The following is a 144,179-nucleotide window of genomic DNA, read 5'->3' as shown; positions in this document are numbered from 1 at the left end:
CCTAAGAGCAAGCAAGAAAGGGAAATTTCCCTTAACTGAAGAACACAGATGGCAGCTCTGCTCCTAGAGCAGTCATTTCATCAGTGGAAGAATGACAGATAACTGGGTACACTGGATGTCTTCCTTCATTGCTTCAGTTGCATTTACTGGTTCACATGGGCTTGCTCAGAACTGGATTAAACATCCTTGCAGGTCTCCATTACTGCTTTCATTATTATAATCACTACCAAAGTTCCACATTGGAAGAACCAACAGGATTATTTTTTTTTTAATAAAACAAACAAACAAAAAAGCCAGAAGACTGCTGGTTTTGTGATTCCCTTGCTTGAGACACTTCCTAACCACTTTTTAAAATCTCTCTCCTTTCAATTCCCTTCCATCAAGGAGGCAGCATCAGAAACACTTTGTAGCACCTAACCGTAAATTAACACAACTAGTGTATTCTACTGCATTGCAAACTTCCAGTTAAAGTTAAAAATTAGCATATGGAATGAATATCAGATAGGGGTACCAAAGGCAAGTTAGTCACAAAAACTTCTACAAATACATTACATACAAAACTAGCAGTAAACACTGCTATCGTGACACAGTACTCTTTCATGAAACAAGACTGATTGGACGGCCATCTGAAAAACAAGCTAATAATTATAATGTTATAAAAATAGCAAACCAAATATTTGATCGTAGTAACTGCATGACCAGGTGTTAGAAGGAGGGAAGTAAGCATGATTCAGTTAACACAAATTCTACTTCCACAAGAGTGCCTCCGAGCCACAAAACATGTAGTTTCAGTTTTACATTAATAATAAAGGCTTCGGTCTGGTACATGCAACTGACTTTGGCAAGCATGTCAGATAAGGGAACGGAACACAATTCCATAGATTCTTCTCTACAGCATGCAGCCCCATACAATTCGTGTGAATGCCAGCTTTTGTTTCTATGACACTTCGTAGCAGCATGGTGTACTGCAGTTCAGAATGTAGGGAAATGTCAGAAATGCCTGTTACCATGCTTTCAGAGGAAAGTTTCAAAATATGCACTATATGTATACAGTTTGTTTCTAGGCACATCTTTGGTTACATTCTCAATTCAGCCTGCTTTACAAAAAATAAATAAAACAGTCAAGACTTGGTTAAAATCTGGGCAAAAATAAAACTTTTTTTTTTCAGAAATCAAAACAGTACAAGTCCCTTTATATTGATGTTTTATTATCTCCATAAACGGTAAAATCCCAGTGCTACAGTAAGGCATGTAAATACTGAACCTGAAAGAAAATAAAAATGGGGAGGGAGATGGAGACAATAAGCCATGAGCTCTTGGAACATTTCTTCAGAAAGCTATGTATCCATCTTAATACAGTACTGAAGTGTAACCACCAACCCTTCCCCATGTAAGCAAATCAGGTTTTTAATATACAACACAAACAATTTCAAGGTGGAGGTGCACAAAAATGACAAGTAAGAAGGAAGGAAAAAAGAATGCAGGAAAACTGGGGCTGAAAAACTATCAAAGGGCTGAAAAAAGCCCTTAGCTGTCTGCCGTTCCACAAGACATCAATATGGCAAGTTACAGTTGTAAAGTGAGGAAAATAATAACAGGATTATTAAATCACAGTCAAGTGTTCAGCAAACTAATAAATGAAAACTTATCAGTTTGAAAATTTTTCCATTTCTGTTTAAATGAAATCAACTTTTGGTTTCTAGATATACACACTGCCTGCAACAGGAACACTTCAAACACAATGAAGAGTTCAACATGTTTTTGAGTAGGGATGGTGGGGAAAAGAATTTCCTCTAATTTTAATGTATTGCCTTTTATTTTCAAGTAATGGTTCTCTGTAAAGGATATGCCTGAAGTACAGTGCTATGAATAGACGTAAGTGGTTGTACTTGTGACAAAATCCATTGTGAAAGAATAATCATAAAATCTGAATCAGAAGAATAATTTTCTACTGCAAACCTGCTCATTTAATAGCACTGCACACTTATAGAAAAATGTCAAAATATTAAAGTTACCTAGGGCAATAATTTCGGTATACACACAGATAGTATTTTTCTAATGCACGTGTCTGAAAAATCAAAGTTTAAAGAATATGTGGTGCTGAAGAGTGAGAAAAGCTGAAACGTTCCATTTTGCATATAGATCTCCATCAGACAGATTAAGAAATTCTAGAAATGCATACAGCTGGCTGTTTTTAGAAACCAAGTCAGGCACAGAACTTTTTGGCCCTTGTTATCAGGGAGTTTTTTAGATTTCTTATATACCTAATTATTACAGTGTAAAGCAGGAGAAAAAAAAAAGTGCCATACAGCCACAGCCCATGCAAAATAAAATTGCGAATCATGGAAAACTTTGTCTGGGTTAAGTACACAAATAAGGCTACTATTTCAAGTATAGTTTTTTAATCAGAGCATTTATGAATACAGTCCATCAAGAGTTGGCCAAACATTTAGCAGTGTTTAACAGGTACACCAGAGACAACCATTGGATTCCTTACCTGCTAAGTACTTAATATTATCAAGTTTGTGTGTTTCAAGCATTGTTTTCAGATCTGCAACTTCTGTGTCTATTTTTCTGTCTGTTTGGGTCAGTGCTCGATCTTGTTGTGCATGCTAAAAAACAAAGCAACAAAACGATGCAATTTGAACAGTTGCTAGTTTATTTAGAAATCTAACTTGTCCTGTTTAGTTGCATTTTTGGTTCCTCGTTAAAGGTATGTTAATTTGCATTCAAGAGAACGAGTTCCTTCCTAGATGATTATATCCAAGGAATTGAATAATTTCGTGAACTCGGGAAATTTATATGATTATAAGTTCCTTAACGTGTAATCTAGAAAGTGGCAGAACTGGATGCCTTCTTATCTCAGTCTAGCAGTACAGACATTAATTTCAATCTCTCATTTGGCTCACTGATATTAAAGTCACTGCTCAACTATAAGAGCTATTGAGAAGTCTAAGAGCATCTTGTGCCAAAACCAGACCAGAGTAGAAAGATTTACGGATCATTAGAAAAACTGAGAATTGGTTTTCTGATGTAAAAAAACCCATGTCTTCATCTTGTAATTAATTCTACCACAAAACCAACCACAGACAAATTCAGAATCTGGTCATAACAGAAGACAGGACTTCCGTGAAAAAGTGGGACAGAATTATTACTCAGCAACAAATGAGAAAATCAAACTTGTAAACTGAGAACAACAGCTGCCTCATTGCTGATATCTTCAAATAAGGACTACTGAAACATTGTGGATCCGTTAATGATTTACTGCTAGATCTCTCCCTAGGGATTATTCTCTATACTACATAAAAGGAAGCAAAGGGAAGAGTTTGGTAAAAACCTTCCCTAAAATAAAGACAAATCGATCTAGCAATGTGTTTCAGTCTCACTGAACACAGGAGGAAAAAAAAAAAAGCAATTTCACAAACTAACATTAAGCGTAGAATTCCATCTAGAGACAATACTACGTAAGTGAAGTTCAAAACAACATGACCACTGAACAGTTTATATAAATATGCAGAGGATCTAACAACATCTATGAAAGCCTTTCTACTCTGTAACCAGTTCAGTTATCTGTACCATTATGAAAATTCACAGGGAAATAATAAAGCATGATATTTTGTACATTGAAGTGCCTAAAGACATTAATAACTCCAAAAAGAATACCAGGTCTATAACACAAGTACAAAAAGATTTGCTGTGTAATAATCAGCCACCACGTTCTTACCAATTCCACTATTTCTGTCCTCATTTCAAGCAGTTTTCTTTCATTAAGTGAGTACTAGAAGGAAAAAAAAAAAGGGGAGATAAACATGATAATGCCATTAAACTTTTTCCCCCACACTTAAAAGCACATTTCTTTGTTTTCAAATTCTGTAGAATGTCTGACAACACTTGGGAGATAGTATTGTGGGATACTTGCTGTCCTTTGGAAAAGCACAACTTAGACAGGTGTTCATTCACACCACTGAACTGTAAAGTGCAACAAATCCATCAGACACTTGTCTTCTGCAAAAATGTGCATATTATAAGCAGCTGGAAGAAAGGTTGGCAGATTTGCATTTCTGAAAAACAAAGACCTAGGATTCTAAACAGTAACTCTGGAACAGTTAACTAATCTATTGAGCATAAATGCACAATTAAGATTGAACCATCTACTTTCTTTAGGAAGGGGAATACAGTTATAAAACGTTGTATCATACCCAGTTATCAAAGAAATCTTCATCCAGCATTGCACATGCTCACCATTTGTATTGTTCTGACCATGATTTCACTATATATTTGTTAAATATAGAACATTTGTATCTCACATTAAGGCATTCATTTGTGGAACATCAGTTGTGGCTTGCTTTTAAGTCACAGCTATTTGGGTTCAAGCAAAGTTAAATCAAAATTAAAGCAGCATACCTTTAAGGCCAGTTACATTTCTGACTCATGAACAGACATGACTTACCCTGACATTTGTAATTGCTGCTGTCCCACTACCGGAGCAATTCAGTTACGCACAGACAGCTGCGAAACTGCCAGTCTATAGTGCAGAGTATTAAGGTCATCAGGCACCCATCCTCGAATCATAGTTACACAGCAATAGCCTCATCTGTTGACATTCTTATGTGGGAAGTCACTTTATTTTTACTACAGTCTAGAAGCTTATTCCACCTTAATATTAAACTCAGATTAATCTACATAAATGCCTCAGAATTGAAAAACCCTCCTTAAAGATCTAGAGCTCTATTTGGACTTTTGACTGATCTAAAGATGAAGTTAAGAGATAACAGGCTGCTACAAATATGGAAAATGACATAACAAAGACAAATAACAGCAGGCCTACAATTAAATGAAACAGTCAGTAGTTCTGCAAAATGAAGAGAGGGACAGAAAAAGAAATTTAGACGAATTTATATTTTATATAAATATACATTTTTTGAAAGTGGTAAGATAGCAGAATATATATAAAAAGCTAGAATTATGTTTGCATTGAAATTTTATGTAAAAATTGGACCTCATAATAAACTGATCATCACTATCAAAAGAACTATGACATTTAAAGTAAACAAGTTTACGGATTGTTTTACTTTAAATAGATGCTGTAAGCCAAATCCACATTTTCTGAATAATTTCTATCCTACAAGCTTCTTTCTTGATGTTTGTATTTGTTAAAGTTTTGCTTTGTGACTAGAATTCTCTAGGTCAAGTCCAAGGATTTTACACTTAGGTTTAAGACAGTGAAATAAACCCTTTTACTGCAAGGCATCACCACACACCTGCAATAGCACCAGTGCATTAAAAAAAAAAAAAATAAAAAAAAAAAAAGAAAGAGGAGGAAAGACAAGGTTAAACCCCCTCCCTAAAATTCAATAGGGAGATCTCCCCTTAAGCCCATGTTTTTCACAGCACAGAGAAGTAATTAAATAAGATAATGATGTTCTGCCTACTATAGAAAATACTGGATTACATCTCACTCCCAACTCAGCATATATGCTCCAACCTGCTCCCCATTCTGCCTTTTTCATTTTCTGTTAATGCATGGCAGAGCTGGCAACTAAAGCAGGGATGTTGGGGGAGTCAAAAATAAAAGAGTAGTTTTCATAGAAACTGTGACATTATAGGTGCACAACAGAGAAAGCTGTCATGCAGTTTGCTTTTCTTGGGAGACAGTCAAAATAATGTAGTGCTCTGAGCAACAGACAGAGTCCAGATTCCAGGGTCCCACATAAATAATACAAGAAAGCACTAATGCCTAATGTATCACTCATGGTTTTAAATAGGTTCTGTATACCTAAAGTATTGCAAAGCTTATGATCTGTACAGCTAATATATTTCATATGTTTTTTTTTTTTTAAATATTAGCATAAAGCATTAACCTTTAAACAAGAATCCTACCTGCTCAAACTGTACTTTACTCAAGCATCTACCACGGGATAACAGACTGTTAGTCATTATACTAAATCACTGACACAGCTGTTACCAAAGCTAATCATTGTGGAAAAACTTCAAGGGGCACACACAGAAGATAAGTGGTATCTACTTGAACAGCTCTTACTGCCTAGATTGGAGACAAATATTAAGTCTTCATTACACACGCGCAAAAAAAGGACTGAATTAGAAATAAAATTAATAGAAAATGTCACTAAAAGATCTTTCAATTTAGAAGGTGTAATTTATTTGAAATCCTAAAGGCTATTCAAACAAGATCTATGGCAACAGAACTCTAGAGTATAATGCAAAAATGTAATTGCAATACATACGCAACATATAATGCAAAAACTTGTTCATCTTCCAATTCTTCATCTACATTATTCTAATTTAACATTACATCAGTTCAGCTCTATCAGATATTTGAAAGTTCAAAATAATCTGAACCAGTATCAGTTACAATTAAAAAAAAAACATTATAACTATTTTGACAATAGGTATTTTCCTGACAAACTATGCTATGCTATACATTTTCTAGCTATAGGGAAATGAAACCTCTTCAGTGATGATAAATTTAAAGAAACAGGTAAACTTAAGTTAAGTGTGAAAAACAGGAAAAGAGATACACTGGTAATGTCAAAAACTTCTAGGCAGCTGGTCAGCATACTGAGATTAAATACCTAATATATCTATGTGTAATGTGTTGATATTAAGTGTAATGTTTTGATATTAAAACAATATCAAAATAGACAGACATACAAAACCGAACATGGCACCTTGTACTACAGCAGCATAAGGATGAGTAACTTGGATTAATACCATCTTGAAGCTGAATTATACTATAGATTAGTACGAAAATGCTCTAAGATGCTCTTGCCCAAATTTGGAGATTACTGATGGTTTAGATGTTTTCTGGAAGAAAGTAACCAAAACTTACCAATTCTTTTACTCTGGTCTTCTCTAGGTTTAGGTTTAACTTGTTATCTGCTTGAACTTTGGCAATTTCATCCTAATGGGAAAAAAATGATAAAGCAGCAAGCAAGATTTTCTATTTAATCATATGCAGAAAAAAAACAAAAGACAAATACATTGTGCCTTTCTTTACATATCTCAGGAATAAAGCTTCTCTCCCATTAATGTACATAATTTTCAAAAATATAAGTATTCCTATTCTTCCGCCGGGAAATACTCATGTTCTATAGTATGAATTTGATCTCAGATTCAAAACCTAACAATAGCTTTTAAAACAAGAACACTGAAAACAGCACTTAATTGAGAGCACATCCTTCTATAAATGCTGGGGGTGTTTCATATGCCATATAATTTTATTCAATTTCTAGAAATCCATGCCTAGGTACACATGTAGGTTGGACTTCCTCCATGAAGCAAGCTTGATGCTCAAAATAACTTTAAAAGCTTTTTCTAACCTTCCAATGTAAAAGAAAACCTGTTTCTAAAGACTACATCTTAGGCTTTCAGAAAAAGCTACGGACATCTTAGAAGTCAGGAAACATTCATTATATTTTTAACATCTAACTTTTTTGAACTACCATAAGTAGTACATTTGAATTTTAGTTCATCAATAGCTGTGATTCCTGCTTTTCTCAGTGACAGCTGGCATTTTAATGCAACTTTCTGGCAGGGATTCCAGCCAGCTGACAGTTCATCATGAGGCAAACTGCTGATCAGATGAATGTGTGGGAGAAGCAAAAGATTGCTGATTATCTGGAAGACTCTACTATTAAAAAAAAAGTAAGCATCTCTCAAGAAGGCCCGAGTCAGTTAGTCAAGAGTTCATTAAGTTAGTATGAACAATAAGTAGACTCAATTTCTATGTTTGAATTTTTGAACTTTAATTGGTTTATAATTAGATGTGATTACAACACATTACAGCTTAAAGAATCAAAAAATTACAAATAAGTTTTTCTTAGACTTTTACAACCTTGTGTCCTTATGTCTTTTAGAAGAACAATTATGAGCAGATATAAAACTACTTGCTCTTGTGAGAATTACATTTACAGTTAAAAGTTAAATTTAAAGACATTTGGCTTTTAAGAAAAGATGACTCAGATCCTTCATGCTCTACCAGTGGATTACACTAGCTCATTTATATGCAACTGAAACCATAAAATAAGTTACAATGCAAAAATTAGATGTCACATGTATTTTAAAATCGTATTCTGAAAACCTTGATAAACTTATGTTCTCCTTTTGGAGATGACAGTGCAAGAAAAAATGGAAGAGAATCGGAAAGAAATAGCAAGGAGACACTACGCTGAGCTTGACCATATTGTCAGCTAGCTCAGCAAGTCCAATATTCTGATAGTTTCATGGACAAACCCTAGGGAAGAAAGGCTGGTCCACCCTTCCAGCTAAGGACATTATAGCAGGAAACACCAGTTCTCAAGTCAGATGACCCTACTCCCTAAAAACATTTAATGTTTCCCAGTTTCCGATCTTAATCACTCTTACAAGAATGTTTGTTTCTGTGTAAAAGTTGCTTATGACTCCACACCCACAGAAATAGTACATTTTTAGATAATCTTGGTTTTGATGGTAGAAGGGTGTTTGGAGCGCTACTCAAGACAAGCAAGCCATAACGAACAGAAACACAGCACTGACGCTTAAACATGATAAGAACAAGTATCTGTGTGATAATTAACAGACTAAGTTTTGTCCAGAGAGTCTGTTTACTTGTAAAGGTCATCACCTCCCAAATAAAGAGGACCAAACATAATGGTCGCAAACTTAGTGGTCTAAAGAAGCCATTTAAAAAGCTATTTTAAATTCTAGAGAGCTAACAGGTATGTCTTCAGACAACACAAACAAAACCACCCTCAACAACCCCCCAAACCAATTAGAAAGTGCTGTAAATTTAAAACGTATGTTCATAGAATCATTTCAGTTGGAAGAGACCCTCAGGATCACTGAGTCCAACCATAGCCTAACCTAACTCTAGCACTAAACCATGTCTGTAAGAACCTCGTCTAAACATCTTTTAAATGCCTCCAGGGATGGTGACTCCACCAATTCCCTGGGCAGCCTGTTCCAATGCCTGACAACCCTTTCCATAACGATTTTTTTCCTAATATCCAATCTAAACCTCCCCTGGTACAACTTGAGGCCATTTCCTCTTGTCCTATCACTTGCTACTTGGGAGAAGAGACCAACCCCCTCCATGCTACAACCTCCTTTCAGGCAGTTGCAGACACTGATCAGGTCTCCCCTCAGCCTCCTTTTCTCCAGGCTAAATAGCCCCAGTTCCCTCAGCTGCTTCTCATCAGACTTGTGCTCCGCAAGCTCCACTGCACTTCTTTGAATGCACTGCAGCACCTCAGTGTCTTTCTTGTAGTGATGTTGCATTTTTACATGTAACAGGCAGTCCTAAATACAGAACTTCATTCAGCCTTAACCATGACACAGCAGTTAGCCACTTTTTGCATCTAAAGTAAAAAATCTACATGTAAGTAAAAAAATCTCAGTTAAATTTTTCTTCACCTTTTGCTTTAGTCACAGTTCTCTGTCACCATAATGAACTACGCATTGTTTTTGCTGTAGCCCACAGTGTACCATCAACTGCAATTTCAGTATCCTATATATCACAACAATTAAGCATAACTTCTAAAATAAAATCTTGGAAGCAACAATTATTTTTTATTTAAAGCACACTAGACAGGTGTTAATTCTTAGTTTTATTGGTATGGTATCTTACCATGACTTGTTTCTTTATCTGCTGGAGCTCAAGTTTTATTTTCTGGGAGAGTAGAAAAAAAATTGTACACTTTATTACTGTATATTAAAAAAAAAAACTATAAATACTAACAAATCTGCACAATCAGTAACAATGACTATAAACCATAATATGAAAAGGAAGGCAAAACAAGCATAGTTTGTCATCAGTATGTGTATACACATGCATGTTTACTCAGTGATGTCCATGTCCAAACAACAGAACAAGACAAGTGAGCAATGTCCCACAGCAATAAAGATGGCCAAATGCATAGGATGATATTAACAAGAGTAAACCCAGTAGGCTAAGGGAGGAAATTATTTCTCTCTATTTAGCACTTGTGAGCCTGCAACTGGAAGTGCTGTGTCCAGCTTTAGGCTCCCTGGTGAAAGACAGATGTTGACATACTGGAGCAAGTCCAGTGGAGGGCCATGAAGAAGATGGGAGGCTGAAGCACACTGTGTTGGGGGTGGGGCATAAGGAAGAGAGTGAGCTGGGTTTGTTCAGCTTTAATAACAGGTGGCTAAATGACAATCATACTGCAGCCTGCAAGTACCTGATGTTCTCTGGAGGTCCTTTCTACCTGAAATTATTCTATTACTTTATCTCTTTCAAAAGATACATGAAATAGCTATAGCTGTGGCATCTTCTATTAACTCTCTCTGGAGATTATCCATTCCAGTCCCCTATTCAAAGCAGCGGTAACTACAGCAGGTTGCTCAGGGCCACGTCCAGATGGGTTTTGAATATCTCCAGGATAGGGACTCCATAGCCTCTCTGGGTATCCTATTCCAGTGTCCTACCACCCTTACAGTAAAGAGGATTTTCATTTGTTTAAGTAGAATTTTCTGTCTGTGCCAATTACATGTTGTTCTATCACAGGAAAACAGTGGAAAAAGCCTGTTTCTGTCATTATACCCTTCCTTCAAATATTTGTATACACTGATGAGGTCCCTAGTGAGCCTTCTCTTCTCCAGGCTGAACAGTCTGAGCTCTCACAGTCTTTCCTCATATGTCAAATGCTCCAGTCCCTTACCGATCTTTGTGGCTGTTTGTTGGATGCTGTCCAGCATATTCTCATCTGCTTTACAAGGGGGAGCCCAGAACCGGACCCAGCACTCCTGAAGAAGTCTCAGGCTCAGGGAAGGATCACCTCCCTCAACCCACTGGCATCTAATTCAGCCCACAAGGCTATTTGCCTTCTTTGCCACAGGGGCTCACGGTCAGCTTGGTGTCCACCAGGACCCTGAGGGCCTCTTCTGCAAAGCTGCTATCCAGCAGATTGGTCCCAGCCTGTCCTGGTGCCTGGGTTTATCCCTCTCCAGGGACAGGACTCAGCATTTCCATTTGTTTAACTTCATGAGATTCCTGTTAACCCAGTTAACCAGCTTGCCCTCTGAATGGCACCAGAAACACCTGGTGTATCAGCCCCTGCTCCCAGCTTTGTATGATCTGCAGACTTGCTGAGGGTACAGTGTGACCCATCAACAAGGTCACTAATGAAGATGTCAAATCACAGTGGCCCCAAAGTGAGCCCCTTGGGTACAAGATGCTTTTTTACATCATTAGAAAAAATAATCACGTGCTAGAACAGCACTTTCCAAGACAGTGAGATTTTTACCTCATTTTCTGAACGAAGTGCTGAAAATTCACTTTTCTCCAAAATAATCATGTCCTTTTTCACACCACCAATATGGGACATTACTTGCTGAAGTGCAATTTCCTTTAAAAGAGGGAAGAAAAACTTCAGAACACATTGTAACTAAAATGCTTCTTCTCATCCATGCCTACAAATATGATAGGCTATTTTGGTACCCTGAAATTTTTATTTCAGCAATTTCAGATCGATTATCTGAGTTTCAGAAAGCAAGATAAATTAAGTGACAGAACAAGCAAATTAGGCTCAAATGCTGGTTATGTTTGACAAAATTAGCAGTGTTAACACAGATCAGAAAAATTCAATTAACAGCCTAGGAAATAGTTTTTTCCAAGTCTTCAAATTCTTTAGCTAGCAAAGACACTAGGGAGAGAAGATGTGTATCTGAATTAAATGAGGAAAACTGGCTTTCAGACTGAAACTCCTCAGTGAAATCATACATTTTCATAATTACCTTCTTTTTTACCTCTCCCTGCGAGGGGTCTCACTCTGCTTCTACTCAGAATCATGCACTGCTACTTCTAATTACTCTGCTCAGTCTGTTACACTGAGCTGACAGAAGACAAAAATTCTCAGCAACTTTTGAGGACAGAAAATTTGTATACATTGTTCTGGATCCTACACTATCTACACATGGAAACAGGGACTGCCTTTTCCTCTCTGAAGATCTCTCCCTGATAAGTAGTCCATTGGTTTTGATTCTGGACTAAGCACCCTACAAATCTGACACAGCACCCTAACTTCACTTTTGTCAGGAAATGCTACTCTAACTTAAGAGTGCTATATGTTTAAGTGGCATCTGGAGATGCCTCATGAGGCTACCTGACCCCAACACTGAAAAAAAATGGCTCAGTGTACTAGATATGTTACTGAAAGTCTAAAGAAAGAATACTGCCACAGAACACTTCCTCTCTTACTAACTGATGTCTACAGCTTGCTTTTGTTCTCTCCCCTCTTCACTGAGCTCAGTAAAACACATAACAGACTCTTCCATATCCTTTCTCTTCTTCGTTTCTATACATACACATGTATTTTTCCCCCAAGGCCTTATCTAACCAGTGTAATATTTCATCTTTTACATTCCCAACTAAAGCCTAACAGTAATAGCTGCATCCACAACTTTCCAAATCCTTTTCCAACTCATCATTCTCTTTTTGCACATGCTCTTATACATTCAAAGACTATAAGGTACTACAGTATCTATCCTGTTGCCCAGAGTTCATGGCACACACACCTCCTGAGCTGCTTCTACTTTAGCATGCCCTACAAGCCTGCACATTTCAATCTTAATCACAGAAAGTCACCTGAGGGTGGAATCTATCAGCCTGCTTCAGAAAACATCTATCATCAGGAGCAACAAAGGAAAACCTGTCTACTTTCATTCAAAAAAAAAAAAACCAGGGCATAGAACAAGGCAGAAATACAATGACTGTTTATCATAAAATACCACCACAACCACAGGAGAAAGGGTCCCTTTAATATCACGTTCTCCAACTGACTGTGGAACCTGTTCAGCACAGGGGAATGAAGCTCACCCATGTCTAATTTCTCTGGAATCTGGGAGGTAGGAAAAATGAGCTGAAGCCTCCCTAGATGGAAGGTGGTGCAAAATCCAAGTATTCCACTTCTTAATGAGATGCCCAACTGCCAAGACTATTATCCTATGGAGAGAGGAGCTGCTGTTTTCCCATGTTTTAAGACAGCAGCCTTATTACTACAAACTAAGTTAAAGCCTTTGTTCTATAGGTGACTTGGGGCCATGAATCCCAGCCTCACACAGCAGCTAAAGATGCTGCACTTCAGCTATGCTTCTTGTCGGCATTGTCTACTTGATTAGCTGATGTGTCACGGAATTCCAACATACCAGATAGTGTGAATCCTATTCAAAAATGCTTAAGTTCCACATGCAGTGAATCATCTCTTACTCCGAATTTCAGTTTCACTTCTGGAGACAGATGCCTAAGAGTTCAACATGACAATACCTAGCACTGTCATGTCCAGTTCCTCATATGGATCTGCCTTTGTAGGTCCCCAAAAAATTACAGCCAGTATTAGAACAAGAAGCCTTGCCTCCAGACAATTATTCATTAAACCAATCAATTCCTCACAAGTCAAAGCTGACAACTCAGTTCAGTTGTACACAATTTCCTGGTAGTCAGGAAGGATCTTTGTAGATACCCAGCACTAGCAGTCTATTTCCAAGCAAGATTTCTTCACTTTCTTGCACCAAGATGTATATGATGGGTAGGTTTAGAGGACACCATGAACAATGAACGCAGCAAAGGAGACAGATGTCAATATTAGCATCCAAACTATATGTGTTCCTATATGTTACCAGTGTACAGAACCACATCAATCATGCCCTAAAAACATTATATAAAAAAAGAAATTCAGCTCAATTCTATTCCAATATAAGTATCACTGTGACACAAAGAGATAAATAAAAAGGTACCACAACACAAGGTGGTAAGTGACTGAGGGAATCTGTACTTCTTGGTTACAGCTCTACAAAAGAATATATGGTGGACCTGCAACTATTCAAAGTCATGCACTGAATATCTCCTATGTTTGTCTAAAAGCCTCAGTAATTCTATTTCATGCTACAATTAGGCTGAAACCAAAAAACTATCTGTGGTTTGCACACCAGCTCACAGTACCTAAATTTTAAAGTCCATTACAACACTTTCAGAAGTATTTGATAAACTCAAGACAAAATTCACTAGTCAATAAATACACAGGGATGTCCTTCACTTTCAGACTTCTAAAATACTAACAGTATTTATGTCTAACAGTAATAAAGAGCGACATACATTTCACTAGCAGGTATACTACATTTTGATTTACTTCAACACCATCATCATCTTCAAGCTAACCTGCTGTACTTTGGTGACCATGTCCTTGTAAATCATATCCAGGTTGGTGTTCATTATTTTCACTAACGCCGATACAATGACCTCCGATTGCTGAGGAGTGAACCCTAAGCAAAACAAAACGAAACAATATTCAGAGAGAGACTTAAATCTGGACAGTTTACAGAAATGCCGCTTGCTAATACTCAGCACCAAGTTAAAATGAATGTCAGTTATGAAAGACAAAACATACTCCTCTTATTCCAGCACTAATGGAAGAACACAGTCAGCACATCCAACTTCCTCGAACCTAAAATTAAGGCTGTGACATAGTATAGCTGGTTTTGTAGTACTGCACTATTACAATATCAACAGGATAAATGCTGCAAATTTTCTGGAAGTATTATTGAACATCTTCTCTCACATGTAGTTATTTCTATGAGCAAGAATTGTGACCCTGAAAAGCAGATACCTCCAGTATACTACAAATCTTCAGAACTAATGAAGATATACAAAACTCAACAACTGAAAACAGAGCTAACTGCTCTGATTTTAGGCCTACCAGCCTCTGAGTCCTATTAAAAACCTTTTAAACTGAATATATTGGAAAATATTGTCAAGCATTGTCCTTAGAATTACTCTCAACTTTTCCACTTTCAAAATGTAGGAGTAAAAAAGTAATGAACAACACTTAACCATTTTGGAAAGAAACACTTGGAAAAGCAGGATTGTTTCAAACTAACTAGTAGTTAAGCATCAGAAAGCACATATGGTGGCTGAGAGCAAGTCACATTCAATGGCTGAGCTGATGCAAGTTTGCCACCAACAAAAGAAGAGATACGCCTCCTGGCTCCTTTTACTCCTCCTCCTGATACTTTGCATATGTCCTGGGGCTCACACTACTGCTCTGTGAGCTCATTAAACTAACAACTCACAATACTAACCAAGCAAAAGAGCTATAGAGTTTTCTGAGAATTAGGCTGGTATGTGGAAAGAGAGGAAACCACGTGGCAGAGGAAAGGGACTGGGGTGTCTCCTTTTCAGGGATGGAGAACTGTACAAGTCAATTCAGCTGTACTGAACCTCACCTTAAGGTACTTTCCCCACTTCAGCAACATTAGCATCAATGCAAAGTCATCTATTCCCTTATCTATGTTTTAGTACAGCCATATTTTATATAGTATTCTATGTTCTATCCTAAAAGCTGCATTTCACATAGCAGTCAATTTTCAATCCTATAATTACACATTGTTGCATATTCTGGGTGCTATATACTAAATATGTGAGAATCCAATTAACATGTTTTAAACCACTACCTCGAAAACTGTTTTCCACTCTCAATACTTAAAATTTAATTTCTCTTTAGCATTTTTAATTACCAGCAGGATAATAAATTATTACAATCAAAGTTATATAAGCTCAGTATCCTTTTAGAAGAAGAAAAAAACCTAAGTTTTCTTAGCTATTACTTATATATATATAAAAATCCATAAAACTGAAGATATAACATCGTATGTTAAAAAGTAACAAACTTTGTAAACTAAAAAACTACTCAGGAAATGACATTAAAAATAGCTATCCATTTCTAATAAATTACCATTTTCTTCCAAGAGGCGTACCAGTGCATGAGTGTCAAAAAAAGGCCTCCTATTTCCCAAGAAGAAAACATTCCCTTTGGTTTCTAAAGATGATGATACAGAGATGCTTACATCTGAAAAAAAGATAAACAAAACCGAAGTTATTTGTAAGAAAGAATACTTAATTAAAATGTTTGCTTTCCAGGAGTTTCCCTACTACCCCAAATATTTTTTATTTATGATAAGAGATTATCGCAGTTTGCTTGAAACTGAAAAGATATCCAACTAACAAGATCTGTGTTCAAGAGCCTGAAAATATAATATAGCGCTACTACTGGGCTTCTGAGATGCTCTCCAAGAATACAATGTCCTAGAAAAATCCCACCATGTCTCAGGGTCTTGAAATCGTTCCTTTACCATTATCAATGTAATTGGTGGAAGCTGTGAGCACTTCAAAGTTTTGAGGACTAAATCCACAGACTTCACAATGTTTGTTAAAGTAGCTAACCTTCAGTGGTTGCCCCTTAGACAAAAAGTAATCACTCACAACTTGCCATTTACTATTACTACAGAAAATATTTTCAACATTTAATGGAAATCTAAGACAGTGTAGTTTCCACTTGGATATTTGCATAAATTAACTGACACAAAGAATGCAAAATGGAACATATATAAATATGTAAAGGGTGAGTGTCACTAGGATGGAGCCAGGCTCTTCTCGGTGACAACCAATGATAAGACAAGGGGCAATGGGGACAAACTGGAGTACAGGAGGTTCCACTTAAATATGCAAAGAAACTTCTCCACAGTGAGGGTGACAGAGCACTGGAACAGGCTGCCCAGGGAGGTTGTGGAGTCTCCTTCTCAGGAGACATTCAAAACCCGCCTGGACACCTTCCTGTGTAACCTCATCTGGGTGTTCCTGCTCCAGTGGGGGGACTGGACTAGATGATCTTTTGAGGTCCCTTCCAATCCCTGACACTGTGATTCTGTGAACATGAGGTAAATTGTCAGACCTCTCTGACCTCAACGACATTGTATTTTAGAAAACTTGAGTGGGCAGAAAACATGCCTATGCCTTAGCTGTCCTACTTAAAGATCAATAGAGGTCAACCAATCCAGCCTTCGGGGGAAGAAAAACCATTCCTAATAATTACTTCTCCGGACAGTTCCCAGCGCTGTTGCAGGCCCCTGGCTCCCTCCCCACGCCACCGGACTCCCGGGGACAACGGGGACAACTAAGGTGACGGGGACAACTAAGGTGACGGGGACGGGGCACCCATCCGCCCGCCCGTCCCTCCGCGCCACCCTCCTCTTCCCAGCTCTCACCCCGCTGCCCGCAGCGGCTCTCCCCGCAGGTCCCGCCGGGGCGCCTTCCCCAGGCCGCGCTGCCGCTACCGGCCGCCCCAGAGCCCGGCGCCACGGCCGGGCGGTGCCAGTCGCCGAGGCAGCGGCGCGCAGGGGAGGGGGTCGCGCGGCGATCACGGGAAGCGGCAGCGGCGGCGGCGGGCGGGAGGGCGCCGTCCGCGCCGCGCGGCAGCAGCAGCAGCGCCCGCCTCCCGCCGCTCACGGCCGCGGCCGCCTGGCCCCTGGCCATGGCCGCGCCGTCCGGTCCCGACTACGGAAGAAGGGGGAGGAAGGGGCAAGAAGGGAAACCACCACCGCTACTGGAATGACATCGCTGGAGCACGCACCGCCCCGCCGCCTCGCTTCCGCCTCCGGCACGTGACAAAAACACGTAGCTGACGCCGCGGTTGATTTTACGGCTCACGGGGCGGCCGCGTCGAAGAGAGTAGCGCGGGCGGGCTGGGTGGCTGGGGGGTGGTGCCTGCGGGAGCGGACCTGGCCCGGCGGAGACGAGCCCTCCGCTCCCCGGTGCCTTCCAGTGGGCCGCGGCCACACCGACAGCGCCCGCGGCTCTGGCGTGCTGGTGTGCCAGGATTTAGCCATCAGTGGCGGAGGCTCTGGGAGGCGTCGCACAGCTGCTGTTTCCGTCCTTTATTTAAGTGAAAGAAAGAGTGTTCTGAGGAGGGAGGTTTGTCCCGCTGCTGCGGGGCTGGCACCATGCGGTGCCTCCTGTCCGATGTACTACCCGTTCCTAAATAACGATTTTCTTCCTTTTGGACGAAGACAGACATTTAGTAGAGAAAAATGCACTTAAGACAAACCTTGTCATTCTGTGATGAGACTGAGATTTAGCGTTTCAAAGTTGTTAACCAAGTCCCGAGTTATTTGCAGAATTAGGCAACTCTCTGGATCTAGAGAATATGTAGCCTTAATTGTTAAACAATTGTCATAATCACTAAAGCGGATAAAGTCCGCTGTGTTCTTGGTTCTGCTGAAAATACAGGTGTACTTTTCGCTTATGTGCTATTGTTAAACCAAACGTACTAAACTTTGTACTTAATAAATGTTTGTAGGGAATTGATATGAGACAAATAGGTTCAGCCCCCTGATGTTTTCTCCGGGCGGCTCTTGCTTCAGAGCAAGTCCATTTTTTCTTTTGCATACATGTTCACAAAAATCATGTGGTACCTTTTCTTCTTCTTACCAGAATCAATAATTACGGTAAATCGACATGAAGTTGGAATAGTTCAGATGTACCTATATAAATGCAAAGGTAGCTGAACCACCGTGGCACGTAGCAGTGCCACCGCAGCACGGCAGCTGGGACAGTGCATGTACACAGAGCCAGCGTCTGCAGCAGCGCTTCCCTCCAGCTGCTGTGGCGATGAAGCAGAATGGTAAAAACCATCACCGTTACTACAGAATAAACTATACGTGTTACTTGAGTATATCAGAAAGATACTATTATACTTGCAGACTAATCCTATGTGAATAGCTATTTCTCAAACCACTTGTGCTGTACAAGTTCAGGGACACCGGTGGGCTCACCTGCAAAGCCATGTTTCTTTTCATTATAAGTAAAAGCAGAAACTTGCCTTACGTGTATTGCATCTGCTTGGCTGTTCTATGCACATTGCCTGGCATTAGCAAAGCAGTAGTTCCTGACATTAGTCAGTCTGCAGGCAGTTGTCTTTTAATCTGCGATTCAGAAATTGATGCAGAATATTTTCTTTTCTCAATGATCCCTTTCAAAGCCCTGTGCTTCCTACAGTGATTGAGAGGCAAAATGGTGACTACTGGAGTATCTCTTTTCATATTATCTCCCAGTTGGCATTTTGCAGTTGGTTTCTGCACTTGGATACTTTGGCAAGATAATGTATGCAAGAAGTGCTGTACAGATGCAGGCTGCGATTGCAACCAGAGTCAGCCCATTCAGGGTCAAATGCACCATCACATACTGGCTGGCTATTACAGTGCCCATTTCCATCTTTTCTAAGGGAAGCAAAGCCACTACCTCTAGCTACAGAGATCTCCTGGTGTAACTGACTTTCCATCTTTGTGTCAGAGATCAACTAATTAACTTTTTTCCCTTTTCAGTGTCATCTTCCAAATTCCATTTTGACTTTCCCTGTGTTGAAGATAGTTATATACTAACCAGCAAGTGGATGCACTGAGATCTGGAGGCTGCTTCAGTAGGCTGCAATGGCTTCAGAGCTATCTGTTCTGCTAACTGGGCATCAGGGACTAATTCCTGTCTGAAAAGGCATAATAGCAAGCCAGGAGAGGACAGAACAAACAGCCTTTTACTGTCTCATGATTCTAGGTTGCTTAATGCTTGGCTTTCATCTCTATGTGTCCTCATGGAAGTCATTAGGTCCTACTTAGAGGCTATAAATGAAACACATGCTGAAGGTTACTTGATTCACATCCTGAAAACTTTGTCCCCACACAGTGTTATAACACCCTTTGTTGTCACAGTGAAATCTGTGGAGAAGGATTAAGGAGTGGTAGATGACCTTGAAAACTGAGGTAATGGAAATGGCAAAGAAATGCAAAGTGTAAAATAGTGACTAATAACAATATATGCTGTACTTTCAGGTGAAAACTAAAGTGGGGGGGGGGGGGCAAAGTGAGCTCTGAAGAGGTATCATTGAACCAACGATGTGCTATGTAGAGAATGCTAATGTAACTCTTAAGGTGCATCGAGTAAGGTATTTTCAGTGGTTCACATGGAAAGTTTCATTGACCCTTGAGTATGACGTCATTTCAAACACGAACTACAGTTCTGGTCCCTCCCTTACAGGAAAGATAACCGGCAACCTAGTGTCAAGAAGATAGTCTAGGGGAGTGAAGTGACTTTTCTGTCACTGGTGACTTAAAAGAGATTGGTTTGTTTAGCTTAGCAAAACAAAGCTTGAGAGAGGATCTTGTTTCCATTTGTAAACAAAATGGGAGTGTAAAAATAGGCAGCAGAAGAAAAAAGAACAACTGTTTATGTGAAATAACTTTAGTGATAAAGGAATATTTTGTATAAAGTGACCATAAATAAATGTGGATTGGAAATTAAAATATTTTTGCTCAACAGAACAGTCCTTATGAAAAGCTTCCCAACAGGAACTGGGAGGTATAAAAAAACTGAAGTCAGTTTTTAGGTCAATGTGGTTGGCTTGTGAAAGGGATTTTACGATGTAGTTACCTACAGCAGCAAGGGACTTGTTCCTGTGCCCTTGCATTAGTTTTCCACTATGGCGGTTTTTTGCTTTCCCCCTCAAGCATCTGGGACTAGCTCCTGTCAGAGAAAGACTAGTGAGCTAAAGGGACCACAGGTGCAGTCCAAAATAGCATTGGATAGTCCTGTTACTTACTTCAAATGTTTTAACACAGTGACTGTATAGAGTTGAGGGGGATTAACAGCTGTCAGGGGTGATGAATGCCCTGAACTGCTCCTAATTCTGAACAGGAAAAGCTAAAGAACTCCCAGGCTGGAAAAGAATGAGAGTCACCAGTGCATTGATGTTCTTCCACTTCGAAGGGATTAAAAAAGAAAAAGGAAAAAAAAAGCTATAACAGCATTCAAATGAATATGCAAATGATAAGGTGCCTTTATAGTCATTTCAGTGCTATTGTATCACAGACAAGTGTGTCCCAGTGGTTTCAAAGCGAAGGCAGCACCCAACACACTGAAGATGGAAATAAAGTGATTTCATTATTTTCCTTGGCTATGGCAGATAATAATTTTAAGTGTTCAAAATCTTCTCCCATTCTTTTCAGGTGGATGTGTAGATGAAGTCCTTCCTCTGTTATTTTGTTTTCTTTTTAGTGGAGAAACCACTGATGACTCTGCCATTTCTTTAATTATATTTGTTTATGGATGAGAACTGGTGTATTATTTGTAATGAAGAAACAATCACCAAGGAATAAAGCTAAAATGATCCTACCCATAGATGGCAGTAACTGCTAATGGTGCTGCGTATCAGTGGCACTCCGAAGTCTTAAGACCCAGACAAGGTTTAAATCAATTGATCTGATCTCCAAGTTGCTAAACATCCACTTCAGGGATCTTAAAATGGGGTCATGCACCAAGCTCCTTGCAGAAATCACCAGCAGAATATGTATATGTGGAAGCTGGTTCAGTTGTCAGAAATAAGCCCACTGTGATTTCTTGAAGGAAGGAGATATAATATTTATCCAAGTGCTATGGTTGACAGCAGTAAGAAATGGCATTTATATTAGAATATTAAATCTTGCTATGTTCTCATCAGGCATGTTTTTCCTGTAGAATGAACAGATAAATATGATCAATGTTTAAAGCTGTCAAAACTGAGTGCCTTACAATGGAGAACAATTTGGACCAATATCGCTTCCTACTTTCTCTATACCTTGTATACAAAATATTGATATGTTTACCGCCTTTGACTGAATAAAGGCAGGAGGAATCATTCTCATGGCACAGAAGGGCAGCAGCAGCTGCTGCTGATTGCCATGTGCAGGGAGACAGAAGCGGGGGAGATTACCCATAGGAGTTGCTTATTTTCTTTTGATCTTTACACATAGGGAACCACATAAGTTGCAAACAAGAATTTTCCTTGTAACCCTGGTCCTTCTGCTTTCCTAAAGGAGTCCTGCATTGGTATTGTTAGGCTGGACTTTTCTTGCTGCTTTTTAACTGCTCTTTGTAGATCTGGCTCCTAATGAGGGAATATTCAGAACAAAATATAATTTACAAGCAACTGAAAAGGGAAGGAGTAGATTCGAGTTGTGGGGTCATCTCTACAGGAAGAAAAGAAGCTAAAGATAGTTGTGCATTGACTTTTTAAGTTTCTGGAAATGTATTTATTATTTACATTTTCCTCTGGAGAAAATATACAAGACAAAGTCAGCAGCCTAAGTGTAATTTTCAGGAAGGACGTAATATGTTGTGAAGAGAATTAACATCAGTGTGATGGTACGTGCAAGGACGCATAAGCAATCTGGGTGTGTTGCCAGCAGTTTTAGAGCTTTACCTCTGTCACATGAGGGACAGTAATACTGTAGTGGCCTTTGGCATAGCAGGCATTGTGTGCAATGCAGAAGGGGTGGGTTTGAGGGAAGATTTTATGGAGGAGGCAGAGTAGAGGCTTTCTGGAGTAGTCCAGGGATGTCTTCCAGGCATGAATGTGCAAAAGAAGGGTTACAAGAGTCAGTAGGCAAAAATGTCCATGGAGGCAACAGATATGAACCTAAGTGGTGAAAGGAGGACAGGAGGGATGAGCATAAAGCTTTAAAAAATGGCGTGAGACCCCATTGTTAATATATGAGAGACACAGAGCTGATGCTTGGCAGGCTCGGTGTGATGTAGCCAGGAGAGGAATGGGAAGGACGCTAAAGGGGGTGGAGGAATCAGAATATGGGCCAGGGGACTGGTGTTAGCAGTGGCATTTTGAAATGGGCTGAGGAGGCAAAATGGGTGGCAGGAAAGCTTTGAGCTGTCATGTGAAGAAAGGAAGAGGCTGATGTAAGGAAGGGAAATGGAGGTGAGAAGTGAATGGCTGTTACTTGCTGTTCGTAATCCTGTGAGACAGTTAAGCAGTGAATCACTTATGATTCCAAGCAATTGTGTAGATAATGAGTTAAGCAATGAAGCAGTTATACAGCAAATCATTTCTGGTATTAAATAAAAATGGAGAAAATCAACAGCAATATGAATCAATTATGCAGAGAACTATTACCAAAGTCAGTCAGTTAAGTAGAGAAACAGTTATACAGCAAAAGAATGAATAAATTAATTATGAAATGGGACCATTATGGTGAGAATTAATTATGCAGAGTCTTCCTTTGTGATAAGGAACATGTTTGAGGGAGCTTCAGGAATAAAAAAAAAAAAAAAACCAACCAAAACAAACCCATAAAAATAGATGCAAAAGTAATGAAGATACAAGCCCTGCACCAGTTTGCAGTCACTTTGTCTGTGACATCCTCTCCTGTGTTTCTTCGGGCTAGGCTCACCCATGCTGCACTAGATGCTGAAGCCATTGCAGAAGCAGAGGACAGTGAACCTGTTTCTCCATGGTACATTCCTTCACTGGGGATGTGGAGGTGAGATGAAGGAAGTTTAGAGATAATTTTGTGGCTCTGACAAGTGGGATGTAGAAGGGACCTATGGTCTGTGGAGCTATCTAACCTGAACAGAGAGGCTTGGGGCTCTTCATGGCCCCAGCATTACTCAAGATCAAACTTCTTGGCATGCTTTTTATTTAAGAGCCTGAAAGGTGGATTCTCATCTGCCTTGCATCTTTTTCCACCTCTACAAAATAGATGTCAAACACTAGCAAATAAATGTTTCCATTTTGTCAGCTCTCTCTGCTGTTATAGCTGGATGAAAAACAACCAGCCTTTGAGACACAACACACTCTGCTGGTGTCAAATGTAAGCATTCTGTCTCTAGAGGCTGCTATCTTACTTTAAACAGATACAGACCACAAGGTGGTGTAAAACAAATTTCTAAGTCTTCATTCCTGCAGTAACAATGAAGTCTACAGATTTATACAGAGTACACAGTATGCTCCTTTTTTTTTTTCTTAATTTTTTGTTTCAGTGTTTTTCATGCTCAGAAAACAAAAACCCTGCAAGAGAAAGAATCTGTAACATCCTCAAGGGAACGGCACATTTTACCAGACAAGTGCTTAAACTCCTTACCTAGACACCACTTCCATCTATGATAGATTGGCTTGACGGCTGGATCCAACCCAGAATGAATGCTGAACTAGATGTCTTCCAACTATTACCTGTTCGAAGTTTGGACACTAGTTGGATCCTTGAGATGACTGGCAAAATACTGTTCCTGCTGCTCCCATTGCCCCGCTCCACCAGGGTTAAGGGTGGAGAAGAGCAGTTGCAAAGAGGTCTGTCTCACCTCAGCAAAATCTATAGCCTCCGGTTTGGCTGACACTGCAGTGCAAACACAGACTATTTAGGTCTAAAACATTTGTTTCACACGAATAAGTTGAGATTCATGTTCAAATGCAGAAATTATTGTGTTATCCAGCAAGGTTTTAATGTCATATTTGTTGGTTAGAGAGAGAAACAGTGATATGGTATGTTCTTAAGTTAGAGTGTTTGGGTTACTAGGATTGTTTTTTTGTTAGCAATGAAACACAGGGTTAAGATGTAATAATATAAATATGGTAATAACTATTCGCGTGTTTTTAGCAAAAGTAATTGTGAAACTAGTAACAGCAATTTCTTAAAACATTAGCCAATATTATTAAAAAGCTTAGAACAGAAGTATGTGAAATAGGAAAATGTGACAGAGAAGTAAGTTTAAAGGAAAATGGATCAGCTGGAGCAGAAGCAGGTTGATGTGGCTGGATACCGTGTCACCCTATTTCAATTCACCCATGATAAAAATGCTGTAAGCTACTATTCTCATCTGACAATTGTGAATGTTAACTTCAGCTCTTGGTATTTGCCCATATCTGTGGATGTCACCATTTCAGTGCAGCATGTCAGAATCAAACCTAGCACATGAAATCAGTATTAATTGCACTGGATAATCACCAAGGCAATGTAACAAGATCTGTATGTTGAGGTACAGGGCTGCTAAGTTAGCACTGCTTTTATGAGGAACTAGCCATGCAATTTGGAATCATGCAGATACAGTATACACATAAGAATGTAGACATTTATATATGGAAAATATCCAGAAATGATAAGGGCAAGACATACAATTTCAGCTGCACTAGTCTGCAGCTTGTACTTTTTTTATTTTGGAGGACTATGCTAGGGCAAAGCTGTCAGTCATAACTAAACATTTCCTCTTTTTTTTTTTTTCCTCTGAGATCTGGAAACAGTATTACTCAGACATTCACACAGGCACTTCATACTGGTCATTGCACCCACGTAGATAGTTTTCATTAGCTTCCTAGGTTTTCTTAATGATTCCTGCAGCCTTTTAACTCCTGTTTTATTTGTTTGACCTTTTTTTTTTCCTCAACCCCCACCCCCAACCCAGTTGCCTTCCAACCGAGGAGAAGGCAGTTGCGCTAGCTAATATGTGTTTTGAGAGGGCATCCTCAGTGACTCAGTTGCATATTGGTGCCCAGGTCTCCCTCAAATGGGCACGCTTAGGAGATAGAGGTCAAGAGAGGTCCTCCTTTCTCAGCTAAGGCAGAGGGATATTTGGCCCCCATTGGGATGGCCAGGATCTCCCGATTGCCAGATTCTGCCTGAAATTGCAGAGACCCAGTCAGTGTTAGAGATACTCCTCTTTTTCTCTCTTAATGACTGACAACGATCTAGGCCTCAACACTTGAGGTTTCTTCATGAGATGGGAAGAAAGATTTTTCAATGCACGCTGACTTCATTATTCTGCACAAAATTCACATTTCTATTTCAGCCAGAAACTCAGTTTTGGGGAGCAGGGCAAACCTGTGGCATGCTCTGAGCAAAGTAGCTCAAACTGTCTGTTTGCTCTCGAAACAGGCTTTCAACACTATTAGTTTGTTTCTTTTACTGCTGCTTCTTTCCAGACATCTCCCTGTTAGAATTATCTTCTATTAGATCTTTGGAGTCTGTTTGGCTGGATTTAATCTCATGTTATTGGTTTAATGCAATATTAATGTTAAATATTAATGTTTCTTATCCCCCTCAATGTTTTAAGATGCTTAAAACTGAAAGTAACATATATACCTCAAGACAAGGATGCAAAAGCCCTAAATGTCTGCCATCAGAGTATAGCTTGTGGGACATCTAACACTAGACAACACTGTTGTTCTCTGGCAACACCAATCAGTGTTCAAAGACTTGTAAGGCTGTAGCGAGAGGGAGCAAAATTTGCCAATATGAATTTGGAGAAAAACTCATGTTACAATCTTATTTACAAAAATGTAGCCAAAAGAGGATAAACAACGATGTTTCCTTTCCCATAAGTCCTGCATGGTTTTTCTTTTCCTATTGGCATCAACCAATATCTTTGACTTTAGTTGCAGTTTAGGAAATTGCTTACCTTAGCTTAACTTTGACCTGCCTCCTAGCACCCTCCAGTTGTTGCAGGTGTCTTTACATCTAGACTAAAGGTTGGCTCTGGACACAAGGCTCTGTGGTTCATAATTATTAGTATCTCGCAGGTTACTGTTAAATGTAATCTCTTGTTTGATCCAAAAGATTCTTTTTTCCCTCCATGGAAAAATGCAAACTCTGTAGTCTGGAGGTGAAGAATTTCTCTTTCGTGTAATACTCAATAGAAATTGTAGATTGACAAAGCTGGTTCTGGAGATATTTTCTGTTTGACTGTGATGTTTCAGTTCAGAAAAATTTAGCTTATAGGCAGCTGTCTGCTAACTGACACTGAAGAACCATAAAGACATGGCTAGCTCAGTGGCCATGAAGACATGCAATCAGGCTACTTCTGAGCCTGAAGCATTATTTGTTTAGGAATGACCAATGGCTCTACAAATTCAGAAGTAAAACTCCCGTGAGGTCCATGGTGCGCTTTCTAAAATACCAGTTATCTGTGAAGAAGTCACAGAGAGCTAATGAGGGCTCAGAGAAGACAGTCCTTCCAAGGGGTGGTGCATAAGCAAGACAGACAGAAGCATAAGCTACCTAAAATAAGCCTACATGTTATCTAGTGCTTTGTTTCTTCTCATCATCACTTAAATATGAGACCTGCTCATAGACTCCCCAGGGAGGTGACATAAATGCCAGAAAATGACTGAGCGTCTGGGCTGAGACTGGCTGCTCTACAGAGCACTGTAGACTCATCTAAAAATAGGGGACTTTCACCTCTGTAGCTGACAGGAAGAGTGATCCCTGCAGGGGTACATTTGGAGTGACTCACAGGAGGACCAAGATACAATTAACTTTATAACCGTAAAAATGACATAAAAGCAATGCCGATTTAATTGGAAAAGCATTAACATTTCAGCCTCACCTAGAGCTTTCAAAAAATAAATGTTGTGAAGCCAAAAGACCTGAAATGAAGCATCTGTAAATTGTGGTGGATAACTGCTTAACTATTCAGAAAGAGAAAGGAAATTACCAACTAACAGCTAACCTCCATTTCTTTAGAATTTCACTAGACTGCAATTCCTTTTTAAATCAAATGCACATCTCCCAGTGGAAACAACTTCTCACCCCTACCCTCAAGTTATTATAGATGAATACCATGGCTGGAAGAAGAAATTTATCAGGTTTCCTTTTCTTAATGAGCAATAGTCTAGCTTATAGCATTTTGTAAGGTTTCCAGATGGAAGAAAGCAGTCCAATAAAAGAGGTTGCACCAGGAAGGTCATTTGGGGACATAATTATCTGTGAAAACATCACATTTTCGGCAATATATGAGAAGAGATTACAGGTCTGGGTGCATAGTTTTTGTGGGTTTTTTGAGATAGGACCTTTCTCCCTCACACTGTTCCTTTAGTGTCAAATTTTGTTGCGTTTAAGAAAAGTACACATTGTAACAGATGGAAAAAATGCCATTGAATAATTTTAATAATAGCAGAAAGCTAATTGCTTGTCAACAGAAAATTCATTTTCTAGAACCGGCAGAAACCATACAGAATATCCATATTGTTGCTGAAAGGCTCAAGCTAGTCAATTCTGTAAAAAAACTGACAAAAGTAGTCTATACATTCTTATAAATATATTTAGGCAAGGTGCAGCTGCTGAAATGAGTACCTAATTGATGTGAAATGCTGTCAGTGTGTGTGCCCAAATTAAATAACTTACAGAACTTAAAAAGATGGAATTACTTCAGTTGTGACTTGGCCATTGGATGAGGAGAGATGCTCTGCCTTTTTGAAGAGTTTTGTAGTAGTTTAGACACACTGAAGACTTTCATTTTACGTCTTTCTGTTCTGCCTGCTAAACATTGATGAATGCTCTTTTTGGTACCACTCTGAGAAATGGCAATGTAATTATTTCCATATTACAGAGCTAAAGCCCCTAAATTATAATCAGTGACTTTTTAAAAAATATTTTTTTTCAATAAGGAAAAGTTCCCACAATTCTATACGGCAAGTAGAAACTAATTATATGCTTAAGTTATCTCATTTTTGTTAAGATTACTATGTGTGGCTGAAGAAGTTTGAAATTTTTTGATTTGTATTCTTTTCTTCTGAAGGTATGGTAAGCCCAGGCATTAAATCTCATAAACCTCAGTTCAGTTCCTTAAACTTTGGACTTGCCATTCTTACCATTGAAATGGGGCCTAATGCCATTTCTGAGCACCAAATCAGTCCCAGAGCAGGTTTTAGGTGTGGGAGTTTGGGTTCTGTGAAGAGCTCCCAGCTCTAATTGCCCCACCTCCCATACTACACCTACTGGTGGTACCCACAGCTGTCCAGTGCTGACCTTAAGGGGATGCAGTGGGGTCTTCAGCACCAGCAGTGGCTCTGCCTGGGTTGTCCTGAACATCTCCTCTGAAATCCAGGCTGAGCACATCCTTATGTTGCTTATGACAACTGATGAATCACACCAGTAAGTGAGACAGATGCAGATGCATTAACAAAAAAAAAAAAAAAAAAAAAATCAAGGTGAAAAGGTACTTTATACCTAAATCAAAACACCCTCCCCCCAAAAATACCATTCTAAGGAAGATCACTTCAATTTCCAGTGCCTGACAGAACTAATCAGCCTGAATGACTAAGCCATTACATCTTTCCAGAATACAATGCTGTGTTCACAAAAAACATCACCCAGAAGATACTTTTAAGATTTTCAGCAGGATGAATTCTATAAAGTATTAGATTTTTCATGAAACTGCAATCCAAAGAAACACTTTGAAATGTAACAGGAGCAGATAGGCATCTTTTCTGTCTTGGGAGAGACCCTTACCTAATAACAACCAAAAGGTTTTTGTTGCATCTTCTGTATAGAGCTGTTGATGTGAAAATGAGGTAAATATTTCATATCCAGTGTGAGTCTTGTCCTTGTATTTTGATATAATATTGGACACGCAAATAGCTGGAAGAATAGATATAATTTGTTGATTGGTAGGAACATGGAATACCAATATAGGGAATCTCACACACAGTGATACCACCTCTCTTTACTGTGTCAAAAAAGTCACTTGAAATCCCAAGTTCTTGCACAGAGTCTGGCCTTCAGGCTCTGGAGCTCATCAAGTTCTCACAGTCTGAAAGAGCTCACATCTGTTGACTCTATGGGTTCAGTATAAAGACCCTTATTTTTCTCTGAGCAGGACTATGGTTGGGGTAGAATCTCATTGCTAAAAAAATGTGATTCCAGCTTTTCATCTGCCAAGTGTATTTTTAACTACTTATTTTGAGTGGGTGCTCTACACTTTGGTTTAGTGTTATTTTTATAAAGATAATTTGTAGCTGTGTAAAAGGTGCTGAGGGTGCACTTCCAGCCCCCCTTTTGTACATATGCAAAAATAACGAATAAATAAACACTTCTTTCACGTGACCTCATCAAGAGCAAACCCAAATTCCTGCAAGAGAAAGCCAGCTGAGCAGAATTTTCCAAGTACCTTTATTACGACATTATTTCTAGTCCCATTGCATTTCAGGGTCCGAGTCACATACTGGCACATTACAATGCTAAGTGCCACACAAAAATAAAAAGGATGTATTTGCTCCAAGGGGCTTTTATAACAGCAATGGTCGAAATGGAGCTGTGTCTGTCAGTAGGACCCAGGAGTATTTTTCCAAGCGTGGAAGTGTGTATCAGCACTTTCTTTTTACGCAGGCTCAAGGACAGATGGGATCGGTGTGATGACATCTGAAGTTCCATCTCAGCTACTGTGTACACACTCATAAATGCTTCAGAAGAACCAAACTGTACACTTGCTGTACTTTGAAGAGGTAAGTTCGAAACCAAATGCTAATCAGCTGACTATGCAGAGATGAAGTGGGGACAGTCAGCTCAGGTTTTCAAGTCAGCATTGCTGAGGGATTTTGCTTATGTAAACACTTGTGATCATGTTTTCTATGTCTACAACCATCTGAAATTTTGCATAGCTGCAGACTGAACATCTGCATAAATCTGAATGAAAGATTTAGAAAACAAATAAGAAGATTATGTGGCAAAACTGCATCTTTATTGCAGCATTTCAGAGCTCAGACACAAAAAATCAGGCACATTATATGAAACTAACAATATGAAATTGTTTTCAATACATATAATCCATCTGGATTTTAACTTTTATCACCTGTGTCTTCAGGTTTGAGCCAAAGGTGACACACTGCTGGGAACAAGGAAATCATTATGAATTGTTAAAATAATATTCAAAACACTGCATAGTTCCAATAAGTGGATTATATGGACACATATTTGTAGAGGTAAAGGCAAATGGACCAATCTCTCAAGTCTCGTAGTGGCAGTGATGCAGATAAGCAGTATTGCTGGAGCCCCAAGATTTCACTAGTCTGAAAGTGACAGTTGTGCTTTCCTTAAGAGAAAAGAATTTAGCTCAGGGATCCCTGTGACAAGAGACACCTTTCACATCTACAGGAGTAAAGGACACTTCAGGGTCCTTCATGCTGAATTCACTTTTATTCAGGAATCCATGCCTTAGCCATGCCTGCACTTCAGGTCTTTAGTGATATCCTGCCAGGCTGTGTCAGCACTGTGCTCTTATGGCCGAGAAGGCCAACGGTATCTTGGAGTGCATTAAGAAGAGTGTGACCAGCAGGTCAGGGGAGGTGATTCTCCCCCTTTACTCTGCCCTGGTGAGGCCACATTTAGAGCACTGTGTCTAGTTCTGGGCTCTCCCATTAAGAAGGACAAGGAATTACTGTAGGGAGTCCAGCAGAGGGCTACAAAGATGATGAGGGGGCTGGAGCATCTTTCTTATGAGGAGAGACTGAGAGAGCTGGGTCTGTTCAGCCTGGAGAAGAGAAGGCTGAGAGGGGACCTTATTTATGCTGATAAATATCTCAAGGGTAGAGGTCAATAGGATGGGACCAGAGTCTTTTCAGTGGTGCCCAATGATAGGATAAGGTGCAATGGGCACAGACTGAAACATAGCAGGTTCCGTCTGAATATGAGAAGAAACTTCTTTATTTTGAGGCTGCCAGAGCACTGGAACAGGCTGCCCAGAGAGGCTCTGAAGTCTCCTTCTCTGGAGACATTCAAAACGTGCCTGGACACATTCCTGTGCAATCTACTCTGGGTGAACCTGCTTTAGCAGATGGGCTGGACTAGATGATCTACAGAAGTCTGTTCTAATGCCAGCCATTCTGTGTGATTCTGTGATCATGCCCTGCCATGTGCCCTTCCTCATGTACACAACATGAAGTTAGTTGAGGCTGCAAAGGAGGAAAACAAGCACATGACTTCTGTATCAAAAGGGAAAAAAGATCTCTATAAGGTGATTTTATGTATTGATTGTCCCTTGGCAAGACACGTGCATTGTTAAAATGACAAAATCACACCTATCATTGGCTCCCACAGCCACCCATGTGGGACATACCTGCTGGAAAAGTCCTCCCCCCTTCCCTGTGCCCTGCTTTCCTCACCTGCTGTGAGTCTGGGGGAATCACATTGGCAGAGGAGCAGGGATACAAGTCTGGTAGCTGGGAGCCTGGAGAGCAGGGAAGGACAAGAAAGGGAGTGACAGATTAAAATGGCAGCTGTTTCAAAGTCCATCCTGTTCTCTTTTCATTGCTCACACCTAAAGTGCTATGTCATATTTGGTCTCATTTCTAGAAAGTACAAATAAAAGTAGATGGAGTTTCCACAAAATATATTTTTTTCTTTTTTTTTTTCTTTTTTTTCCCATAGTTGTGGAAAAATGAAATATTTTTGGATTAACCAGGATCAAAACTTTTTTGTTAAACTAAATCAAAACATTTCATTCTAGACCAGAGCAAGAGAAATCTGGGCTGTTAATACTGATGTTCCACATCAGCCCAGCTTTGCCTATAGATCTGAATCTTTGCTTAGATTAAACCCTGGTGCTATATCATAATTTGCCTGTAGATTGTACCAGCCCTGACACGTTCATTATCTCGAGTGCATGCGGAAGGAAGGGGATGAGGGGAAGGAGGCCCTTGGGCAGAAGGGCTGTTCAGGTGGGCACTGTTTCATTTTGGGAGTGTTGAAACTTTTCAGTGAAATTAAAATGCGGCTGGAGTTGTTTTTTGAAAGATAGAAGTGCAGCTTGGAAGTAACTGGTGGGTTAAAACTGCAGATGAAAGGCTGTGGGCATTTGCAGCAATCCAGCAGCCTGGAATCTGTTTCAGGGAATGAACAAAAAGCCCCACATTTTAAATATAGTGAAAATACCAGGCAAATATATCTTTGTTGCTTTTTCCTGGCACTTTCTTTAATCCACCAGCTAGTAATACTAATGTTCATACCCTACATCCAATTTTTTCCCAAGGATATTTCTTTAAAAAGAGGTTGTGTTTAAAAATATGGTTGAAATAAATGACTCATGAGCAAATATCAGCAGGCCCCTATTTCAGGGTGTCAGTGAGATGACTACTTTTGTTCTGCTGGGGTGGTTGACAACATGCAGTTGAAATCGCTACTGCTGTCCTTTGCTTCTTCCTCCATTAGCTTTGATTGTTTTTAATGTAAGCCTCAGTAATTCTTCCACTGATTAGAATAAATAATAATTACAGTTCAGTAACCCTTGTTATAGCATAGCCTAGTTAGTCTCTGTAGCTGACTGAGGCCTTTTAATCATTAAGATAGAAATGAATTAAACATAGGATAAACAAAAAACCCCCACTGAACAGCTTTCCCTCCAACATCATAAAATGTTTCTCAAGGAATCATGGAAAAAAAATACTATTTTAAAAAGTATTGTAACGTCTTTTCCTGGCTGTTTGCCAATTCTTGATTTGTTGACATTTTTATTTTGCTCTCTTGAGTCTCAATTGGAAGATGGACCATGTCTTGAAATGTAGATAACATTTTTATGCTTAGTAATATTCTCCTAGGAATGATGCTGCATGCATAAAACATCTGACATACAATAGACTAAACTAAGCTCTTGAAAAAGTCTATTAAAGTCAGTGGAGTTACACTAAGAATGAATTTGGCCCAATGAAACATTCTGGAGAATAATGCAAAGCCTATCAGATTACATACAAGAAAACAGAATACCAGTGCTGCACAGTTGGACAATTTAATCCTATTTTTATTTCATCTTGAAAGCTTCTTTCTTGCTAGTTTCTATTCTGCGTAGGTTTTTATGCTGCAGTAATCACCACAGTATCCAACTACCTTCTGATAATGCATTAAATAGTGTGACTAACATCTGGTATGTTTGTTTTCTCATCTTCTCCAATGCACTAGGAAGTTCTGTTTAAAATGAATCATTATCAGGAGGAAAAGGTATTTGTCCATGAAGACGATTAAAAAAAGGGAGCAGCAGTTTTTACATAGAGAATCAAATACTTAGGGGGAAAACACGATTCTTTTCTACACTTCATAGGTACAGATTTAGACTTAAAACGTTTAAGAAGTACTTTCTGCAGATGTCTCAGAGAGAGCACTTTACAGCACAAGTACATTCACAATGCTTTTCTGTACCCTGAATTGTTTCAAGGCAAAATTTTGTGAGAAGAGCCCGAGTTGTCAAGTTGGTAGGAACCAAAGTGTGTCACCTCTTCGTGGAAGATGGTTGGCCACTTCCAAGATGGGCAAGTTGGGGGCAGGGCAAGAGGGGAGAGTTTAAGGCTTGGCTCATGGGGTCCTCAAGTGCCAGCTGGAGTCAACAGCAGGAGTGTGAACGCTTCAACCAGAATGGAAAGGAGTTGAGTAAACCGTTCACACAATGAAACTGGAAATAAAGGAGAACTTGGGATTTGAGTAATCCCCCTTATGAATGAGTAGTGTATGTGTCTCAAGACAGAAAAAGAAATCTTAAAAAAATAAAGAGGTGAAGAAGTGATAATAGAAATATCATGTTACATTAAGTGTCTTAAAGCCATGTGTGCATTCAAGACTCAGAGTCAGTTCTTTCGATACATCTAACAGATAAATCATGTCATTGTCTGATCATCTAGATTTGAAGTATTAAATTCAAATGTAGATGAATCCTAGCAAGCACAGGAGTTTCTACTCCCTAATTTGAATTCAATTGAGTAGCATCTGTGCAGAGAAGCTAATTGCACAGATTTTTCTGTGGTCTTTATATGAAACATTTTCTCTTTTCCATTTAAGAAATGAGGCTTTTGTTAGCTCTGCAGATTGCCACAGTTCAAATTCATGCATATCAGTAGCATCTTATTTGGGGTTTTTGTTTTTTTTTCGGTCAGGTGTTTATGTGAGTTTGATTCCATCTTCTATCACATGGCTGCAATATAACGCCTGCAGTTTCTTCTAAGAGTAATTTGCCTGGGTAAGAGTGTTTCTGTTCCAGGTCTTTCAACATGAACCACCTTTCCCTGTGGAGTTCAGGTGCTCCTATGAGTCCCATCTCTGTTACTGCAGAAGTTTCTGTTAGCTTTGGGTTCGCTGTGATATTATTTATTTCAGTATGATTTTTTAAAAGACAGTAATTTAAACAGAAATAAAGGTAGAAGAACTGTGAATCTGAAATGCAAGATGAAGTTTCCTCCAAACTAGTCGATCTTGGAAGAGTGGCCAGGAATGGTTCAAACTGCTATGATGAGTGGTCTTCTTGGAGAATGCCTTGGCAGAAGTCTCTTCATCTGGCAGTTTACACTGAATAATTAACAGACCAGAAAACCTGTGTGTGTGTTCTGCTAGCAGGCAGGATCCATCTAGCTCATGAGAAGGTAGTCAGCATGTGAGGAATATTGGCATCACAAATAAACTGTAGCTGATGAAATAAAATGAAGTTAGCAGTAGCAGTGGGCTTTTCTCCTGATGTGGAAGAGAAGCTGTAACCTCATCAGTTACACTACTGCAATTCCAAAGATGTCAGAGAGCACAGAAACTTGCCTAATGGCATTTATAGTGTTCGAACTGAAATCTTGAAGTTAGTGCTTTCAAATGACATATGCATGTACTTCAGACAAACCGATTTATTTCAATAGTACCTGTACCTTTGAATGCTATATTTTGTCTTTGAACCAATCCACACAATCAGTGTTCATAAACATTAGTGATAAGTGCTATGAACATTGCATTGAAACAGGACCAGAATCTGTTGGCAATGTGAATCTGTTCCTCTTCATTCTTGAGGGAGCTGCAAACACAGAAGAACACCCAGCTCAAGCTGCCTTTCTTATCCACTTTTAGCTTGATGCATTTTTCTTGTTCATTATTCTCTCATTCATGTTAGGAAAATACATTCATCTCCTTGCTCTAAGAATTATATTGATTCTGTGTTGTAGCTAGAAAGAGCCACTGTTGCATCTTGCATTGTTTTTATCCCAGGAGTCTGCTGGTGAAATAACCATACCAAATTGATAAAAATAAACTGAATTCAGAACTATTGAGCTAAAGGCAGGAGCACCTCAAGAAACAATTAGAACCCATTTTGAAAAAACAGAGACATAAAAATAAAGTAGAGCAGACAGACTTAAATTAGCTTTTATCCCTTGCACTCCAGCCCCTACTTTTGGATCTGTGATTCTTCGCTGAGGTAAAAGAAAGGTTTTATCCAAAATATCCCTATAATTTAGGCACTATAATAACCTGCAATCTACAGGCTTTCAGGACTCTGAGAGGTTAGGTAACTGCCTTTTGTTCAGCTCCTCACTCTATGCCATTTTCATTCTAAGCACCTAAGACAGAATGTCACAGAAATCTATGGGCTGATTTGTATTTGAGCTGAATTAGACAATAGTAAGTGCTGTAAACATGTCTATTACTTTCTTTAAAGATCTCTCTATTGAGCAGCAGTATATCAATGATTTACACCTCTTCTGTTACCATCAGCCACATTAATAAAGCTATCGAAGATCATCTCTTGTCAAAAGAATTTTGTTTTACACTTTCCGTATAAAATTTGATGATGGATTGTTAAAGGCAAACAAACTGTGGCCAGGTGGATAGATTTATCATAATATTATGACAGTTTACTTAATCATTTCATTGCTTAAAGTGTGAAGACTGTATTGTGCTGCTGCAGAAACACAACAGAAAGCTGTAAAAATGCATGATGGCAGTTAGCACCTGTGGAAGGTAAAGATGCTTCATATTGCTGCTGCAGTCTTAAGGGGGAAAAAATGGATGATCTAAAAAAATCCCCCAAAGACTCATTAAGAAGCATTCTATTTGCACATCAGTGTATTGTGCTATATTTACTTGCTAATTTTGATGTCAACAGTGACTAGTACTAATGAAAAGCTTATGCAACAGAGTTTAGTAAAATAAAAATAATTTTTAAAAACCCCAGTTTTAAGAGTTAGATTACACCAAACTGTAATTACTAGTTCAAGGTTACACGAGACTGTAATTAACAGTTCAGTGTTGCAAACACTATGAAAAGGCAACAGAGGACACGTTTACAGTATGTACAAACACCATTGCTATCAAGGTTTTAATATTATGTATTTTTTCCCTTCTAGTAGCCATTCAAATGGCTTAGATAAACTAGATGCCAGTAGGGAAATCTGGCCAGATTAACATTATCTACTGTGTCCCAGTTCAAGACAGGTCTTAAGCTGCTGCTTAAATTCACCTCTCTCTAAAAATAAATTTCCTGACTATATGCTTGACAGTAGTATGTGCTAAGACCACATTTTGTGCAGCAGCGCATGCATGAATATTTTTCTGACTTAGAGCCAGAAGGATATAATCCTCATTTTAAACCCTTCCAATCAAGGCAAGAGCTTAGAGTCACCTCACTGACAGGAATGCTGTAATGTAAACAACACTTCACTGCAAACCAGATCCAACAAAACGAAGACAACTCTTACATGTGGTCAGGCCCTGCGGGGAGATTACTATGAAGATTCAGGGCTGATCTGGTGTCTACAGGATTGAGAATTTTCTGCATTTTAATGGAACTTTTAATTAACTGTGTTAAAGATGGCAAGGGGTACTAGTCTTCACAGAGGGGCACTGTGCTTATGTAAGCTGGACAATAAATTTTAAGTGAGAGTGGAGCTTGTCAAAGCAAAGACAGCTGGAGGCCAGCTACAGGCCTATCGAACATAGCAGAATGTGCAAAACCCAAATTCAAACAACTATTCCAGAAGGAAACGCTGACCCTGAGGCATTCTTCCCATCAAGGATAATATTATTTTCCAAGCCCTTTCTAGATCCTGCTGTATGCTTTCAATACCACTGACCAATGCATGCTACCATTTTGCTAGAGAGAAGTGGCAGGGCATGCAGGTGTATTCAGTAAAGTAATACGGAAAGATACAAGTTGTGCTCAAAAAGGAGAAACTGCATCTCTGTTGCTGGGGGACTTAAACTTTAAGGAGCCCAATTTTGTCTCCATGAAGACCCAAATCTGTCCCCATCTCTTCTGGTTCTCTTTGCAGCTTCAAGGCTAGCTGGCCAGACAGCACAGGCTGAAACACTGGCAGCAGAGCGAAAAACAGTTACTGTATATATAGATCTCCATTATCTGTAAAGTGCAGCTCTTGTGTGGGATCAGCTCATGGGAGTGGAATACCTGAGTAAGACAGATCCCATGAGATTGGGCAGTGAGAAGCTTTCTGAGGATCATGCAGCTACAGCACCGCCTTCACCAATGAACTGCTTCAGCTCATATGATACAAGTCACTGATCCCAAATTGCATTATTTTGCATTGAAGCACTTAAAAATTAAGGGAGTGTAGCATCTCCCTTATGAGGGAAGGCTGTGGGAGCTGTCTCTCTTTAGCGTGGAGAAGAGGAGACTGAGGGGTGACCTCATTAATGTTTACAGATGTATAAAGGATGAGTGTCACGAAGATGGAGCCAGGCTCTTCTTGGTGACAACCAATGACAGGACAAGGGGTAATAGGTACAAAGTGGAACACAAAAGGTTCCACTTAAATTCGAGAAGAAACTTCTTCTCAGTGGGGGTGACAGACGCTGGAACAGGCTGCCCAGGGAGGTTGTGGAGTCTCCTACTTTGGAGGCATTCAAGACCTGCGTGGACGCCTTGCTGTGTAACCTCATCTAGGTGTTCCTGCTCCAGCAGGGGGATTGGACCAGATTATCTTTTGAGGTCCCTTCCAATCCCTAATATTCTGTGATTCTGTGACTTGCACATGTACGTTGCTGCATCACAGTACAGCTTTTGTACTTACTGTTTTCCGTCCCTGCTGCCTCAGAGTTTGCCCCATTCTGGTGGGTGATGACCTGGCTTCAGCTGATCATACTCATGTCATCCCTTCAATGAGCTGCAGCTGCCCAATGCAGGCAGTGAGGCAGCTGTCGGTGCTTAGGAAACCTCCTTAGGTCATGATGGGTCTGTGCTAATATGGCATCTCCCCTCAGCAATCTAAATTTTACCTTCCTGCTGCTCTCTGCTACCTTCCCTAAAGTACTATCTTGAGTGTTGGATTTCCAGATTTACCATTTGTGCACCCCGTGGTTTATGCTAACTGTGGGTTTACCCAAGACCAGTTTGTGGAGGTCCCTTTTCCAGCACCATGGAAGTTTCCCAGAGCAAGACTCACTGGAGTGGGAAAGCAGACCCTCTCCCTTGCACCTCCTTCTGCACCTTCCCATCCACTGCCTTCACCCTACACCACCTCGTGCTGCAGCTGCAAGGTGAATTGCTTGGACTTTGTCATCTTTAACGTTATCATAATCTGATATGTTTACGTTTTAAGAGCATGCTAGTGGCTTTTCATTTTTCACCCATTAGATGTAGCAGGCATCCAAACATTCATTACCCCACCCAGAGAAAAGAAATGAGAAAAATCCATCAGTGACTTCAGGAACATCAGACACCTCACATACTACTGGAAGGCACAACATAGTGTGGTGCTGCTCCTAGGAGCTGAGGGAGTGTGGAGCTTTCCACGCCCAAGGAAGCATATGCCCTGCACTGGTCTGGGGAGTGTTTCGGAGTCCTGCAATGACAGGGACCAGAGTGGTTTTGGCACCAATACCCGCACTCTTGATATGCTAATTTTAATTTTTGTTCTCTTCGTGTTACCCTGCAGCATTCCTTGAAAGACTTCACGCCATTACAGAGCTCAGGTAGATCACTGGTCGTACCCGTACCTCTGCTCACTGATATGAGCTATCATCTCTTGTTTACAATTAAAGTGCTGTAGTGGGACTTATAGCAGGAGCTTCTGGCATGCTGAACTACTGAAGATTTTGTCAGCTTGGGCAGTTCAAAGGCAAAGTCATACAACAAAGCAACTGAAAGAAAAAAACACTCATGAAAGTCTTTTTCAACAGCCGTATCTTAAAAGGACAATGTAAGGCTGAAAAAAAAAAATTACATACCTGAAGTATTTTTAACTTACTGTTTGCTACATAAAGTAGGCAAATTATTAACTCAAAAGGATTTTAACTATACTGACAACACTGCTTTGAACTGCAGTTTTTACTTTTCTCTATCTCTTCTGGAATTTGATGGTGGAAATAGAGACAATAATTGTGACTTGCCTTTTAGATAAGGTATCTATCAATATTTTTTTGCACAAGCACTTTGCTGGTTGGGATGTCCATACTGGAGGGAGAGGGAAACACTCATTCTCCATTGTAAAGACTGAGCTGTATTCCCCATGCAAAAAATAATAGATTCATGGATCCAGAAGAGTTTCACTAACATCAGAAACTTAAAAGAGGCAAATAGATTGCCATCCTTATGAATATACTTTTTCCAAACCAACCACATCTGCCCTCATCATGTCCTTTAATGTTTGAGACTCTGTATGGTGGCTTTAAATGACTTTTAAAATGTAATTTTCACATTCTTGTTTGTTTTGTCTGGTTTCTTAATACACTATAAAGTACTTGCCAGAAACAACCTTCCTCTGTCAGACAAAGGCATCAAAGTAAACATCCCTTGAGTTGTGCTTGGCAGCAGTTGAAACGTTTCAGTAGGAAATTTCTTTTACTGCTGAAACAATTGGTTATTACATAAATCTTAGGTGATTTTTCAGGAGCATGCAACTCCTATAGTGTATCTTTTCTAGTAGATTTTTCCATTTATGCTTTTACCTTCACCCTGGATTTTTCCTTTATGATAAAGAATATGAAATTTTACAAGAATTCAGAGACAAAACTGTGGTGGGAGCACTGGGTAGCCCTGCATCCACCTTCAGTATGTACCTCCTGAATGCCAGGTTGGTTAATGCAAATATTGGATCCAGATGCAGACAAGGATATTACTCAGGGTAACTCTGCTCAGTACCCATTCTAATCTCCATTTGGTTAGTCATCCTTTGAGGATCTTGGGTGTAAATATCTAGCTTTGCTACCTTTCAGTAGTTTCCCATATTTGTCTTCTTTGTTTATGAGATTTTATATATATATTTTTCATATGAGGTAGTACCAAAAACCATACTAATATCCCAGATGTAGGACATCTACTGTTTCCCTTTTAAGGACCAAGGCCCATTACCTTGTTGGAGAAGGAAATCAGCTTGCCAGGATTTGCTCTTGGTAAAGCTGCTCCCTTACTCCTTGAGCCCTTCAAGCATACAAGTGGCTTGATCGGGCGAACTGCAGAGAACTCACCAGTCAGTAATTCCCTGCTCCTACCCACTCTGCCTTTAAAAAAACCACCATACATACCTGTTTTTCTCCTTCTTCCTGACATTTCTCCCATCCTTCCTGAGTTTTTGAAGAGGACCACTGATACGTCTGAGACAGGTTTATCAGAATCTTTAGCCTAGGAAAAGCTCATCTGACATGCCTGACTGGAAAGCCTCCTAGCAAATCAATTACCGTCTCACTTCCTCTTGCCCATTTTACCTGGTATTAATTCTATAAACTGTTTGCTCACAGCTGACCTTTTCTTAAGAAGATAGATGCAAAAGAGTCTTTCTAGAAGACTTTCCAGCTCAAGATGGGTCTCCAGTTTAGATTGAGCTCCACCTCCCAGTTTTGCCTCCCCATAGTGCATCCTTCCCTTCTCATTATGCATCGTTGTCCCCTCTGGGGATCCCACTCTTGTTCCCCCCCCTCCCTTTGCTTCCCTGCACACGATGCCCTGCTCTTCCTGAGTAGCAAAGTACTGGAGCAACAACATCCACCTTATCCTGTTTGCTTTATCCTGGTTTGGTAACCACCACTGACCAGCATGCCAGAAGGTTTGAGAGAGTTCGTCTTGTGGTCTGGAGATGATCTCAGAAGGAAGAGTAGTGCATGTGGTACAGGCTGCTGGGACAACCAGCTCTAGAGATGGCATGGGATGCATACCTTACTTTTCTCACTTTGTGATGTCTGGAAACCTGGGGACTCAAAATGTGTCAAAATTGCATTTTTTTCTTTTTCTTCTCTTTCTCTAAGAATAAACATTCACATTTCAGATAAACTCACCCTAATCCTACACATCCTTAAACAAATTTAAAATCTACGCACAAATGTTTAGGCATTGCAAGTATCTGTGCTACCGAAGATACACCGTCCCACCTCTTTTTTAACCGATTGCAATCCACAACACTGTTCAAATTGCAAGCATCTGTCATCACTCCACTGAGGAGAATCTACAAATAGATATCAGTTTAAAGAAATAAACAAGCAACAAATTATTTTCAGGGAACAGCAACCTCTGTGACAGTGTTCTGCAAGCAGGGAAAGGCAAAGTCTGAATGAATTGTGTCAAGTATTCTGTTTGAGGAAGTCAATCAGGTCTAAGTATAGTATTTTGTCTAGTGATTTAGGAGTTGTGCCTTGTGCAGAATAGGAGACACATAAAAGCAATACAAGAAGTCAAATGGAAGGAGCAGAACGCAGCTGCAATATTTCTTTAAGCAACCCAGCAGAGAGGCAGGCAGGGGCAGCAGAAGGAGCTGGGAGAGGATGGGGAAGTAGCAGTGGGGGGCTGGTGGTGGGGAGGGATGGGAGGAGCTGCTTGCTGGGTGCCAGATGTCTGCAAGCCATGGGGGAGAGGACGGGTGGCTCCTGGGGCTGCCAATGCCCAAGTGCAACTGCCAGAGAACCACAGAGTGGTTGGGGTTGGAAGGGACCTCTGGAGATATCTAGTCCAACCCACCTGCTATAAAGCAGGTTCACCTAGAGCAGATTGCACAGGAATGCATCCAGGTGGGTTTTGAATGTCTCCAGAGAAGAAGACTCCACAACCTCTCTGGGCAGCCTGTTATGTCATCTTAAAAAAATAAATAAACAAGTAAATAAATAAATATTTGAGGATCAAAGACTAGCCCTACAGCTTTAATCATGTGGCCTGTTAAGAAGAGAGCTCTCATTGAGCCCAGTCTCATGGTTGTGGGACAGTGCTACACCACCAACACACAGCGCTGCCACCAGGCAGAACCCTTTGTGCAACATGAGCCACTTCTACTAGATAAATGCATGCTGTGCTGGGAATGAAATGCTCCCATCCTCTTAATGTTAATGGGAACACAGGACTTCTTCCTGTGCCACTGTGTAAAAAGCACACCCTTTAATACCCACAAGGCTCATCATCCCAATTTTCTCTTTGAAGCCAGCTCAGATTGTTCTATAGGATTTCCCAGAGGTGTCTGGCAACAAATGGTTCAGCTGTATCTCCTTGGTCAAGGAGAGAGCCATGATTTATGTTTCAGACAAGCAAGCGCAGCTGGCAGGTAACAGCTTTCAAGAAGCTTCTGTAAGTGCCGTCATTGTTCAAGGCCTGGGAGACACAGCCTTCCTGGTCCTCCCCACCTGGTTGCTATAGGGACGTACAAGCAGATGATGCTGAGGGATGTTTCCCTGCTCCTACCACAGGCTCAGTCCCAGGTCAAAGCACCAAAATTAACCACCAAAAAATCTGCCTTTTGAATAATGTGTCAACAGCAAGACAAACAGCTTTGCATCCCTTTGCAATGAGTAAGAAGCACATGATATTTTCTGTATTTGAGAAGGGGGATAGCTGGCTGATACTATTCAACAAAGAAGCAAAGAAGCAAAGAACTTCTGAGCAAAGCTCGCACTCTCATTTGCTTACCTACTGTACTTGATTTTCTAAACCTATGCATCAGGCTGTGTTGGGAAAAAACGGGAAATATCTGAAATTCTGGTGTGGCAAAAATGAAGCTGAAGATAAAATTCATGTTTGAATTTCCTGTGGAAAACACAAATGTTTAAGTTTAAATTTAAGCTTTTTTCACATTAGAAAAAGGGAAAGATAGTACACCTCCACCTTTTTTCAAGGATGGTTTACACTTGGCTAGGAGTGGGTTTAGCCTGCAACTCAGGGTTCAAACATCTATGAGCTTAGAGGCTGATGAGACATGGAAATCAGAACGCTTATCAGTTCTTGGCCATCCCTTGATTTAACAGAGAAAAAGGAAACAAAGTGTGGCAGGTGAGGTTTTGCAATTTAAAAAAAAAGAAGCCACTGCATGACTTTTACATCTAACCGTCACTACACCAAATCCTAATCCATTCAAAATACAAATTACACCACTGTGCAGTGAATAATTCTTCCTATTCTACCCACTACTACAAGATTACATATGACACCCCTGTGAGTTTTGCTCCTATACGGTCCACCTGTGCCTAAAGTCAACACACTCACCCCTTATGGTCCTGCCAAAAGAAGGAACAATTCATGCCAGGGGAGTGTGGGTTTGCTGGGCAGCTGCATGTCCCCGTGCACACATGTGGGCAGATGACACCCACGTCCCCTGCGACCAGGGTCCACTGCCACCTAATAATACAAGAGACAACCTGCAGCTTTCAGCCTGCTGGGGAGGCAGACATTGGCGAGCTCAGGTTTTAGAGATGCTCCCCAACACGCTGTTGCTTTATCTTAAAAACTATGTGATTTAGCGATCATCTAGAAAGTTGCCTAGCTTTTGTTTATTTCCTGTGCAGTCTTCATTTACACAAACTGCTTTACATTCTCATGTAGTAAACAGAAATATTTTGTCCTGTTTGATTAAGATACTGTGAAACACGATGACATGCTCACCTTCAGTCTACTTTTTAAGCTGATCCAATGAATAACAGGAATGAAATCTGAAAGACCTCCAAATCCAGACATTAAGAAATATGCTTATCATGACAAAACTTTACTGAAAAATTAAATTTTATTGAGTGAAACAATTGCTTTTACATCAGTACTTCATTATTTCAGATAGGAATAGTTATACTTTTGCCATTTGCTACCATGTTATGGTTTCCATATCTGCATGATGACATTGTATTTCATCATTCCACTCCTGAAATAAAAACAAACAAACAAAAGTCCCCACCCTATGACTTGTCTTTACAAAACTAAAAAAAAAAACCAAAAAACTAAAAAAGACAATTATAGAAGGCAGAGTTACAGCAGTCAAATTCCTCTCATAAAATTCACATTACATTTGGCAAGCCTCAAGCTGATCTGGAGTTCAAACCCTGTGGATTTTCAGAGACAAACCATATAAAAGCAATATATGCTTAAATCTCTAGTTATTTTAGTTCATTGGATCAAGAATTACACCATGCAATGTGTCCATAATTCACTGGAGCTTGCACACATATTTTTCACATTCTACCTGTCTTTGTGCATTATTTCTATAATCTCTTGTCAAGTTACATCCAGTTGTTTATCCTCTCCACCCACATCCTATTGTGTGATTAAACCTCTTCCCTCCTGCCCCTTTCAGAACTTACTTGGAAAGTTTCATTAACTACCTGCATGATTTATACAGCCTTATTGACACGGTTTTATTTAGCATGTTTCGTTACCAAAACCAACAAAAAAGTCAGAGATTTGCAGCTGACTCTGGAAGCGCCACAAAATTCCTGAGTTTTGTCCTCAGAATTTTATTATTTGCTGAGAGAAAATGAGCCCTATCTGGTTTTAATAGAATAATAATGTTCTTTTTACAGTCACTTTGTTCTTCTAAATAAAAGTAAGAAAAAAGATGGAACATTGATGTAAAGAGCATCAATGTGAGAAAGTCCTCCAGAGGCTGTGAGAAGCCTTCCCCGGGGCCCAGGACAGCAAGGTGCTGAGCCCTTTGATTACACCCCTGTGAGCTGAAGTCAGAGACCCTAAATTTTGCCCTAACTGGCAATATGAAGAACTAAATGTAAAGGACTTAACCTCTAAACATTATTATTATTATTATTATTATTATTATTATTATTATTATTATTATTATCTGCCAGCACCTCCCCTTCTTGGAGTGAATGAAGGAGAACATGAAAAAGGCCACAAGCCTTGAGAAAATAAAAGATTAAATAAAAGATTTTTTTTTTTTTTTAAATGTATTCTTACAATGAAAAGCTCTAGGCTGTAGTTTGGGATGGCTGCAGCAAAGGGTGAGGTAGGTGTAGCACTGTGGCAGGGAGAGAAGGTATCTTACAGTGCTTGCTGAGGAATAGCTGCTCAGTCCAGTGATGTCAGGCCATGTGTTTAATAGATCTGTTAAACAGTTATTATACAGTCTACAGCAAGACTAAACTAAATAATCTCCTGGAATCTACCGTCTCCTGTACCCATGTGAACCGGGCTGTTTAAACAGACTAGAATGCATGGGATAAACACTTTAGCAAGTTTATCAACGCACATGATTTTGCCCTCCATATAATGCACGCTATATAAACTAACAATAGTCAGGTGTGACACCTCAGATGCCCTCTCAGGAATTATATCAAAGACAACGTGATTTCAGTGGCTGTGTGAGTACAGATGTCTTACACAGTCACAACACGTTAACAAATGACACTAATTAGAACCTATTTCTGAGTGCTTCGCCCCACCTCAAAGCCAAAAAGAAGTAGTAGTAGAAAAAGTTCAGGCATGTACAATGGATGGTGTCAAGCATGGAAAGGCTGCTATCTAAGAAGAGGTCAAATTGTCAGGGATCTTCAGCTTGGAAAAGAGACAGCCAGAGAGAAGTATGAGATATAAAATAACATTAATATTGGTAGAGACAGATGAAGTTCTGAGAGGTGTGGAGGAAACAATGTGCAATCACACCTTGGAACTTTTTTTCCTATCAGAAAAAGTAGTGGACACGTAGCTATTATCTTAGGAGTTTTCGAGACAAAGCAAACCTTTTCTACAAAGTATGTAATTCAATTATGGAACTTGCTGCTGTGGTGTTTTATGGATGTTAAGACTATAAATGGGTTCAAAACAACATTTAAAGAAATTCACAGAAATCCACGGACAAGATTCAAACCCCCATCTCAAGAGATCTCCAAACTGCAGGTTGCTGTAAATGAAGAAGTTCACGTGGGCTGTTCATATGTATTTTTATGTGCATTCACCGCTACTCACCGTTAAAGTGACCCTTCTTGAACCAGGAGACCAGCCACCTGACCCAGGCTCAGCATTCTCTTAAAAAGCACAGTACCACTTTTTTAACTAAGCATCTTTTAAATGTGAAACAATATGAACTCCATCTGTCCACCCAGGGTTTCCTTAGTCACACTGCTCCTTCTTGTCATTTGAGATAGGTAGAGGATTATCTAATATGTTGCAATTAAATTGGCAATGCACTGTTTCTGTTGTCAAGATATGAATCACTTTTTCATGCACGGAACTGATTCCAATGACACAGTTGCAAAAGCATCTTTTCAAACTCTTCTCCTTAACACTGGATTAAATTTTTCTTCTGAGACAAGCTGTCAGCAAAAACTGCTCTGCAGCAAGTGGCAATCAATCCAGCCTTGTCTCCCAACAAGTAAAGAGTTTTGACAGAGTGTGGTTCTCACATAGACATTTGCTTCTGAAGAGGATGTTTAATCACTTTTTAAAAGCATACTTTTATTAAAATCATCCACTTTTAGAAAGTAAGGCTCTATCTAAAGAAGTAGGCCGTTTGCCTCAGCACCTCGTGAAATTTCAGTAGTATTGCCACGTACGCGCTTGGGAAGATGTATTTCTTCAGTTTCACTTGATGCTTTTCACTCTGTAATATAGAAAAGAAGTGACAGCCAAGACTTGCCAGGAAATATGTCTACTGGTACACAACATACCATCTCAGTGAAGTATTAGCTGTTCAGCAACTGGTTGCTTATCTCTTGCATTACTTGAACAACAAGGATTATGAATTATTCAGCTACAGTACAAAGCGGATAAATATGATACATTTCCCAGATTTCATAAAAGTTAAAACAGTGGGCACAGAATAAAAGGATTGCATTGTGCAAAAGAAAAAAAAAAGGGCATGAGTATGAAGAAAACATTTCCTCACAAAGATGCCTATTAAATGACTGAAAAGTCACTCATGGGAAGAGGTCAGGGTCTCATCACTTGAGATATTTAAAACCAGGCTAGACAAAGCATTCGTCTCTACAGGGGCAGAGGAAATGGATAAAACAACTTATTAGGCTTTTTTTTTTTTCTACCCATCTCTGCTTTCTATGATTTATTACATTTTTAAAATGCAAACTACATTTGTATAACACAAGAAGGAGGCAGAAATACAATAAAAGGATTTTTAGTCATAGTGTTGCCCAATACAATGAAACTTGATTTAAAATGAAATTCACGCTAGCAATTCAGACTGCAAGATGACTTCTCTTTGTTTAAGGTCTGGCACTGAATGCTTTGCTACTGCCACACATGTCTCTAAAAAGATGATTTGCCATCCTCAGACTGGAGATTTATTCTCTGTGCCAGAACTCTTGGTAGCGGTTCACCTTTTGACAAGGGGAGCTGAAGAAAAAGACAGAATGGTGCTTTATAGAAGAGCAATGGGAGTATGGGGTTTGTGCCTAAGGCCTGGCAGACTTCTAAACTCCCTGAGGAACCTCCAGCACTAAATATTTACTGATGTCACTAAAAGGATAACATCTGATCTGCTACTATGAAAGTAAAAGTAGACTCTCAGAACAGTCTCTTTCCATCCTTTTGAAGATCTTAACATTATTTCAAAATTCTCACTTTTTTTTTTTTTCCTCTCCTTGAAGGCACTGCTCCATTTAAAAGAAATCACACTGTCTTGTTTTTGTAGAAATCTGAAGAAATCCAGAGGGAAAAAAACCCACCCAAACTGAGAAAAATTGCGATAGTTAAAAGGAGCCTGTTCAAGAGCAGAACACTGTGGACCTTTCACCACACCCATCACCCACACAGGAAGATGAAACCATGATGTGCAACTGCTGCCCAAGAAATCAAGATGCACGACTGAAGTGAACTGTCACTGAGGCAACACGGGGGAGTGTGGCAAGTCATAGTGGTCCACAGGTGAGAGGGACAACCTCTTACTAGTTTTGAACCAACCAAGACAAGGCAGGTGGTAGCCATGTGTTTTCCTTGCTTTGACATCAAAAGTTACAACAACCTGCTGCCATGTCCACTCTCCACCCCATTCACTCTCACATCCTGGCTGCAATTTGCCATCTTTTCAGTATTAATCTTGCTTTGCTTGACTGAGCTGTAAATTCAGTATAATAGAAAAGGTTGTTTTATTTCAAAATACTCTTTACCCACCATTCCATATAGACTTGTCCCAGCAGAGGGGGCAGAAAAGTAATGGGGAAAAAAGAGTTGAATCTAACCCCAGAAATGCTTAGAATTAGGAAAAAGAATGGTTATGTACCCTAATAACAAGGAACTCCCTCAAACACAACATCATCCACCTTCCTGTGAAGCTCCTCAGTTCTCCTTCCTCTGGTTGGAGTGATGTGTAGCCATTTACCTGGAAAACTGTGTTTTCCTGTAGTGCTCTATTTAGCTGTGTGCTGTTGGACTCATCTGTATCTTCAGGGAATAAAGCCCATTGAGAAGAGCTTCTATTATTTGACACGTCGTAAAATGCTGGCAACCCTGAAGTTTCCCAATAGTGTTATCAGGACAAGACTTCACCTATTGTTTTTTATATTAGCATATACAATTTTGCAGGCATGTAATTAATATAGTAGGACAAAGCTCACGATGCAGCTAAACCAAAGACATCAGTCCTTATTTTGATCAATCCTGTTTGAAAGATTGTAGCTTTAAACAGTTAACATAATAGAGGGAGTATGCCTGAATCTAAGGATCTCTTTAAATGATAAAGTTCAATACCTTGCCATTTGGAAAGTAAAAATACTCAACTGTAGTAGCAGTAGCAAATTACTTTTAATTACCAAATTAATTTTAAAGCCCAGAAGGGTCAGTATGAAAAACATTAAACTCTGTTTTGCAGCCCTACCCCAAACTCCCTATTTAAAACACAGCCCCTTCGACCCAGGCATAGACCCCTCTCTGCTTTGCACAGCTTCTCAGTCACAGCCCATGCCCAGACTCTGTTCCCTGTTTATGAACCCACAGACCCTACTTTCCAATGTAACACACTCTCTGTTAATTGCTCTTTCAGGTCTGGACTCAGGCCACACTTGCAGGATAGCTTAGTCCCTCACTGGGTCCTGCTCAGAGGATGGTCCAGCTCAGCACATTCTTCCTATGTTATTCCCAGCAACTACTACTGCATCCCCCTGCCCCAGCCCTCCAGGGATGCACCTGTATCACACTATGAATGAGCAGCCAGTAAGGATACAGTCCTTATCCATAGGATAAGCAGGAAGTAAACAACAACAACAACAAAATCTAACTTGGACTACATTAATCCCATAGTAATGAATCTATAACAGTTTGTACCCGGTTGAGTTACGTGTGTGGGCAAAGCAGGAATAAAATCCCACTGAAAGGGAATTATCTTGGCCTGCAGGCAGTATTTTACAACCACACTACTTTCCAAGAAGAGAAAAAAGTCACAGAAAGGGAAGGAAATGCAGGCAGGTAGGTATGCAGGGCTTGATTCTGGCCCCACTTGCACTGACTTCAGTGCATTCCACTGCACAGGACATGAGAGTTTTCAGTTCTAAGTCTTAAGGCTGGTGGAGAATAAAAATAATGAAAGAGTAATATCTGAAGTTCTTGTAGTCTCAGTCACACAGCAAATAGCTTCTCCACAAATAATTGAGATTTAGACCTCCTGGCAATTCTCACTGGCCATACTGTAAATCATACAAAAATTTTATGAGACCAAAGCTGTAATAATGTGCTCTGGCTGAGCAGCAGAACAGCTATACAATCAATATGTTTCTGCACGTTCTCATTTTTGAGTGGAGAAGTATTGCAGCACAGTCTAAAATAACAGCATAAATTTAACGGGGTGGTAGTCTTAAAAGTAGTCAAGTATAATAACAGGTGTATTTATTTGTGCTGTGATGTGTAACTCATACCACTGCAATCCTGCTGAGATTAGGCTCTGTTTTAAAACAGAGTACAAAATAGCTGGTGCTGGAGCTAAAATAAAATCAGCTAAAATCAACTGAAAATCAAATGGAAAAGACAACAGGTAGCACTGTAGACATGTTGTGCAGAAGTAATACATGTATGTCACACATTTGCAAAACCTACTTCCTCTATTAGGCAGCCCTTTATTAGAGACATTATATTCAGACAAATTCAACAAATCCTAAAACATATAAATCCCTAACACTACAAATAAATCTTTTCACAAAGTTATGAAGCACTATAAAACCACATAGATTTCTATTTCTCTTGCTTTTTTTCACGTGACTGTTGTTGGATACTTGAAAAATATGAGTTCATAGATGAGTCAAGTCTTGCAGTATACCAGAACTGGAGATGATACCTCTTCTAACTATATGTGCTTTACCTCAAACAGTAGAAACAATTACTTAGGAATAGTGATTTCCAGGAATTCTGAAAATATTTTAGTTATAATTGTTGTCAAGTTATTACAGAAAAGTCTGAAACATTGCCTTTATAATTCAGTCCATAGCTCCATAACTCCATACACTTGAAAACTATAATTTAGCTCTAAGTTTTCTTCTTAAATATGTGTCTATATGTACATACACACACATATATATGCATGATTATAAAATGAGTGTCAAGAAAAGCAGAACCTTTACATTTCCACATTTTTCCCTATATTTGCAATAGGAAAGAAACTGTAGTTACCATCCATGCCATCTACAAAAATTGGACCAACTTGACTTCAAATCCTCTTGACAGTGACAACCACAACACTCTGCTTTTCCCATTGGCATTTTTCATTATTGTCAGAGTCACTTTGCTCTGAGAATTTATTGTTAGGCCACACATTCAGTCTTCATGCAACAAACCCCTCTCCCTCTTACACTGCCTTTAAATTACTAAATCTTGTGCCTGATCCAAAAACTATGGTTGCACTGCTCAACTGCTCCTTCTCAGTTTTTACTCTGCTGTGCGCAGGAAAACGAATTTGCAGCTGTGGCATTGACTAGACCTAGTCACACACAGAAACATTAAATATTTCTTATTTTTGTGCTCTTCCAGGTCAAAAAGTAGCCTAAACCATGCAACATACAAGCAAGCCTTACAAGGCCTGATTCTACTTGTAGAAAGGTAGATCATCAGTAATTCCTCTGAACTCAACTAATCAAGACATGCTAATTGCCACATCTAGAGTGCCCTCAACTCACAATGATGACAGAGAGAATTCAAGGTATTAAACATTTTGAAGGACTAGGCATTAAACAGAAACCTCAGAGTCCTAGTACCTCCTAACAGAACTCATTCTGTGAACTCAGAAAATAAACCAACAACAAAAAGCCAAACCCAACAGTTAACCATTTTGGGATTTTTCTGAAATTTGTATTAGCCATTTAAGGTCTGATTCCTAATAGTCAGGAATAAAAATCTGTCTTGATAGCTAAAGTCACATAAGCCAAATTCTGCAGTGTAGCCACCACAGAGTAGATGCACATGAAGTTGGTCAGGAAATTTGCTAGGAGGACCAATGGGTTGGAAACATGGTGTGGTGGTAGAGATGCTGGGGGGGAGTGCAAGCATAAAATAACATAGCTAAGGAAGTCTGCAGAGCTCTCAACCCTTGAAGGGAAGCCCCAGGTGCATGCACACTGAAATATGTGCATCTAGAGAAGAGCAAAGGTGTGGCTGGGTCCCTGGGAGTATTCATTAGTAGGAATATCTCAGAGGGAGTTGCAACTATATGTCAAGTGGGCTTCTGCTTAGGGAAAGTGTTTTGGAGACATGTTTTTAGCATGGGAAAAAAAATGGTTCCCCATGTCACAGAATGCAAAAAATCCGCCCATTGACCTTCCACAAATATTTTTGCTATAACAAGAACTGGAAAAAGCAATTATAGCTTGTATTCTTGTAATATTAACCAGCAAGGTGATTTCATGTGCTATAAATGATAAAAAACAGATATTCCAAAACATGAGATGCTGTGGATGAAGAGATGCTATACTTTGACCTGACAGGTGCCTGTTATACTAATTTATTCTCGGGTGGATCTACAGCCTTGACTCACATGATCAAGCCAATAAAAAGCAAAGGGCTACTCATATGCATAATGGCAGCAGCTGGCACCAAGTTTGGCAATTTTGGTTTATCTCTTTCTGCAACCTGGCCTTTAAAAATCAGCACATTAATTTTGTTTCTGTTATTTAGCTTAAAAAAGGAGGGGAAAAAATGAAACCAAATAAAAATAAAAGGACTATATAACCAGGGCCACTGCTTCCATTTAGTGGGATGGACAGCAATAATAATAAATAAGAATACAAAGACAGGACAAATCAACTAGGCTACACATGTGGCAATACATCGTATTTTACTGTATTTGTTATCAAGATGACATGCAGTCTAGAACTTCATGGCAAACACACTGGCAAAAGCCATAGACCATGAGAATAACAAGGCTGGAAGGAACAAGGCTTACGAAGACAACCCCAAGGGTGACTTTCTTAGATACTAGTAAATAAATCCCTAAAGGCAAGGAACTGAAGTACAGCAGCCCTAGCAACCACACTAGCACCCGAATTGAGGTCTGGAAGAGCAAAGATGTGCAGTTCCACACTGTCCAGTTGTGGGACACAGTTGCAACAGAATCAAAACTCGTAGGCCTGTAAAATTCCATCACAGGGGTTGAGTTCAGAGTCTGGGGACTTTCTCTTTGTACTTCCATGATTGTTATAACCAGGCAATTAGAAGAGGTGTGAGAAGGGCTGACCAGAGATGCCAACCTTTTGGGAGTCAGCAGCAGTTCTGTTGGGTTGTCTGGTAGGCACTTCTTTCCCTTTCCCCCACAAGCTAAATTCAGAAGGATGTTGTTGTCATCAGGAAGACTACTAACCTCATCGTCTGGCAGGCATGTTTCGAACCTGCAAAATGGGCATACGATGACTCCTTGTGGGGAATCACCGAAGTCTATGATTTTGCAAAGGCATTTGGCACATACTCTGTGACAACACTCCAGCACTTTTGGTTTTCTCTGTCGCAGGTTATAGCGGTTGTAACAGATCTTGCACTCAAGCTCATCTGAGCTCTGGGTCTCCACAGACTCCTCTGGCAGTTGACTGGTCATTTCTTCTGGTATGTTTCAGACTTGTGGAAAGAGGAGGCAGTGGACGAAGGGGTCACTCAGGCTTATTTTAGAACTATTTCCTGATTACCGTATCACTCATCTAAAACAGGAAAAGAGCAGATGATGTTGTCGAAAAGCATCAGTAATCATCATCCATTTTCAGCTTCTGCTAGGGATCGTGCACTGTGTGTCCTTTACTCTGAGCCAAGCATCCATCTGAAAAAGATCACTTGGAATTTCTGCGGAAGAAAAGAAAAAGCTTTAGCAGGTAACAAAATGCAAGTTTCACTTTTTACAAGCTTATCTTCCTTTACTAAAAATACCTCTGAGGTTCTTATTTTCTGTGGTGCATAGGGCCTATACTAAGTTTTATCAGCATGACTGCTGTATCATGCTGCACACATTTGTTTTAGGCTTGTGCCTCTGACTGGCTCAGCCCATGTAGTTCTCAGCAGAAGCTGCAATCTAATCACAGATCTGTGACCATTTGTTTAAATCCTGGTTTCCTAAGGAAATGAGACTTGACCCCCAGAGCGTTTTGTCTTTCTAAGTAACTTTTGAACCTGCTGTCCAGTTCCAAACAAATCAGCAAAGGGGCAGCAGTATTGCAGATAATTAAGTTTCTTAAAAGGTAGTGAACACTGGCAGTTGAGTAGAGGAGAGGGGGAGTATTTATAATAACTGCCATTTATCCTGGAGGGCAATGGTCAGCCAGCACACATCCAGCCTCTGCTGCCAAGAGGCAGAATGCTGCCTGCTGCTCAGCTAGAGAAGAGGACAACACAGGAGGCAGCTGGTGATGATCTGGGGAAAGAGTTTTTGGGGTTGGAGTGGGTATTGTATTGTAAGGAGATGCGTGGGTCTCTAGGTCAAATTGAGAAAAGATCAGGCTTCATTAATTTTGCTGCTTGTGGAACAGCTCATTTCTCTGTTCATTCACTTCACAGATACCAAACCCAAAGGTTCTTGAGCTTGCAGCAAAAGCCTCCTTTAATGTGTGGATGACAGGGTGAAGAGTAACTTGGCTGTCCAGGGCATTTTCCAGATGCACTGGCTTTCAGGTGTTTCATGGTGGTGACAGCTGTTTCACACCTCAGCTGGGAGAGGCCCGTGGCACGCCTGCGCTGCTGCACTCCCCTGCTGTGCAGGGCTTTTACCACCAGACCCATCAGCCTCCCTTAAAAACACGTTTTGTCATATTTTGTAACTATGAGTTTTCATGACTTCAGTAAACAGTCTACATACTATAAATGAACATTAATCAGGACTTGGTACTCAGGGGAGCAATAACTACCAGCATTTACAAACCAGCTCTATCTGCCGAAGGATATAAACTTTTCCCAAATTCAGGCATATGCTTGCTCACAAAGATGGGGGTGGCACTGCATTTTGCAGGCTTTCAAACTCATCCCCCACTGCTAGAGTAGCAAGGAACTTGCTATGGTCAAATGATGGAGGTCACCACGTGTCCAGCTACCTCCTGCATGATCAATAAGTGGCAGGCACATGGAATATACATTAGAAAAATGGCCTGTTTCAATAAACCTGTTTCTTGACTATTAGTTTTGGTAAATGTTTCCCTTTTCCTTGTTTTTACTCACTCCTAGCATTCAGATCTTTGTCCCTTTTTTTGAGAACAAGACAAAAACTTCTCTCTTTTAAGCAATGTGCTCCTTCTGTCAATATATTTCACCTGCCAGCTATCAGATACACTAAAGTCTCTTTCATGGGCCTCTTGTTCCTGCTGTGCTTCAACTATGTTCCATTCTCTCTCAACTTTTTGCACAACATAGCTTCTCATTGTATCAATTTTTAAAGCTTACCTTCTGGATTTTAAAACAAAGATGTTACACTTCGAACAATGCAATAACAAAGAAAAGATGACAACATAATGAAGAAAAAAAATGTATTTCTGTACGAATTTATAACGGACAGGGCCCCCTCCTCATTCAATTATCTTAACAATTTTCTGCCTCTTCCAACTTATTTCTTTAGTACTTCGAGTTTTCATCTCTGCTTTACTATTGTTTTTATTATTTGTACTGTGTATTTGCGGTGTGTTCCATTAGGCAAAGCAAACTCGAGAAGGTTGATCCATAATTTTCAGTGTGTGCAAGCTAAACATTTTATAAGAGATAAAAAGTACCTTTTACAGATTTTATAAACTATCTTTTATCCTTTGTTGCTCTGTGTGCTTCCTTATTAGTTTCTATGACTTTATTTAATTCCAAATATCATCTTCTAGATGACTTTTAGACGTACATAAATGTCATGAGATGCTAACTTCCCAAAGGATGAAGAAAACACAAAATGACCCTAAAAAAGTGAAATGCCAGCCTACAGGAAGGCAAAGCACCCCTGAAAAGTTAAGAAGCCAAACAAAACAAGTGATGGTTTTGAACTCATATCTTGAGTATCACTCATCTTCTGTACCTGAGGTGAACTGGGATTACTAACACGTTCAAGGCTAGCAAATGTTGTCCTATGACATAAAAATAGATTTTTGATTAACCAAAAATCTTCCAGAAAATGTGTCTGCTTCTCATGGAAAATTGTGTCATTTCTCTGAAAACTCCCAACTAGAAAATTTTTGTATTTTAGTGTTTATCTTTCTAATGAATATTTCCAGGTTTTCACAAAAAACAGACCACTTTCCAACCAATTCTATTAAGACATGGATCGCTTCTACTTGAGTCAGTGTTCAAACTGAAAGTATACACCTGATGGAGTCCAGTTGGAGGCCAGTATCTAGTGGAGTGCCTCAGGGGTCAGTACTGGGGCCAATATTATTCAATATATTCATTAACAATTTGGACGAGGGAATTGAGTGTACTATCAGCAAGTTTGCTGATGACACTAAGCTGGGAGGAGTGGCTGATACACCAGAAGGCTATGCTGCTATCCAGCGAGACCTGGACAGGCTGGAGAGTTGGGCAGGGAATAACCTGATGAAATTTAACAAGGGAAAGTGTAGAGTCCTGCATCTGGGCAGGAACAACCCCAGGTTCCAGTATAGGTTGGGAAATTACATATTAGACAGCAGTGTAGGGGAAAGGGACCTGGGGGTCCTGGTGGACAACAGGATGACCATGAGCCAGCACTGTGCCCTTGTGGCCAGGAAGGCCAATGGCATCCTCGGGTGTATTACAAGGGGGGTGGTCAGTAGATCGAGAGAGGTCCTCCTTCCCCTCTACTCCGCCCTGGTGAGACCCCATCTGGAATATTGTGTCCAGTTCTGGGCCCCTCAGTTCAAGAAGGACAGGGAACTGCTGGAGAGGGTCCAGTGTAGGGCAACAAAGATGATTAAGGGAGTGGAGCACCTCTCTTATGAAGAAAGACTGAGGGAGCTGGGTCTCTTTAGTTTGGAGAAGAGGAGACTGAGGGGTGACCTTATTAATATTTATAAAAATATAAAGGGTGAGTGTCATGAGAATGGAGTCAGGCTCTTCTCAGTGGCAAACAATGATAGGACAAGGAGTAATGGGATCAAGCTGGAACACAAGAGGTTCCACTTAAATTTGAGAAAAAATTTCTTCTCAGTGAGGGTGCCAGAGCACTGGAACAGGCTGCCCAGGGAGGTTGTGGAGTCTCCTTCCCTGGAGACATTCAAAGCCCGCCTGGACACCTTCCTGTGCAACCTCACCTAGGCGTTCCTGCTCCAGCAGGGGGATTGGACTAGATGATCTTTCGAGGTCCCTTCCAATCCCAAACATACTGTGATACTGTGTGACTCTATCCCCTTTAAGTGGCCAAATTTAGCATCAATACAAGGAGTATCTGGGACCATTAGCTTCATTTCCAGAACACAATGATCCTCTTATTGTAGTTTGTCCTGGACTATTCTACAAATTATTTTCGAACTTTTTTTTTCTTATTGTCCTGTACAAGAAAGATCTACGTTCATCATCTTTCTCTCTTCACAGACTCTCTTCAAAACATATCCATCAGTAAGAAAACATCACTGACTGTTGGTTTTGGGGTTGGTGGTTTTTTTTTTTGTCTGAGTTTAGATGTTGAATTTCTCCTTATGTATTCTAGTGTGATGACTGCTTACCACTATTCTTCATTTGTACATCTTTTCCTCTGAAAATTAAAATTTAATCACTAATTCCTATTAATGCTATTCACACATTTTTTACCTTCTCAGCTCTGTGGTGGTTTTAGATGCTTCCTCTGTCATTTTTTTCTTTCCTGATTTCTTATGGAATTTTTTATCTTTCTTTCTCAATACCCACTTTTCTGCTGACAACTGACACCTTTTTGAGCTTAATTAATGCTGTCCTGCTATATACACCACATATAGTAAAAAGTCCTCTGATCAGAGATCTATTAAAATATAGAAGAAAACTGAGGATTTTGAAGACATTCGACTTAAAATTACCACTATTTCTTGAGAAAATTAGACATTTCTTAAGAAATATGGCCAGCTACTCCTTCAAACAACTTCTACTCCATGTCAAAGATTTTCTAGCTTGTCTGGAGCTTATCTCCCAGGTGGGTATTTACTGGAAGCAAGCTGAATAAGGAATTAAAATAGGGAATAGATTAACTGCTGCCCCTCTGAATCCTGGTCCCTCACCAAAAGGGTGGCAATTCACGTACTTCTTAAAAGCAGGAGAAGCTACAATACTATGCAGAAAAAAGGGGATTGTGTCTGTGTGTCTGCATTTCGTCCTCCTCTTTAAGCCACTTTTTCATGATGTCATGAGAAGGTATGTCTTTGTTATATGCTCCAATACTCCAATAATGTTTGGACTTTTAAAAATATTGGGACACAATCTGCACATTCTTTCTGACCTTGACATTCAAAGGGCAGTCAAATAAAAACTCCTGAGTGCAAATCCTATGATGGGCCTAACCTCTTTCAATTCAAGTACAAAATTGTTCTTGACTTGAGATCAAAGTGAGGTCTCATGTCTATTTTTAGAACACTAAGTATATTTTTATTAATTCTACTATTTTTCATGACTTCAATCTGCTCCTTTACATCCAGTTTTCCACTATCCACCTCTTTTTAGGTAGATGTCTCTCATTTGTTTGATACCAACAGAAACAACTTGCAACTAGGGAAATTTCAATTAGGTATTAGGGAAAAAAAAAATAAAATCACAAGGCGTTCAAACACTGCAACAAGTGCCGAGAGGTAGAATTGAAATCTCCAGCTTCGCAGATCCTGAAAACTTGACTGGATACAACCCTAGTCAGGCCACTCTACCTTGGAATTTGGTCCTGCTTTGAGCAAAAGGGACTGGACTTTTGTTGAAGGTTCCTTCCAACCTGCATTAGTCTATGAATCTGTGCTTCAGTATCCTGAACTGACTTTATATGGTCTGTTTGATAAGCTTTGTCCATAACTGAATAAGAAAACAGCCTTACAGTTGCTTATGTAGCTAAACATCTCTCCTGGATACTTCTTATTTCACTTAATATATGTCCTGGTTTTGTTAAAAAACAAGTTTCTCTTTTAGTGAATTTTGCCTGTCAGCTAAAGCCTTCATATTATCTGCATTTTCCTGGAGAACCAGACACATGTTTTGGTAAACCTAGCAATGGAATGCAAACTTATTGATAAGTACGGATGGACATCTCACGAGAGGGGCAACGAGAAACTGGTGACCGAGAGACTGACCAACTGTGTATAACATTCCATTCATGTGAATACTTCATATAAAAGTGGGAGATCACGAGGATCTCATCCCTTTGTCCTTTTCCCCTTCTGCTTATGGCCAACATTAGGAGAGGACCTTGCTGGTTGTCCCTGCGAACTGAGGCCTAGTGAGAGACTGAATCCAGCTCCGGTTGGCGACAGAGTCTAATCCAGGACTTTGGGTGCTGGCTCTGCAGTTGCTGAGACTTTCAAGATTGGTTTTGTATATTTTGTATTATTTTCTCTATTCTTATTAGTAGCATTAGTAAAACATCTTTAATTTTTCCAGCTCTCTTCTCTCTGTCCTTCTTTCCCTCCCGATCGCCTGTCCTGAGTTGGAAGTGGGAAGAGGGAGGGGCAAAAGGGGGAAGTGGTGGGGAGAGGAGGTTAACAATACATCTGCCAGGGTTTGATTGTCACCCCGCAATCTTAACCCTTGACAATATATAAATTCCTTTTTACAAGAAAGCCTGGACACCTTCTGCTATTCTGTCTTCCATAGAACTTATCTGATGGGATCAACGCAATCCAATCGCATAACTTTTAATTTCTGTGACTATTATGTAATGCATAGCAGCTTTCCAAACAAAATATAAACTACTAGACAGGTAGCATGATAACAACATCCATTGCAGTTTAGCCAAGAGCAAGCACATCTGTTACAAAAAAGACAAGTGCCTGTCAAAGTCTAAGAGTTCTGTCTAAACACTGCAGGAGTGAACCCATCATTGTTGTTCACGTTCCTGCTGCTGCTGGAGCTCTAACTCCCTCTCTTTCCCTTCCCAGTGCCACCTGTCCTGTAACTTCCAGTCTCTTCCACCTGACCCTTTTACTAGAAAAAGGGAGAAGCTGAAGACAGAGAGGCATATTCTGGAGGGCAGAAGATCGCCAGCAGTCCCCACAGTGCTCCAGCTGACTGGTGAAGGGTACTCCCAGAAACGGGGGGAATATCCTCTCTTGAGAGCAAGAGGATGCCACCCACAGAACCAGACTGAACAAACAACAGCAAGCTCTTGTGTGTGACCACAGGCATGGCCAGACAGAGCACAGTCAACTACAGCAGTCCGAACAGGCCACTGTCCATTGATCAGTTTTCTACCGATCGCAGTAGAGAGAAAGGTCAGCGGGTTGTGCAACGTGGGATGGCCCCTCTCTACGCTCATCTGTCAAACACTACCCAGAGTGTTGTTATGAGAGGCCAGAGGCAATTAGTTGTAGATGAAACTCTCAATATTGGAGCTCAGTCATGCTGACAGGGCAAACTGAGTGGGAAATTTGTGCTTCTCTCTAATAAAAGATAATTCTTGCCCAGTTTATCAAACCAACCTTTTATTATTAATCTCTCACACTTTTTACCTGTGAAGAGAATTTATTTCACATAACCTAAAACAAACACATGAGGTCAGCAATTAGCTTGTGTAAGAGATCACCCATGGAGCTACCCAATATACAATAATTTCAAAGGTTTTTTTCTAAATGCAAGCCAAGTGTATTTAGGGACTAAGAGAAGGGATAAAATATTAGAAATAAATAACCCCAAAGAAACTTACTTTCCAAGAAAAAGAACTCCTCGCAAATGTTCACTTGCAGGAAACACAAGAAATGCCTATTCTCCACACAGGCAAAAACTGGTGGAAAAAAAGAAAATAAAATTAGTGAGGCAGGAATACAGCTGGGAGACTTTTCAGTCTATTTTCTCTGAAAGATAGGAAACAGTCCAACTTCTCTGGTTTGGATGGAAGTACCCATATATTAGGATTTCTGTTTAGAAAAATATATCAGGTAAATCCCATTTACTAAAATTATTTCTGTAAAATAATCCAAAGTTATCTTTACATATCTGTTAAGCCTCTTTCAATATTATGCGCTAAACACTCCAAAGTGCTACCTCTCCTAGCAACCACATATTCTCAAATGTTAGCAATTCACTCAAAAAAACCCAACCAAACAAACCAAAACCAAACCAACAGCCAAGCAGCTAAAGAGAGAAACTGTGCTTTGAAAGAAGAGTTTTTAAAACATATCAAAATACTTTCCTTCACAAATACCATAGAAGCTCTTTGATCATTTCTACTTTTCCAAACAAACTGCAGTGTCTTCTCCAGCACAGACCAGAAAGCAACCATCTCCTGTGGACCACTGCCTCCCATTCCAGCAGCTTTGCTGCATTCTGACTCAGCATGAAATGACCATCGCTCTAGATTTTTCCAGCTTGTGCTAAGTACAATGTAAAAACAAGGAAAAAAAAAATACCCAAACTGCTTTACTAATCTGACATTTGAATAGACTACGTTCAAAGTGCCAGCAGCTATCACATGTTCGATCTATTTCATGCCACATTTCTGCACACATTGGATGAGTTTTAACAATGGGCATTTCCCTGTCAACCCTAATCAATGCAAGATTTTGCACAAGAGTTACAGAATGTGGTGTACTGATCCGTGCTCGGCTTATGGTCAGTTGTATAAACCGCTGTGAAAAGTGCCTCAACTCTTTTCCCAAAAACATAGTTTCCAATGGGGTAGATAGTGGGGTTGTTTCTCAAATAAAAATGCATGAAAGAGAAACCCTGCAACTTATACAGCAAAAGTTAGTGTATTATTGACTGCTTCACAAGACACTCTGCTTCACAAGAGACTAATATGAAATACAAGTATTTTTATCAAAACTTTTTGTTACAATATTTAGAGCCGTTGCCTGATCTCTCTCAATCCTCTACAACAGTACAACAAAAATACATAAAATCATAGATTTTAATATTTGAAGCAGAGTTCATGGGTGTCTGACCATTGAGTATGAAAAGTCTTGTAATATTAATGTGCCATCCCACTCACCCAGTAAATAAGCAGGAATAAATTAATTTAACACAAGGTTATCTTTATTCAGTATTGTGACACTGGCTTTTAGGGTGCTTTCTACATGCTTTGCATGTGTGTATTCAATATCACCAGACTTCATTTCCTCTTAACAGTATCACTTGCAATACTCTTTTGTTATCCCAATAACTTACATTATATGTCTAGTAGCAGTGGAAAATGGTTTGAATAAACAGTGAATGCCTTATAGAAACCTCACTATCCTCAATAACTTTCTTTCTAGCTAGAGGCTACTACAGCATCGATATGAATCTTAAAATTGATTACAATGTAGAAAAAAAAGTTTTATTATTTAGGCTTGTAGACACAAGCAAAATCTCTTCCAATATTTCTTAAGAAGGATTTTTCCCTCATATATAATTCATGAGCTATTTATATAGGAATATGCTGAATGACTACTTAATGTGACATACAGCTGTGGGTTGCTTTGTAGCTGTTTTAAGAGTAAAACTAATAAAGGACAAAGGACTTGATCTCTTAATAGCTGTCTGGATTTAAAGAGGCTTTTAAGTACTCTAAATCAATAAATAAAACGAGATGGCTTGAAATTTGCTTCTAAAATGGTAGCATTTAATTTTAGAAATACACTACTTAAACACAATTTATTCCTGTTAAAATGATTTTCAGTTGCTTCACAACCTGCTTACTTGAGCTGTTTTAGAGTTTTCTCTTCTACTGTTTTCTCACCACCAATGGGTTTTCATTTATAACTCTAAACCCAAGAAATTATCTACTCCAACAAGAACATATTTCACAACAGAACTCATAACCTTACCATTATTTTAGGAAAAGGTTAGACATTATCCTCTTTGGTAGCAGGGGTGGGTTTTGGCAGCTTTCTCAAATAAGGTAAAGTTCTGTTTCTCAGCTTTATTGCTTGTGACCTTTAGAAGCTTTTCTGGTAACTAAACAGACTGTAGAACATTGATTTTAGAATACGACTTGAAAAGATACAAAGTGATAAATAAATAAGAATTTTCACAGTATTTCTTAATATAGGCATAAATGTTTAACTATATGACCTACAGACATGTCTAGCATTTATCTTTAAACTAGGTATTTTTAAAAGCCAATGTGATTTTGTATTAGGTTTTAGAATACATGAAGATAACATCATAGAAGTTTACCTCACTGTTTTGCTTGCTACTGTATGTTTGAATGCAAGTAATAAGTCGAGAAATATAGCAAATAACTTTTTCTTTTTAAATAATATCTTTCAGTACAACAGTAATTTTTAAGTGACATATACAAAATGTAAGATGCTCAAACTATGATAGAATTCTTTTTCTTTGGGCATATTTTTCTGTGTTCTCCAATTTGGGAGGGACAAGGCCAGACAAAATTACAGAAAATTAAACTTGATGACATCATTCAGTAAGAAATTCCTCTTCACACAGGGGAATAATTTCAAAGTATTTTAATAAGTTCCAATTAACCTTCAAATTAAAATTTAAATAGAAAGTGCTGCATTAGTTTTGTCCTAATAGAGCTGAAAATAATCCCAGAATAGACTACAAATGAAACTGTACTTCTTTCTTTTTCTGTTGTCATTAAAACTAATTCCTCTAATACTTAAGTGTGTTTAACTGGGTTCATTCTGTTTCAGATATTTTCGAGGCTATGACTGTCTATATAGATTTTACTATATTGTCTATTTTATCTCACTAGGTAAGTACAAACAAGATAAAAAGGGTGGAGGATTATACAGGGCAGTACTGATACTGAAGTTTACATATCATTTGCATATATTTGGTTACAAGGTTTTCTGCCTTAACTGCTGCTCAGAATTTGCATGTTATCCCATGCAGAAAGGAAATCAGTAAAGAACAGTGGTAGTTACTTCAGTCACAGAATGTTCAAAAACTATATGTAAAACTAATCCAAATCTAATACAGATTTCCACTTAAAAATGACTTTTCCAGACCTGGTCTTCCACCAGCTTTTTGAAAAACTGGCAACCAAAATCTAGTCTGTCTGATGCTGCAAGTACTCCTAACAGCTGGAAAAGGAAAGAGAGGAGTCTGAGAAAACAAACTTCAACCTGGATACGCTAAACTGTAATTTCGGTATTTAATTTAGTTCACCTAAAAGCACACATCTAAAAATAGCCACTGCTAGGATCAAATTTATTTTTATTTTCGCAATATGGCAGTAGTTGTCATATATTCCCCAATCAGTTGACATAATTATATATGACTAGAATTATGAAGATGCAACTAAGAAAAAATTTATTTTAATATCCCTCAGATGTTATGAAAAATGTAATATTAATAGAGCTTGTTGACAGGTGGTAAAGATACATTGTACGTCTTCAATGGCATTCATGGGAACTGAATGATCCTAACAGAAAGGTGTCAGTGAAGAGACATTTACTTGGACTGTAACATGGGTGACCCTTTTACAAAATATTTGCATGAAAAAGTCAGTTTGGCCTGATTTATACACAATGGAAACAGTTTTAGAAGTGTACCAAATTTCTTTTTAACTGCATAGTTTTTTAAGCATTTGTTATTACTATCCTGCACCAAATAGGCTTATTTTCAGCTAACTTTCACAAGTATTTTTCTCTGGCATTGAAAGTTCCCTCAAATGATGAGAAAGAAAAACTTGTTAGGTTTTTATACTAACTATTAGCAAATTACAATCTATGACTGCTATGGTCTTAAGAAAATACAGAAGAAAATTATCTGTTAGAATGCGACTTTTATTTTTATTTTTTTTTAATTTGAGTGCTTCTACTGAAAATGAAGAAGCATCACAGCAACTCTACTTCTGCCTAGCAGGACTTCACAGTTGTGTGGCTGCTGCATGGAAAATAAACTACATACTACAGAGAACAGTTACTGCATGTCCACCCATCATTAGAGACACAGGCACACAAAATAAAATTGCACATATTTAAAAAACATAAGAAAGGAGTTGAATTAATTTGTATCAAATTATATGCACAGCTTTTATTCTCTGCCATTAAGGAATATAGGGATCCTCTTAAACAAGAGCAGCTTTAAGTATCAGTCTGGAGGTATCCTTGTAACCACTGTGAATAATCTGGGACTGTCATAGATCCATAAAGCGCTACACCGCTGCTCTCAGAATTGCTGGAGTGCTCTACTAGTGGGATTTGTTTAACTCTAATTAATGCTTATAAAGGACTTAAACTTCAGGGAGACTGATATTAATTGCTCTGCTTTTAACATGTTATTTAGCAGTAAAATGTTGTATTTTTTTTTACCCATTGTGAACTGTCAGCGAAAGAGTTTTAGTGCTACTAGATGGAGCATTTCAAGCGAAGGACAGAATCCTCATGGGCTGAGACTATACATAACAATATTACAGAGACTACACTCTGTAAGGAGCCACTCTGGTGTGATTGCTTTCTTAAGTATCATGGTTTAACCTGAGCTAGCAATATAACCCCGACAGGTGCTCACCTGCCCCTGCTCCCCTCAACAGGAGAGAGAATCAAAAGGGAGAAACTTGGACTGAGATAAACACAGTTTAATAAAATAACAAAATACTAACATACTAGTACTAAATATATATACCAAATAAAAATAAATGATACTCAAGGTAATTCCTCACAAACTCTGTCTGCACCAAGCAGCCAGTCCCAGGAAGCAGCACATGGTCCTGAACAGCCAGTCCCGAAGGAAGAAAAAAAGGAAAAAAAGGCAGAAAGGCTCAAAGACCTCTGCAAAATGGCAAAAGGACAAACTAAATGTCCTGAACCAAACTCCTCTAGCTTGTACAAAAAGAGCAAAGGAAGAACGCATGAGAGACAAAACGCCCAAGAGAGAGCAAGAGCAAGAACGCACCAGAGCGGGAGAGACCAGAAGATCCCAACTCTCCTTAAATACAAAGCATGACGCTAATGGGATGGAATACTCTTATTAATCAGCCTGGATGTCAGTCAAGCTCTGCCCCATCCATGCCCCCCTTCCTCAATACCTCACATCTGTGGGCAGAGGACTCAGAAGGTCCTTGGCTCTCAGACCAGAGCAATTAAAAACATTAACTCTGTCCTGGGATGTTATCTCTTGTTCTCAAACTAAGTCCAAATAATGAATGTGCTAGCTATAAAAAAGAAAGTGTCTAAATGCATGAAGAAAATTAACTAATTTTCAGTCAAATCGGTACGCCAAGATAAATTCTCTCCATTGTTAATTTCAATGTCTCCTTGAGAGTTAGTTTAGAGGGCCTGATCCTCGTCAGGACTCAGTCTTCAGGTCAAATTTTCCTCAGCTAGCAAAAGAAAAATGGGCTCTGTTTATACATCATCCCATCCTACATCATCTCTAAAGTAGACAGGAATCTGAGGAGAATGAGCTGAAATATTATATACTCGGGGAATATCTGAAGGCACAATGGTCACCATGGGTTACCCTGAGTCTTGTGCTACTTCTGGAAGCATATTCAGGCCTGGGAGCACCCTTGAGACTGGGTAAGAGAAGCAGAAACAAGCAGGCTATTTATCTATAGCATGTATCAAAATACAGTTAAAAATACAGTATATGTATTTTTAACATGTGTTTCTGACAGAAATATAACGCCACAAAGGCATCTAAGCCAATCAAGTCTAAATCTGATCAATCTGAATCTGCAAAGCAGTTGGAAAACAATTTTCAGCAAGAGTTGCCTAATTCTATATTGGGGCAAGGATAACCTGGAGTTTCCAAATTTTCCATCATCCAAAAGATTTACACTGGTCAAGTCTCACAAACTCAATTAAGGGCATGAAATTATCTTTGCTTTGAGCAGAGCTACAGCATTTTGAAGTCACTTGTAACTATAACCGTTGAAAAGTTAAACTAAATCAAAACGTTTGAAGTGTGCTAGTTGAGCACATTTAAAATAAAAAATCCAGGAAAGGAAGGCATTGCTTCAGAAATTTTGGAAGTAATGAAGGTATATACAGAAACACAGCTTATATATTAAATTAGTTAGAAAGAAAGGGGAAAAAAAAATATCCCACACACAAACAAACAAAAACCAAAACAACAACAACAAAAACCAGAAATCAAAGAAGATCAAAAACCCCCCAAGCACAACCACCATAAAATCAAATTCTAAAAGCTTTTAAAAAAAAAAATATAGTCCATAGACAGTCATTACACTTGTCTAATTACCTGCTTTAGTGTAAATTAATAACTGAGACCAAATATTAGTATTTCCTTAACTGGTAATAATGAATGGAAATTTTAGTTTAAGTGTTTTGCGACATATAGGACGAGGCTAGAAAACTAGAAAATAGAACACTAATGAGTTCTGGATTTTGCTTAATGTAATTTAAATCCCAACATCAACACAGCAGCTTTTCAGTGAGTATTCCCAAGGATATCAGGTTTTCTATACAGTATCACAAATGAGCAGCCTGGCTGAGGCTTACGGAGTAAAGCAGGAAATGAAAAACATTTCTTGCCTTCTGCTAATGAAATATTTTTTTAATAGAACGAACATAACCAAGAGCATCTTAAAATATCAGATGTTTCAAATGTCAGTTTCTTTAAAATAATTTTAATAATGAGGCTCTTCTGCTCTGCTTTTACTTAAGCGAGTGAATAGGAGGCTTTTGAATACTCTACTACGTAAGTCTCTTTTCCTAAAAGGAATACTAGCAAGAGTGGCCTTTCTACTCGACATTAAGAGATAACACATATTTCACTGTTTTCATTTCCAACGTGCTGAATGTATACAGCGTGCAAAGAAGTGAAGATTTAGGAAAACAAAACAAAACAACAACTATAGAAATGTACCATCTATTTAGAAGCTAATAACATTAGTTTTTATCTATGCTATTACTCTTCCATGGAAAGCTCCATGCTTGAAGCACCAGTATGGTATACTGCTGCTTGTTAGCCTACTCAATCATGGTTTATAAAGTTACAAGTATTGCACTAATAATCAGTGCAAAAGGCAGCATAGCACCCACCATGAATCTATGACTTTTCCACATCTCTGCAAACAAAGACCACATAATTTGCAGCAAGTTAAAATATACCTTTCTTCCTGGGGCTTGGCTTCTTGACAGGAGGAGTTCTCACTGAAATGGAACAAAATCTAATTCTAGTGTCTTCTCCAGAGTCAAATGGTTACAATATTCCTTGAGGACTTCTGAGCTAACATTTGTCTTTCTCTGCTTCTGGAGGGCTGTCTCAGAAAGCGCACTGTGAAGGGTATTTCCCATTAATTGTGGTGGATGTATTTTGCACCACCGAGTGCAAAATTCTCTTCAAGCTGCAGCACGGCATTGACATAACTGAGCCAGATCTGGTACTGGAAGCAACTTAGCTGTAATAGCATGTAGTTCTGCATGAGCACCGTTAACCTGGTTCTTAGGAGATTCAGCAAAGCTTATGCACCATTTCCCACTCCACCACTAATCCACTGAGGTTTGTCTACAACTTGTGCCAATACATCTTGCCTATCTGTAACAAGTCACTGTACGGTGTTAAGCTACAGAAGGCTGCATTTTGAAATGTGATAGGAGATATCCTAGAAGACAGTAAAAGTTTTACCTTTCATTCTCAGAGTTTCTGAACTGAGATATGTCTCAGTTTGAACTGGGTGTCTCAGAGGATCAGTAACCACAGAAAATGGAGACCCTCACCTCAGCTTACGCAAAACTTTATGCAGATATTGCTATTCACATCATGTCTGGCTGTGTTCCTCCATACAGATGCCTTCTAAAGTTCTGTCATGCCCATTAATATCTTGTGTGTTTGAAGCAACAATTGCAGTAGAAGAGTTGAGAAACTTTTACTTCCATGATTTCCCCCCCACCCTGAGAGACTCCTGTTTCTGGAGCGCCTTCACAGAACACTGCTGTATGGACGGATCGTAAGACAAAAGTGGACTGAGGGAAAAGCAGCTGCTCAGTGAATTTTAAGTGGATTCACCAGACCAAATGAGGGCTGCAAAAAGCAGATTACACATCACACAGCAACAACCACAACTTTACATACAAGATCAAGTCCAATGACCACACTGTAAGTGTGGAACTCAAACAGAAGTTTCCAGATCACAGATTTGTTGAAAATGCTAACAATTATGGTTTTAAACAAACAAAACATTCTAAATACACATCTAAGATTGATTCCTGAGGACAAATCTGCTTTCTAATGTAGTGCAAGTATTCAGATAAATGAAAGCTACCTACATAGTCCCACTGGATTGAACAAGAGATCTGGGAAAGAAGTGCCAGAACATGCCTACCACTTGGTGAAATTCTTTTGACCTAATGATTCAGACCACAATTTCTGACTTACTTCAGTGAGTCCTAGTGGCAGTTTTGCCTTTCTCCTGCAATGGTGTTAGAATATCACACTGTCTGTACCCAAACCTCTAGCTTTCAACAATCCCACTTAACTGTATAAAATAAAAAGTTCAGTATGGGATTTTCAGTGATGCAATTTATAGTACAGTACAGCAATAAAAGTATTCTTATGACTTTGAGTACAAGGCCAGAGTAGTTAAAAGCCTTTTGATTAGCAACATGGCAATAGGGCATATTGGTAATTCATTAGACAAAGACACTGTAAACTAGATCCTCTTGTGTAAATCAACAGTGATTCAGCAAAATGAGATGCAACATTTGCAAATATAAAGTGAACAAATCACACCACTTCTGTCTTAAAAAACTCCTTTGTTGGGAACAAAAAGTCATCTTCCTGTTGCTTTCCTTATGGCAACCTGTAGTTCTAAAGATGTGTCAAGGAAATCTTAACTTGAAGGATTCATTCACCCAATATTCTGAGATTAAGTTGGAAAATGACAGCAGAAATTAAATCTTGGATCCAAATATTTTCTTAGGACAAACTAAGGTGCTTATCAGGCAAAATTCCTGTTTATTAGGGTAACAGGGAGAGAGCTGATAGAATGATGCACTAGCACAAACGTTTCTTAGTTTGCTTCATAGAATAAAAGCTTTTTTTTTGATACTTCTAAAATTTGTCACTGCCTCATTTATTCAGTTCCTAAGTCTGTAATCCCTGCTAAAGCAAAAGTCAGATTGAATTGACTGGAAGACTAACACAAATAACTGTTAATTTGGTAAAGCTCTGTTACTGAAAAAAAAATACTTTAATTACCACATTATTAAATCTTGGAAACAACTGTGCTTCATAATATCTAAATCCAAGCAGGGCACACCATCAGTAAAGCTCTATAATAGCATCTAGTAATTAATAAAAACTGCAGGATACTGCTTCCTACCCAAAAAGATAAACTTCTTTTAATACCCTGGGTTGTGCAGAAAGGAGCAGACAAGATCTCAAGGACAGTGTTTATGAATACACAAATCGTGGCAGCCCCACTGGCAGGATATCAAGTCTGAAGGACTTTGGGATCAAACATTGCATGAATGTAGTATTTGATACGCTCACACAGACTTGGTATCACGTCCAAATGAGACATTACCACCTCAGATATGTCTCATAGGCTGTGAATATACCAGGTGGAACCACTGGCTTATTACACCAGTGGTTCTGGAAGAACTTTCGATCCCACTCACCACCAATAGCAATCCTCAACCATTTCACTTGGTAAGATTTTTAACTTGGCTACTCAGAAAAGGAAACTAAGGAATATGCATTCTAATTATCCTTAAAGACTGTAAGACATCTTGCAGTGACACCATCACTAAACACTAGATCTAAATGGAACTAAAAAAGACCTTAAAAGTAAATGCCGATTCTCTTTTCTAAACACTCTGCTGTAAACCTTACTCTTGCTTATACCTGTGCAAAGCCACTGAGCTCAATTCCATTGAGTTACTGATGTTGCATGAATGTAACTGAGCACACAATACAATTTACAAGGCTGCTATCTCAGAGTCTTGAGATCCTGACAGAAGAGAGCTTTGAATCAGAGAAAACAGATGGTGTGGCAGTGGTGTGATGAATCTGAAAGAGTTTTATGTATAGAGTGGACAGAAGGACATAATTGCAGGCAAAGAAAATTCAAGAAAAATGTTTTCTAAACTGGCATGTTAGGGAACACAGCAGAAAACTTGTACAGGGGAAAAAGGTTTGAATGCAATAAAAACAATTTTGACATGACAAAGAAGGCGAATTTATGGGGAGTTTCAAAGATGCGGAATTATATGGTTCAGGAAAACAGACAAAAAAGCTACAAGGGTTTTAGATAAAGTGAAGGGAAGCAATGGAAGCATCAAGTCATCTAGGAAAAAGTAGGTTACAGGTTATATGTTACATGTTACAGGTATCAAAGAAAGAAAGAATTAAGGCATAGGCAGAGGTGTAAGGTCAGGAAATGCTGGTTACTGCTATAAGATTTATTAAATTATCCCTGAGTGTGTTTAGCAGATGACATTTCACCCCTTACCTATACAGAGTCATGTCTTGTGGTCTATTCATCCCTGAAGGTGGCAATCTCCTCTCTACCTCTAACATGAGGATGGCCATTAAGGGCATGCCCTCAGTTTCAGTAAAGGCACCTAACACAATTTCTGTATGCCTGTCTTCTTCCATGGGCTTCTATTCATTACACATTCACAGTGCTGCAAATGATCGTTAAAAGAAACACAGACAAGACTGATTACTTTTATTTGAATCACACATGAACTGCATTATCAAGTGAAAGGTAAACTTGATATGTATATATTTTTACATGAATGGTCACATTTTCAGAGAATTTTCTTTGTAATGTATTACTTTTTTGATGACTGTGATTTTCAAAAGCAGATCTAACATACAGTGCATTTTCCAGGAAGAGTTACAGAGGAGGAAGTGTGTTGCCTCACACACTACTCTTCCATGCTTCTAAATACATTACTCTATATTGGGGAAAATCCAGAGATATAGGATAATTCAGGATAAAAGCTGAAATTGTAACTTCCATATTGAAAATGAGCACTACTACATCCTCATAAAAGGAAGCACGTCAGGTTGCTAGTGGCTGCTGCTCAACTGGAACAAAACCCTACATTTCTGAAAATGTGAGGAAAAGTAATTAAATATATTTATCCGAACATTACACTGCTAATGTTTTTTTTCTAGAAGTAGCATATGTGTAAAATAATATTTAGCTAGATAATTTTACCTGACATTTCAGGAAGAATAATCAGGCATAGCTCTGCTCTACAATCAGTATTCCAAAGCAATATAGACGGAGAAAGAGTAACACATACATACAAACACAGACACTATCCGCCTCTAAGCCCACTTCAGCCAGAGGATACAACATGTCTCTATTTTAAATGCTGATTCAAAACTGCAGATTTAACAGAATTATCAGGGAGTTGCTCAATAAAAGAGAAGCTCAGTTTAACAATTTAAAGCTGGGACACAATGCCATTATCACAGTGCCTTGTATTAATTATTATGTTTGCTCTTTCCGGCCTGTCACAATGATGAACAATAATGGTTGCACAATACAAGATATTCACCATTTAGCTAATTCACTCAGTCTAGGCAGAGGATCAAATATGTCTCTGTACTCTTCTGTTTCTTAACAACGGCCCTTTTTGGTTCAAAATGTAACTAAGGGAAACGCCAGAACTCGGATGACCTGTGCATATCTTGCCTGTCATATCCCAGAGCCTAAAATCCAGCTGCTGGAATGCAATGGCCACAACTTTTAACCTGAGTCTTTCCAGGGCAGATGGCACTGTAGAGAGGTAGAGCAATGTCACATCACTTCAGTTCCTTTCCTCTCAGACCTCAAGCAGAGCAAGGACCATCTCTGGTGCATCAGTGGCAGTGCCATTCTTTGCTTATAGGGAAGAAAAATCCGGGGCGGGGGGGGGGTGGGGTGGAAAGTTTCACGGACATCCGGAGCTGCAGATGGGAAGTGAGCTTTGTCATTGTCCTCACTGGAACCAGCAGGTTTAATGAAACAGACCCCCAATCTTTGCCCATTTCCTATCAAAACAATTCTCAGTGGTTTTCCCATTATAACTTTCTTCATCAGTGGATGTGTGATGCTCGCTGTTTGCTGCCTGGCACACTGCATTTCTTTCTGCAGATGGGTGAATAACCATTCATATCTCTGACTAGAGTCTTTCTTTTGCTAGAGATACGAAACTGGATTTGTGTGGGGCAGCTGCTCAGTATTTGTGTGCCAGTCTGAGTGGCCTACTATGTCACAGTGGACAAATGACGTCATTTCTGGAGCAGGTTTTGCAGGAACTGTGCTGCTGCTTACTGCTATGAATGCTGATGAAATTGCTTTCCCAAGATTTGTTTCTTCTCTCAGAACAATATGATCTTGGAATACATGAGTTCAGTTTGATATTTTTTTTTCTACAAGTCTTTCAGACTTTGCCTATTATCTGAACGCTCACCACTCCTTCAGTGTATTGTCTAGAAAAATTGATCTAAACATTGCAATAAGTACTGTTGGTGAAAAATCAGGTATTTTAACAGGCATACTGCCAGGATAGACATTCATTCTCATCCACATGCCAGTCTAGAAATCCCACTGCTAATTCATATTTCTTCCCCAAAAGGCCATATCTTCCATCTTTCCTACTGTAAAAAACCAACCAAACAAACACCAAACCCAAACAAAACAAAAAACCCACCAAAACCACACACACAAAACCAACAGAAACCCACACAAACCCCAGCAACCCATTCCAATCGATTTCTACTAAAAGCTGCTGCCAAACAGTATTCATCTCCTCCTCTGGAATTCTCTGATATACCCTATCTGGTGCACTTCTGTCTGTTTAGACCCTAAATTCTGCACAGTAAAGGCTGTGTTGTATCTTGTCCATCAAAGATATTGCTAACGTTTTAACAAGAAATCATGAATGTAATCCATTAGCTACGTGCATTAGTATAACACACACATACACACTTGAATTTTAATTTCATGCATATACAAACATCAAAGCAAATGTCATTTGAAGCTGCCCCTTGTCAATTCTCCAAACGTTCCAAGACAAACTCTTCAAACGTGATCAAGAAAGCTCTGGGCCAGATGTAATGGGGTGATATTAACCTCACTTTTCAATACAAATAGTCATGTGCTGATGACTGAATATTTTTTTTGTTGTTTCCCAGGAGTTAGTATTTGTCATAGCATTATTTCATGCTTCTTTTTGCTCTATATCAGTGCTTTGGTTAAAATTGCAAGTGTGTGAGCACCAAAATAAAACATCTAGGATCTTTGAAACACCTTTAAAAAAATTATCTGTGTTCCAATGAGGCTGCCTTTTCTGTACTCACACAGACGTGATCATAAATGAAAACAAGGTGTGACAAAACTGAGTGTAAAGACACAACGCTGCTATTGAAAGAAGTTCGGAGTGAAGCAGTGAAAAGGAGGCAGCAACAAATATGCAGCAGGATTGGATTACTGTTTGTTACAAGTTACTATTTTACAGTCACCGGCTAGACACTTTTTTTTTTTTTGGCCATCTGCATAGAACTGTGTCCAGAGCTGCTCTTTACTGATCATACTGTGTGAAATTGCTTCTCTTCCTTGTGCAACAGGCAAACAAAAGGTGACAGGGATGAACTTGTTTGTGCAGTAACTTACAGCCCAGTGTGTAGGCAATTTCCACACATGTATCTATGATGTCAATTTACACCCTTGGCCTATCTGGCAAGTATAAATATGCATGTGTGTACATTTGCATAATTTAAAATACTGTATCTCTCTTGAGAGGGTAGCATATATAAATGCGTGTGGACTAGAACTACAGAAAAGCTGTTACTGTCTCAAGAGACCTACAGAATTTCAAATACACACACACTACATGAGCTATCTATATACATGAGAAACAGTGAGTCAAGCATAATATTAATGTTATTAAAGCCGAAAACAAATTACAAGACTGGCACTACTGACATTTCTTTGTATGAATAATTTTACTTTACTGAAACAGAAAAACAGGAAGATGACTTAATTTTTAACAGGGAACGAAGTTCAGAAGGCTGTCCAACTTATTCATAGCCATATCTGTGTAAAAATCTGCATTAAAAAGAACCTCAGAAAGTTTATACATGTTATTGTGACATGCCTCCCTCCTCCCTGTCCCAATGGCAATGATAATTCGTATTTTAATAAGACTATGTCAACATGCATTAATGAAGCCTTACATTTGCACTGATGAAGACAATGAAAATCCACACTTCAGTGCAAATGTTTTGGCTATGTTACAATAATTTCATAAAAGAAGTTTTGTGATGCACATGTTGCCAGATCCATAAGCACAGCACACTACTGTGGGACAGGCTATCTTGGGAGATATACCAGGGGAAAGTAGGGAGACATCATTGCACTCAGTGTTCCTCCATTCCAGGGCTAAAAATGCTTTAGCTTGTTTGTCAGAAGGCATAGATGGGCAAAGCAGTGATATAATTGAGTTCAATTATTCTTAAGAGATAGGTGACATAAGTGAAAACTCAGTTCATTTGGGATTTTTGTTTGATCCATTGAAATGAAGTACTATTACTTCATTTTTACATCACCTGCATACCATTATTTTTCAGCTCTGCATCCTTTTCTAAGTCTCGTAAGAGCCATTTCTCTATTTTTCCACTCAAGAAAGCATCCTTCTTCAGATCCTTAATTAAGCACATGTATAAATATGTACATGCTTAAGTTTCACTGAAACTAGATGTATGCTTAAGTGCGATCCTATCGTATTAAGAGGATAGTTTATATTCTAGGATATGATTTGGCAAAATACAACATGTAAAATAGAGATGTGATGCTCAAAAAAGCATTTTGATGAGCTTCCAGGGACTTACCTGCCAGCTGCCAAGCTGCTCTGCTCTGGGCTCAATTTATTCATCCAGCCACCACCAAAGTGTCTGAATGACTTGGTAACAAAAACAGATGATTCATCATTGGTATGTTCTCTGTTCTCTCTTTGTCCTGTGGGAGACATGGTATTGTATTTTACAATTAAGATATTAATACTTCAGGATAAGAGAAACTTATGGTATAAAGAGGGAAGATTTTATCTTACTGGATAGATACTCATTCCTGATTTTTGGAAGACAGGGCTAGAGATGAAATTTTTCATTGTTAGCTGATCTTTAAATGAGCAGGTACCCATGGCTATCTTCTCAAGTGTAAAATGCCACCTCATAGCCAAAGAAGAGTAACATAAGCTATAGAGTCAGAAGGTGTCTGCCCTTTTGGTCTTTTTAGATAGATCTATTCCATTTCCATTTTCTTAACAAGCATTATTTAACATGTCGACCTTGAACTTAACAGCACAAACATCAAGGACTTATCTCAGAGACCGACAGGGAGGATATGACAACTTCAGGTCTGCCACAGAGGGAACAGAAAGGAGAAATACACTAGAATATTTAAAAATGCAGAGACTGTTTCCACCTAACAACAACTTGGCTCAAGTAATACAAACAAAATAAGGAATTAACGAAAGAAAATATAATTTTTTTCTTTAAAGTGCTTTCTAGTTGCATAGTTATTGTATCAGATTGCTATAGAGAAAGGTCTGACTATTCCCATAAGCTGGGTACCTAACTCACACTGTGAATGAAGCAGGTAGTTTGAAAATTCACAGACATTTCTCCACTAATACCTGCCAGAAGAGATCATCAAATAGGCATGTTTTAAAGTGCGTGGGGAGTGTGATGATTAGGCTAACAAGTATTTTCACCAGTAGACTTGAAGGAAATACAAAATAACTTCTGATTAAATTGTATGGATTGCATAAAAGTTTAGCAGAACAGTAAGTAATTAAGGGGACAGGATTATTTGGCAAACTAGGCTCACTGAAACAAAATGCACCTGAATACAACCAGATACAGAGCCTGGAATTGTCAGACCAGTCCTTGAGAATGGGGAACTATCTAATGGAAAACAAATAATCTGAAAGAATATAGAAGTCACAGAGGACAAATCACTGAGTATGAGATCTTAGCAGTGCAGGATGGGTGAGGAGGGAAACAAAGCCAGGTTTTACCTCTGGATACCATTACCATTTATGCTTTGGTGACAGTCAGACTAAGACATTTTGCACAGTTCTGATGTTCACATTCTATAAAGAATATTGAACGACTGGACAGTTGTTCACAGAAACAGTGAGATCAGTCACAAAAAAAATATTCAGGAGCTGAATAAAACTCCTTCCAGCGAAGGCTTTAAAGAGCTCAATCTGTTTAGCTTATCAGAGAATGAGAGGCAACTTGATTACAGGAATAAAGCATCAAGTACAAAAGCCCTCTTTGATGTAGTGGACACAGTAAATGTCTGTAATATACTGAAAGCAAAACCAAATACTAGAGCCTTACAAAACATCAGCTTTCCATTGAATATATGTATTACAATACAGTCTTATTCATACAATCACACATCATTTTCTTCCACAGGAAGCTTCATTGAGCATGTGGGGTAGTCAGTTGTTATTTAGTGAATGCTGTGGTTTATTCTCATTGTTTAATTTGTGGCCTCACAACTCACTCATTGTACACCATTTAAATCTAGCACCAAACACAGCACCATTTCTTTCTTCCACTTTCATTTAGCTGTTGCTTTGACAGCATGAGTGTAATTCAGTGAACTGAAAAAGATACAGGAAGGTAAAAGCCCTCATTACACACACATCATACAACACTCCACCTGGACAAAAGGTGACTCAAACACTACCCAAAATTTTTGCTTAGGTGTTTATAAAATTATAGTTAAACAAGTTAAGTATTTTCAACAGTGGTAGAAGCACTGGCAGACCTTTACAGGCTTTTTTTGAGCATCACTTGTAGGAGTTGTTTAAAGAGTGAAAGGCCAGTATCAGCTTGAGGTTTAAGTAGGTTTGTTTCCACCATGGAATACTACTGTGGAAATACTCCAAGTCCCACATCATGTATTAAGAGACAACTGGCTTCTGCAGGTTCTTGTTAAACACCTGCAGGGTAGCTTCCTCAGGGCTCATACAAAGCTATTCCACAGTAGAAGCTTCAAGGTCAGATGCTTTTTCAAGCAGATTCTGATCAGGTCACTGCTTATGAGTCACCAAGGGGGGAATATTTACTTTCTGTCTGCAGGAGCACATCTCCTGCCTGAGGTTTACAGACTGGCTATCCATCTATCACCTGAAATGGGAGTTTTCTTTCTGTGCCATGAGCTGCCTGCCAAGACAAGTTCCCCTGCCTGGAACACCACCTGCCCTGAAACTACTATGGAAAGGTTTGGGTTTCCTGACCAATACCTTTTGCCACAGATACTGCTGATAAAGCCTTGAAGGCTTATGAAAGGGGGCCCAAAAGAAGCCTTCAGCCCCTAACTAGATCATCCACTGGGAGGAACTGGAAGACAGACTCAGCAACATATTTTCCTGGCTGGGTCTCCACCAACCTGTCATATTACCAGTCCCATCTCAACCTGACTCCTCATACCAATCCCAGATAACTCTCTCCCACCCTGCCTCTTGACTCCAAGGCTATGTCTCCATCACAGGCTGCACATCAAACCCCATCTTGTTCCCCACTGCAGCCCTGTACACCTTTGAGGTTTTTTTCATGTTTCCCTACAGCTATTCTCAAATCTAGATTGTCACATCCCTTTTTTTCTACCAGGCTGGCATTTCTGCTAATAACATGGGCAATTCCTAATTGAGTCAGGAAAGCTGAGAGTTAAGACACTCCATCCTCATCCCTCCCCCAATTTCTGAACATTGCAATTCAAACAGTAGTAATCTTTATAGATGCTGCTTTTAAAATGCAATACATATCTACAAAACACTTGTCAACCCAAGTCTTTCAGAGAACCACAACTTTGTTACACTTCAGCTGAATTTCCTGGAAATGGCAAAAGACATCAAGCAAACCCTTGATAAATTTGAAGTCTCTGCTCAACGCTTTGGAGATGCTGGAGCATCTCAGGTTTTCACACTACCTAGACTAAACTCGAATTGCTGCTGTCTCATTTAAACTTCTATTGAATGTTTGCATAGATCTTTTCTGGAGAGTTAATACGGACTTCCATCCATTTGGCAATTTACCAAAATTAAGCCCTCACATGAACATCCGCTCATTTCAAAATAAATTAGCTGTAAGACACCATCAGATCTGAAAAAATTGAATTCATCTATCTACAGGGAAAAAGATAAAATGGGAAAAGCAAAGGTATGCTTAATTGTGCCTAAAATGGTATGCTGCTTCATCTCAGGAAAACCAAGCTCAATGAAACCACAGAAGATTAAGGTTTAAAAAATTGTAGAGCTGTAGTAGGTTAAAAGCTGGACATCTTGCACTTCTTTATGTGTCTTTGCAAATGAATTTGAAATCTAAGGTACTTTTTCAGGAGGACCGAGCTCTTTGCAGCTTAGTACAGTACACTTAGAGTTGCAAATGTTTACTTTCTACTAGAAAGTCACAATTGTCAAGTTACACTGCTCTAAGGTGCACATCTGTCCATGCTATATAACTGTCAGAACAGTAGTTTATATTGGATAGAAAGCACTTGAGCACACAATGTGTGCAAAGGCCACAGGAGAATTTCCCGAGCTTTGCTCTCTGAGGATCCCCAATACTCCTTAGCAACCTTGTTGGAAGGACTGAAATCATAGCCTCTAGACAGCAGGTGTTAAGTGTCCCTGTATACTTGAAATGGCTGCTGGCTACAGCAATCACATATACATCTCCAGAAAAACATTTAGCAGAGCATCGTTAACCTAGGATATAGACAAACACATTAAAGTCAGACTGAGCAAAGCAAGAGGAATACTGACGAGCAGACTCCTGCAGTGGCCTTGTATCACTGTACAGAGTGCACAGCTTTAGAGGATGTTTTCATGACAATTTGAGAACAGGATTCCTATAAACCTCGTCTGGACTGAGGAGCATCAGAAAGGTGTGAAATGACAGTCTAGAGAGGCTGTGATCTGAGTGCTAGAGCAGTTTAGACTGTTAGAAGCCTTTATACGCATCAGGTTATATCATTGGACATACTACCCATAGTGAGCTATCTTGTTCTTTCCTGGTACTCCCTCAACTACTACATTGTTTTTCCTCTGATAAACTTCATCAAGTGGAGTTTGCAATTGTTCCACATGGAACAATTTCAGGACTGAAATGTCACATGGCAGCATAACAATAAACATTTTGCCTATCCCTTTAGCATTTAGGGCAAGACCATATTGAGTTCTGATGTTTCTCATTCTCTGCCATGCAGCTAAGGGAATAGAAGTCACCAGGTCTTTATTAACCACAGCTGACCTTTTATTTCCTGCTAGGTGCATTCAATTTCAGATAGCCTAGAGTATGGTTTTGAAAAGCTATTTTCCATCATGCTAAACTCATCTGAGAACTCCATTTTTACACATTCAATAAACTCAACAGTTTGCTTTTGAGTGTTGCATGAAAAACAGAGGTCATTCAGAAGGTTATAACTTTTTCAACAAAACAACTGTTGTGACACTTCTGAAAGAAGCAAAGGACAAACGCTTCTAAACACTGGCCAAAACATTGCAAACAGCATAAGCAAGAAATTCCACTTAAAAGAAAAAAAAAAAAAAAATCTAAATTCCACTGTACCTATTGCTATGATATTTCTCATTTAAACTTTATATTGAGAAATGTTTAACCTTGATTAACCCTAATTTAAACTTCATTTCAGTTACACATCTCTTGCAAGAGAAACCTGTCTCCATTTTATATGCTGCTTGTATTCATGATTGCTGGGGAGACCTGTATCTTCTTTCTCCAACCTATAGAATATTTTCACATCATTTACTTAAATTGTATTGGTAAGTCCACTTTTCATTTAACAGTCACTATTTTTATATACCTTTCAAACTTCTTCCAGTCAATATTTAGACTTTGGGTTCCGATATCCAGATATTATCCTATGTGTTTTAGATCTCAATCTGATATTTAGAATACATATTGCTTAAAATATAATTTCTTCCCCATCCACTCAATAACTATGATAGCCACACACTCCTTGTCTCGCATACTATTTGATTTTTTTTTCTTGTTCACATCCAAGAAGATTCCCATCTAGAGCATCTTGCTAGCTGCATATATGTCAGTACAATTTTGCCTTGGCCCATCAACTAGTTTAGTTCCTAAATCACTCAGCAATGATACATAATGGCTGCTCTTTAGGACCTCATCATGCAAGGTCAGCCATTCCGTTATCATTGGGAAGTTGCTCTGAATTTTAAAGTTCTGCTGAAATGCATGGTTACTCACACAGCCTCTACTGGTTCTGATGTTATTCATACAGCCAGTACAAACAGTGCTCAGGCAACTGTCCTGCTAATGACCTTCCCATCGACCCTCTGACACGAGTATCTCGAGAGCTAGGGGAGGCTGATTCTTAACTAACCTTGGCTGCCCGAGATAAGCAAACGTGTTACATGGTATCATTTCTACCATCTTACCATAGCTCTGTCTTCTCATGAGCTAGGCTGACTCTGAAAGCTACAGCCTCAGTTCGCATAAAACCTTTTAGTACACTTATTCCTAACAACAAGCAGTAATTTCTCGATTACTCTTCAATATCAGACTTTTCCTTTTTTTTTTTTTTTTTTTTTTTTAATAAGTAGTATATTTTACAGCCATCGTCCTATTCAACATTACTTTATAAAGCTGAACAAATTAAACTTTCTAACCGCAAAATTTCCGTGAGGGGTAAGGCAACAATAAATAAATTCTTATTATTACCAAGGGTAATCTTAGTTGAGGAGAGGAAGCGCTGCCCTCAGCAGAGAGGGCCAGCCAAGCCCACCCGTTGCAGCCCGGGGCGCGGAGCCCACCCGTACGGTTCCGCCGCCAATGCACCCCTGACCCGCCGGGCCCACCCCGGCCAGCGCCGCTTACCCGGGAGACGAACCGCCCCGGTGCCCCAAGCCCTGCTGACCCGAAGTCGGAAAGGAGCCGCCCGGGGCGTACCCCCCTGCACCCCTCTCCGCTTCCCAGCAGTTGCCGCGGACGGAGAGACGGACGCTTCCCCATTGCCCTCGCCGCCGCCCCCTGGCCCGTGGGGGAGCCTCTCCCGCAGCCAGCACCCGGCGGCAGGTCCCCGAGCCCCGGCCGCCTGGGCTGGGGGCTCTGCGGCCGCATGGGGATCACCCAGCCGCGGTCACCGGGGACCCCCTCACTCCGTACCTGTCTGGGGCGCCGCAGACAAGCGGGCGGGGTGTCTTCGGGTAGAGGGAGCCTCGTCCCCACTCAGCCCCGGCGCGGCAGCGGGCAGCCGGCTTTGTTACTACTCGGAAGAGCCGCGGATCAGCGCCGTCGCTATAGAAACTAGCTGCGTCTCGAAGCGACACCGGCGAGTGGCGGGAGGGAGGCGGGCGCCGGGAGGAGGTGTGGGGTGAGGAAGAAGCCGTTCATTCACGAATATCCCGGCCTCTTCCTCCTCCTGCAACCAGCCCCCGGCACCGCCCAACCCAACCCAGCCCGGCCCCGAGGGTGGGAATGCATCTCCCCGCCCGCATCTCACCTGCTTCTCCGGGCCGGGAAGCGGCGTCTCCACCCAGGGCACCTCCCGCCCCATCGCCGCCGCCTCCTTAGGAAGACTTCCCCCAAAACACACCCAAGGATACACTCACAGTCGCCTCCTCGCTCACCCACTCTGAGAGCGGACCCCAGGGCAGTGAGGACCCAAGGGAGCACCCAGATGATGAAATGGTGGGGGTTGACCTGAACCCTTATTCCTGGTCCCCTACCTTTGCAGACAGTTTGGCCCTGGTGCCTTGCCACAAAATAACCCACAAAGCCAAGACCGAACTTTTTAGCAACAGTGTTTCAATTTGTAGATGTCATTTAGCTCCACGTCCTCTGGTGGGTACGTGTTTTTGTGTGGGAACTTGCTGCTGGGACCTCTCCAGACAGCAGCTCCTGGTTGCTGAAGCGAGATCCAAGGCTGTGGTGGGCTCTTTACCACTGCACAGGCCCTAAGGGACATGGAGGAATATGGCCTGTTGTCCTGGGTATTGTGCAGGCAGCAAACGGGAAGGAAAAGGAGGGGAAAGCTGAGAATGGATCAGGGTAAAGCAGCTAGATGGGTGGGAGATACTATTGTGTCCTGATGTTTATGAGATTCAGGGTCTCCCTTGCATTATCCTGAGTCTGTGTGATGACATGTCTTCCTACAGCAAGACCCTATGGTGTGTCACAGACACCTATCTTCACATCCTGCTTGGCACAACTGGCAAAAGCTGAGGTAGTCCTTTCTTCTTTTCCTCCTCATCCACCAAAGGCTCAGTGATATTGATTTGTTGAATCTATTGTCTTCTAATTTCTCTCCCTGAAACACCCTTGTTCTCTCTCTCAGTAGTAGAAAAGTTGATAAAACGTCCTTTAAAGTGCAAGATTGATCTCTCCTTTTCTCCTTCCCTGGTTTATATTGATTAAATTGGCCTTCCACGTTTGCCAAACAGAAGAAACCCAACATGCAAGGCACAACTCTGAGGCTGCATTATCCATCTACTGCCACTGCTAAGCTACAGGGGATGACTATTAAGTATCAGCACTGCAAGTCACTGTGAGCTGACAAATCAGTGCCAAGAGCTGCTGGCACACTGCAGAAAACACTCTTTAGGAAAGGTTTGCCAAAGACAAGAAAGACCTCCCGCAGGAGCTCTTCACAAAACAACGTGGCTTTACAGCAGAACTGCTGGCAGACCGTAACACAGCCGAAAGACAATGACGGCACAAATGAGGGAGACAGAAGGTTGGTTATGAAAGACAGGGGTCACCACATATTTATCTATCTAATTTGCATGCTAATTACTAATTCTAGAGTTTAAAAAAAAAAAAAAAGATAAATCCACTCAGAGCATAGCAGAGCTGTATTATTTTTTTTTGTTTTACCTCATCGTGAATTTGAAGTAGAAAGAGTAACATTAGAGAAGTGCCACATGCTGGATAGGAGAAATAGGAGAAATTCTGCTCATTTTCCCTGTATATAAAAAATTCTTTAGTCCTTTTAATCAAATGGAGTAACAAGTTTCATAATAAATAGTGTTCTTTATAAAAATGGAAAGCTGGAAAGCAATTACTCTTTTGGAAGAGTAAAGATTCTTTTTAACTAAAAATGTATTTAGAAAGGAGAGAGTTTAGTGACAGAACTGTTGCTAAAAGGAATGGTAATTGTTTTGACAGCAAGAAACACAATGCTGTTGCTATGATGCGTTTTCATTTTTCTTCCAAAAGAATTTCTCCCAGGTGGAAGTGCAGGAAGGGCTAGAAAAATGATAGGAAAGACCGACTTACTATCTGGTCTTCACTAGTACAAAGAACCTGAGCACTTACATGATTTCATGTGTTCCTGAGGCTTTTAGTCTTCATTTCAGTTTTATACACAGACTTCTAAACAAGTTTCCCTCTCGAGACTGAATGTAAGGAATAGCATTTACAGAAGGCACAACTGAGAAAATTAGGTGCCATCTTATTATAAAAACCAGGCAGGCATAATGGGATATGTCTTAGCATTGTGCAGATATCTATGCCTTCTAGATTACTTTTCCTATCAAGATTGCAATGATATTTTACTGACAGAGATGAGCCATTTTTGTAGAGGGATATCACCTCTTTCTTTAGGACAGAGCCTTAGCCAGTTCACTGTTCTAGTGCTTGTACAGTGTTCTACTTTTCTTTTTTTTTTTTCTTCTTCTTCTTTTTAAACTCTGCTTGAGATGTATTTAATTTTAATTATCTTAATGTCATTAGAATCCTATCTTTCGGGACAGCATTTACAAAGTAGGGCACTAATAGCAAAGTGCCAAGTTGATGCTTAGGCTGTTTGCAGTCACAGTATTTCTATAGTTATGGTGAGGGGAATGAAACATAAACGATACTTAACTCTTGCATTGCAGTAACAAATCAGTGTTAAATCAGCATCACAGTCTGTAATATTTTAACACTAAGCTATCCTGCCTTTTTGTTTAGACATTTTTCTCCCAGTTTGGATTAAGGACAATACCTTTAAAATCTACAAGAGAAATGCCATCTGACAGCATTTTTTAGGGAACATATACTTCCTTGGGGAAGGGAAAAACAAAACAAAACAAAAACAAAAAAAACCAACAACAAACCAACAAACATTTTAAATGATATGTGCTGATACGACCATTACCAGCTTCTGACTCAGCGGTGACATGTGAGTCTTTCTCAGCATGGAGGATTTTTTCCAGTAACTTGGTGTACTGAAGAAGTTCACTGTGGAACATTGAACAAATGTTAACATTCGCATGGAGCAGAACAGCTTTTGATGGTGTCCCCTCTCTTTTGCCATTTGTCCTTGCTTCAAACACCATTCATCCCACCAAACGCTATTGGACTATTTGTTCCATGTAAGCAGAGCAAAGTATCCTTAGCACAGCACTGAAACATTAAATAAAGAATGCTTCGACTGAAGGAATGAAGCACATTCTTAGCACATCATACTAAAACAAAAAAGGGGTGTAAGTTGCGATAAAACTGAAGTAACAATGTTTAATACTAAAACTAGTTATCATTACTACTGTTATCGTTAGGATTGTGGTGCGGCCTCTGGGCTGCACCATGCCAGGCACTGTTTTCCCACAGAACAGTAATGTAGATAATTTCTGCTCTGAGGAGTTTACCTTAGAATTAAATGTTTTTCCTGAGGGTCTGGAATGCCGTTACTTACACGTTTAGGTAGTGATGACCACAGTGGGGCCTAATTTAATTGCAGCCTTTTAGATATGTGTAATATACATTTTAAATAATGTAATAATTGTAATAAGAAATCTGTCAGGAGACAGTGCAAAACCATTTTTCTGTGTCTATAGGCTAGCAGTGCTTTTGGAAATTAGAGACTTTGGAACCTGGAAAATGAGTTGAAATGATAATTGAAGGAAGCAAGAAAACATGAATATGCTAAAACAGGGGATGAACTCCTAGGTTCTGTCTTTGTAAAAGGAAAATATGCAAATATGCTTTCTCCAGGGCTAATTTTCAATTGCGTTTCCTCAGACATATCCTTTGTTTGTTTGTTTGTTTTTCACTTGGGCAGAAATGTGTGCTTTAAACCTTTGCTTGAGATTTCTGGATGTCCTGCAGAGATGAAACTACAGCACTACAAAAGGGACAGGAGTGCCCAACGGACACCGGCCCTCCCTGGCTCTGCCAGCTGCTTTTCACAGGCGCCTCTGGCTGGGTAGAGCCACCACAGCAGCGGCAGTGGCTGGAAGCAGTTTGTGTGGGTGAGGGACACAAAAAGCTTGTTAAGAGTGGCCAAAAAGGCCAGCAGCATCCTGGCTTGTATCAGAAATAGGGTGACCAGCAGGACTAGAAAAGTGATTGTGCCACTGTACTTGGCGCTGTTGAGGACACACCTTGAATCCTGTGTCCAGTTTTGGGCCCCTCACCTCAGGAAAGACATTGGGATGCTGGAGAGAGTTCAGAGAAGGGCAATGAAGCACAAGTCTGATGAGGAGCAGCTGAGGGAATTGGGGCTGTTCAGCCTGGAGATAAGGCTGAGGGGAGACCTGATTGCTGTCTACAACTACCTAAAGGGAGGCTGTAGCATGGAGGGCATTGGTTTCTTCTCCCAAGTAGCAAGTGATAGGATGAGAGGAAATGGCCTCAGGTTGCACCAGGGAAGGTTCAGATTGGATATTAGGAAAAACTTCTTCACAGAAAGGGTTGTGAAGCATTGGAACAGGCTGCCCAGGGAAGTTCTGGAGTCACCATCCCTGGAGGTGTTTAAAAGACATTTAGACGAGGTTCTTAGGAACATGTTTTAGTGCTAGAGTTAGGTTATGGTTGGATTTGATGATCTTGAGGGTCTCTTCCAACTGAAATTATGCTATGATTCTAGGGAAGGAGGGCTTGTGAGGGAGCACTATAGTTACCAGATCTGTGGTATCTGGGGTACACGCTTGTAACCCCACACTTTCTATTTCTATACCCTTTTTTTACCACGTTGGAGGGAGACTGACATAAGGACAATCAAGTATGTATAAATATATTCAGACTTACACCTGATTGTTAAACAAAATAATTACTAGAGGTTTATAGAGGCTCCTATCGAACTTATGGTGGGAGGGAAAGTATTGTTGAGCATTCAAAACTGTCAAAAATCAAATATTACTACTATTGGATTGACTTTCACCATGGCCAGGCTCATGTGGACCCTTCACTGTGTAGTGCCGTGCTAGGATGTCACAGCTACTCAAAACAAGGCAGTGAAGCAGCCTGCTGAGAAACAGGCACTATCTGAGTAGAAGCACAGTGCTACACCATTACAGACATGCTTGACTGTGTTTGTACTCACTGTGCGCAGCAGCGTAGATACAGCCCAAGTGTACACACAGACCTCCTGTGACAACGTGGCATCTCAAGGAAACACATGAGAAAAAAGCAGATGCTAAAAGTATTATTGAACTGGAAAGGTGTAAAATGATATGGCAGCATACAGAACGCACACCATTATTTAATTTTGCTTAATGTATAAAAGCCTCCAAGACAGAGAAGAGAAGCTTAACCTGAGTAGCTGAATAAACACCACAGTGGCCAAAGGGATAAATGCTAGGAAAGCATAATGCTGGATGGCGTATTTTGTGTTATTCACACAACCTACTGGGACTTTAATTGAGTGTTAATGCTTAGAAAAAAAGATCCCGGCATTACTGTGGAAAGCTCAGTGGAGAGCAGTCTTGAACAAAATGCTAGCGGGAAAGAAAAATCAGACTGGAAAGACTCTGATTCCCACAGATTGGTTATTTGCTACATCTAGAACACTTTGTACAGTTCTGGGAACCTGACTGCAAAATAGATACAGGTGATACAGAGAGCATCAGAGACAGGCAATGGAAATGACTAGAGGCTGAGAGGGAAAATTTTGTATCTGGATAAAGGGAAAAGATTAGCCCTGTTCAGTGATGGTGTGAAGCAACAACATGGTAGAGCTTTAAAAAATAATAAATGGCACAAAGAAGATAAATCCTGCATTTCTAGTAATCTTTTTTCTTTTTTTTCCCTCATCATTTAAGAACAAGAATTCACCCAGTGGAATTAAAAAGATACAAATTTGAAAGTGACGAAAGGAAATCTTAACTGTTAGAGTGAAAGCATTCACTGTTACATGAGATAAAATATAAAGAAAGGATTAGATTGTATAAAACATGTAAAGGGATTTAAACCTTTATGTTTCAATGCATAAGCCTGCCATTAAGCCAGAGGTGGGATAAGTGAGAGAGAAAAGAGCATTAACAGAAACTCCTCTTTGTGCAAAATACTGAATTCATTGAAACTTCTTCTGAAGCATCTACTGCTGGTGATTAGGAGAAGACATGACAACAGATTATATTGGTTCTTATCTGACACACAGATTCACTTCTTCATCCAGGAGAGATTAATGCTCCTGCCCTGGCCCTGGAACCAATTGGGCCTGAGTGAACATCCTCTCCAATTCCACAGCACTGGCTCTTTGTCCACAGATCACCAAGGGCGACATTTCTGAGAGACTGCAAAGCCTTCTGTTTAAACTCATTTGCAAATTTGGCCTTTTTTTTTTCTTGTTTTTTTTTTTTAATTATTATGATTACTTTTGGTCATAATAGATTAGATAAACCCATTATATATATACATTTTTCATATAGTGGGAATTCAGTACAACAGCCTAAATGTGCCTGGCAAAAAAGGTAGGGACCTCACACGTCTTGGGAAAGATAATAATGTGACAAGACCAAACTTATCCCTAAACATTCAGCCAACTGAAAACTACTTAAACCTCACACAGCTATTACTTATATATAAGCTTGAATCATACTTAAAGTTGATGGTGAATTATGATCCCAGTACTGCAGAGCTCTTCTACACCTCTTACCATCTTACTCTCTCATAAGCTGCATCATCCAAACAAGTCCTCAGTCTGAAGCTATCTGTTCAGTTCAATGGAATCACTGTTTTCTTATGCTATTTGTGTATTAAACCAACCTGAGATTGTTCAAGTAGATTGACCAACATGTACTACCCTTTAATAGACTCAAAATGCGTCCATCTTTTATTGCCTCACATAAAAAAAACTCAACTACTGGTTCACAGCTGGAGTCTGTGCAGTAATTTGGTACCAGCAGCGACTGTTTCTCTTTGCATTTCAGATCCACATCACGAAACATGATGGCACAGCTGAAGCAACTGCAGTAAAGTGTAACAATTGCAGTTCGGTAGACATTTGCCATCAACACTACCTGCATAATATTTTGTTCTACTTTTTTTATTTTAAAAAGGGTGAATTTCTGTCACATGTTCATGAACCTTCACCCCTTCAAACCCTTCCCACAAATAAGGAAAAAAATACCAATCTAATGGGAGCTCAGCTTTCCCTGAGATGTGATTCTGTGTCTATCAATGGCATGAAATTGGCAAAGTTCACATTATGTGCTAACATCTTAGTTTTCTTGAGGTATACTAATTTCTAGAGGAAATACATATTCTGTGTGATAGAAAGGAATTGGTAGGATAATGTCAATTACATTTTGAAGCCCTATCTCATCATAGTTTTCTGCTTCTTAAGGTTTAAAAAAATGAAACTGAGAAAATCAAACACTGCAGCTTTTAGGTTTAAAAAAATAAATCTGAGAAGCCAAAGACACTGTAGCTTTTCCTGTCCACTTCCTCTTTACTTTGAACTCACTCTTTTCTTGTTCATTGGTTAACTGCACATAGAAGAGCTAATGATGCATATAGTAAGAAGGCCACCGGAGGCAGAATAATGTTGAATAAATGTTCCTGCATCACTAAGATCCTTAAGCCCCAGTAGTAATTCCAGTACCTGAATCAATGATTTAACATTAATTAATGATTACTGTCCTAAAACATATGATTCGCATGTAATAAATTTAATTCTTATGTTAAATGTTGCTTGCCTTGTGGAAAAAAATCATTAAATTGTGTTATGGTACAAGTCAATTGGAGAACCAAAGTGAAAAGTGAACATAGAACAAAATTTCTAAATAGTTAGTAACTGCGGGATTTGAAGTCAATTTGAGGACAAGGGATGAGTTTCAGAAAGGTTGGCTTTGGTTAGGAAAAAAAATACAGTTTTGAAATATTATTTTGCAATGAAAGAAGTCAATTGGTACAGTCTACATTTAATTTGGAGTCTTCCTTTAGTCCACTTTTCATCATTTCAAGATTTACCTGGTAAGCACAAAAAATCTGTTTTTATTTGTATAATCAATAAAAATCTACTAAGGTTGGGTTAGATCTTCACTCTTCTACAGCTTGTGTAGAGAGTGTAGTATAGACCGACTGTAGAAAGGCTTTACTTTTCAACTCATCTGTGATAACTAGGGTTGTATTTAGAATTGTAAATCACAGTGGAGAATTGTAATATGGAAGGAAATATAGAGAAACTGTTTGAACAAGAATCACATGAAAACAGCCACACATCTCCTTCTGGAGCTTGTGCCTTTGCCACTGAGTGCTAATATATTCCATGATGGTGGTGCTCTGCCAAATAAAATTTGAGTAACCCTGGCAGAAAAGCAAGAGCCCCATAATAGAGAATAACTATTTCACCAAACAAAACTTACTTTGAAATGGATACAGCTCTTGAATATAAACAGGGAATAGAATGAATTATTTTAGATGGGCCAAAAATATGGAATCTACACTTGTGGGTTATATGGACATCTGGTTTTGTTTTGAATGTTGTTTTGTATTGCTTGGTGATTATCTGGGACTGCTGGTAGTACCATGGAGAATGACATTTCATATTGCACCCAAACAGTGACAAACTGTTTCATTTCAAACATGAGACAGTTTCATCTAGAAAATGAGATGCTTTCATCTGTAGAAAGTAATGTCTGACCCTATTCGAGAGAAAAAACAAAACCAACAAAAAACCCAACAACAAAAAATAGAATGTTCTGAATACTATTTTTATAATATGAAGCTTCCTCTTAAAACATAACGTGGGATCTAACATTTCTTATTTCAGTGGCCGATTGAGCAGACAAGGGTATTTTATACAACTTCATGTCACTTTAGCGTTAGGTGTGATGTGGTAGCTTTTGATTACTGGATTGATTCAGAAGTCTCTGGGAACATTTTAATCATCAGTGGGAAAAACTTCATTGGCATGGATGAAAACTAGGGTGGAGGAATGCCCAAAGGGTAACAAATGGTGATAAAGACCCCACAGAGTATTATACTGAAGAGTTAAATACATGATTTAGCAGGTATCAGTCCCTACAAATGCAATTCTCACTGCCTGTAGTCACATTGATTTTGTCGATGTCAATAATGGAGAAGACCATGGTGAGCTGCTACCATATGTCCAGCTGTATCTGGAAACCCACTGGTCTCTCAGCAAGCAACACATTTCCCGACATTTGTGGTAGGTTCAGCTAGCATTTGCAATGCATTTGCTAAACTCCTGTTGATCAAAGATCTTGCTGAAGGCAGAAAACCACTTTAATCTCAATGCATTGCTCAGCCCTATAGCTCTGCTGTATTAAAAACATTGACACCTTGAAAGAGAAAGAAAAGAGAAAGGGTTAAGAGGTAGGAGGAGAGACAAAAAATAGAAGGGGCACACAAAGCTTCTTGCATGGAGGAAATGTGGATTTCTAGTATGGAGTCCCACAGTGCAACACAGATCTGGCACAAAGGAGAAAGCGAAAACTACAGCTTAAGCAACTTGTGAAAGGATCAACAGAGGCATCAGTTTGGAGAGGGGAGAAAGAGAACAGAAATGGGTAGCAGCCTGAGGGGAGAAGCCTGACTGGGTGGAAAAACAGTGCAGAGGCACAAGCTAAAAATGGGGAATGTAGCATGAAAACACCATCTCTAAGGAGTGTGAGATGAACCTGCTCTGGCATGAGAGGGGGAGAATGAAACACCTTGTATGGGATGCAAAAAGGAAATTATGAGCATACAAGGCACATGAGGGAAATAAGGACTGTTGGCATCTGAAAGCAGAGGAGACACATGGGACCCCTGTGTGGAGACAAACAAATGTGAGAAGCCTTGTCTACCTCGTATGCCACAAGGAGAATGACTCCTGTAAACAGCCACAGTGGTTGTAATGAAAATGTCACTTTTTGCATTTAAGGGTTACAGCAGATTAGTATGGGATGGGTGTCATCGCAGCTGTACCCAATTAGCAAGACTCTCCTCAAGTTCTGCAGGAGACAAGTTGAGAAGGATCACAGGGCCTCTCCAAAATGAATCTTCAGTGCTGTTGCAGTCTCGTGCCTCAGTTCTTGGCATGGTGTCTATGTCTTTGATTAAGGGTCCACCATGATTTGCAGCACTCTTTTTACACAAATACACCTTTTTAACACAAGGAAGCTTGAAAAACAATATCTTATGACACGTATTTGGACAATATGTCATAGCTATAACGTATTTTTCCAGTAGTGCTTCCATCACTTTTGCCCCCCCTTTTTCAAAAATGTATAGTAAATCTACTGTTTAATTGAAAAGAAGAAAAACTAATAAAAATAAACATTACACAAAGTAGCTTGACACTTAAACAGTTAGTGAATTATATTTTTCATTTTTAAAGCACTCACATCACAGATAGGCTTATGTATTCCTAGCCATTGCTTAAATGCTGAATATATTAGCAGTGTGGTATTTTCCCAAATAAAAACAAAACAAACCATGACATCTTGTATTGCATCTGTATTATCTTCTATTATAGGAAAAACAGTATTTATCTGTGATTCCAAAATATTACATCTACTAACTGTTTTTGCATTTGATCAGTTTTCTGAAGACAATGAAGTCACCGGATGTATGGAAGGAAGTGAGCCTCTGTTTAAATGAAGAAGATTTTTAAACAAAGTAGGAATAAGTCCCAATTAACTTATACATATTTTTAAAAAATATCAGTCTACCAGGTTAATAGAGGGTTATAAGATATTGATTTAGAATACTGTAAATCTGGAAATCCAATTGATTATAATTTAAAGGGAAATTCCACACTTTGGCAGGAAAGTAATTGCTTGCAGGTGATACAGTTTTACGTTTTAAAGGACAATTCTTCTCTTTGCAAGAGGCTTAGAGAAGATTAATTGACAACATGCAGGTGAAGGGGCCAGTTATACAGAACAGCTGATTTAACCACAGGGTTTCACAGCCTTATCACTTTGACAGAGTAATAAAGAAGTTTATCATATGCTGTAGATGCCATCAGACCCTTTGGCCCTGCCACAAACATGATGTCATCACACTTCAAAGATTTTCTGTGGTTATTGTTGGTGTATAGTGTGGTTACAATGACAGTTCTTTTCTGCAACGTGTAATCAAAACTAGCATTTTTTCCTCTGTCTTCTCCTTATGCCTATGAACACATCAATAACAGATTTAAATATTTCAAGGGTCAATGGAGTTAACAGTAAAACTGACTTTTGAGAAAAATGTGGAAACACTGAAGTTCATCATACTTGTAAAAATTTTTATACCATGCAAGCATTTACTTATCTATTCCTAAGACCAGGAAGCTGGATACGTAGTGAAGAGGGAATGAAATAGGGCATGAGAAATCTCTTGGCAGATAAAACAGTGTTTTACACAGAAGATGTGGCAAGCATTTCATAGGTATCTGTGTGGCTATTTTTTTGACGAGGTGATGAAGTGGTATTTCAAGAGCATCACTGGTGAATACTACAGCACTGCAATTGTAACATACCCATCTGCGCAATTTTATGGGCATCATTACAAATCAGGATTATACACATGCTTCCTGAGATTGCCCGTCCAAGCAGGATAATCAGAAGACTTTGCTAATTTTCCTCTGCACACCTGCAGTATTATGCCTATAAAATGAAACATGCAGCATCTTATTCAAAAAAAGTGTTGAAAACCAGGTCCTCTATTATAATGAAAACTGACAGAATCTGGAAACGTTTCTAGCAATGTGCAGCTGGTGCAGCCAGCTGGAAAATTTTCTAGAAGCAGTACTGAAAACTCTATCGTCTTTTGCCTCTGTGTAAGCAGCATTAAACAGTCTGTGCCTGACCAGCCTCTTGGTAAGGCTACACAGTGTGTTGTTGCCACCTAGAGTCTATTCACCAAAATAGAAATTCTCAATGTCTCCTTTTCTCATCCCTTTAAAGGAAAAGAAAGCCTCCAACAATCCCAGACAGTCTCCCGTCCTGTCATTTAGCGTCAGTTTTTCCACTACAAAAAAAAAAAACCACCAAAGGTGGGTTTCCAACGAGTTAACTACTTCTACGTGAATTCCTGGAGAATGCAAGGCAGGCTGTAGCCTGCATTAGGGTCTGCAGAAGAACCACTTGCATCCATCAGTGATCTTGGTCTTTGGTGGTGGAAGCACAGCTCTGGCCTCTTCAACTAAATTAACTAACTCGGGAGCAGTGAGTGCGTGTGGTGCAGTGCCAAGGCTGAGCATTGGCTGCTGGATGCTTTGCTGGTGAGTAATATGGATCTAGGGCCCCCACCTCATCTCCCCCCTGTTTTTTTTTTTTTGTTGTTTTGAGTTACACAGAAATTTGGATACATGGCACACAGGGCTAGGAAGGAAATGTGGAAATGAAAACTGGTGAAAACGAAAATCCAAGTGAATATTCAACAACTGGTGTGAATTCACAACTCTTTTGTGTAGGTGGAGTATCTACTTCTACACTGGAGAATAAAACACTGACTTCTGTAACAAAATAAGTTTATCCACTCCTATATTTTTTTCACCAATTTTTAATAAAAAATTAGAAATTATTTATACTCAAATATCATCTTGGGGAATCCTAGAGAAACTACAACTAGTGGGAAGGAAGGAAGGAAGGAAGGAAGGAAGGAAGGAAGGAAGGAAGGAAGGAAGGAAGGAAGGAAGGAAGGAAGGAAGGAAGGAAGGAAGGAAGGAAGGAAGGAAGGAAGGAAGGAAGGAAGGAAGGAAGGAAGGAAGGAAGGAAGGAAGGAAGGAAGGAAGGAAGGAAGGAAGGAAGGAAGGAAGGAAGGAAGGAAGGAAGGAAGGATCTCAGTAATATTCTGAAGTGCAACTATTCCTAAAGGCAGAGAATAAAGGAGAGTAAAAGAGTTTAGAGATACTTTGGCCCTTTCATTGACTGCCTGTCCCCTCCCACCTCCTACCTCTACTAGATTAAGAACTCCAAACATGAGCTTTGTAATCTATAAGTTTTTGACCAGAAATTTCACGGAGTAACTGTGTCAAAGTCAAAACTTTAGAAAGGTAAAATATCAGGACAGAAAAATAATCAGGGTGAAGTGGTGGTTGAAAAAGTTAGGAAGTCATCTCAGGAGAAATTCAGATCTTCCAAATGCGTAGGAAAGATATTACAGATCTTTGTTCAGAAGCAGTACATGAAAGGAGAAAACCAAGGGCTTCTGAAAAATATCAGTTCCATCAATTTCATCAGGCTGAATGTTTTTTCAGAGTAGATTTAGAATTCTTCTAGAATAGGTTTCACTCCAGGATCACTTGTTTTTGACATTTATCATTCAGAGACATCAAGAATAATTTATAATATAAACATTCTGCTTTGACTGTCAGTAGGAAATGTATCAGTCTCCGTGGCATATGTAGCTATGTACTAAAATGCTTGTGGTATTTTTAAATTCATATAATTCTGCTTTTTTTTTTTCTGAGGGAAGTTGCCATTTTGGTTGGCCACATTAGACAGATAGGAGACAAATGCTCTGTTCTCTCCTGGAAACTTGGCCAGGCTTCCTATGACTTCTTATTCCTCACCTTCATTTAAGAAACTCACTCAAAGTGACCAGCTGACAGTTGCTCGGTCTTAGGATGACTAGCAATAAATACCCCTTACTGATAAAAAGTATTACTTTCTCTCTTCATCTTCTCCACCTCCCCAAATCTGCCCAGTCCCTTCCTGAGAATAAGCAAACTAGATTTTTAGCTTATGATGCAGTTTACAAAACAATCTGTAAGTAGAGATAATCACAAACAAATCACACATCCACAGTTTGTTCGGGTGGCTTTGACATTTTGAACACTCATGAAACATTGATTGCTCTTCTGCTTTTGAAATACACAGACTAAAATGTATTAATAATACCCAGACCTATTCAGAGCATGTCTTGCATTCAGCTGACTTAACTTTCACAGGAAGCTGGGAGGGGACACAGCCAGGACAGCTGATCCAAACTAGCCAATGGGATATTTGATACCATATGACAATCATACTCAGTATATAACCAAGGAAGCTGGCTCTAGGGGTTGCTGCTCAGGAGCAGGTTGGGCATCAGTTTTCCAGGTGGTTGGGCATCAGTTTTCCAGGTTGTTGAGCAATTACACTGTGTATTCCTTGCTTTGTAAATCCTTTTGTTGTTATTATTATTGTTGTTTATCTCTTCATTTGCTGTTCTATTAAACCATTTTTATCCCAACCCAGGAGTTTTACCTTTTTTTTTTTTTCCTGATTCAGCTCCCCATCCCACTGTAGGGGGTGGAGGAGTGAGGAAGTGGCTGTGTGGTGCTGGTTGCCTGCTGAGGATAAATCTCAACAGAGGGTGAGGAGGTAACATAATGAGCTTTTCAGTAATTACTTCTAGCCCTACATGGTGACAGATCACAGCTTTTATTTCACAAACATGTTTTTACTACACTGCTTAGGACCAGCATGGAGCCTTTCAAAGAGATGATTTTTCCCCTGACATAAATGGCAAAACTCTCTGAGTTAACCAGTCCTCATGTGGAAGAAACAGAGTGCTTGTCCTGGACATGAACACCATCATTTTAAAGCCAATGGCAGCAAGATTAGTCGAATTAGGTGCTTTAAAATAAGAGTACAGTGGCCCACAGATATGGCAAAGCCATTTCAGACATTATTCGTAAAGAAGTTTAAGTCTTGCAAGAAACATACTTCTCAGAAGGGCATAACTGTATGCATGGCTGGTAGTAGAAACCACTCAACTTGTAATTCTGCAGTGAAAGCTGCCAGACCATTTTATTAGAAGACCTGGAATTTTCCAAACTAAGTAATACCGTAGGTAGAAAACCAGATGCTTTCTTCTTCAGGCCACTAAAGTAAAAACTTTCAAAACATACATTTCAGCAGTTTGTGAAAGTTTAAATAAAAAAAAAAAAATCATTTCTTTACAGCCTGCTTTATAAACTTTCATTACCAAAATTGGGAAACCATGGAGCAGTTTGCTGCTGGCTGGCTTGCTGAGAAAGATTGACCTTTGGCTCAGGTATGCTCTCTAGGGTGTGTTTAATCTGCCACATAGGAAACATTCAAGCAGCATCTGTTCTTTTTTAAAAATACATGAACAAGTAAACCAAAGCTCAAATCAATCTAAAATGTAGATCACATTATATTTTAAGTAGTCCCAAGGAGAAATTACTCACAAATGTTTCTGTCTAAAGCTGAGAAACAAATAAGCAAAGCAATACAGCTTTTTAGCTGTAGAGAAGCTCAGAATCAGTAAGAGCAGCAACCTTGCTTCTTCAAATCTCAAGGTACAAGAAGGGCAGGGGTAACATGGAAAGTGGACAGAGTGAGAGGGGATCTAATTTGTAACATGTTGGAGGGAAGAAAGATGAAGACTGTAGCTTTGGAAGATCTGGAATGAAATGCACAAAGCAAAACCTTTAGTCTCTGAAGACTATTAATATTTATGCAAGCCCTCCTGCCAAGTCCTGACCATGCAATCACTCTTTCCCAGAGAAGACCATCAAGGCAGGAAGTCTAACCAATGGCCATTTCTTTTTGGGCTCCTTTAGCTTCTTGGGCTGTTAGTGAGTCAGGCTTGTGTAGAAATGAAACATAATCCTCATACTAGTAGCTATCTGCTAGGTGTTAAAAATCTATGTTGCTATAAACTTGAGTGCTTTCTTAATACAATAATGCTTTGTATTTGTCTCTGTCAACATCCATGCAACCATTTAGCTATTCCTAATAACTTTTGAATCCATTGGGCAATTTCAGCTAAGATTAATAGAGGAAGGGTTGTTTCAAAAATATTAAATTCCTACCAGTTTTGTGGAAATAAGCGGCTAAGGAGAGGAAAATAATGCACTAATGCTCCCCATGGAAGGGAAGAAGTAGAAGCTCACCCTTTATTAAATGGTTGATAATCTAGCTGATCAGGAGCCATTAGTCATGATTCTCATGGGACTACTTGCCATTTATTAGCAGCTCCTCCTGGCATGTGCAGGGAGTTCTGTAGTCAGAGCTAAACCAAATCTCCAGAAGCAGTGCAAAGCCAGTACCAAGTGCAAGGCTGGCATCTTTTTGGCTCCATAGTGGTAATTTGGATTGTGAGCACATGACCAAGGTAACAATAATGAATGTTGATAACAGTGGATTAAACTTAGTTTGGCAACTCATTTGCTAGAGTAGGTTTTCCTCTGTAGTTCCTTAATATGAGCAGAGATTATTAAAATTGTCAGTCTTGGTCAAGGACATTGTCAGGGCCCTGAGGGTACCACCAGCCCTGCCTGTCCCAGCCCCAACTGCCTTGGGTCTCCCCTCAACCTGTCCAGTGCCCAGGACCCCCGATACCAGCCCCCCATGACTCCATCGCAACCCTGATCAGAGCCCAGGATTCCATTTCAGTCCCCCAGGGCTGTGAAATCCTGTCCCAGTGATGCCATAGCAGTGCTGGTCTCCAGCTCCTCACAGCCCTGCCCTGTCTGGCCATGGGCCCATCCCCATGGAGGTGCTGGATGCCCAGGGCTGGAGCTGCCTCTGACCAGGTCAGGGCAGTGGGATGGGCCCTGCCTGCCAGGCCCTGCCCTGCTACCCTGGGATTTCTCCCTGGCCCTTGCTGCACCCTGATAACCATGCTATCAAACCACCTGTGCTCTTCTCTGAACCATGTCAAGTGGTTACATCTCACCTGTGCTATTCAGTCTGGCCCTCAGCTCACTAGAGGAAAGACAACAGATCAAAAGAACAAATTTACAGGGCTTCTGTAAATCTTCTCCAATGTCTTCTGCAAGATAGGGCAACAAAGGAATTTGTGAAAAGCAGAGAAAAGGAGGTCTGAAGAGATGCAAATCATCTAAAATGGTATCAAGGCTCTCCTGGTGCTCTTTTGGCAACTCCTGGTGCTTGTCAGGTTAGGCTGTGATGGCTCAGGAGGTTTCTGATTTCAACTGGTCACCTATTCAGCTTGACCTGATAGGGATCCAGAAGGAGATCCCTTGGCCACCACAGTCCACATCTTAGTGAACTGAATCAGCCACATTAACCTCAGGTTATGTCCATATATCAGTTTGGTGCTTACGGTGTGGGCACACTGCTATTTCTGACAAGTCGGTGATGGGGCAATTACCCATTGCCATGGTTGGGGAACTTGGACAAGTAGCTTCTTAAAACCACCTCAGTATGAACACCCAGAGCTTGTGAGTCAGGGCCCTCAGGACATAGGTCAGTTTAGTATCTTCAGATATTTATCACTCCTTCCTCTTTTAAAAGGCCAACAAGTTGTCTCTGCTCACTCTGATGTCTAGTTCCATTACACTTTGAAGAGCTATATTTGTCACAGCTCTAGCGAAAACTTTCTATTTTTCATTTCTCCATTTCGCATTGCTCATCCTCCCACCACACGTCACCTGTTTCCTAGCCTCCCCCTCAAGAACAGTGGTTCCCCTTTCCATCTCTTATGTTCATCAGCGTGGTTACTAAAGGTTTTGCTGACAATAGCTCATGTGCAGAGCCCTGACCTGAAAGAAAGAGGGAGGCTGTGGAAGCTGAGGTCTCAGTATCCCAGTGTTTTGAAGAAAGTGGTTCCCAGAGACTTTATGGGAACTAAGCTAAGTGTGCTCCCTTGCCTGTTTGTCCTGGTGCCTCATGTCCAGACAGGCTGGGCTCCATCCCATGAAAATGTTGTTCCACTGGTGACTACATACCTGATGCTTCACAGTCCTTGCTGGGTGTTGCTGCTCTCTATTTTGCTGTAGCCTCCTGGGTCTTGTCTTCCACGAATGTCACACTGTCAGGTGGTAGGTCTTTGCTTTGAAAGCTAAGGAGAATGAAGCACCAACTGTCAGTATATAGAAGAAATGTAAGTCAAAAGACTGAACACACTTAAACCCCAACTGTGTTTTTAGTATGAGGTCTGTTGTTCCCACTTCAAGTCCCCATTCCTGACTTTTATGGAATAACTCTATTTAGGGCAGCTGAACTGCAACATTTGTAAAATGGCCTTTCAGTCCAAAAACCCGGAGATCCAAAGCACACCTGAGGGCAAAGCTGTATAACAGTATATAGTTGGCAATGGCCATTTCTTTCAGCATCTCGTGCACTATGCTTCTTGTTCTCTCTTTCCCCTCTCTGGATGTGAGTGACAAGGAGTAAGAGAAAAACCAAAGCCTTACCATGGGATCACAGCAGGTCTAAGCAGGCAGTGCTGGGGAGTGCCTGGAGCCTGGAGCCAGAGGGGGAATTTGCCTGTCTCCTTGTTTTAAGTGTCAGAATGGCTCCTCCTTCAGGGATGTGTCCCTGGACTTGGGGTTAGGGCCCACCAGACCCCTCCTAATCATAAGCAAACTAAAGCAGCAGCTGGCTATATAAGTAGTGAGTGGCAAGGAGTCGGTTTTCTCCATTGAGCCCTATAAATCATTATCTACTCAATTCATAGGTAACTATGCATATCCAGTGCAATTAGTACAACATCCTAGTCCTTGAGGCCATGACACCTAGATGGAAAGGTTTCAGGGTAACAGACAGATGCACTGACAGTCACTTTAGGATTATCACTGAATAGTTCTACCTCCAGGCTTATATAGTTCCCATGTTGCTGAGGTGAGTGAAGGCTTTGTGGCTGGAAATCTTACCCTGGGGAGGGTAGAAATGATCTCACAGCTTGAGGCCACTGACACTTTTGCACTGAGAATCCTCTCCAGATCTCAGTTTTCAGGAAGACTCAGTGTTAGAGGAACACTGATGTTCTGTCAGGCATACATCCATGCTGTTTTGTGATACCAGAAAGAACTGCATGGTTCCCATAGTACAGTGAAGAAAAAAAAATAGACGCTTCTTTATGAATGGTAAAAATATAACAAACAAAATGGGGAAGCAAAAATGCCTGGCTTTAAACAGGGATAGACTTATAATACGTGCATCAGATGCTTGAGGGGGAGAAGGTAATTGATCAGATGCCTGATCAGAGTACAAAGGATAAAAAAAAAGACAGAGGAGGCAATAGCAGTAGAGAAGTGGTAACATATTAGAGAAAGGTTTGTGTCAAATCAAAGTAACACACCAATTGTATTTAAAACCAGCACAGAACCTATATAGCCTGACATTCCTGGCCTAAGCCAGTAAAGTGCCGTGTTAGGGTTAGATCAAATGTCTGTATCAATTACATACTGAGGAAGAACAGAGTTGCTGACAGGGCAAGAAATGCAACAGTAACAGGAGATAACAATTTCCTGCAGGCATATTGGGCAAATGTTGCCTCAGGGATTGATGCTACAGAAAAAGAAAGTAGTGCTGCTGCTTGAAAGAGCCTACAAAAAAAAAAAAGAACAAACTTTTATATTAGCCTCCAGCAAGATGCAAACCTGGTTCAAAATGTCCCTGCTCAGGGGGCTCTTTGTAATGGTGGCCATAGTTAGGTTCAATATTCTTGAACAAAAACCAAAAAAACCCAACTACAATGGAATTACATAGGAACAAGGAAACTTGTTAAAAAGAAACTAAAATGGATGCCTGAAGGAAATGTTCACATGGTGACTATTTAAACACAACATGTAGGAGTACATTTGCTCTAAGCTTCTGTGTGTGTACAAAGACTTTGGAAGGCCCAGAAGGAGAGCTGACATGGCTAATAGCAGGATAAAGGCATTTATTAGAAGCAGAACACTTTCTTCAGAAAATGGAAGTTGTGTCCAAGACTGGAAAATAGAAAGAATCATAAACTCTGGCAAGTTAAATGAAAACCGCAAGGTCAGCCATGTAGAATCCCAGCAATGATTTCCAAAGACACAAAGGTCCATCGGTAATGGCTCTGAAAGAAATTAAGGCACCATGGGACAAGAGAAAAAGTCTTCCTGTGAATAACCTATTAAAAGAGGAGGATAACTGGCCAGTTATCCTTGAGCGACGTCTCCTGTGACATTTGAGAGAGCTTTGTTCCTGGGCTTCTGCTGTTGAACCTGTTAATAACTGAACTTGAAAGAGGGCATATGGTGGGAAGAGAATCTGGTAAAGGCACAAAGTTCTGACACACAGAAAGGGCAAGTTGCCTTAACTCTTTTCAGACTAGACAAGTATTCTGTTGAAGTGTCAGTATATGCCTGCACTGATCTTATGCTCTTTGAAAGACCTGGGGAAAGCCAAGCAGTTACAGGGGACAACAAAGGACAGAAGAGAAGAATATCAAAGTCAAAGGGTCAGAAATGTACAGATGGAGAACCAGAGGAGGATGCTGGGCACAGTACTCTGAAGGCATCTGAAGAGCCAGAGGACAGTGCCAAGTGGTACTGTCCTGGGAGACCTGAGAGGAAAAGGGAATGCATATAGGTCCTGCAGTCACCAGGACGCCGTCACCATCCTTCCTCTTTCTGCTGCCGGGGATGGTGGGGGGAAGTCGATCAGGAAGTCCCATGACTCAGTGGGATCTCAGATGGGGAAGGTATAAAAAAACCCACCCTAAAACAAGAGGTCTTGGAGGCAGCAGGAGAGGGGTTGCTGCCTGACACAGCTGGTCTGTGTGTGTGGTTATGTCCCAAGATGGCACACAAAGGTGAGGGCACCCTGTGAGACCTGCTGTTTGCACAGGTTGCTCCCAAGAGGATCTCCTGACTTACATTCCTGGTGGACCAGGGTGTCAGCTAGGAGTACAAGCTGACTTAGATGTTTTAGCAGGGCCTGTTGTGCCAGGACAAGAGGTAATGGTTTTAAACTAAAAGAGGGGAGATTCAGGCTAGACGTGAGAAATGAATTTTTTACAATGAGGGTGGGGAAAACACTGGCACAGGTTTCCCAGAGAGGTGGTAGATGCCCCGTCCTTGGAAATATTCAAGACTGGGCTCTGAGCAACCCGATCTAGTTGAAGATGTCCCTGCTCATTGTAAGGGGGGTGGATTAGATGACCTTGGAAGGTCCCTTCTAACCCAAACTATTCTATGATTCACTTCCAATGTAAGAAGCCCCATAGCATGTGTGTCTGGGGAGGATGTACAGACAAGAGAAAAGAGAGAGGAGCACCAGGAGACTAAGTACTTCCACAGCATGGTTTGGGGGCAGAACAGCTGAATGTTAGATCTCTACTATAACAGTGCCTGGCCATGTTTGGTAAGGAGACACTATGTCCAAGAAAGATCTCCGCAAGCCTGGGACTATGTGTGCACTATTGTTGTAGAATTCAATAGATACTACAGGTAATAATTTGCTCCTTACCTCCTGGAGAAGGCAGCATGGATGACCACACGTGGAGGGTGAGCAATGGAGAGTCCATCAGAAAGTGCAAACCATGGTCCAAGATGTTGCTAGTCCTGGTGAGGCTAGCACTATCTAGCACACTGATGCTAAAAGAGGAACCTGGGACCTATTGAAAATCAGATTTCAACATGCACTTCCAGCAGACTCTACAGTTTGAATGCAGCACCTTGGCCTGCGTGGCCACCAAATAGCTCACTGCCTGCTGTAGGAGGCCAGATGCTGGAGTAGGTGGAGCTTCAGCACAGGCTTATTCGAATTCTTATAATTACATCTGTCAACACGGGATAAGTTCTTGCTCCTGTTCACTTAAAGGCAATTCCCAAACTCCCAGGTCAACAGTCTCTGAAGAGGCTTCTGATTTTGCACACCTCCATTTTGGGTCTGTATTTTGGGTCCCATTTCAATTTCTACAGGAGTATACTTAATCAATACTTTGACAAACAGGGCTGGCACATCTCAAACGGCTCACTCCAAAGTTCAGGCATTTCAGAGAAGTGGCCGCTTGCGTATGATTAATTGGGTGTTATTTATTGAGCTGGCAGCGGGAGACAGCCTGTAGCACAATGCTCTGCACCGCCCAGCAGGTCACAGTTCCAGTGTTTTGGTTTCTCAGTACTGCTGGATTGCCACTGTTCAAACAGCAAAGGCAGATCCTGACCCAACATCTGCTGTGAAGGGGCAGAGAAGAGAACTTTGTCCTTAAACTTTCCTAACTTCATTTTGTGAATAGTCTACGTACCTCTCATTATCTGCAATCTCTCACTTGTTTTTCATTATCAGTGTGGTGACCTTCAAGATCGTAGCAGGAGAGGAAAGTAAATGCTGTGACTGCCGCTCTGTTGGGCCCCTCAAAATACATGACTACTCCGTTGCTGTGGATTCTTCTGTTGCTGTTAGTTCAGCTGACAGTGCCATGTTACACACAGTATATTTTTTAAAAATAGTTGTCTATTAAAACGTAAAACAAAAGCCTTCCTGGTTTTGTCAGTTGAACTGAAGCAAACAGTTTTTATTGCTGCCCAGGAGATTAATAATAAGAAAAGTAAATATAAAAAATCCCCTCACCAATGGCTTTGTAATAGGCATGAGGCACGTGGATGAACCTTATTCAAACCAGGAACCTAAACGCAATAGAACAATGTATATTTGTTAATTGTATTCCAATACAGAAGAATCTATGCCTTGCCAGAAATGCTAAATGCTGTTTTGACACCTCTGTCTTAACCTTTGATACTTTATTGTGGACAGCTCTGGACTTTTTGTAGATGCCCAAGTTTTTTGGTTTGATGTGGGTTTGGATTTTTGTTTTTTAAACTCTGTGGTTCCTGATAAACCCTGGCACCAGAGGCAAATACATGAAATAAGAAGGAGTCTGACATATCTTTCGCATCAATACACTGCAATAAAAAATAAGGAAGATCTGCTACCCAAATATCTCAGGGAGTCAGCACCTACCTGATTCAAGGAAAAAGGATACGGTTCCATGAACAGCATTCTCAAGACTCTGTCAACACTGAAAAAATACAGTCTTGACTTTTTCACCTTATCCCGTGAATCCATCCCACATCCCTGTGCTTCTAGCCTCATTTCCCACAGAGAAGGAAATTTCTATGATCATGCCATCTGGCTGTCTATCAGCCAGTATGTTCTGAACCTGCTTTCTATCAAACTGACAGAGGGATCTGGGCTCAAAGAGAATTAAGTGCCTATGAAATCCATGAAAATCAGCATGTGGGTTGAAGTCAGAGACCCAAATGAGTGCCCTTGCTAAGGGAAAGGTAGGCAGAATGCAGCTGTTTTACACACTGCTTGCTAATGTCAGTCATCACGTGTACAGCTCTGGACTCAACAGAGCAGATGGTGCTTCTTGCTCAGTGAGATCGAGGGCTTATGGTTGGTATAGTGAGTTGTATGGGTGAGAGAAAGAGAGGAAGAGGCAATAGGACACACCTGTAGGAAAGCAAGTCTCATTAGGTCCACAGAACTATGCATTTAACAATAAACTTCCACTTATTCACATAACCATGCAGCTCCTGCCGTTCCTGAGGGCCCTGCAGAGACATGGATCTGTTTCTCTCAGAGAAGGCTGACAGGCAATCACTGCCTCTTCACTCCCACACCCAAACCTATCCTGCTGAGCTCCCATTACTTCCACTGCTCAGGACTGGAGTGAAACTGGAAGCAACTTCCAGGGCTCTGGAGATAACAGATTTGCTTTTTGAAAACAAATAAAGGGTATTAAAAGTTAGAACGGAAAGTACAGCCCGGTTCAAAGTTTCCCTAAAGAAAAAAAATCCCGACCAGGGAAAGTTTAGAAGCAAAATGATTTCTCTTCCCCCAGCAAAGGGAGTTTCAGTTTTTGTTTTTCATATCTTGTTCTCTTCACATGGTGTGCTATGAAGCAGCAGCTGAGCTTGCAAATACTTCTGGAGGAAAAGAGCTGTTTTGCTGGAAGCTGTACCTGTCCTAGAGGGGAAAAAAAACTTTAAAGTGTATTTTTCAGAATCCTAACTCCTGTATTTTAATTAATGGAGGAAGAATGCTGTTTAACATTACCTTGGCAAGCATGTGTGGCGTGTACATTTCCCAGATTAAACTGAAGCCTGACCCTTTATGCTTGCCTTAGCACACTTCTGTGTGGGTAAACGTGCGACCTCAGCCCCTCTAGACTGCATCTGGTCAGGCCATTTTGGGAAAGATTGCTGTGGGTTGACCCACAGCAGGGGCAGGAGCTTACTGTGGTTTGCTCACTGGGGCTTTCCCCCCAGTGAGAAGGGAGGTAGCAAAGGTTTTTACCCCTGGATTGATTTATGAAGGGTAAATACATAGCTCTGCAGGACTTGCACAAAGAGGCACTTGGGTGAAAGCTGAGTGCCCTTCTTCATGCTGGGCTTGATGCAAGATTGACTCATGGGGGCAAGAGAGTCATCATTTTAGTGAAGAACAGCTGTGAAATATATTAACTGGAGCCCTCTTCTCTCCAAGATTTCCTTCAGCAACATCCCCTCCCCACTTCTGTCTTCTCAGGGGCTCTATTATTTCACACAGGAGAAAGAAGTGGGAGTCCAGGATTTTCTCCCACTAGAGAGATCCGCTGGGATTTACATATTACTTGTACCTATCTTCTGAGTAATGGATTGAGGTTCTTGAAACTGGAAAACACAAAGAGAAAAGTAAAGCTTAGAGCCTGTTATAGTTACTATACTGGTCAATGAAGACAGAAACAAAGAGCTTTAAAAATAAGTAGGCTATTTCAACAGTGAGGCCAGTGAAATTGCTGTCTGACTTCCCTGACAGCACAGGTTGGAGTTTCTGAAAGTGATACCCACCCACAGCATTTACCCTTCTGAGCTGGATTTTTGCATGCTGAGGACCTGTCAAACTGAGTTCTCCTCACAGTGCTTTCTAGAGGTGATTTGGCTTTAGGGTGCCCAGTCTGGTTTCCAGGAACCTCATTTTCAAAAGGGGCTGATCATACATTCTTCACTCATTAAAACTAAAAAACCCTTCCTAAATGACATCTCTCTGTGATGATCTCAGTAGCCTAAAGACAGCCAGAACTGTTTTCCAAAAATAACATGTCAGCAATTTTCAGAGTTTCGTGATTTGTAAATGCTTCTGTGATCAACCTCAGACTTCCTCAAAAATTCTCCAGGGGGAAATGGCTCTTGCAGATCACAAGGAAAGGACTTTTTTCTTTTTCAGATATCTAGAGGGGATGTCTGAACGATTCCTCTTCTGGGAGCTGCCTTGATTATCTTTTTCATGAGGAAATTTTCCAGCATATAATTTGGTAGAATTATGTCACTCTAGCCACTCCTGCTTGCCTCGAAAATTACAGAATACACAGAGATGTTGCTTCTATATCCTGAGTGCCTACATGTTAACATGTAATATTACAGAAGTACAGTTTGTATTGCTCAGCCATGCTCTAAACTCCTGCTTAGACCTTAGACTCAAGTCACAGTGTCCTTGTGGTGTTATGACCTGAGGGTTTAAATGTGGTTTCAGAAATGCCACTGCATGTGGCCAACCTCTGCACAGACACTGCTCTGTTAGAGCTGCAGAGGGAAGGTTTAGTTTGGAGGAGACCGAGGGATAACCTCATTAATGTTTAAAAATATATAAAGGGTGAGTATCACAAGGATGTAGCCAGGCTCTTCTCAGTGACAACCAATAGTAGGACAAGGGGTAATGGGTTCAAGCTGGAACACAAGAGGTTCCACTTAAATTTGAAAAGAAACTTCTTCTCAATGAGGGTAACAGAGCATTGGAACAGGCTGCCCAGGGAGGTTGTGGAGTCTCCTACTGTGGAGACATTCAAAACCCACCTGGACATCTTCCTGTGTAACCTCATCTAGGTGTTCCTGCTCCGGCAGGGGGATTGGACTAGATGATCTTTTGAGGTCCCTTCCAATCCTTAACATCCTGCGATTCTGTGATTCTGTGATTTTGGGAGGCTGACAAACCCTTTTCCTTGTCACTCGAGAGATTCTTTCAGTGCTGATTTTGTGCCCGATCCACAGTGCCCTATGATCAACCTTATTTCTGTTCAGATCAACACAGAGCGGGGAGAAAAAAAAACAAAGAAAACAAGGGAATTGAGATGCTACCCATGCAGGCAGTTGTAGAAATGGGAGTGAGCTAACAGACTGAATGGGAGGAGCACTGGCCTCTACACGTGGGGAATTTCCCTGTGACCCGGAACTTTGAGATAGGTGGTTAGGGGATTCCCCAGTCTGCCTCCAGAAATATCACTCCAGAAGCAGTAGCAGTTTCAGTCTGCTCTCACAATCTGTCCTGTGAAGAGGCACGCTGCTGTTGGTCTGTGACTTGAAGCAGCAAAAGCCATGTCTTCATTGGTCTGCGCTCTGCTCATTGTCATATGCAACGGTAAGTGTGGAGCCTTGCCTTTTCCATTCTGGTCTTTCACGTTTGTTTTCTGCGGACATGTTTTGAGAAGATATTACTGAAGGAATCCCTTTTAAAGGTGATGTGTACCTGTGCTTTGCAGTTTGGTGCTTGATCCACGGGGCTTCTGTGGCGGTCCCTGATGTTGCTGTGAAATGTGCCGAAGAAGTGCTGCTGCCCTGTAAAGTTCTTTGGGACTCCTCTATCACGTACCAGAGAGCATCTTGGTATAAAGTAAGGAAATAGCCTAAGTTGCTTGAGCAGTCTGCTTTGCTTTCTTGCCTGATCCTGGCTTGTCTTGTACAAAATCGGTTATTTTATGAAGAGGCATCCTTCTGTCAGTGCGGCTGAGATAGGGCAGCAATGAAAGCATTTGAGCTGATCATGAAGAACAGGAATTTTCCATGTCATTGGAGACAGACTATTCAAGTGTGATCCCTGAATTGTTCTTGGCTTGCTTTTCTATCTAGCTATTGATGGCTTCCAGGAATCAGGATGCAGGTGTTGCCCCACATACAGCTTGCCAAATAGTACTACAAAGAGGAGTGTTTCCAGGATTTTTCTTCAGATCAAAAAATGGTATTCAAACTTTGCAACATCAGTGATGTCCCTTGGTGAATCTCCCCCCCAAATAGGAGCTGAATTTTTCTTTGGAACAGAAGCAATACACAAGTACTTGCTATTCTTTAGGAAGTTTTGGCTAGTGGGGGTGAGCATAAGGGCAAGGTATGCAGAAGGCAGATGGAGAGCTAGAAATTCTGAGTTATCTCTTTGCAGTCACGAAGTAAAAGTCACATCTTGACTGTCCTACTGACCACCTATTTGCAGGATGGCTACAAGGATCAATTTGCTAATGAGCAGAAAATCCTGTTCAACGCTTTCAAGATGAAATTTCTTATAGAAAGAATTGCACAGTGGGTGAAGAAGTGGCTGTTGACTTGCTGTATGGTACTGTGCATTTCAGTGCCTCATTTCAGCTTAGGATGTAAGCCAAACTAACAGGAAAATTAGAAAATTTTGTTCTCCCCCATTTATCATTCCCAGCCATGCACTCCTGCTACTTACCATGGGTCAGTCCTGGTGGTCCTCTTGTTCCCTGTTAAATCAACTCCCTGTTCCTTCTTGCAATAGTGGAAAATAAATCTGTGCATTAAGATTTTGTGGGTTACAGAGTTGAATTACTTTCCCATGTGCTGGGAGAGCACTGGAAGAGAAAAAACCCTGGTTTTGGTGAGTGAAAACTGTTAATTTATCTCTGCCAGAACACAGAGCCACAGCCTTGGCTTCCTCAGTAGTTTGGTCAGATAAAGTTTTTAAATTATTCCCTCTGGTAAACCAACAAACAACACTGCTAGATCAGGCTTCTGTGGCTGAAACTTGCAACGCATCTGAGTTTCAGTGCTGGTACAACAATGAGCATCTGCCTACGGGCTAGATGACAACTGTAATCCAAAAATATCTAACCCTCAAAGAGCTGTTTTTAATGTACCAGCCCATCAGCAAGTGCAGCATGTCTAGTGTCTTTCTTTTTCCAAAATGCTGAACTAAGCACAGGTGGGAGATAGAGAGGAGAGAATAATACATTTGGTTGAACATTACTGTGGGAGCTGTGATAGGTATCAACTTGCTTTCTGCTTCAAAGGCTGGATAAGGACATGTATTTTCCATACGATACATGCTAATTACTTAGGGCCCCATGTTTCCCACAGAGTCTAGGCAGGGCAGGGAGGTCATTGCAGATAAACCATGCAGTCTAATGGACCTGGTGGAGTTGAGCAGACTTGGTAAAGGAATAATAAACAGAGAGGTTGACTGGATCTCTGAAAATTGTCCCCCAAACCAGTGCTGGAAGTCAACTAAAACAAAAACAATTTCAGCAGGCTGAAGTGTGGGGATCCTCCAGAAGGATGTCCTTCTGAGTTCAGTGGCAGCAAATAGGACCCAAAAGCCACTGCCCTGTTGGAAGAATGTAAGAAAACCCTGTGGACCCAGTTCTGTGTTGTCTCATAGCTCTTTACAGTTCCATCTGGGCAAAACCAGACTGCAGATGGAGGAGAGGGTGATATTTGATGATGTGTTCTGTTTGTGCCCCTTCCTCACTAGTTCTGTTATGGTCCTGACTGCCACTGCACCTCTCTTGCCCTGTCCTGCCAACCTCGTCTCTCTCCATGATCTCTTCACTCTTCCTGCTTCATCTGACTCAGGAAAAGACACTTTTTTCAGTGCCCATCATGCCAGGACCTCATGCCCTTTTTCTTTGTTGGCACTGCCAAAACTACAAGAAGAAACAAAATCTAGTTATCTTCAGCTCTTGCCACCATCCTCAGGGGTTGGTAACACTGACCATGGTACTGTGTCTTCTGGTTATTCATCCCAGGAGGGAGATGGGAAGTGGATGCAGGCAGCTAACGCCACTCTTGGTGACGTTAGCCCAAGCCACAGTCACAGCCGTATTAGGAAAGACACAGCACCAAAGTTAAAAGCCTGACTCTCAACAGGAAAAAGTAATTTAGGCTCAGTGTCTCATGCTGAAGAAGCAATGCTGCTTCTACTTGTGGGGCTAGATAAATAGGCAGCATCTCGAAGCTCTCACCTCTTATTGCTTTGGCTGTGCGCTGCTGTCCCCACCCAGCACTGCCAATGGAGGGTGAGAGAATGGCAGAATGTGACTGGGCTACCCAGAGAGTATTAATCTGTTATTTAAAGAACAACTACAGAAGGATTAATCAATAAACACCACGTATACCCCCAAAGGGCTAATTAAAAGGTAATTCCATCAAATGGTATGAAATTTCAGACTGCTAAGTTCAAGCAGCTGTTAGGCTAAATCTTTTGTATGAGGTCACTTTAAACTGTGCAGTAAATGCAAGCAATTAACCTTTGCTTCTGACACTTTAAAAAAATGATGGTGAGAATGTTACAGCACTGTATGTGCAGCTGTTTGTGCAGGGTGAACAACCCCTCCTCCTTCCCGCTGGCACCTCTGTGTGCTCTCATCAATTAAGGGGTACTTTTAAATAGTTTGCTCTGATCTGCTTAAAAAAAAAAAAACAAAACAACAAGGATGCTATTTAGAAGTACTTGTTTTTTCAGTTTTGTATGGTTAAATAATTGTTTAAAGGAGTTAGTATTCTGGTGTCTAAATCCAACTGGAAGTAAAAAGGAAGGATTGCATCCCTTCACTTTTGCTAATGTCTTGTACTGCAAACCTGTTCTGTGTCCAGTATCTTTGGTGCTAATTAGATTATTCACATGTGTGAAGTCATGTGTGTGAGTAGTTCTGTGCAGAATCAGGACCACAGTCAGGCAGCTCAGACAAAATGAGTTTTACTTAGAAAGAGTTGAAGCAGGCAGACCTAGCCCGCTGCGAGAAAGGTAGAGCATCAAGTCCTCTTCCAGACTGGTGCAGGTCTCACTCCATTCACTATGTGGCCATGAGAAAATTAGGGAGGAGTTTTCATAATGATGGTACCCCTTTAAAGGAGGCCCATTTTCAGGAATGCTGGGCAACCTACATACCAGAAAACCATGTATAAGCAGTGTGGAAGTTTGCCAGCTGAGAAGTGCAGTCTAGGTTATTTTTGCATAAGCACTCAGGCACTGGAATTGTGTATGGAAATACTGGTTTGAATCTCTGTGGCCCACCTACAAAACAAGAATCTTGGCAATGAAACTTTACTTACAGTTTTGCCTTGAAAGGCTATTGAAAAGTGAACAGTTTCTCTTTGTGCATTACATTGAAAATGAGAACCACTTCATAAAATCTCATGATTACCACTTTATATCCAGTTTGAAAACCAAGTTTAAACACACACAAATGAAATACCAGTGGCTATTTCACTGTTTTGTTCGTGTGATAGCCAGAAAAGTCTTAATCTAAAACAAATCTTGAGAAAGAGGAGAGAAGGCTGTACTTCACTGGAGAGAATCCTGTTAACTTTAAAACACTTCCCTGAAAAATACAAAATTGTGGCAGAATTAGAGGGACAAGTCATATTGCAAAATAAGAATAAACCTTATAGACATTTAATATTAATTGCACCTTCCTTCAAAGGAAATTACTATTGCTAAATATGCATAGCTATTATCTATTAGCATAGGTAAATAGTTGCTAAATTACTTCAGTCTAATTTCTAACACACAAGAAATACAGTCAAATACTTCTCAGACATCTATTCAGCTCTAAGTATCTCCAACACATTAATGATTTAGACAAGAAGGGAACAGTGGAAATGATTTCATAACCAAAACAATTATTTTGCCTAACATGAGCTAGTACTGGATGCCCTTAGCTAAAAAAGAAGTAAAGAGGTTGTGTGACTGAGTCATAGGGCTTTTCCAGCTGGCTTGTGTGTCACATGCAGTTCCTTTGCTTTTGTTTTGAGGTTGGGCTTGGTTTTTCTTCCTTTTTGTTTCCCCTCTAAAGCACTGTCAGAGTTCATGCACACGTGCCCACAATTTATATCTGTATTTTTCAGATTTAATGTTGGTATCTCTACATGACACTTTATAGGAACCATATGGATGCACCTTCAGCACTAATGAAACATGAAAGTGCTTTTGTGCTGAAAAACACACCTATTAAACAGTTTCAGCTCAGTTTCTGGGTGTCAGGCATTGCCAGAATTCTAGATATTTTGCTTCACAAAATAAATTCCTTCTGGCTGTGTGTAGTTTTTAGATCTCTTTAACAGTCAGAAATTTCAACTTGGCCCTTATTCCTGATATAGCTTTAAATAAAATAATTTCTACAATCATCCCACCATCAGAAGAAAATAAATAAATGTTAATACATTCTACCTTTAAACCGACATCAGTTTTGGACCTGAACCCTTTTGTTTGAAATAAAAATGTGCCTTTATGGGAAAAGTGGATTATATTGGCATTTTGATTTACATGGGAGCCAATGTAACACCTTAGCCTGGGAAACGTTCTATGAGAAAAGGTATTTAATGAGAGCAGAGAACATGAGTTCTAACTTAACAACTGCTTGCTTACACATGGACAAGATAAAATTAAGTTTTAATTTATTACTTGGGTGCAAGTACTACAGCACAGGTGAATTGACTTTCTTTAGTGGCACTGTCATGTAACACTGTAGCAGTTTTCAAAACTGCAGCTAAAACCCAGCCAGCTAGGACCAAGAAAAGCACTCCTCTTTCATCTTCCACCTTGTTTTTAGTTCTCTGGAAAAGAAATATTTGCTGAAGAGCACTTATATTTTGGAGGCCTAATTATTCTACCTATTTCTCATAATTAATCCTGCCAGAGAACAGAAATATATCAGCTCAGTTTTATTTTCAATCAAACCTATCCCATTTTAATATCCACTGTGTCACCACCATTATTCTTACCAAAAAAGCACCAGGCTAGGAGAAGCTTAATGGGAATCAGCCAACTGATGAGAGAATACATGTGGGAAAATTGCAGCCTATTTAGATCAAGTGTTTTCAAGCTTTTAGAAACTAGAGTAACTTTCAGTTAAACCCAGTAAAGTAAGTCAGCTACATCTGGTTGCTCAGCGCTGTATCCAGTTAGGTTTTGGATATCTCCAAGGATAGAGACTCCTGACCCTCTCTGGGAAGCTCATTCCAGCGTTCAACCACGTCCACAGTAAAAAGGTTTTTTTCTTATGTTTAAATGGAATTTCCTGAATTCCAGTTTGTGCCCATTGTCTCTTATCTTGCTTCTGGAGGCTGCTGAGAAGAGCCTGGTTTCAGTTTCTTTGTCCCCCTGCCAATCAAGTACATATTGGTAAGATGCCCCTGGGCCTTGTCTCCTTCAGGCTGAACAGTCCCATCTCTCTCAGCCTCTTATCATAGGCCAGATGCTCCAAACCTTGAATCATTTTTATGACCCTTTGCTGGACTGTCTCCAGTATGTCCATGTCTCTCTTATACTGGGGAGCGCAGCACTGGACCCAGCATTCCAGGTGTGTCTCACCAGTGCTGAGCAGAGGGGAAGGATCCCCTCCCTCGACCTGCTGGGGATGTTCTGCCTAATGCAGCCCAGGGGGCTGTTGGCCTTTGCCTCAAGGGCTCTTCGCTGGCTCATGAGCAGCACCCTCAGGACCTTTCCAGCAGGTTGGCCCTAGCCTGTACTGGTGCCTGGCGCTGTTCCTCCCCAGGGGCAGGACTCAGCATTTCCATTTACTGAGCTTAATGAGGTTCCTGTCAAATCAGTTCTCCAACTTACTGAGGTCCCTTTGTATGGCAACATGACCCTCTGCCATATCAGCCACTCCTTCCAGTTTTGTGTCGTCTACAAACTTGCTGAGCACATCCTCTCTCCCAGTGTCCATGTCATTAATGAAGGTGTCTCTCAGTATCAGCCCCTGGGGTTAGCATTCCTTCTCATTGCCATGAAGGTGATGGAGAAAAACAGTCCCCCCAGATGATTTCTGACAAAGCCTGTCACAGATATTGTGACAAACATAAACTCACATTTCTTTTGTTGTTTAATTTTCTTAATGGGTAGTTTTATGCAGATAGGCAGAATGGTGCTGCCAGCCTGCAGGTCCCCGTTCCCCAGCTAAATTCTTGCTTCAGTAACCCCCAGCAGACAGCATGGAAATGAGACCCTTTTAATGCAATTAGATTCACTAGCATTTCTACCCATCACTACACGAGTCATCATTTGCCTTTTGAATTTTGGTAAAGCCGTTAACAGCCAACACGGGAACAGAAAAAGACCACCTCCCTTTTCTCCTCCCTTTGGAGGTGTGGAGCAGGGGGGGCTGGTGTGCCACAGCTTGCTCGCCGGCAAGGTAGAAGGGAAATAACATGCAAACAAAATGTGGGCAGAAGATATTTTGTCACTGATTAAAGAAGAGGATGGTCCCTACACAAGTGGATTGCTGCCACCAACAGCACTTGCTTCGATCCCTCTAAGCTTGTGTGGAATTAATTAGGTAAAACCCCTGGCATTTACCTCGGGCTGTGGTATCACCTGGAGGACACTTGGCATGAATTAGCACTGGATTATCATAGGAGGTTGAGCTGCGGAATGATCTGTCTAGTGAGAGTCCGCCAAGTAATTCACAGGAGGCAGCAAACAAAGTGGCATTTTTGTAATTTTAAATTTTAATTAGGTTTGGGGCGGGGGAGAGGTTAGCTTGAATAGAGTAAGAGGCGGAATGATGACCTTACTGAACATCTCGTAGACTTCCTTTTACATGGCTGGGATATGGGGCCACACTCTGAAAATTTGGTGAGATGTTTCCTTACTACTTAAAGAATTTTGAAAGGGAGTGGTTATTATTATTATTATTATTTTTTTTTTTTTTAACAAGCTAATAGATAATATTGCAGTGGAAAAGGCTTCATTTAGGCATCAGAGAAAGGGTTTCTGTGCCTTCTGAGTGGGGATGGACACACTGCATGTAGAGGCTGGGAAAAAGGCCACCAGATGTCTCTGTAACCTAAAAAATGTGAGGAGACTGCAGGGCACACCACCACCACCACCTACTGCTTTCCGGCCTCTGCTCTTCAAAAACAGTGGAAATTTAATGAAGAGGGTGAGGCATGCAACCCCCTAATTAAACCCACAAAAATGAACTGTTCCTCCTCCTCCCCAAATGCAAAGGTTCATGATCCTCATCCAGACTGCAATTGGTTTCTCCACAAGCAATGCAGTCAGATTAGGACATAAAGTAACTTTTTCTTCTATTTTGGGGAAAGGCATGTTGTTAGTGCAGCTTCATGGATTGTGCTTTGCCTTACACAGAGCAGGTCTGAGCAAGGCCAAGTTCTGACTTGCTTGTTTCCAGGATCACTGTCACTGTACATGTGACAGCAACTATGCTTAAGCTGAGCACCTCAAAGAGTTTAGGAGGTAATAATTAATCCTATCTCTATGTCCCCATTAAGATAGGGAAGTTATATCATTTACCAAAAATCTTACTGGAAATAAGCGCATGGCCAGGCATACGATACATGGACTTAATTTACTTCTCCCTTATACTAGCAGTGGTGGTTACAATTGCATACAGAAAGATCAAAGTGTTTTCTGGTTCCCAGGTCTCAGCCATGAGAATCACAGTACCATTTACCACCCAAGACAGCAATTATTTATGGTACCAGTGAATGGACAAAAACAAACCAACAAACCAACAAACCACAACAAAAACCACAAAAAACCCAAACCAAATCCAACACCCCCCCCCCCCAACCAAAACAACAAACACAAAACTAATTTTCTGTGTGTAACTCAGACCGCCTATCTGCATTTTAGGGCAATGTGAAGGACAGCCTGGCTGGTTCTCTCAGTTGCCCTGTGGGCAGTTTTAAATTTCACTGAGGCAGGGGGTGGTAAGGGAAGGGAGAGTGGCAAAAATTAGATCTGAGGGAGGTCAACTCTATCCACTTAACTGCTATTGACCCACTTGTAACCAGAGCTGAGCCCAGCCTGGGTATTGGCATTCCTCTGGCCACATCTCTGACAATGTGCAGTGCCTGAAAATATCTAAATCCCTGTGGCACAATGAAGTCCATATAGCCTGAAACCCACTGTAGATACTGTTTGTCTCATAGCTGCTTGATGTTGAGCATAATAAGAAAGAGATGCTGGGGTAAATTTACTGAGGGATTAAGAGGAAGAAGGTACTTTCTTCCCTCTTGCTGGGTAAAAGGTGGAAAGCCCCAGGGAATTACTGCTTTGTGTTTCAGTTGATGTGCTAAAAAACCCCAAGCTTTCTGAGAAAGGATCTTTACAATTAACAAAATCTTGTGCTTTAGTCTGAATCCACAGTTCCTGAAAAGTCCCCCAACTTGTAGCTTATTTTCACCATTTTAGGGATGCAAAAGTAGCGAAGTATGATGGAACACAGGGCCCATATTTGTCTCCAGACTCCTGAGTATGATTTCCTCATACAAATACACGAAAGGGGAACCAGATGCTCCTAGCCTCAGCATGAAAATATTGTGCTAATTTCAGTAATTTACAGTGCAACTGTTACGCCCTGATAAAGTAGCTATACTTACTGATAGAAAGTAAGCACTGACATGCAACCCAAATATATGTCTATTAAAATAAAATCATCATAATAATAAAGCCTTGGCTTACATTAGTTATAAGTTTGGCTGAAAAGCTGAGCCTTGAACTGTATGAGCTGGCTCTGGCTCTGCTAGTCCACAGAAAGGTCGAATTCATTACTTGGGAAACCTTCATGGAGAGCACGCTGCCTCAAATCCCAGGGAGCGATGTCGATGAATAAGAATGGACATGAGCTAATTCAAACCCTTCTCCCATCTTTCAAATCAAGTCAGTGATTTCTCTTTTCTTTGTGGCTCCCAGCCAATTGTCATTTTCAGTGCATCCTATCGCCCCACAGTACAAACTGTTTTGGGAATACACTTCATTCCTCCAGCAGCCTCTCAGCAATGCCAAGGAATGTAGGTCTTCTGGTTACAATTAAGAAATTCAACATACGAATGCTCCCCAAGTGCACCAGAACCTGCTGGTGACCTTCATGCAACCAAATCTGAAGGAGTCGAAGCAATTTTTGTTCTTTAGTTCAAATAAAGAGTGAAGAGGAGGTGGAGGGAAACCCTCATTCCTCCAGAGAGACACCATGCGTTCAGGGATCAGCTGCGCAGAAACTGGCACAGGAAAGTGCAGTTTCCAGGGCCGGGACCTCTGGGCTGTGGGATCGCTGGGAGGATGCCAGCCTGTACTGGCAGAGCTGGCACGCTGCGGTGTACGTGGTGGCAAGTGTGCTGGCAGGGCAAGCGCAGGCAGCGGTGGCACCCACCTACCTGCTGCCACACTCTCCTGGGGATGTCTGGTCCCCATGGCCACAGCTTGCCAGCTGGGTAGGGCTGCCTCTTGCTGCCTCTGCTGCATCCCCCTGGGTTGTCTCTCTCTGTTTGAACTCTTCTGGGGCCTCTGTGCAAACACTTTGAGAGCAAACTCTACTGCTGCCTTTTCTCATCTTACATCTCTACCAGGATTGTGTCTGGGTGAGGCAGATTAAGCAGCTATTACAGAATAGCTCTATAGTATCTATTTTAAAAATATAGTATCTATTTATCAAAAAAGTGAATACTTTTTGATTGTGAACATAAATGTATTAGATGTTTTTGAGGTTTCCCGCTCCCCTGACCAGCTCTTTTCAGCCTCTGTATTTTCAGCCATAAGCCAGCTTTAAAACTCTTTCTCCTAAAATTCAGGATGACACTGTTGCCCAAGACGAGAAATATGTTTGTCTTTTCCAGATGGCGGGAGATGGCGAAGGAATAACATGGAAAGCCCTTGATGTGGAATCTCATTATCCAAGAGAACTCAGAGGGTCCCTGGAGCTCTCCAATGACACCTTCTTTTCACTGAGGATCAAAAATGTGACCAGCCGAAACAGTGGGACATATAAGTGCACTTTGGGGGAACAGAGTGGAGAACACAATCTGAGCAGCATAGTCACGTTAAAAGTAACAGGTACGGTAGACACTTTTGACTGTCCCATGCTCCACATGGCATTTCATTAAGGCAACTGTTTAATAATATTTTACGGACACTGGAACAATGTAACACTTTGCTTTACATTTTAGGTTGCCCTGGAATAGAAAACGAAAAATTAAAAAAATACAAAGCTGAACTTTTCATGCTGACTTGTCTCGGGATTTTTTATTTGCTGCTCATCTTTTTTACCTGTGTAAGTAATTTCCTTCCTCACGAACAAATCATCCAAAACCAACAAAAAAACCCACTCATTTTCTCTGTTAGCAGCACCTGAAGATAGCTGGTCAGAAGTTGGTGTTCATACTGAATTTATGACCAAATCCTTTAAATAGACAGTATTTTCAAAGCCAGAGGAAAATCAGGTGCATGAGGAACACAGGATGGAGTCCCAAAGAGACAAAACACTTCACTGCACCCTGATCTAACTCAAACCAGACAGTCATTTTCCTGCACCCTGGTGCTCATTTCTGCTTCCAGTTACTTTGAGTGCAAGCTACTCTGCAGTTTAAGGGCACATCAGAAGTTCTTCTGGTTTGGTACTTGGGAACAGCATTTGCCTGATATAGAAGCACAGGCCCCTGGGATCCCTTCTCTACCCGTGGCTTTGCTTTGTGTGACAGCATGATGGACAAGTTCAAATCCACCTATTTTTTTGCCTCAGCTTTCATACCCCTAAATTGATGATAACCCCATTTCAGATGGGCATTTTTGTGAAGCTCTGTCTTTCTTGTGAAACAGACATTTTAAGATCCTCAGAAAAGAACCTCCTTGAGGCTTTATCTGTAACTCCAATGCTAACTGGTAGTTCTAGGAAAGGTGGGAGGAGGAGGTGGTATTTGGGAAGCTCACTGCACAGGAGCGAGACTAAACCTTGTCTATGGCACCGATGAAGCCACCGCCACATGCAGAGATCTGCATCCCCTGGCTTAGAGGCAGCACCAGCCTTGGGTGTTGGTACAGAGCGACACCGGCTGCGTTTCTAATTAGGAACAAACCCAAACCAGCCGCAGCATTTTGGGAGGTCAGATTTAAATTTTGTTGCCTATTTCATATTTGCCTTCTTGTTTTGCTCCTCAGCAGATGAATCATAACTGTTGATTGGAGAATATCTAATTAGCTGCAGCTAAATGTAGCTTTTCATGTATCTTCAGGGAGCAATTAAATTTATGCCTGTCTCTTTGTTAGATTGACAATCCTGCCAGTAATTTGTTCCGTTCAGACTAAGGTTTGACAAGATAAATCTTGTAGGAATTTGTTAGGATGAAAGCATGAAAGCAAGGATATCACTCAGAAGAGACAGATGCCCCTGTTCTGCTCAGTGTCCTGAAATAATTTCAGATTTCTACAGAAACCTTTCCTTCCCATATGTAAAAAAAAGTCCCAGTATTAGTGGTGCAGTTAAAAAAAAGCAGAGCTGTGTAGTGAAGATAACCACCCTGGTGGAATTATCATGTATCTCACTCCTGGGTGATGTACAGTCTCAAGTATCAACCTAGCTTTCAGCAAAGTTTAATATCGACCTGATCTCACAAGTAAGCTTCATTATTTCAAATGCCTGTTAAGTTCTTACAGGTTGCCTTGTACTCTCCTTTAGTAGAGACTGTGCCTTATCTCCACGAAACTCAGCAGCAACATTAAGTTTAGGACTGGTGTCAGGAATAGGGCTTGACTTTGACAACTTGTTGAAAATATTTTGGACATAGACCTGTACTGAAGGGAGGTGGAAACACACTTGCAAGAGTTTGATGCAATGCCTGTTTGTATGAAAACCTGAATTAAATATAAATTTTCTGTTGTGACTAAGGCTTTTGCCCTATAAAGCTCCTTGACTGAGGAAGGATGCTGGATGGTGAATGCTTCTGGTGACAAATAAATCAAAAAGGTGTAAGCTGTGGTTAGCAAGGAGAAAAAGTAGCACTTTCACACTTTAAAAAAAAATTGCTTTCTTAGGAACCCTCAGTTTTAAGCTTTCCTTTCTGTTTTGTTTTAGACATGCCTAAGAAAAGAGAGTATGTCTCTCAATTATCAAAAAACCAGACCAGATATGAAACACGAGCTCACCATCATCAATGTACATGAAACGACAACTGTCCAGGATTCAAACCATGACAGCTCGTACAAAAATGGGCTTACTTCAAGTTCTGTCTGAGCTGATGTTGATGGCACCATGGGCTCATCAGTAAACATGACACAAGCTGGATGGCCGAGTGGTACGTAGAGGAAATAAATGCTAATATACAGCCTCTTCAGAACAGCCTGAAAGCGTAGGTAATCCATCAGTGAACTGCTTGTGCTGGACAAGCCTTCGAAAAGCTCTGTTATGCACTACAGTAACTTTTGGGAGTTTGGTGGCTACGAAATACCATTATAGCTACACAATGGTGTTAGTATGCTGTTATGAAGTTGATATCAACTTTATTTTAGTCTGCTGTGAAGCCCTCTTGTCCCAAGCAAGAATGCTCCTGTGAGATGAAGACCAGCTTATAAGGAGGTCATGGCAATGCAAAGCTGGTTAATTAAGCCCTTCACTGAACTAATAGCTCTCGTCTTTCAAAAGCAAACACAACAGGTGCTGCAGTATGAAAAGTGAAGTGTGTGGGTCTGTGTCTGCTCCAAGCCTGGTTCTGGATGGAGTTCCTTTACTGGAAACAGTTTGTAACTTGTCGTGTGATGTTCAAGTAAGCTGAAGAGGTAACTTCATACTCTTAGCCTGGGTGGATCGAATCAACATTCACTTTCAAATCTCAGAGTGACAGACAAGCTGAAATGTAAGAAGAGAGAAAATATTCTAGAAGTCTTCCTGTACTGAGAGGAACTTTCTATCTCTTCAAGAGGAGTTGGGACACGTTTCCCAGAGGCATCTCTAGTTAAGTCAATACATAGGAAGCTTCAATGAGGCTGTTAACCTTAAAGCAACAAAAATAAGAATGAAGCAGCCAGTGACATTACAGTCATGTGAAGATAACTTATTTTGTGGTTTATAGAACGTAAAGTTGAATGTAGGTGACACCTATGTCAGTCAAGTTACACGAGTGATAACCAAAGCCATGGCTCGGAAGAAATCAACTGTCCATATCTTTGTGATGAGACAGCCGTGAGATGTAGGAATGGGAGATGAGACAGATGAGCACCTGATTTTGGTGTTGACAGTGTGTAGTATGTATGAAGCAAGGACATGAGAAAAACTGGACTCAGGCATACGGTATAAGGGAGAGAAGGCTTGTCCTCTTGGACCAAAGAAAGCAAGAGAGATTTCGGAGTCTGAAATCAAGGATCTTCCCTTATCAGGCTGCTGGTTCTGAAAGCAAAGAAAGAGGAGTCTAGAGTGACTGCAGGTGTTTAGACTACAACATAAGAATTTGAGCCAAAATACGAAAATTTGCAAGCACTTAAGAACACAATCTTGAAAAAATAAAAAATCCTTCAAGAGTTAAACCGCAACACTGGGATTTTTAACACAGTTCGGAATTCCAGGCTGTGACAAGGCAGCTCTCTCCGTAATCCTTTGACTGATTTTAAAGCACTGATGGTAGGAAAGCACTGTGCATCCTCAGTATTGCCTCTGTGAGCAGGGTAAATGTCTCCATTGGTGGAGTTCAAGGGGCTCCTGACCAGAAGAATGGTTACAAGGGATATGCAATTTACTTAGAGCATGGTAAATTAATGCCACATTTGCTTTTTTATAATCAATTTTTTCATATAGATGTGTGTAATGCACTTGAAATAAAAATTCAAACATAACCAACCACTTGTCTTTGTGTACCACATATGGCAAATAAACCCAGAAATACTCCGTATCAATTGAATTTTATTTTACAACTAAGATAATTACATCAAATAATGTAGATGCCTGATCCAGCCTCTTCTGTGAGAGACAGCATGTATGTGTGTATAATTGATTAAGCAATGGATAATTTTATGCATTTCTAAGGAACTAAGACCATATAAATTTTTCTCAAATTTTCACTTCATGTCCAAAGTACATTCTAAAACTCCTGTTCCTTACTGACAGGCAAGTCCTGAGGTAAAACACAAGGGTGTTTCAATCTACCCATGGTCACTTTTAAACGTGGCGCACCATCATGGGTGACCTGTACGTTTACATAGCAGTAATACGAAATGAATGTGCATGTACAATAGCTGACCTAGTGACCCAGGGTACATCAAGTTTCTCTGTTTGGTCAGAAAGCCCTAATACCTGACAGTCACAGGTGGGTGGGGTTCTTTTTGTTGTTTTTTGGGGGGGGGAGGAAGGGGGTTGTTTGTTTGGTTAAGGAGAGAGGACATTAGGAAGAAAGTGAACATTTGGCTGAGGGGGTTGATAATTAATCAGCAACAAAGGCTGAAACACTTTCAAAATTATTTCTCCAGATATATGAATAGGACAGAATGAAAAAGGGACTTTGTGTAAGCAACTATACCCATTATATTTTCGCTGAGCCAAACTGTCTGCAATACAGAAGATGGGGCCTGAGTCAACAACACTGGGAGTCAAATTTCAGGCTCAGAAATTTCAGACTGGTTGATTCTGGGGATTTGCTGTAGGTCCAGCTGTGCAGTGGAAGTGATCACATTCAAGGCCGCTTAAGCATGTTACAGAGTTTAGAAGGTATAAGCAGTGAGAAAGTCTTATGCTGAGATGCTTGACTGAATCACAGAGCTAGAGAGAAACAGGCAATGTTCTAAAGCCATGAAGGTACCTGCACATCTAGGACGTAAAGAAACTGTTGTGGAATTGTAGGACAAAGAGCTAACATTAGCTAGAAATATTGTGAATGAGAATCAGACAAATGAAGGAGAAAAGCTAATAACAGCAACTTCAGCACTAACAGGGAAGAGGAAAAAAAAAAACCCAGTCACGTGTTGGCTGAAAAATCTTACAGAATGAACTACACAATTTTCAACATACTGTCTCAGAAGAGATAGTCCTTTCCTTGTAAAATGGACCTATTAATATTTCAAAGTTACTGCCTCAGCTAGTCTGGCATACAGGGGATGAACACATGCACACATTCTTTAGATTTTAACACTTCATTATTAAAGGGAACATGTTGCATAGTCAAGAAGTTGTTTTGATTGTACAGATTAATTGTTTTGTTGGACAGAAATATTTGTTTGATTTTCCACCACTCTTATTATCGACGCCTTTAGTTTTGCAAGATAATACAAAAGCATATGTGTATACCAGAAGTGTTCTTTGTAATACTTTCTTACAATATGTTTAGAATGAGCAATTCAGTTAATCTCAATATATACATGAAGTGAGAAGTATCATAATCTTTGTTTTATAAATAAAAGCTAAGACACCTGGAAATCAGAAAGCTCTTGAAGAAGTCTGGATCAGAACTGGGAAAAGTTCTGAGATGTCCTAACTCTTCTCCGGTTGCTTAACCACAGGAGCTTCCTTGTTAATATTTCTTGTGGGTTTTGTAAGGTTTTGTTGGTTTTTTTTGTTTGTTTGTTTTTCTGTAACCTGCATTTTTCTGTTGTTTTGTCCAAAGGTGAACCATCTGCATTCAAAGATAACAATAAGCATTATACATAAAATTACTCGTACCGAGTGAGTTTGTATGCCTGCGGTTGAGGAATATACAGTGAAACACTGCACCGCACAGGGAATTCTCCCCAAAGAGAAATTGCAACAGTCATACACCAGAGCTAAGTGAATATCCAAAACAGCAATGAGGGAAAGCTAAAGGACATAATCCACAAAACGCTGAGTGTATGAATTATAGCCCTTAGCTAAGCCTGATTTGTGTGGCTAGCACTTACACAGCAGATAACGCAGGCTGACAGTGACCTCAACAGCATTGCCACAGTAATATTTTCTGTAAAGGCTGATCAGTTTTCAACCTATTTCTCCCGAGCAGGAGCTACAAGCATGCTTGTATTCAACAATGTAGATGAAAACAATCCTTGGTATGGGTCTGCAAATGATACAAACAGAATATAGTTCTTTAGGCATGCCAAATGCCTCCCTACCTTCTTTCTTCTGCCATAGGTAAGACCATTTTGGAGAGCATAAAGAACATTTCCCTGGTGCATTTGTTCCCTTTCCCCAACCCTCTCAGCACAGAGTCGAGCCCTGATGCAGCAAGGAGGGGGTCTGGTTCCAATTCTGCAGAGCAACTGCGAGTATTTAGTGACCTTCTCAACCAAGACATCTGCCCCGTCGGAACTGCAATTGATTTTCCTCAGCTCTGTACACAAAGACAAAGCTGTAATGCTACATTACAGCTACATAGTTAAATTGGAAGTGCTTCCTCCATACCCCTTTTTTAAGTAAATAAATATCAGCAAAATCCCTAATTCTTAGTCATTTGTTGAACAAACTGCTGGGGAGATTAAAAAGTTACAAATAAACACAGTACCAAATTTTTCAGTTGTCTGTTCTCTTTCCACTGCCAAGCCCTATGTTTGTAGTACTCTGCTTTTCGCTGACTACAGCTGATATTACTTCTATGTAAAGCTGTCGGGAGAGTGCCCTTAACTCTCCAGGGTGGTGACATAAATCCTGAAAAATCCACCAAGGGAATGGGTGGGAGCAAGACTGATAGAGTCACTGCACGGAGCAGTGTGTCGTTTGAAGGCTTCATTTGACATCCAAGCCATGCGAGTCTTCCCACTCTCTGAAGGAAAAGCTTGGTACATCCTTGTGCCTGAGTTACGAGTGCATCTGTTATGTTGCAGACAGACAGCCTGGGCTGATTTTAAGTGTTTGCTCTGTTACAAGACAGACGTCACAGCCAATGAAAAAAAAACAAAACAAAACAAAAACCCCAAACCAACCAAAACCAATAAATCCAACGCCATGGACAGATCAAAGGCAACAACTAAGAGAAAGACAGGTCCTAAGGGAGACACAGATTGCACAATCCTGGTGCAAATGTGGGATTTGCTCTCTGCAGAGACTTTCAGTTGCATCTGTGAAGGGAGTAAGAACAATCTGTAATGGCTGGGCTGTTTTTGTTTGATTGTTTTTTAAAAAGTTTGCACTGTGTGCCTCAGTTTCCCTGCATATAAATGGGAGAGAATGAGTTCAAGTGTTGTCCTCTATGAGATGCAGGTAAAGTGGCAATATTTACATCTTGTCCACTTGGAGCTGAAAGGAAATTTTTACCACAGTTGTGCTTCAGGGGCAAGAACAGGAGGCTTGAACTACTGGACATTAACATTAAGGGGAAAAGACTCCACTGACAGGAGAAACTGGATTAACAAGAATTAGTTGGAAGAAAAATACAGTCCTCTCTGCAAATGTTGGGGTCTAGACCAAGCACCTGTAACACAAATGTGTGACAGTTTCCACCCACTCCCTTTTGCTATTTTCATCCCATCTGAATTCCAGCTCTGCCAATTCACTCTCACATCTGTTCTCAGACTTGGTATCAACACCGATTTAATCACATTCCTTCCATCTAACTGAGTTGGAATTGTAGGGTCGTATACAAGCCAAGAGAAATTGACCTCTTCCCTTTGTTAGCACCAGTTAGCACATCTCTCTTGCCATGTGGCTGCTGGTATTCAGGCGGGCAGCAGAGGTGATGGGGCTGTGTTACCTCCACAAACAGGGAGTGTGCTGAGCACGTTACGGCTGAAATAACCTTGCAAATATATACTGAGCACAAGCGGTCTGGAAGGCCTGTAGCTTCTGAGGCTCTGTGAACAGAAACACAGCCAGCAGATCAAGTAGATCCCCCTACTCAGCTCAGCACTCCTTAGACCACATCTAGATACCTTGTCCAGTTCTGGGGCCACAAAACTTCCCCTAATGTAGTTAGGCCTGGGGTGCTTGCCCTGTGAGGAGAGGCTAAGGGACTGTGGCTTGTTCAACCTGGAGAAGAGATGGGTTTTGAGAGACCTAAAAGCAGTTCACCCAGTGTCTGTGAGAACGCTATCAAGAAGACAGACCTAGGCTTTTCACAGCAGTAAATGGTGGGAAGATGAAAGGCAATGCGCACAAGTTGAAACAAGAGTAGTTCAAATGGGAATATTGTTTTCCCTGTGAGGACAGCCAAGCAGTAGAATAGGTTGTTCACAGAGGTTGTACAGTTCGCATCCTGGAAGGTTTTCAAAGCCTAGCTGAACAAAGCCCTGAACAACCTGGTCTGATCATAGAATCATTTTGGTTGGAAGAGACACTTAAAATCATCGAGTCCAACCATAACCTAACTCCAGCACTAAACCATGTCATATAGAGCCTTATCTGTACATCTTTTAAAAACCTCCAGGGATGGTGACTCAATGACTGCTCTGGGCAGCCTGTTCCAATGCCTGACAACTGTTGCAATGAACAAATTTTTCATAAGATCCAGTGTGAACCTTCACTGGCACTACTTGTGGCCATTTCCTCTTGTTCTATCACTTGCTACTTGGGAGAAGAGACCAATGCCCTCCATGTTACAGCCTTCTTTCAGGTAGTTGCAGACAGCGATCAGGTCTCCCCTCAGTCTCCTTTTCTCCAGGCTGAACAGCCCCAGTTCCCTCAGCTGCTCCTCATCAGACTTGTGCTCCAGACCCCTCACCAACTTTGTTGCCCTCCTCTGAATTCTCTCCAGCACCTCGATGTCCTTCCTAAGGTGAGGGGCCCAAAACTGAACAAAGGATTCGAGGTGTGGCCTCACCAGCACCAAGTACAGTGGCACCATCACTTCTCTAGTACTGCTGGCCACACTATTCCTGACACAAGCCAGGATGCTGTTGGTTTTTTTGACCACCTGGGCACACTGCTGGCTCATGTTCAGCTGGATGTTGACCAACACCCCTAGGTCCTTTTCTGCCAGGCAGCTTTCCAGCCACTCTTCCCTGAGCCTGCAGCGCTGCCTGGGGTTGTTGTGACCCAAGCGCACTTGGCCTCGTTAAACCTCATACAATTGACCTCAGCCCAGCGATATGCTGATCCCATAGCTCATCCTCCTTTGAGCAGATCATTGGACTTGAGACCTCTTGAGGTCCCTTCCCACCTCAATTATCCTATGAGTCTACACTCTTCATGGTCAGAGAACAATTCTATTTATCACTATTCTTCAAGATGCCCATTACAGTATGAATGGACCACTCCAAGACATCTGCGCTCTGCCACTAATGACCAAAGATATCTCACACAAAAGTTGTAGACTACAGTATGAAAAGTAGCTGCAGGATAGAAGAACAGCAAACAATGCACAACTGTGTAACTCAAAAATGGTCAACTGGTCCTTGTCCATTGGCCAAAGGCTAAGAAAAATGCAGGTCAGAAATGCTTTTTTTTTTAAACTTTATCTCTTCACTCAAGGATAAGCACACGATGATAAACAGCACACTGTCAGAGATGCTTGTCCGTGTTCTGGCTTTTCCCAATATTAAATACTTCTGCTGGCAGCACTTGCAGAAATCCATAGTCTCCAACACATGTGCACTTTAATTTTGGAAGTGTTCATAATACGTGACATTTAATAAAGACAATTTTTGTCTGTATCCCATCCCTGGATCTCAGAACTATATGTCAGAAATGGACAAGTCAATGCACATGCACACACCAGCTCATGAAGCCAAGCACATGGTCTCATAGTTTTCTGCCCTGTGCAGCAGTCAGTCATGATAGGTTTTACATGTGGATTAATTAAAAAAAAAAAATAAAAAATTACACAATCCAAACCTGTGGCACACTGTGGTGAATGAGCCAGCCTCATTCAAGGATACTCTTCCCACATTGGGATGCCCTATGCAGCCTTTGTCCTTGCAGCCATCAGGGCTCAGGACCCGTTGCCTGGTGGGGCAGTTCAGCAGGAGTGTCACTGCTGCTGGAGCTGTAGCCAAACCATTCTCCTGGCTGGGACAGGCAGCTCCTCCTTCTCTGTACTGTCTCACACATCTCCCATCCTTGGGTTGTGCCCTTACCTTGCTAAAAATTGTGATCTCAGGTCAGGTGTCAGGACCTTTCTGCTAGGCTGCAAGACACTGGTCCTGAGGATATGCCCTTCAGCTAAGCCCTTCTAGACCCGCATTTTGCAGGACTTCAGTTACAGCGGAACTCCTTATCTCTGTCTTACTTTCTAGGGATAGCAGCAGGAAGCTTATGTTAAGGACTGTGAAGTGCTCCTCTATTATGAGAAGTGCCCTGGATAAACAGATGAACTGTGTGTGACTTTTTGGAGGCTGCCTGATGCCAAAGCAGAAATGAGAGATTTGCATACTATAGCAGCGCTTTTGTTGAGTGCACAGAACAGTGTCTACATGCAAATCAGGCTGCTAGGTCCTCTGTCCTGCTTACTATACAAATATAGTCAAGTGAATTAAGATCCAGGCAGTTGTGACTGGCTCACTACACTCTGCTTAAAAAAGGGACTGGTTAAATTGCTGCTCCCCTTGGAGAAAAATACCCCACTCCTTCCTTACCAAAATCCACCCAACATCAGCAAAGCAAAACAAAAAAGACAAGCAATATTCCTACAACATTTACTACAGGTCCTAAACAACAGAATTTGGCAATGTTTGCCATGACCTTAGAATAAGAGATTCTCCCCTCAGTTCATGCTTCTTGTCACCTAAGCAGGTGTCAAATCTCCTGGGTTTGTCTTCTCACAGATTCTTCCCATTTCACTCCATCTTAACAGCTGTAAATGTCGCTGGTAAATTGTGCTAGTACATTTCCATTAACATTAGCAAAAGAAAAAAGTCAACTCTGCTGACAACAACTGTCGGTGTATAAAGATTAATCTTTATATAGCATACAGAGCATGGATCTGTTCTACATCTTCCAGTACAGCTTGTACTTTGTTTCTATTCCTTCTCAACAACAGCTTTCATGAAAAAAAAAAAAAAAAATCACAATATTCTAGCATTAATATGTTCACACTGCTATGCTCTCAGGCTTCACAATTCATGCTATAGTTGGCAAACCACTTTTCTTCCTGCTACCAGCACAGGAGGCAAGTGGAGTTACACACCCCAGATTCCTAGGAAAGAAAAAATACAGCTCTGTTCCACTTTGAAGAAATACTCACAGGATTAGCTTATTTACAGCTCATAACATAGAAAGAGTTAAAGCTTTTGCTGTATTAAATAATGACACATGACTGAATGCATGGGAGGCCTACCTTGACATTAACATGATGGCATGGCAAGCGTTAAAGTTTTGTGTATGGTAAATCAGGGCTTTGAAAAACATCTCAGTTGGGAGCAATTTTGGAAAATTTTGAAACGTGAATTACTGACTTTCCTTCTTCTCCCCTCTTCAAAGCAGTCTTTGAGGATTGGTCACTTTGGAGAAAAAAAATAAAATAAAGTGTCGACACTTGACATACTCAATCCATCCATAAACGTAAACATGCCTGAATTGCAGTTGGATTTTTCTTTTGCTAAAGAGCATGTGGAAGCAATTACCTGAATGTAAATGTGATAAAGAATGGATGAAATGCAAACCAAATGATGCCTTATTACTTAATGTAAAGAGACTGTTCTGTGAGATCAAAGTTGTGCAGCACAAAATGTAATGGGCTTCGCTGGAGAGACAGGCTTCAGAGATTTGTTTAAAACATGGCTGCATTTTGATGAAATGCTAAGTAGACAAAATTGGGGTAAGTTTAAAGAGTTTCTCAGAACCTGACCTATGATCTTCAATAACATCTTTTCTCTCCTCCCACCTTCTCACACTCTGTGCTGTTCCCAGATGCTGCAAGGATGGCAAGGAGAAGCTTTCCTGGCTTCATTGTGGCAGGAGACAAGAACCACTCTATGACAAACTGTGAAATAAGTGTCACCACTGGCAGCCCCTGTGAAGAGCAGAAAGGGCCAGACCTTCTCAGTAAATTTGTATGGCACCCCTCATGCTGGGGCCTCTCTACATTCCAGCCATCGCTCTGAGCCCAGTGACTGCCTCAGCACATATTTGTCCTTTGAATCACTAAAAATCTGGAAAGGCAGCGAGGTAACTTCTCCCAGGAGCAGAAGAACTGGAGTGGAGAAGAAACTTCAGGAATAATTTCCAAATGTTTCCCTACTATAGACAGTTCTTTCAATAAAATACCATTCCCATCCAGAGCCTGCTTTGTCCTCCACCACCTTCTCTGGTGTTGGTTTTACTTCTCTATCAGTTTATAGCAATTTATATTTTTAAGAAGCTGTATGCAACAGGCAAGTAGAAATTGGGAACTGCTGGGAAGTTCCCATGCTGGGAACATGGGCTAGTGGTTTCTGCAGAACTCCACATCATCATCTAAACTTGTCCCCTTGGCTTTGTCTTCCCTTCCATGTTGCCCCTCCCCAGGAGCTGCTGTTTACTGCTTTTGCCCAACTGTTGATCATGCAGATTGGGCCATCATCTTAATCAGAAGTCTGTAGAGTATTTAGCACAATGATTGATAATGGTGGGTCCCACCATAAAATAAATCAATGAGCAATAAAGTATCCAAGTCATGCTTGGAGAAAGTGACCTGACGTTGGACTGTAAGCATTAATTTAAAACAACAACAAAAAAACGCAATGAAAAACCAACAACAGAAAAACCCCTACAACATTTAACTAGTAATGTTTGGTCTTGAGTTATTGAAAGGATTAAAAGATAATGTAAGTTAAAAAGAGCACACACAGTATTAATGCTGCCTGTCTCCCATAGCTTTAAAAGAAATCATAGAGGTTAAACTCCCAAAGAGACTATTTTCTCTTGTTGTTCATTACATGCAATAATGGGGAGCATTTTGTGAATGAGTTTGATGCTTATGACTCCAATAAAACCCAAGTTACTGCACCTCATTCATACTTATTTAACAATCTCATAAAGAAAAAAAAAAAGAAAAAAAGCCCCCACAAAACAGAATTATGCTTGAATCAGACATTTTTCCTTCTCATTAGTGAAGAATTGTTAAGTATTGTTATTGAAAACTCATTGTTATGTATTATTTTTGCAGTGGCCACAGTGTGTGAAGCAGCTTGGGAGCAGATACAAAACACACTTGCTACCTCAGAGAACACAGAGTTTATAGCGGCTTTGATCCCACGAACACTAATTCTTTCATTTTAGTGGAGTTATTCACAGGAATAAATATTAAAATGATACCAAGCATTTGCACTGTCAGATCATAATTAGATGTGAGCATGACATTGCAAGACAAAAGAAAGATGGAAAAACATAATGACTCAGTACAGCTCACCTGTATGAGTTATGTGGCCATCCTGATGCCGTAGCAGCTTTTCTGTTTTCTCCAGCTTGCTTAAACACAGAAATCAGAGAGATTGAGGAAAAACAAGATGGGGACCAGGGCTGAATTGGCAGCACTGACAGTGCAATTCAGGGTAATGGCAACGCAGTAGAAACAACCATCACCTGAGAGATTCCCATTCTTGCAGTGTTAATTCAGCTTGCAAACATGACCTGAAATCTGGAAGTGTTTCATCATTCCTTTCCACCATTATTCTTACCCCCCAAAAGAATTCAACTCCCAACCAGACAAATGAAGGGTTTGAGGCTGCTTCTGTGCTAACAGCTGAGCAACTCATCATTCACTGTAATGGGAAAGGGTTCAGGCCAACACCTCCCACTTGAGACCAACACTGGCTAAGCAGCTCCTCATTAGCCCATTAACTTCATTACCTGTGGGTAATGGTCAAGCCAGAATAATTTGCTGCCTTGTGGGCCACATGCTTGGAAGCTCATTTTGTGCCCTGCAAAGCATTGGCAGTCCATCATTTCATTGACTGCTTGGTTTTAAAAACAAAACCTACTACCTCTGGCATACAAGCTCACTTTGAGAGACATGTCAAGTCTGAAACATGCTGCTTGGTCGTCACTCCTGTACAAGTGTGGCCTGGTCCCTTCCTCACTATGAAGCCATATAGAAGTGGATAATTTTCCCTGGAGATTTTTTTCCAAATTTATTTTTGGCATTTCCTTTGAGCCTTTTTCTTCTGAGTTAATACTTGGGCTGTGAGGTTTTTGTTACTCTTCCAGGATTGAAATAGCAGGGATTTTAGTCAAAGGGTAAGATGTTAGTTGTGGGGATGGACTTCAGTTTAGTATGTTGGTTGCAAGCATTGGTTTGTACCAATACAAATGGTAGGGCAGTATGTAATCACTAAACAAGCCCAAATAAACAAAGCCAGATTTCTTATGCCATTCACCTTAAACTGTCAGTGATAAAAATGTGCCTTCCTGCAGGATTAATTCACAGCCTCAAATCCATAACGCCAGAGCCACTCACTCCGTGCATACAGCGCCTGCTAACTGCCTTCACCTCAGAAAGATGAGCAGAATCCAGACCCAACCTCTGAATTTCTTAAGAAAATAAGGGATTTAATTAGGAAGATGAGAGGCTGAAAAGCTCCTAATGGCAGAAGCTAGAAGACCCTGCATTTGCAAAACGTACCAGGCAATCTGAGTACACCCACTGTAGCTGCCCAAATTCATCTACCCAAGAGAGATTATTCCAGGTGTTTTCTCCCAAAACCAGCTGGTGCTTCCTGACTGGGGAACCCATGTTGCCTGATGGGTGGTTTCCACATTATCAGGTAATAGTTATGGTCAGGTAATAGTTAATAGTTAAGGTAAGGTATGCTGGCAATCCAGGAGCCATAATGGGGTCTGGAGAGGAGTACTCTGCTGGCAGCAGACCTGCATCCCCAGCTACTGGCTCACGTTAATGAGAAATCCAGGTGCCTACCATACCCTCTGTGGACTGATGGTGCTTCAGGCACCCAAAGAGTGGTCAGAGTGGCCTTGCTGACATCTGCCTTTAATTACTGAGCCTGAATACGAGAGGGTGCTGGGCAGGGGTGTGTACAGATTGGAGGGGACCAGGGCTGGGCACCACTCATGTGACAGGATTTGGAGCTTCTGCTCCTACCTAAATAAAAAGCAGCATGTTGCTGAAGCAGCTGAAGGAGGTGTTCTGTCATCCTCTGACATAGAATCCTTTTTTCCTGCTCTGAAAACAACTCCTTTGCCTGGCAGCTGCAGTCACGTCAAATATTGGACTCACTTCTTCAACCAACTGCTTATCAATCCCACACGTGCCAAGGGGAGCTGCAGTATCTGTCCTCCACAGCCGTGGAAATGCAATTGTATTGTGGAGAGGCAATCTTTAGTCACTTGGAAATGCACCATTTCATTTCCTTTTTAAAGATGTTCTTAGGATTCTGCCCCCCCCCCCCCCCCATCATGCCCCTTGGTGATGAGAGCTTTCTTTAAATTAAAATAAAACAGAATAAAATAAAATAAAATAGGTTCATCTCCAAGGAGACGTGGAAAGTGGTTTTGGGGAAAACTAACGCTGAGAAGTCTCGACTAACATGAACATATGACAGGAGGCTCCAATGGCGCACGTGTCCTCTTGACCTTGTGTGGGGTGTCCGGGAGTGCCCCAGGCTCCAGAGCAGCTCTGAGTGTCCTTTTGGACCACTTTATTGTTTTCATCTGCTTTTTATGGCCATATCACAGCTTCAGAAAGCAGACTTTGCCTTCTTTTAAACTTGACCTGCGCTGCCTAATTGTGTGAGGACATAGCTTGGTGCCTGCAACATCACAGCCACTTCTATGACGAATTGGGTTTGTCAGTCTCTGGGCTGTGGTCTTATAATGTGCTATATTATTAAGTTTCTTTGCCTTAAGTTGCCAGCTAATGGAATAACCTCTTTGTCTTTATTAGAAAGAGTCCCCAGCTTTATTAAGTTACATAATTTACAACCAATAGTGTAATCAATAAAACATTAATGAACATGTAACCTTAGACAAACCTCACATATTGATTTCTTTAAACATTCTCACAAAGCCTGCCTTTGGCCAAAAAAAGCATTCAGTCCCAGTGGCAACCCCCAAAAAATACTTAATGCATTAAGGAGTGGGCACCAGAGGACAAATCAAATTGGCTTCCTTGGAAATAAAGCTGGCTCTCCACCGGTCTCTGTGGATCCACCTCGGAACGGTTATTTTTTTGCATTTTGGAAGGAAGCTCCAATTTTCTCTTTTGTGCCCCATCTTTGCAAGGAAAACACAATGTGTTGCAAAATATGGTAGCTATCACACAATTAAAAATACACATTAAGTAATCCCTTAAAATGGACAAAAATGAATACTGCAAAACTTGTCTTAGCTGATGATGATTAACCCTGGGGTTTCTTGATGAACTGTAACTGGCTGTGGTAGTATCAAGCTTGACCTATCCCTGTGTCTGTGTTAGGTAAGAACTTGTATTTAACATCAGGAAAGCAATTTGTTTTTCTAACACAACATCTCATGTAAATATATTTTCCAACCTTAAAAAAAGCTTCTGAGGTCTTGACTGTGGTTTAGTGTATGATACCAATATACCTGCAGTTATGCTTCTGATGCAACCAGGAGAGCTAGTATTTTATTATCCCTACCTCTCTATTTCCAGGACTGCGGAGAAAATCCTCATCAGACACTGTCTGCTAGGGAATCTGTGTGCTTTATCACACAACAGAATTGCACCAATGATAATTTCTTGAATAATTTAGAACTAGACTGGAGGAAGCAGCAGAAAAAGCATCACAGGGAACATTCCTGCACAAGCAAGGAAGTAGAAGAGATGTGCATCTGCTCCATCTTCAATTTTGGTGAATTTGGTGAAAGCATAGACATAATTTCTGAGACAATTAAGTGCTTAATCTTTTTGTAGCCTATATCCTCGAGCAGTACATTTGTGTTAGAAAATATTATGGACTTTACTTTTCTTTAAAACCAGAATAATCTATTAATTTTGCAAGACATTGAAAGGTTTCCTTTCCAAAATGGATGCAAGCAAGATGGAAGAATAAAGCTTCCCAGTAAATGTTGGGGACTAGCATGCAGAGTTCCCACGTCCCCTTTGGAGACTTTATCATTTAACAGCAACAACTCCCCTTTATTAGATCACTATAAAACAAGTGCCTGGAGGGAGTAAGAAATGAATTGAATTTTGAAGATTTAAATGATTGTGTGGGACCTTTTTGGTTTAATATATACCCTGGAGAGGTTTGCTACTAGAACTTGGGAACTTTATAATAAGAATAATTCCTTAGCTAGAGATCTTTATCTTGTTTCATTAATGATTCACTGGGGGGTTATACTGGAAAATGAAGGGAAATTTTTAAAAAGGCCATTAGATCAAATGTTCTTATGGAGACATGCTCAGAGATGGTCAACAAAGATTTATAGGCTGGTGAGATAAGGGGTTTACTGCCTTTATGCTGAGTGTACAGGGCAGCTGGCTGTTTCAGAAGGAGGTAGTCTCTGTGCTATTACTTGGTGCTGTCTCCAGCTCACAGTCAGCACGCAACAAAGTAAGGCTTTGCAAGCTGTCTGTCCCTTGTGCACTGAAAAACATATATGCAGCAAGGGAATTCACATATTAGTGCCTGCAACTACCTTAGCTTCAACAGTATGGGCCAAACTCTGCGTCCAGACCTATCCCAGAAGTTTCACAGCACTATTGCTCAGCTCCAGCGCTACCATGTCAGTCCCAGCACATGCTATTTATAGTGCCCACAGCTCCTGCTGGATTTGGTGACCATTCAAGGTCTCTAAATAGCAACTGTGTTGTCTCCAAGGATGTGTTATTTGGAGAGTGCAGATTCTGCTCGTACTTTGCCCATGCAAAACATTTACCACGTTTCTGCCATTTATAGTTGCCATTGTGAAGGGCTTTGAAAACCTTTTTTATATACCACATAGTTTTACCTGTGACCACAATGCATCAGTTTTAATGAGGATATCAGGGAACTGAAGGATCAACTGCAATCCCCACAGCTGAAGCTAAGCATCCAAAAATAACGAGGCAATTAGGAACATGCAGAGTGGCATTTTAGGCCTGAGGAGGGTGATTTTTTCATCCAGCTAGGATGAATTCCCATTGACAGTCAATAGAAATGAAAACAGAACAACTGTGTAGCCTTTGCAAATCCAAGCAAAAATGGAAAGAAATGAGGAATGTGTGAACATGTACTTGCACTTTGCTATCAAGCCTCCATCAAGATCTGAGAAAAAGTTGCTGGTAATGGATGTATTTATGATCATAGCTAGTGCCTGGAGCTTAAACATGACAGTGGGGAAAGAGAAAGCATGCTAGCTTTTGCTTGACAGGGAATGGCAGAGGGAGTAGTAGCCACCAAAGATGTCCAAGCAGCTCAGTTTGGCCTATTCACTGATAACATCCGCCCCTGCTTCTGTAAAAGTGTGGGTGTTGTCCCACGTGCCCTATAGCAAGCACCCTTTGATCCCCTCTTTGCTGTTGTTGCCTCATCCCTGTGTCTACGATGGGTGAAAGGTAATTCCTTTGGCCACTTCCTCTCTCCTGTATACAACTGTCCCAAGATAGCTGTGAAGTTGGATGTAAGAGCTCCAGAGAGACTTGTGGAGAAGAAGAGCCCAAGGCAAAACTCTGCTGTAACAGACATGAGGAGAAGAAAATCTATAGTGCTGCTCTGTAGCTCAGTGGGAACTGAGGACATCCCATACCTCTTGGGATCAAGTCTCCTGAGAATGATTTTGGAATAATCCTGGACAAAGAGCCCTCCATGCTTAATGTTTTTATGAAGGCAGAACAAGACCATTTTGAAGAGCATAATATGTTCTTTACTCAGTATAGACCTGGAAGAATATATCAAAGAAAGTGAATTTAAATTTCTTTAAATGCAATTAGAGGTGACAAGATTTCTCATGGTGAGAGACTGCGTTAAAGCAAAAGCTTAAAGTTCCCATCCAGTTCATAAAGCCTTAGGTACCTACTGGTAATATGAATTAAATTAATCAAAATGGGTAAGATATAATGATCCTCTTGGGTACAAAATTATCTCCTTAATGAAAGAAATGGAGTTCAGAAATTATAATAGAATATTAGCAGATGTGCCCTTTGGAAATTATAAATTTGCAGAATCCCCTTATGTAGATATTAGTTTGAGTCAAATCATCACTAAATCTGACCCTGGAGATGTGATGTGAATACACACACTATGATCAGTTCAGGAGGACCTGGAAGCCTCTGTCAGCTGTTCTGCTGGGCTGGACTGGGTGCCACAGAGCACTTTCCCAAGTTGGCAACAGTGCACAGTCAAAACCCATATCTTCTATCTGTAATCTGCTAAACTCCTCCTAAGGAGTCTTACTGCCTCTTGTGGCCTCTGGGTTACTCAGAATAATGATCCTGCAGGAAAGATACTTATGCAGACTCACGTTTCAGTAGCGTGTTGGTGGTCCTTGTCCCTTTGGCCATCCCAGGCAATGGACATTCTGTTCTGCATGTGGGTCACTACCTCGAAACCAAAATATAAAGGACAGTTTGTCAGTATGGATCAGTGTGTTGTGAGGAACAAAAGACTCATCAGAGATCCAAGACGTGTCAAAGTCACAGAAAGCAATCAAAATCCCAGAAAACAAACAAACAAAAATATGATGAATTGCGCATGTTGAGACTACAAACAATTTATTCCATGTTTTTTATGGCTCTTTCCAGCCAAGAACTTTTCTCAGCCATTTATGGAAAACATAAAAGCCACTAGGAGTTAAATAGGATAAAAACTAGATTTAAATCATCCTTACACATGCTGCTCACATCAGCATACAGCTGTTTTTAAGCATTTGGAGTCCTTGAAACTTTTAAGCCATTTAGAACAGCATGCAATTGGTATGAAAAATAGCAGAGGCTTTCTTTTTATAAAAAGAAATCACACTCCAGGGTGCTGGATGGAGGGACTCCAGAAGCCAAGAAACATGTTTGAAGTGCTTATAGGCATTCCAGGACCCAGAATACTCTTCCTGCCTCACGCTATCTCATAGTGATCCTGATGCTTCCATCCTGGGAACAAAACAAGGAAGATATTCCCTCTGGTGCAGATGGCTAATGTACAGCATAGAGCTTGCATGAGTCCCTAGTTTGAGGATGTAATGTGCATAGTTTGGGGAACGAGGTCTTCCTTTTATTTTTGTATTTATAACACAAGTGGTGGCACTGTAAGCTTCCTCATACTGTCCTGCCAAAGTTGATTCAGCTCTGCTTGGATTGTCTGAAGTTTACACGCTCCGCTCAATAAGCCACTAACCATAAAAAGATTATGGGCAAGGGAAAATAGCCCTCAGGAAAGCAACTCCTTCCCCCATCCCAGAAGGGAACAATTTCCAATTTGCACAAATAGAAAGGCAAAGCATCAACAGGGAGAGGAAGAAAAGGAGAGGAGAAAAAGAAAGGCCCAAAACATGTCATGAGCAGTTCTTACACTGTACATTATACCCTTGAAATTTGTCAACAAATGATCAGGGGAAAGAGAGGCACAGCTGAAAGCAGTGGGCTTGAGGTGGTGCTTGGGACTGTGCAATGTTAGCATCAGACACAGCAATGTGTGATTCTTTGGTGCTCAGCCTGAAACAGCTTTGCAAATATGGATGTATGACATTTTTACCACTTTTCAGCTAAGCAACCTGAAACAGAAAGAAAATAGAGTGACTTTGCCCAAGTTTTAAAGAACAAGAGTCCTGTTGTCAAAGATCTTTCAGGTTTCAAAAATTGACTTTATAATGAATTGCAACGAACCCCCCAAAGTCTGGAATTCTCAGCAAAAGCGAATTTTTTAAAAAAACCTTCAATGTATTTCAAGATGATTGACAGATTTTGTTGTAGTGGCAACTGTAACATTCTGTTTTGACTTAGACTTTTTGAAGTTAATATTATGTTGTAGCAAAAAAGCTAATATAAAGTAAAAAAAAAAAAAAAATCAAGGCAGAAAGTTGTTTCAAAATAAAAATAATAAAAAACCCCAACAGAATGAGATGTTTCAACACTACATTGTCAGTACTTTTTCCACTGATTTTCTTCCAGGATTCAGCTGAAAGCAATCCTCTTTTGTAAAGTAGTTTTTTGTTGGTTTTTTTTGGTGGCAATATAGTTCTTTTGCCATTTTTTCTGAGTGACCACGCCAAGACCAAAACTCTGACAGCTCACTTCACCACCTAAGGACATATTTTAGATATAAGAATACTTTAATACAAGAAGTACCATTTCATACCACCAGCAACATGACTCTTTTCCACAGGGTGTTGAAACTGCCACACTGAGTCTGACCTGAAATGCATTGAGGCCAGCATGTCCTAGTCACTTATAGTCCTGAGTTGCCTAATCTATTTTTGAACCTTTTTTTTAGTTGACATCTGCAATGTTAAGTGGCAAAGAGTACCACAGTTTAAGAGTTTTTGTACATTATGTCAAAAAATGCTTGTGTTTATTTCAGTCTTGCTGCTTCATTGTTTTCACCAGGTACCTCTTGGGCCTTGTACTGACAGAAAAAATACCGAATCATTATTATCCACTTGCCTGCTCCACATCACTCCCAAATTTGTAGACTTCTTTGACACTCTCCATCAAAAGTTCTTCCATATTTTATTATCCTTAGTAATTTTTATATTTTCTGCAGAATTTGTCACTCTATGATTCACCAGCTTTGCTGGAAAACACACAAATACATAGAGCAAGAACTCTGCTGCCCAGTAGCTTCCCTCCCTGCCATGTCCCTTGCACTGTGGATTCCATGAGAGCCTCCTTTCCTTAAAACTCATGGTGAGGCATCTTGTCAAAAGTGTTGTAAAATACAAGTTCATTACTTATCAGTTGGTTCCCATTTATTCAGGTAGTTGCTAGCTCCTCCAAGTCTCTCCGATATGACTTTACAAAATCTGTGCAGTTCTTCCCCAGCAACATGTATGTATTTTTGTGTCTAAGAATTCTGTTTATGATTGTTTCTACAGGTTTGACTGGTCTTTAATGGAGATTTACTGGTCTGTAGTTCCCCAGCGATGCTTACAGTCATTGCTAAAGATTGGTGACACATCTGCCACTGTACATTATGCTGGGGTGAAAAAGGATAGGTTACATATGACAATTTGGTTTTGAATAATTTCATACCTGAATTCCCTTATAGCTTTTCAGCGACCTCTGTCTTGTTCTTGTGATTTGTCCAGCTATCCCTTCTACTGATACTTCTGTTTTAGATGGCTCCTCAGCATCAAATAGAGTTCTGATGTGAGACCCTGTCTCACAGGTAGTAAATACTGAGACCAATAATTCATTTCCTCTTTCCATAATGGCCTTGCCTCTCTTGAATACTTCTTATGCTTCTTGACAATCTACTGGTTTCATTGACTCTTTTCCTGTATAAAAGGCAATTGCATTTGTTATTGCTGATTCTGCTGTCATTATCATCACTGGTACCTTTTATTTTCTTGGCAAAGATCACCTGAAAGTCTGTTTGTCCTGCTTCATTTAGTTTTACATTTAGCACACCAGAATTTATGTTTTCTAGTTTTATCATCTAAATGCTTATTTTATTTCTAATAGTTTTCTTTTACTAATAACCAGAGTGGTTTTCTGAAGGGTTGTTCTTGTATTTAACATGGTATCTATAGTCTTCTTCCTGTCTGCAAGCGTTAGTTGTTCCTTCTATTTTTCTGCGCATGGGTAGCTTCGGTATTAAAACACGTTTTATGACAAATACTGAAACTTACTGTTGATATTTAGCACATTTATTACTCAAGGGTTATTTTGTGACTAATGCCACCTGAGGAGCATAAAATGTTAATAGCTACTGGATCAGTTTAATTTCTTTGTCAATTGTTGACATTTTTATTTCTCCACTGTAAACTGAGAAAGAGTAAATGCAATAAATCCTTGATAAAACACACTTCAGTCTCCTAGTCTGGTGATTTATTCTCTAATCCATAATACTTTTTAACCACTGAATTTGCTTTTTGTAGTTCAGAACTCACAAAATCTAGGTTATTTTCTAGCTTTCTTACAGATTTCCCATCTGTCCATCATCAAACCATCACATGTATCCATGAGAGTGACAGCATTTCCTCACTTCAGAGACATAGTGTGAGGACATGTACGGTAACATGAGCCATGGAGATACCAGGTCAGAGCATGGTTTATGTGAGGAAGTTTTTCAACTCCCCCCATCATGCGATACTTATTTTCTTTGGAGTTTTCCAAAGCTCACCACCTTTATCTACTTATTTTGTGAAAACAGAGTCTACTTAAGGAGAGGTAAGACCTGATACCTGTGAAAATGGATTAACATCTATTGCCAAGGATTGCCTACAATTTGCTGTATTTGGGAAGAGAAATAATTTTTGTTGAAATGAACAAACTTGCCCTGGAGCCCAATGAAATACTGGAAACACATTTGTACATAATAGACGGGATTGAGACTCCTGCAGATCAAGGTTTTATGATTCCTATGAGCTTCCTTGAAGGGAATTGAAGAATTTGTGAGCCTGAACTGAACCCGTGAATCTTGTGTCCCCACCTCTGAAACACGGGGGGCCCACAGCTAAGGAGCACCCACTCAATCCCAGAAGATCCAGCTGCACACAAAGCAGGTGCTCAGGCAGAGCTTGAAAACAGTCTACAGACAACTTTCACTTATGGACACCTGCCAGTATCTAAGGGGCTTTCCAGCAGAAAACAACTGCTGGTTCCTCCTCATCCAGCTAGAGGGTGTTTGTCCTCTGGAAACGCGTCCCTGCTGGGGCACCAAATAGCCCAGCATGCTCCTGCACTGGGATGGTGGCAAGGGTTTCATGGGGCAATGCCCACCCAGCGTGGGGCTGCTCCAACTTCTGCTTGGGCTCAAGTTACCTTCACCTGCACCGCAATATCAGGAGATGTCACCCCAGTACCCCAGTGCTGTGCAGGTAGCATCTGGGATTCTGATGGTTAGTAGAACCTAGCTCAACATACTTGTTATGGAGCACTTGTCTTCACAAGCCTGAAACCTTTTAGAAGTTTGATTAATGCTCACCATAAAAGCAGTACTTAAAGCATTGCCTTAGAGAAGCTCTGGGTTCCTATTACAGGTTTGGAGCACCCTAGAAGTTATCTAGGTCTGACATAGGGCTGAGAGGAACAGCTAGAAAGAGTAATTTGCACTGGGAAAGGCTTGTTGTCTATTCCCATTAGAAACAACACTGTATTATTTTATGTGTATATATTTTAGCAAAAAGTGGGTTTAAAAGGGTCAATAACTCACAGAAACAGAGAGAATAATTTACCAAAGTATATGCTGCTTTGTTCATCTGGAGACCCTCTGGGCAAAAAACATCAAGGATAACAAGCACGCTAAATACTAATAGTGACAATCATAAAAAATTACATGCATGATTAAAATATCTGTTTCAAGGCACTCTTACACTTGCTAATAAAATCGCCTTTATGAATATCAAAATGCAATTTTCCATATGAAAAGGACAAGCAGAAACCAAATGACATCTTAGCCTTATTTCCAGTGATCTAAAAAATCTGACTTCCCTATATTATAAGTGCATTGAATGTATGTAAATGATTTAGATAAGGATGGAAGATGCAAGATACCAATACCGGTTGATAGTGCCAGAACTGGAGAAAGAAAAGTGAATAATGAACAACAACATAACTGGATTCTGGATGAAGCAGATCTTTCAGTCAACTGGGCCAGTAAATAGAAAATGCATTTAAATTACATGAACATTACATAAGAAATCTAGAGGCAGTGAGCCAGGACAGTGAGAATACATTTTAAGCAGAGGAGTAATTCAGAATGAGTTACCCTAACCAGGAAATGAATTTTCTCCAGGGGTTACTTTAGCAAAGCCCTCCAAGCCATTCGTCTGGAATTCTACTCGAGCACAAAAGATAAGGGGAGACTGGATGAATCAGACAAGAGGCTATAAATCAGGAGAAGGGATAACATTTCTGCATGAGATGGGGCACTTTTTCATTTGAAGCACCGTGCTCCATCACCTTTTCACACAAAGAAGGGCATTACTGCCCTGGAGCAGGTACGGCCTCAGCCAGCCAGGCTGACTGATTTTTGGAAGATGACTTATGCAGGGTGGCTGGAGTAGGGGATCTGCTGAGGGGAGAAGCAAGCCCTTTCCAGTGACCAAATGGAATAACCCGAATGATGAAAGAGCAGGGCCATCCTACCTGCCCCATAGCAAGCAACTTGTAACCAGAACTGAGGACCTCCTGCTACAGGCATCGTGCAGCGTGCTGCAAAGCAGCTCTCCTCTGAAATTCAAGACAAACTACACCCTTGGAATCCCTTAGCTTGGGGTTTCACCAGCTGATGCCAGAAGCAGATAGCTGAGAAAAAGGGGAGACCAGACACCCAAATCACTCTCAAGTCTATGCTTGTTTCTCAAGTCTCTGTGACAACACCCTCAATTTGACACTCAGACTGTAAATGCAGGCACCACCATCCTCCTCTGGATACATGATCAGACATTTCAACACATGTGTGACTGTAATACAGTCCAATGTTGGGACGTAAGGGAGAATACAAGCTCCTCACTGCTATGAGCTAATTGCTCACCCCCTTTAGCCCAGACAGCAGAGACCTCAGCTAGGCAGCCAGGGTGCAGCCAAGCGTTATACTTTCAACATATGGACTATTTAAATTCCTAGCAAAAAGAGCAATTTAAACCATTTGGTTTTTGGGTAGGATTTCTGCCATCTGGTAGCCTGTATCTTCTGCTGGCAGAAGCCAAGGTTGGATGCAGCTCTAGGATAATAATTGTAGTGTCATTGCCATACAAATGGCTTGTAACTGATGAGTTTGAGGCAGGCCCATCAGAAAGCATTTGCCTTGCAAACATTTCTCCTGCCTCTTGCTGTGTATGAGGAACTCAGAAGAAATAAGGGACACTCTCAAGAATATTACTAGTGCATCCACAGTGTGGACCTGGAAGGGAT

General features: G+C 40.5%; 3 protein-coding genes across 6 annotated transcripts in view; 1 reads left to right on the top strand and 2 right to left on the bottom strand.

Moving 5' to 3' along the window:
• Window positions 1-17,411, bottom strand: part of MCUR1 (mitochondrial calcium uniporter regulator 1) — a 17,641-nt gene extending 230 nt beyond the window's left edge. The window contains exons 1-9 of one of the 3 annotated variants that reach the window (XM_065832647.2): window positions 17,056-17,410; window positions 15,747-15,860; window positions 14,174-14,277; window positions 11,265-11,366; window positions 9,626-9,667; window positions 6,851-6,922; window positions 3,725-3,778; window positions 2,498-2,612; window positions 1-1,264 (exon numbers count right to left, since the gene is read on the bottom strand). The exon at window positions 1-1,264 is cut by the window's left edge and continues 230 nt beyond it. In XM_065832647.2, the coding sequence (XP_065688719.1) occupies window positions 1,209-1,264; window positions 2,498-2,612; window positions 3,725-3,778; window positions 6,851-6,922; window positions 9,626-9,667; window positions 11,265-11,366; window positions 14,174-14,277; window positions 15,747-15,860; window positions 17,056-17,323 (927 nt within the window). In that variant the 5' untranslated portion in view covers window positions 17,324-17,410 and the 3' untranslated portion in view covers window positions 1-1,208. Of the gene's footprint in view, window positions 1,265-2,497; window positions 2,613-3,724; window positions 3,779-6,850; window positions 6,923-9,625; window positions 9,668-11,264; window positions 11,367-14,173; window positions 14,278-15,746; window positions 15,861-17,055 lie in introns of all 3 variants that reach the window. The other 2 variants (XM_071804601.1, XM_071804602.1) reach the window with 2 other exon arrangements.
• A 26,660-nt stretch (window positions 17,412-44,071) lies between these two features.
• RNF182 (ring finger protein 182) lies at window positions 44,072-100,220 on the bottom strand. Of its 2 annotated transcripts, XM_071804600.1 has the most exons (5): window positions 100,059-100,220; window positions 99,591-99,703; window positions 75,575-75,701; window positions 60,528-60,605; window positions 44,072-53,569 (listed from the first exon to the last, which is right to left on the bottom strand). In XM_071804600.1, exon 5 carries the CDS (start codon window positions 53,328-53,330, stop codon window positions 52,593-52,595), a length of 738 nt encoding a protein of 245 aa, XP_071660701.1. In that variant the 5' UTR covers window positions 53,331-53,569; window positions 60,528-60,605; window positions 75,575-75,701; window positions 99,591-99,703; window positions 100,059-100,220; the 3' UTR covers window positions 44,072-52,592. The 2 variants fall into 2 exon arrangements, with proteins under 2 accessions (XP_071660701.1, XP_065687937.1); XM_065831865.2 differs by lacking the exons at window positions 99,591-99,703; window positions 100,059-100,220 and adding an exon at window positions 81,911-82,161.
• A 7,697-nt stretch (window positions 100,221-107,917) lies between these two features.
• Window positions 107,918-122,234, top strand: CD83 (CD83 molecule). Its single transcript, XM_065832153.2, has 5 exons — window positions 107,918-108,021; window positions 108,143-108,273; window positions 118,254-118,470; window positions 118,584-118,687; window positions 120,485-122,234. Exons 1-5 carry the CDS (start codon window positions 107,979-107,981, stop codon window positions 120,641-120,643), a joined length of 654 nt encoding a protein of 217 aa, XP_065688225.1. The 5' UTR covers window positions 107,918-107,978; the 3' UTR covers window positions 120,644-122,234.
• The last annotated feature ends 21,945 nt before the right edge of the window (window positions 122,235-144,179 follow it).

This window comes from Patagioenas fasciata, chromosome 2 (genome assembly GCF_037038585.1).
Source record: "Patagioenas fasciata isolate bPatFas1 chromosome 2, bPatFas1.hap1, whole genome shotgun sequence".
Lineage (NCBI taxonomy): Eukaryota > Metazoa > Chordata > Aves > Columbiformes > Columbidae > Patagioenas > Patagioenas fasciata.
This window is presented reverse-complemented; position numbering and strand designations above follow the sequence as displayed.

Coding starts and splice junctions, on each gene's coding strand:
- RNF182 (XM_071804600.1), bottom strand. CDS start 53,330: ATGACCAGTCAACTGCCAGAGGAGTCTGTGGAGACCCAGAGCTCAGAT.
- CD83 (XM_065832153.2), top strand. CDS start 107,979: ATGTCTTCATTGGTCTGCGCTCTGCTCATTGTCATATGCAACG. Junction 108,022..108,142: donor GCTCATTGTCATATGCAACG/GTAAGTGTGGAG, acceptor TGTGCTTTGCAG/TTTGGTGCTTGATCCACGGG. Junction 108,274..118,253: donor AGAGAGCATCTTGGTATAAA/GTAAGGAAATAG, acceptor TGTCTTTTCCAG/ATGGCGGGAGATGGCGAAGG.